The sequence below is a fragment of the Hyla sarda genome, chromosome 12 (assembly GCF_029499605.1).
Source record: "Hyla sarda isolate aHylSar1 chromosome 12, aHylSar1.hap1, whole genome shotgun sequence".
Classification (NCBI taxonomy): domain Eukaryota; kingdom Metazoa; phylum Chordata; class Amphibia; order Anura; family Hylidae; genus Hyla; species Hyla sarda.
In genome coordinates this window covers 81,421,668-81,560,014 of record NC_079200.1, presented here as the reverse complement: position 1 = coordinate 81,560,014, position 138,347 = coordinate 81,421,668, and the positions used below count along the sequence as shown (strand labels likewise).

The following is a 138,347-nucleotide window of genomic DNA, read 5'->3' as shown; positions in this document are numbered from 1 at the left end:
TACATCCCACATACTCTTCATTTTGCTCTTTTCTTATCAAGTTCTGTTCAGTGAAATGTTTCTTAGTTATCCCAGTCTGGAAAAGCCAAGTTGCTGAAGAAATATGTACAATGTGCACAAGGTTTACTGATGGAGTGCTGGGGACCCTGCTCCTTCGCTATCGAATTCTCAGTCTATGACCCCCTACAGGATCAGCACACTTCTCTTCTGAAATACTCTGCTCTGATGAGAACCCTGCTCATTCCACTATGTCAGGCTGGGTTCACATATATCAGGCGTCCGACACAGTTTTCCTCCGGCGTGAACCAGAGGGAAATTGATACTAGAGCGGATCCCATTCATTTGAATGGGACAGTTCACAATCATTCAGCATCTTAATTTAGATTCTGGATGGTTGGACACGCTGGAGGGCACCGGACAGGGGAACGCAGCAAGCTGCATTCCCCTGTCCGGTGCCCTCTGGTGTGTCCACCATCCGGGGGTCAAAATTAAGATGCTGAATGATTGTGAACTGTCCCATTCAAATGAATGGGAACAGCTCTAGTATCAAGAGTTGTCATCAGTTGTGGCATCAGTTGCGTCAAGATTTAGACATATGTGAACCCAGCCTTACTCTCAGTTTATGTGTTTCCAAAAAGGTCAGGAAACTCCTCTCCTGAAATACTCTGTGCTTCTAGGGACCCTGCTCATTCCACTATGTAAGGCTGGGTTCACATATATGAGGAGTCTGGCACAGTTTTCCTCCAGCGTGCACCAGAGGGAAACTGATACTAGAGCTGATCCCATTCATTTGAATGGGATAGTTCACAATCATTCAGCATCTTAATTTTGATTCCGGATGGTTGGACACGCTGGAGGGCACCGGACAGGGGAACGCAGCAAGCTCCGTTCCCCTGTCCGGTGCCCTCCGGCGTGTCCACCATCCGGGGTCAAAATTAAGACGCTGAATGATTGTGAACTGTCCCATTCAAATGAATGGGAACAGCTCTAGTATCAAGAGTTGTCATCAGTTGTGGCATCAGTTGCGTCAAGATTTAGACATATGTGAACCCAGCCTTACTCTCAGTTTATGACTTTCCAAAAAGGTCAGGAAACTCCTCTCCTGAAATACTCTGTGCTTCTAGGGACCCTGCTCATTCCACTACGTAACTCTCTGTTTATGACTTTCCATAAAGTCAGCACACTCTTCTCCTGAAATGCTCTGTGCTGCTGGGGACTTTGCTCATTCCACCACGTAACAGCACGCTCTTCTCCTGAAATGCTCTGTGCTGCTGGGGACTTTGCTCATTCCACCACGTAACAGCACGCTCTTTTCCTGAAATGCTCTGTGCTGCTGGGGACTTTGCTCATTCCCCCATGTAACAGCACGCTCTTCTCCTGAATACTCTGTGCTGCTCCTTACATTAGACTTATGACAATGTACCAGATCTCCTCAGTCCCCCCCCCCCCCTATATCTGTATATAGTATTGCATCATGTTTGTAGGCTCCACCACGAAAACAAAAAGTTACTTCTGTGACGTCTTATAAGTGGGTGTTCCTGGCGTGGAGAAACTTCTCGTATAAATAGAATCCTCTCAGTCATGCAATAAATGAATTTAATAAGCCATTCCTATAGTCTTCCATTAGCACCCAGCCAATCATTACACCGCAGATAGGATTGGGTGCGTGATAAGAAGAAAGAAATCTCCTCCCTGCTGAGTGTTGTCCTGGCAGGGAGTGCACAACTGGTGCCAAGGACACAGAGGGAAGTTTAGACAAGTTCTGGGTGGGTGCGCTGCAGGGCCTGGGTGGTACGGATGCCTTTATATACGTGTATATGCTGCACATACATTGCACTATACATTATATGTATGCTGCGCATACATGTCACCTATGGCACTTGGACTACTCAACATACAGTATATAGACTACAGCTGTGGGTGATCTATGTGGCGGCTCTGAAATGTTCTCTGGGTGGTGCTGACAGAAATGGGTGCTGGGTGGGTGCTCTCTGTATAAGGTATAGGCTCAGTATGCATACGGGTGCTGTCAATCTAATGCACTGCTGTAGTATGCTTGGTGTAGTTGTGCTGGTAGGAGGTCATGGAAAGAGCATCTTGTTCACATTTAGTGTCTGCCGGTGTCATACACCAACCAATTCAATATTTACTGATCAGATACCAGAGCTTGAAGTTTCTCGGCTTTAAAGGGGTATTCCGGGCAAAAATATTTTATCCCCTATCCAAAGGATAATATGTCTGATTGCGGGGGCCCCGCTGCTGAGACCCCCCGCGATCTCCCTGCAGCACTCGCATTCTATGCTGAATCTCCAGTTTCGGAAACCTCCAGGTTTCCAGGACTGGGGACATGACGTCACACCACACCCCCTCCATTCATGTCTGTGGGAGGGGGCGTGATGGCCGTCACGCCCCCTCCCATAGACATGAAAGGAGGGTGTGTGGCGTGAAGTCACGTCCCCAGTCCCGGAAACCTGGAGGTTTCCGAAACTAGAGATGCAGTCCCCGCATAGAATGCGGGTGCTGCAGGGAGATCGCGGGGAGTCTCAGCAGCGGGTAGGGGATGAAATGTTTTTGCCCGGAATACCCCTTTAATGCTAAATCTATAGTAGGGCCCCACCTTTTTCAACAACTGTAGCTATGGGCCCTTTTACACAAGCCCAGCAGGTCTCTATAATGAGCACCAATCTTGTTGATCAGCGTTTGCTGAATAAGCCTTCACATGGTTTTGGGGTTCAAACAAAGCGCAAAATTATCTACATAGTAGACGCCATGTTACTCTGGATCACCTGAGGTCACCTGATCATGTTTCAATCAACTGCAGGCTGGGCTTCAAAAATGATCGCAGAATTATCTAGATAATCTAGATGCCATGTCACTCGGGATCAATGGATGATTACATCAGAGGTCACCTGATCCCCAGCAAGACAATCTGCCATCAAGCATGGTGTGACCTATGAATGACAGGTAATGGCCCAGGCATTGACCATGGGTTATATAAGGAGCGTCTCAGACTCCACCCGCGCTATTAGAATCCAGATTATATTCCCATATTAGTACTGATGAATAGTCCACTAATCTCCAAATGACGCATAAAATCCACAGAAAACAAACACTTGGTGTGATGGATGCCCATGGTGGAGGGCAATGAAGAAATTTATTTCAACAATAATAATAAAATATACCAATTGCCAGGTAAGGGGAAATCTCTAATGAAGTTTTTAACATGTGAAACTTCACATCCCAGCATGATCTAAACAGTGGTACCATATGGGTATGCATGGCTTCCGCTCTAGGAGTTGTTAGCCATCTTTTAGGGACAGTCACTTTGTGTGTGGTCTTTGGAGCCCTGACTGGCTTCAGCAGTAAATCACTTTTAGTTTTAGACTTGGTGTGGCTCTGGGAAAAATCCATCCAAGGCCACCAGGATGACTTCTTCCAGCCACGACTCAATTCCTTGCAGGGAGGCACCGCTTTTTTTTCTTTTTTAATGGCACCTTGAGCCATATATTATTTTTTATGCCTGGATAACATCTAATTAAGTAGGTCTCCCTCATTAAAAAAGTAAGTAGTTCCCCCTATTAGGTGGATCGGGCCCCTGATGAGTAAATATACCCCATTAAGTAGGTAGTTTGCCCAATAGGTAGGGCGCCGGATAGGTTTGTCCTCCCATCAGGTAGTTATGTCTGTTTATCAAGTAGGCAGGCAGGGAGTCCCCAGTAGGGAGATGGGGCCCCTGATAGGTGAGAAACAACTTACCATCTTCTGGCTTGCAGCATGGACTTCTGCATCCTCTGTTTGATGAGTGACGTCATTGCACGTGCCTACCCCGGGATGCTGGCTTCCTGTGTGGCTCTGGCTTTCTATAGGCTGCTCTCTTTAACAGCCCCCGATCTGCAATGGGATTTCGCTGTCCCATTCCCACAGCAGAATTTCTGCAGTAGGAATTCCATTGAAGTGAATGGGCAATTCTGCAGAATTTACTGCAGAATTTTCACGCAGAATTCCGTGCAGAAATTCTGCTGTGTGAACATACCCTTACTTTCCTGCACTAAACCTGGATGCTCTATAATACTACTTCATCGCATGCTATTTGGTCCTGTATATCTGGATGTGTTATAGCTATGGAATCTCTGTCTCATATGAAATGTGTTGTGGGGAGAATAACGATTCTTTCCGGAGTTTGGGTGTTGAATTTAAAATACATATCAATTTCAAAAATCTCTTTTAACAATATGGGGACCAGGTATAATTTCTTGATTTTAGGGGGGACAGATTGGAGACTTAGTAAAGGAGTAAAACGTATAATGAGATGAATGATTACAATTTAGTAACATGAACTCTTTATTTCATATGGTCATAAAAGTGATCAGGACTTCACCTAGAAGCCGAGCATGTAGAGAGGCCCAGATAATTATAATGTATTATCCTCTAATTACAGATATTGCTACTCAGCGCCTCCTCCGGGCAAATCTGTTCAATATCATGAATTCAACTTTTCCCCTCTCTCCCACCCATGTTTAGAGACTCAGAGAAGCTGTAATTACCATTGCATCACATCAGGTACAGCTCTTCCATAGTATGTGCACCAGATATGGCTCCTTCATGGCACGTGCATTTGGTATGGCTCATCTATGGTGTGTGCATCAGGAATGGCTTCTCTATGGTGTGTCCACCAGGTACAGCTTCTCCATTTTGTGTATATCAGGTACAGCACCTCTATGGTGTGTGCATAAGGTGCTGGCCCTCTATTGAGTGTGCATCAGGTACTAGCCCTCTATGGAGTGTGCATCCGGTACAGCTCCGCTATGGAGTGTGCATCAAGTACTGGCCCTCTATGGAGTGTGCATCCGGTACAGCTCTGCTATGGAGTGTGCATCAAGTACTGGCCCTCTATGGAGTGTGCATCCGGTACAGCTATTCTATGAAGTATGCATCAAGTATAGCTCCTCTATGGAGTGTGCATTAGGTGCTGGCCCTCTATCGAGTGTGCATCAGGTACTAGGCCTCTATGGAGTGTGCATTAGGTGCTGGCCCTCTATCCAGTGTGCATCAGGTACTAGGCCTCTATGGAGTGTGCATCCAGTACAGCTCCGCTATGGAGTGTGCATTCAGTACAGCTCCGCTATGGAGTGTGCATCAAGTACTTGCCCTCTATGGAGTGTGCATCCGGTACAGCTCCCCTATGGAGTGTGCATCAAGTACTGGCCCTCTATGGAGTGTGCATCAAGTACAGCTCCCCTATGGAGTGTGCATCAAGTACTGGCCCTCTATGGAGTGTGCATCAAGTACAGCTCCTCTATGGAGTGTGCATCAAGTACTGGCCCTCTATGGAGTGTGCATCAGGTAGGGATATTCTATGGCATATGTTTTTGGTATGGCTGCTCTGTAGCGTGTTCATCAGATACAGCTCCTCTATGAAGTGTGCATCAAGTACAGCTCCTCTATGAAGTGTGTATTAGATACAGCACCTTTATCGGCCCCTCTAAGGCATGTGCATCAGGTAAGGCTTATCTATGGCAGGTGTTTTAGGTATGGCTCCTCTATAGCGTGTGCATCAGATACAGCTTCTCTTAGGTATGTGCTTCAGATATGGTTCCTCTATCGCTTTTACATCAAGTACAGCTCCTCTATGGTGTGTGCGCCATGTACATACCCTCTAAAATGTGTGCAACAGGTACAACTTCTCTATGGTGTGTTTATCAGGTACAGCTTCTCTATGGTGAGTTTATCAGGTACAGCTCCTCTACCTGGATGGTGGAAGCCATAAACCAGCACAATGGCCCAAGAAAATGGCTAACAGCAGTCACATACATAAAACATATAGCAGTCTTTGATTGTGAATGACAAACTCCTTGGAGTCATGCACTGCTCTCTTTAAGAGTATAGTGCATTTCATCACCTATTAGGCCTTTCTGTGCAAATGTTAATTCCTCCTTCATATTACCCGGACCTATACGATTCTCCGTTTACTTCTGGTGCTGATCTCCAAGGGCGATCCATGTGCTCAGTGTTTACTATCTATCACCAAGTGTCTGCGGCCAATGAATCAGAATATTACAACATCCTTGTCACTCCCAAAGCTGTTGCAATTTCCCAATCTCTGTGCATCCAGAATATTTTTCTTTTCATTGTAGACAATATGACGTCATGCAGAACGTCGTCTCATTTCACAATACTGGAAATACACAGACATAAAATTTCAGTATGTTCCTGGAAAAGCCCTCTGGAGCCCCGAGTGTGAGGTGACCAATGGTCAGGAGAACCAGCTGACCTCCCTGCTAACTGTTCCTATAGAGATTGATATTTAGAAGGAGACCGACGCAGATGTGATGTATGAGGCTGAATCCACCGCACATCTAAGGGAAAAACACTGGTCAAACAACTTTAAAATTGACGCTTGATTTCAGTGAGTACATTGTAGTTAAACTACATCAGGACAAATATTTTTGCTGTTGATGTGTTTAGCTCACAAAGGATTGTATAGACTGGATACAAATCCATCTCTTCCTCAGATACAGTGGGGCAAAAAAGTATTTAGTCAGCCACCAATTGTACAAGTTCTCCCACTTAAAAAGATGAGAGGCCTGTAATTTTCATCATAGGTATACCTCAACTATGAGAGACGTAATGAGAAAAAAAAAATCCATAAAATCACATTGTCTGATTTTTATTTGCAAATTATGGTGAGAAATAAGCATTTGGTCAATAACAAAAGTTCCTCTCAATACTTTGTTATATACCCTTTGTTGGCAATGACAGAGGTCAAACGTTTTCTGTAAGTCTTCACAAGGTTTTCACACACTGTTGCTGGTATTTTGGCCCATTCCTCCATGCAGATCTCCTCTAGAGCAGTGATGTTTTGGGGCTGTCGCTGGGCAACACAGACTTTCAACTCCCGCCAAAGGTTTTTTATGGGGTTGAGATCTGGAGACTGGCTAGGCTACTCCAGGACCTTGAAATGCTTCTTACAAAGCCACTCCTTCGTTGCCTGTGTGGTGTGTTTGGGATCATTGTCATGCTGAAAGACCCAGCCATGTTTCATCTTCAATACCCTTGCTGATGGAAGGAGGTTTTCACTCAAAATCTCACCATACATAACCCCATTTATTCTTTGCTTTACACGGATCATTTGTCCTGGTCTTGTAGCAGAAAAATATCCCCAAGCATGAAGTTTTACTCCCATGCCATGTAGGCATGGTGTTCTTTGGATGCAACTCAGCATTTTTTCTCCACCAAACACGACGAGTTGAGTTTTTACCGAAAAGTTCTACTCTGGTTTCATCTGACCATATGACATTCTCCCAATACTCTTATGGATCATCTAAATGCTCTCTAGCAAACTTCAGACGGACTCGGACATGTACTAGCTTAAGCAGGGGGACACATCTGGCACTACATGATTTGAGTCCATGGCGACGTAGTGTGTTACTGATGGTAGCCTTTGTTACTTTGGTTCCAGCTCTCTGCAGGTCATTCACTAGGTCCCCCCATGTGGTTCCGGGGTTTTTGCTCACCATTTGTGTTATAATTTTGACACCACGGGGTGAGATCTTGCGTGGAGCCCCGGATCAAGGGAGATTATCAGTGTTCTTGTATGTCTTCCATTATCTAATAATTGCTCCCACAGTTGATTTCTTCACACCAAGCTGCTTGCCTATTGCAGATTCAGTCTTTCCAGCCTGGTGCAGGTCTACAATTTTGTTTCTGGTGTCTTTCGACAGCTCTTTGGTCTTGGTCATGGTGGAGTTTGGAGTGTGACTGTTTGAGGTTGTGGACAGGTGTCTTTTATACTGATAACAAGTTCAAACAGGAGCCATTAATACAGGTAACGAGTGGAGGACGGAGAAGACTCTTAAAGAAGAAGTTACAAGTCTGTGAGAGCCAGAAATCTTGCTTGTTTGTAGGTGACCAAATACTTATTTTCCACCATAATTTGCAAATAAATTCTTAAAAGATCAGACAATGTGATTTTATGGATTTTTTTTTCTCATTATATCCCTCATAGTTGAGGTATACCTATGATGAAAATTACAGGCCTCTCTCATCTTTTTAAGTGGGAGAATTTGCACAATTGGTGGCTGGCTAAATACTTTTTTGCCTCACTGTAAGTGACACCCATCTGGCAGTCCACATGATGGAAAATGAGAGCAAAATGAGTGGTGGGGAACCCGTAGCGGAGTATTGGGGTGACAGGGAGGGGAGGAGCCATCAGACAGTGGGAGAAAGTTAGTGAATAAGGTCCATTCCCCCCTCCCTTTTGTATTTGTGAGACTTTTGTAGTTCTTGGCAGGTGAAAGGGTCCTTGAAGGTAGTAGTTTTCAAGCTTAGTCAGAGTATAGTAAATGAATAGAGAAGCCTATTTAGAAGACATTCTGACTCTTTGGAAAGATTAGTGACAAACTCTAAGAGTGTATTTGTGCCGGCTAGCAGTCAGCACTAGAGGATTTTTGTGATGATGGTGTGAGGGAGCTTCTTAAGAATCATGAGATAAGGTTAATAAGAACTAGACAATATTATCCGGGGCACACGCTGACATGATGACTACTTGTCATGAGTGATCATGAGTTTGAGCCTCAGTACCCAGCTCCAGTGAGTTCATCCATACACATTTAGATAAATGACTACTTGGCTCGTAGTGTTTTGAAAGAACTGGTCCGGGCAACCTCAATGACCACTGGGGGGGTTGCATTGGGAGGAAAGGGCGGGTCTTGGCCTTGCTCATATGTTCTAGTACATATGAGTCATGTTTTATGGAGGTGACACTGGTACAGAGCGGCTGGAGATGGGTGTAGTGCTCTGTGCTGGGAACTGTGGCCCCAGGGTGTTGACCAGCCGTATATCAGAGTAATGATTTCATGGAGTACAGTGACTGCAATAAAAAGAACATGGAGGTGCACTGGTTTAAGCCCAAAGGTGAAGTCCTAAGCTGTGCACCCCCACCATGCATTTTACCTACCCAAGAATGAGATCCCCAGAAACATTGTGAAGTTATCATGGTCCCATCCAGACCTCTCAAAGATGTAAAGATAATAATACTTTGGTCCTGAAATGTGCATAGGTTGAAATGTATAACTAGGCAGAGCTGCAATTCAGGAGTCTGGGAAAGCCGAGTAAAAATAGCTACCTGGAGCTTATAGACTAGGACGACTGAAGGACATCCATCGCTGTAATATGTGAGGTTTGGCTCCTCTGTACCAGTCCTCCCAAGATTCCTCCAGGGCCAGATTCTGCCATATAAAGCAACTCATTGTTATTATCAGGAATACAGGAGCATAATAATCCAGGCAGAACATGGAAAGACAATAGGGGTTTGTGCGAACCATAACAACACGCCCACGCCAAAACAACACCATCCTTGACGAATGTCTGTGGGTTGACGATTATTGACGATGTGCCGGCACACAAGCCTAACACCGAATACTCATTGAGAATTTCCATAGATGTCCCAATGTTGATGCCCCCCACCACTAACCCCATTAATAAAGTTAATTTCTCAAAGTATACATCATATTTAGTCCTTGACGTAATAATGTGACCTTTTTATGTACTGACTGCCTCTTGGGGTTGTGCAAATACACAGCAGTCAATTTAAACCGACAGAGTTGCAGTATAAAGCACAGAGAAAGAACAGAACACTGATCATTACAGCTCTGAGAGCAGTGAATAGACTGACAAGTTTTCTATTAAAACCTACAATTCTTCTATTGGATTGTTGTGCACAATATAGGCTTTGTGCAGTATTACCCTCTCATATATATATACTAGCTGAATACCCGGCGTTGCCCGGTTTTTCCTTCCTCATCCTTGTTGGGGAGGAAAATCAACAAAGGAGGAAGCTTTTGACTTCACATCCTGTCCTCATATATTATTGTCATATCCCAACCTCATATCCCGACCTCCTATCCTGTCCTCCTATCTCAACCTCCTATCCCGTCCTCCTATCTTGACCTCCTATCCTGACCTCCTATCTCGACCTCCTATCTTGACCTCCTATCCCGTCCTCCTATCTTGACCTATCGCTTCCTCCTATCTCGACCTCCTATCTCGACCTCCTATCCCGTCCTCCTATCCCGACCTCCTATCCCATCCTCCTATCTCAACCCCCTATCCTGTCCTCCTATCTCGACCTCTTATCCCGTCCTCCTATCCTGTCCTCCTATCTTGACCTCCTATCTCAACCTCCTATCTCGACCTCCTATCCCGTCCTCCTATCCCATCCTCCTATCTCGACCTCCTATCTCGACCTCCTATCCCGACCTCCTATCCCATCCTCCTATCTCAACCTCCTATCCCGTCCTCCTATCCCGACCTCCTATCTCGACCTCCTATCCCGTCCTCCTATCCTGTCCTCCTATCTCAACCTTCTATCCCATCCTCCTATCTCCACCTCTTATCCCGACCTCCTATCCCGACCTTTTATCTCAACCTCCTATCCCGTCCTCCTATCTCGACCTCTTATCCCATCCTCCTATCCAGTCCTCCTATCTCCACCTCATATCCCGTCCTCATATCCCGACTTAACTCGACCTCCTATCCCGACCATCCCGTCCTCCTATCTTGACCTCCTGTCTCGACCTCCTATCCCGACCTCCTATCCCAACCTCCTATCTTGACCTCCTATCTCAACCTCCTATCCCGTCATCCTATCCCGACCTGTAATATGTGTACCAGGTATTGAAATATCTCCAGCCGTACGGAAGTTATGTGGGAACATACATTTCCCATTGATTTGCATGGGACTTTAAACAAACCCCCGACCCTCGCAAATGGGGGGTAGTTAAGGGTTAAATTAACTATCCTATATTTTAAGTGGACATATAAGTTACATGTGACCAAGTATTATCGAAATATCTCCAGCTGTTTGGAAATTATGCAGCAACATATATTTCCCATTGACTTGCATGGGACTTTAAACATAAGCCCCGCCCCTGGCAAATGGGGGTGAGTAAGGGTTAAATCACCTATCCTATGTTTGTTGTTGACATATAAGTAACATGTGTGCCAAGTTTCATGCTAATATCTTTAGCCATTTGAAAGTTTTTGTGGAACATACATACATACACACACACGTTGAGTTTTATATATATATATATATATATATATATATATATATATATATATATAGATGTGGGGGTTTATTCTGTTCCTTTGGGGATATAAGTTGTTTAAGGGTTAGTCTAGTTGTTTACATATTTTTTTTTATAAAGGGATACTATTTTTAAACAGTTTGTAATTGTATTACTCTTTTTATTAGCATTGTAGCATTGTAGGATTGGTAGTGAGAAGTTTTCTATGTTGCATAATACAATCTGAAACTATGTAGATGCATATAAAGGCAAGTCTGCGCCAAAAGCTGGGAGCTAAAAGTGTAAATCCAGGAACCAGATTGTGACAATCATGACTAATCCAAAGGGTCTTACAAATACTTAGAGGACTTAGGTTGGACAATAGTCCAGTAGATAGGATGGACGCAAAACGTCATTATATAGAATATTAGTTAAATAGTCCATTAAAGTCAAAGACTGTTGTGGGTTGTAGGATTGGACAACAACACTGATCATTATGTCTCACCTTCTCTAATATGAAGAGATCATACTATCATTATGTTCACAAGGACAAAAAAGCCCCTAAAATGTGCTGTTTCTAGCTCCTATTGACTTCAAAGCATGAAAATCAGTGTTGAAAAAAAGAAATGTTACTTTTTCAGTGCTGTTCAGCTTGAAAACTTACATTGAAATCCATGGGAGCTTAAAATAAATAAATAAATAAATAAATAAATAAATAAATAAATAAATAAAAAAGTCTACAAGTCTACCACTTGAATAGAAGCGCTAAAATCTGAGGTGTTTTTTTTTAAGCGTCTTTTTAGCGTGTGTTCTTTGCCCGTGTGAACATAGCCTTTCCCAGCTGTGTTGTCTCCATTCTCTTCTCAGTATTTTTCCAACAGGTATCACGTCTCGGTTTCAATAAACAGGCGCACCTTTATGTTCTATATCTGGCAACCAGGAAATTATTAACATTGTTTAGGTGGTTTTAGAGGCCTAATAAAAAAAAGAATCCTCCCCCTCCTGAGATGAGAGAAGATCTCCAGGTAATAGGAGGTTCTGTGCAAAAGCCGCAGTCAAAAGGTAACAACCACCTGCAAAACATGGGAGCGAGAAGATGTAGCACGCCTGCCTGACTCATACATGTGATCATATGTGTGTCTGTGAGAAGAGAAAACCTTAGTAAACCCAGCTTTGCTGCTTAACTGCTGTATCTAAGCCCAAACTGTGTTGGTAGTAAACTGCTCTAAGGCTATCCTGGCCTGTTAAGCTGCTGTATCTATGTTTATACTCTGCTGCTAAACATACCGTATTTTTCGCCGCATAAAACGCACTTTTTCTTTCCCAAAACTGGGGGGAAAAGTCGGTGCGTCTTATACGGCGAATACACCCCTATCGCGGCATTCCCTGCGGCCATCATCGGCCGGGACCCACGGATAATGCAGGACATCACCAATCGTGGTGATGCCCTGTATTAACCCTTCAGACGCGGCGATCAAAGCTGACCGCCGCGTCTGAAGGGAAAGTGACACTAACCCGGCTGTTCAGTCGGGCTGTTCGGGACCGCCGCGATTTCACCGCGGCGGTCCCGAACAGCCCGACAGAATAGCCGGGTTAGTGCTTACAGGACACCGGGAGGGACCTTACCTGCCTCCTCGGTGTCTTCTCCGTTCTGGGATCCCCTGTATGGCCAGCGCTCTCCTTCCTCGTCATCACGTCGTCGCATACGTGCGTTGGCGTGCGTAACGACGTGATGACGGCAACGGAGAGCGAGGATACCCGGCCGGCAGCAGAGACGTTCCGGAGCGACGGGGACGCGGCGACAGCAATGGAGCGACATCCAGGGCAGCGGTGACGGGTCCGGAGCGGCGGGGACACGTGAGTATTAAATCCTATGCAGTGGTCTTCAATCTGCGGACCTCCAGATGTTGCAAAACTACAACTCCCAGCATGCCCAGACAGCCAACGGCTGTCCGGGCATGCTGGGAGTTATAGTTTTGCAACATCTGGAGGTCCGCAGGTTGAAGACCACTATTGAGTTCAAAATCTTAAATTTTTTAGATTTTGCACCTAAAAATAGGGTGCGTCTTATATGCCGGTGCGTCCTATAGGGCGAAAAATACGGCAAGTATCTAAGCCTATATTCTGCTGCTGAACACATGTATCTAAGCTTACTGTCTGCTGACCCACTGTCTCTGAGCCCATACGGTCTCCTAAAGTGTTGTATCTGTTTAAGCCTATACTGCTGAACCACTGTGTCCAAGCCTGTACTATCTCTTCATTTTGTTTACTAAGCCAATGTATCTAAACCTATGAATTTTTTGTTAAACCACTGTCCCAGCCAGTCCCAGCTTTGGTGCATGTTATATTTATTGTGGCCAAGACGGTTCTTCTGTGGGATTGGACTAAACCAACTGTGGTGGTGGGGTGTGTGGTGCAGGGCAGATGTTGTTACCCTAGGCCATAGGCGTGCGCAGCCTATTGCATTAGGGTGTGCACCCTAAAGCACAAACTCACTCTGCACACGCGTGTGTGTGTGTGTGTATACATACATATACACACACACACTCCTGCTTGCATAGTGTAGGAGGATTGGATCCAGGGCCGGTTTTAGGCTTAGCGTGGCTCTGGGCAAAATCAGAAGTGGGGTCCCAAATGTTGTAATAGTGCACTAATCAGATTAGCACATTTTTGGTCACTTCAAATACCATAAAAAATATCTAAAAAGCAAAAAAAAATAAAAAATGGTACCGATAAAAACTACAAATCACAGCGCTAAAAATTACCCTCATACATCCCCATATACAGAAAAATAAAGTGCTATAGGGATCAGAATAGTACAATTTTATATTTTTGTATTCACATTAGGTTGGCAGCATAGTTCCCCCACATTAGGTTGGCAGTATAGTTCCTCCACATTAGGTTAGTAGTACAGTTCCCCCACATTAGGTTGGCAGTATAGTTCCCCCACATTAATTTGGCAGTATAGTTCCCCCATATTAGGTGTGTAGTATAGTTCCCCCACATTAGGTTAGTAGTACAGTTCCTCCACATTAGGTGCAGTACAGTTCCTCCACATTAGGTGCAGTACAGTTCCCCCACATTAGGTGCAGTATAGTTCCCCCACATTAGGTGCAGTATAGTTCCCCCACATTAGGTGCAGTATAGTCCCCCCACATTAGGTGCAGTATAGTTCCCCCACATTAGGTGCAGTATAGTTCCCCCACATTAGGTGCAGTATAGCTCCCCACATTAGGTGCAGTATAGTCCCCCACATTAGGTGCAGTACAGTTCCCCCACATTAGATGCAATATAGTTCCCCCACATTAGGTTGGCAGTATAGTTCCTCCACATTAGGTTGGCAGTATAGTTCCTCCACATTAGGTTGGCAGTATAGTTCCCCCACATTAGGTACAGTATAGTTCCTCCACATTAGGTGCAGTACAGTTCCCCCACATTAGGTGCAGTACAGTTCCCCCACATTAGGTGCAGTACAGTTCCCCCACATTAGGTGCAGTACAGTTCCCCCACATTAGGTGCAGTATAGTTCCCCCACATTAGGTGCAGTATAGTTCCCCCACATTAGGTGCAGTATAGTTCCCCCACATTAGGTGCAGTATAGCTCCCCACATTAGGTGCAGTATAGTCCCCCACATTAGGTGCAGTACAGTTCCCCCACATTAGATGCAATATAGTTCCTCCACATTAGGTTGGCAGTATAGTTCCTCCACATTAGGTTGGCAGTATAGTTCCCCCACATTAGGTACAGTATAGTTCCTCCACATTAGGTGCAGTACAGTTCCCCCACATTAGGTGCAGTACAGTTCCCCCACATTAGGTGCAGTACAGTTCCCCCACATTAGGTGCAGTATAGTTCCCCCACATTAGGTGCAGTATAGTTATAATTGTAGGGAGGAGGACAAGTCTAGATTTTACCATGAGGCTTACGGGACTAATTCTACCCCTGATCTTATATTTGCCAAGGGGTTCAATGGGCGGAGCCAAAGGGTTGTCAAAATTAGGTTTTGCCTAGAGTGTCAAAAATCCATGCACCAGCCCTGACTAGACCTCCCACTTGTGTGTATGTTGCTGGTGTTTATAGGGATGCATTTGATGTGGATTTGAAAAAAAAAAATAGTAAGTTGAATGGTAAAACTCATGTTTTTCTTTACTTGGCAAACAGAAGAACGCTTTTACTATAAGATGGGGGCACAGAGGGGGGAATATTCCAAATAGAATTTTTTTTTGCACCAGATTGGTTTAAAAAGTGATGCGGCACCCAGCAAGCTTGGAGCAGTGTGCACGTTGTAGTTTTGGGTCTGCAGCTGACCCAAAACTAGGACTCCCAGCATGTTGCACCATAATCTAAATTGTACTCCTATATAGATGTGTGGAGTTGTAATTTTGGTCATCATAGATTGTATCAGGGCATGCTGGGAATTGTAGTTGGTAACTGCACCTCCCAGCATTGCATTCCTTCAAGGAATGCAATGCTGGGATTTGCAGTTACCAACTACAATTCCCAGCATGCCCTGATACAATATATGGTGACCAAAACTACAACTCCCATTATGTTGCACTATACTATAATATAGGTTATATGGTGCTACATGCTGGGGGGAGCTGTAGTTTCGGTTCAGCTGCCGAGATATAGGCTGGAATCTGGATCAAGGAAATTTCTTGATCCAGATCACAGCCTATATCTCTGCAGCTGAACTGAAACTACAGCTCCCCCCAGCATGTAGCACCATATAACCTATACTATAGTGCAACATAATGGGAGTTGTAGTTTTGGGTCAGCTGCAAAACATAAGCTGCATCAGGGCATGCTGGGCATTACAAATAGTAACTGCAACTCCCAGCATGCCCTGATACAATCTTGGTCTGCTCTGCAGCTTTCCCAAAATTAATGCATTACTTCCCCAGGACTCAGGGGTATAGTGCAACATAATGGGAGTTGTAGTTTTGGGTCAGCTACAAAACCATAGACTGTATCAGGCTGATACAGCCTATGGTTTTGCCGCTGACCCAAAACTAATTTTGGGACAGCTGCAGAGCAGACCGAGATTGTGTCAGGGCATGCTGGGAGTTGCAGTTAATACTAACTGTAATGCCCAGCATACCCTGATACTATCAGGGCATGCTGGGTGTTACAGTAGTAACTGCAACTCCCAGCATGCAACTCCCAGTATGCCCTGACCACACCACACATGCCCAGGCTAACAGCTCAAGACTACATCCCCATCATGTATGATTGTGATTGTCTATTATATGTAGGCTCACAGCTCAGGACTACATCCCCATCATGTATGATTGTGACTGTCTATTATATGTAGCCTACATATAATAGACAATCACACATGATGGGGATGTAGTCCTTAGCTGTGAGCCTACATATAATAGACAGTCACAATCATACATGATGGGGATGTAGTCCTGAGCTGTGAGCCTACATAATGTAGGCTCACAGTTCAGGACTACATCCCCATCATGTATGGCAGCAGGCCAGCAGCCACTTACCGGCACTTGCTGCTGCAGGCCTCTCTCTCCTTAGCTGCCCTCTCCAGCAGCCCAGACTCCAGAGCTGGGGGCCCGGGCTTCTCCTGTCCTTGCTCTGGCAGCGGGCCTCTCCTGTGCGGGCGGGCGTCATGACGTCATGTGCAGCCGTGCGCACTGACGCCGGACCCATCAGCCCCCGCGCTCTGTAAGGCCAGTCAGCGTAGCGATAATTTGTGTAGTAGCGGTTGCGACGCCGAGCGGGGGTGGTGGGTCGGGCTGGTGATGTCGGCGAAAAAAAAAAAGAGTCCTGCAGCAGCGGGCCGCGGTGATTAGGGTGTGCCTGTGCACACCCGGCACACCCCGTGCGCACGCCTATGCCCTAGGGGCAGATGGCATTAACCACCTGTATTCGTGACGCCAGGGCATGGTTTAGCCTATAACCACCCGAAGGTATACTGCTGGATCCTGGACTGGGCATGGGGGCAATAAAGACTCTGACGCCAAGTTACGGATAACGGTAGCTTTACTGAAGTTAGACAGGTGGAAAAGTCTATACAGTTCAGCCAGGGCCCAAGATGGTGATCAGTGACACAGAGACCTTAAGGGCTTGCTGGAACTTGTAGGAGGACTGGACAATTGAATGCAGACCACGCTGACTTGACAGAAGACAGGGACTGACTTGACTTGACTCATAAAGCTGTGACTTTATCTTACTTGACTTGATGGTGGCTGCAGGACTGGACTTTGAGGCCTCCAACACTCTGGACACACACACTAGACAAGACTGCACTGGACCTCAGCTTAGCAGAAGAGCAGAGATCAAAGAGAGAGAAGCTCCACCCAGGGCTTATATGGGGGAGACTAGCAGGGAGCCCATAGGTCACTCTTGGGGTCACCTGGTCACTGGTACCTCCTGGGTAACAATCACATGACATATCACATGGTATAATTCTTAAAGCAACATTACATTTTATAACACTTTACATGGTAAAACATATTAACAATGGGGAAACAAGTGCAGGGGGCGTTGGGGACACTGAAGGAGGCTGCCTGACAGGACAGCAGGAGCACGGGGTAACACCTCCCGTATTGGGCCACCACACAACCATGTTAGGCTTGGCACAGGTTCTGGTTGATATGAAGGTCTTTATGATGGTGGATAGGTTGGACGCATATCAAAAGTAGAAAAGAGAAGAAAAACTGAAAAAAACAAAAAGCTGATTTAGCACAATAAAAATAGCTTTTATGTATCTTAAGTCTATACTATCTGTTGAGTAAGCCTAAATTGTCTGTTATGCTGCTGTTTCTAAGTCTATCATGTTTGATACACTCTCAGAAGGTTGCGGGTCAGTGAGGCATCACATTGGAGCACATTGTGTAGATTTTCCTCATTCCTTCACAGGTCGTGTACACTGGGTGTAGGCCGAGTCCTATATTCTCCCTTTGCTGCGATTTCTTGAGTATAAACAGATCCTGGTTAGGAGAAAATTTCCATATTTCACAGTCTGTTTGTAGAAATAAGGGATTATCCTGTACATATGTATTAACTCTTTACACCTGGACATTCCATTAAGAGATGGGACCGCATCTATAGGTTCTCGAATATTGGAGAACCCAAAATCATGAGCCCAAATCTGCAAGATGACAGATGTGTAATATTTTCCATACTACTGTACACAGTAACACAATGTATCTTTCCCATCATCCCTGCCTCCAGGAACGCACAATCTAATCTTCCTATGACACACAATGGATCACTCCCATCATCCCTGATTTAAAGGGGTACTCCGGTGAAAACCTTTTTTCTTTTAAATCAACTGGTGGCAGAAAGATAAACATATTTGTAAATTACTTCTATTAAAAAATCTTAATCCTTCCTGTACTTATTAGCTGCTGAATACTACAGAGGAAATTCTTTTCTTTTTGGAATGCTCTCTGATGACATCACAAACACAGTTCTCTCTGCTGACGTTATTATTATAATAATAATAACGCTTTATTTATTGTTGTCCTTAGTGGGCTTTGAACCCAAGTCCCCAGCACTGCAAGGCAGCAGTGCTAACCACTGAGACAGAGGTGTCAGCAGAGAGCACTGTGTTCGTGATGTCATCAGTGTTCCAAAAAGAAAGGAATTTCCTCTGTAGCATTCAGCAGCTAATAAGTACTGGAAGGATTAAGATTTTTTTATAGAAGTAATTTACAAATATGTTTAACTTTCTGCCACCAGTTGATTTAAAAGAAAAAAGGTTTTCACCGGAGTACCCCTTTAACGAACGCATTATCCTAATCTCACTATCACACACATTGTATTATTTATATGATACCCGTCCCCATACTTCATATCAAAGGATCCCTTTTTCTTCCGCAGTGTATAAACTCTCCATCTATCCTGGATCGGAGTGACTGGTCCTTAACTGAACCAGGATATCTAATCTGAATTGTTTGGTACTTTCTTTCATATTATGCAGCCATATGTTTGATGTCATATCCTGCTATTAGGGTCCCCTGATGTATCCCACTATTGTGAGGGGGGAAACGTGTTGGGGCATATGGGACAGATATTGTTTATTTGCTTGTTTCATAAGCAGGAATTCATAATAGTATTTAGGCAGCATTGCGTGGGTAAATTTTTCTGGCCATATTTACTTGGCTTTACATCTCATTTCTGTTAATAGATCAGCAGGCCTAGGTATGCCTTTTTTGTTGTTTACTGCTATTTATGTTTGCTTATAGTGGTGCTGGGGGACTGTTAATTTTATATATTCCCATTAAATTTTACTTTTTAGTAGAGCTATTTTTCAATATTTATGTGATATACAAATGTAGCAAACCCTGATCTGTTTGGAGTATGAGAGATCTTAAACAGTGGGGAATTTAGCATTGGTACTCCGGGATAGAAAAATGTATCCCTTATGCCAGGCATAGGTAACCTTCGTCACTGCTGATGTTTTGGACTACATTTCCCATGATGCTTTTGCAGCATTTTGGCTGTAAGAGCATCATGGGAGATGTAGTCCAAAACATCTGCAGTGCCAAAAGTTCCCTATGCCTGCCCTTTCCTAAGGATAGAAGATCGTGGGGGGGGGGGGGGGTCGCAAACTTTTTGGCCAAACTCAAATTTTTGTGCCAATCTCACACTTCAAAATTCCCTTAGATCTAACCTATTTACCCATTTAGAAAGAACAGGCACCTTTTCCCCCCATAATGTTTATCAGAGCGTTTTAGAACATTACCTTAAGCTTTTTTGACAAGAAACCTGAAACCCCCTAAATTTACAGGATTACTAAAGAAAGACAGGTGAGCAGCAGCTACACCTTAGACGATATTTCCCGGGGAGAATAGCAGGGAGTGCCCGCTGTTTTCCCTGGGGAAAATTGGGGATTGGCATAGAGCTGGGAACCTGCATCTGTGACGGTGTTTTCCAATCAGTGTGCCTCCAGCTGTTGCAAAACTACATCTCCCAGCATGCCCGGACAGCACAAAAGCAGCACAGAGCTCTGCTTTCCCAGACTATACTATACTGCTCAGGGCAGTCGCCTCTGACCGCCCCACGCAGTCCTGTGAGCCGTGCCGGAGTATCAGCCCGAGATGGAAGCCATTTAACCAGCATCTAGCGGTGAGTGCAGAGCACCTTTGATTCTTTTGGTATACATACTGGTGATTGCTGTTCACTTTGTTCTAGCACCGCCGCTGCTGGAGATTACCTGGCTACCTGTCCAGTTGCTATATTGTCCTGCTGAGGGTCTACGTTTGTGAGGTATCGGTGCCACTTGTTTTTTCTATGGTTTTCCTCCTGACGCAATGTAACAATCCCTGCAGCTGTGTGAAGAGCACTAAAATCTGTAGATGCTGCTTGACAATGATGAATAATATCACAGGACAGGACAAGGGTATCACCGTATTTATTTAAAGGGGTACTCCCCTGGAAAACAGTTTTTTTTTTTAATCAACTAGTGCCAGAAAGTTAAACAGATTTGTAAATGACTTCTATTTAAAAAAAAATCTTAATCCTTCCAGTACTTATCAACTGCAGAGGAAGTTCTTTTCTTTTTGATTTTCCTTTCTGTTTGTCCACAGTGCTCTCTGCTGACACCTCTGTCCATGTCAGGAACTGTTCAGAGCAGGAGCAAATCCCCATAGCAAACCTATACTGCTCTGGACAGTTCCTGACATGGACAGAGGTGTCAGCAGAGAGCGCTGTGGTCAGACAGAAAGAAAATTCAAAAAGAAAATAACTTTCTCTGTAGTGTACAGCAGCTGATAAGTACTGATTTACAAATCTGTTTAACTTTCTGCCACCAGTTGAGTTAAAAAAAAATTTTTTTCCAGTGGAATACCCCTTTAACGTCCTTTGGGATGAATGGCTTTATGGCTTCCCAGCATTTCTATTCTCTCTAGACATGCGTTGTTGTGGTGTGTGTGGTTTGTCTTGCGACCTCCCAGCATGGCTTCTATATAATCCCCTGGACGATCTTTTCGCCGGTGTCTGCCGAACTGTAAACTGTACACGGAAAAAAAAATCTGTGACATCATGAGCAAGTGACCTCATGTCATCATACAAATCCTAAACAACAGGGTTCCTCAACCTCCGGCTCTCCAGCTGTTGCAAACTACAACTCCCATCATGCCTAGACAGCCAAAGGCTGTATTAAGAAATTTAGTTGTCATTTTGCAACAGCTGGAGAGCCACATGGTGGGAACACTATCATATAAGAACTTTGGCTGTCTGTGTGTGATGGGAGTTGTAGTTTTGTAAAGCCACAGAATGGGGAACACTACTATATGGAGTGATATCTTACATTTCATACAGATATAGGAAACTTTACATTGATGTTTATTGATCTGTTACTTTCTATGATGCACCAAACCTTAAATAATATCATTTGCTGCATCATGGTATACAACGGGTTAAAATACACAGTAAGGTTTTGTATTTCTGGTGATGCCAGGATCGTCGGGCTACACCCCCAGCCTGCCCATAGTACCAAACCCATAAGATCTGTTATGTATATAACAACGCACTAGGAAGTAAACTTCTGATTCATGAATAGGGTGCCAGTCTGGCAGTGGAAATTGGCACAGGCAGAACAGTAGGAGAGGAGACGTAGGTATGACATTGTCAATGTGCATGCCATTCAGGATCTGTGAAAAGCTGGGTGAGAACGCATTCAAGCAGTGTGATCAGCTGCGATCGCTCAGCACGTGTAGTTTTATTATGTGGGGGTGACACAATGTATAAGGACTGCAGGTTGGCAGCACCCTCTCTGTATGATTTGTATCAATAACCTTCTTAGAATCTCCCTGTTGCTTGAAATCCCCCAGAAAGTTTGGTGAGGTGTCCATATAACCCGGGGAAGAGCTCAGGGCCCTGGGTATGTTGTTTGTGGCACCTAGAAGGGGAATTTGGGGTAGCAGACATAAGTGGCCCAAAGATCCCTCAGCTTCATAAGACAACACCATAATGGCACCTGATAGGTGATGGGGGATACAATTTATGCCTTCACAGCTTTGGGGGGAGACTGCTTTGTTACCATTTCATCACAACATGAAAACAAAGCCTTATAGATCCTAATGTATGTGTAATATATATATATATATATATATATATATATATAATCACAAGCAACGAGGGAGCAGGGGAGCAATAAATGCCTCCAAACATGTGATAATGTGTAATACAGTAAAGCATATGACGGGCAACCAAAATGACAGAAACAGAAACTACTGAGTCACACATGAGTAACACATAAAGCGATAGTGAGGTACATATGTACATAACACATAATCCCAGGTTATACCAGCATGATCCATATCACTATATCCAGGAGATATATAACTTATACCAACTGTACATATATAATTATATACAGTATATACCCAGGTTATACCAGCATGATCCATTTCACTATATCCAGAAGATGTATAACTTATACCAGCTGTACATATATAATTATATACAGTATATACCCAGGTTATACCAGCATGGTCCATATCACTATATACAGAAGATATATAACTTATACCAGCTGTACATCTATAATTATATACAGTATATACCCAGGTTATACCAGCATGGTCCATATCACTATATACAAGATATATAACTTATACCAGCTGTACATATATAATTATATACAGTATATACCCAGGTTATAACAGCATGGTCCATATCACTATATACAGAAGATATATAACTTATACCAGCTGTACATATATCATTATATACAGTATATACCCAGGTTATACCAGCATGGTCCATATCACTATATACAGGAGATATATAACTTATACCAGCTGTACATCTATAATTATATACAGTAGATACCCAGGTTATACCAGCATGGTCCATATCACTGTATACAGAAGATATATAACTTATACCAGCTGTACATATATAATGATATACAGTATATACCCAGATTATACCAGCATGGTCCATATCACTATATACAGAAGATGTATAACTTATACCAACTGTACATATATAATTATATACAGTATATACCCAAGTTATACCAGCATGGTCCATATCACTATGTACAGGAGATATATAACTTATACCAGCTGTACATATATAATTATATACAGTATATACCCAGGTTATACCAGCATGGTCCATATCACTATATACAGAAGATGTATAACTTGTACCAGCTGTACATATATAATTATATACAGTATATACCCTGGTTATACCAGCATGATCCATATCACTATATACAGGAGATATATAACTTATACCAGCTGTACATATATAATTATATACAGTATATACCCAGGTTATACCAGCATGGTCCATATCACTATATACAGAAGATATTTAACTTATACCAGCTGTACATATATAATTATATACAGTATATACCCTGGTTATACCAGCATGGTCCATATCACTATATACAGGAGATATATAACTTATACCAGCTGTACATATATAATTATATACAGTATATACCCTGGTTATACCAGCATGGTCCATATCACTATATACAGAAGATATTTAACTTATACCAGCTGTACATATATAATTATATACAGTATATACCCAGGTTATACCAGCATGATCCATATCACTATATCCAGAAGATATTTAACTTATACCTGCTGTACATATATAATTATATACAGTATATACCCTGGTTATACCAGCATGGTCCATATTACTATATACATAAGATATTTAACTTATATCAGCTGTATATATATATATATATATATATATATATATATATACCGTATTTATCGGGGTATACCACGCACCGGCCTATAACACGCACCCTCATTTTACCAAGGATATTTGGGTAAAAAAAGTTTTTTACCCAAATATCCATGGTAAAATGAGGGTGCGTGTGTGCGCGTGTATACCCCGATACACCCCCAGGAAAGGCAGGGGGAGAGAGGCCGTCGCTGCCCGCTTCTCTCCCCCTGCCTTTCCTGGGGTCTAGAGCGCTGCTGTCGGCCCTTTTCACCCCCTGGTTTTCACCGCCGACAGCCAGGGGGAGAGAAGGGGCAGCGGCACCCATTGCCGGCACCGCTGCCCCGTTGCCTCCCCCCATCCCCGGTGGCATAATTACCTGAGTCGGGTCCGCGCTGCTGCAGGCCTCCGTCGTGCGTCCCCAGCGTTATACCAGCATGGTCCATATCACTATATACAGGAGATATATAACTTATACCAGCTGTACATATATAATTATATACAGTATATACCCAGGTTATACCAGCATGGTCCATATCACTATATACAGAAGATGTATAACTTATAGCAGTGGTACATACAAATATATATAGCACGTTGTAATGTCACACAGGTACCATAATTTATAATAACAAATTCAGTAAAACATATTTGTCTGATCAAGTTGCAGCTTTAACTATTTGGCTTGGTCATTATAGGATTGTCATGTCGCATGTCTCAGTAAACGAGGGTACAGCTTCAAACCCGCCATCGCTATCTAGAGGATCAGAGCATGGTAGTACCCATACTATAAGGTCATGGACGATTCCAAAACTTACCACCGAGTTACATCGTCGACATATACCTTTCCCAGCCACAGCAAGGAAAGCCGAACTATATCGGTTGTTATGCTCACACACCTCATCCACAATCCATGAGAGTGAGGTAGTGGAATCCATCAATACCTCTCTGACTCAAATGAACACCTTGTTAAGATGTCTATCGACTTCACTGCAAGACATTGAAAATAGGCTACAGGTCGCAGAAACCCACACCACCTCAGTGGTCACACCGGCGACCACCAGTGTCACCACTGCGCTCACTGCAGCCCAACTGGAAGCCTCAGATATTCCACGAAGAATTACCCGAAGCAGAAGTCACAGTTCACCAGCCTAATGCTGGGTTACCAAGCCTTTATGAAAACATAAAGTCATAATGTCATACTGTATTATCTGTTTATACTTGGCAGGTTTACAGTGTTATTTATATGGAAGATCTTAAGACTCAAACTAGGTTCCCAATCACCTGAACTGTTCTATTGCTGGATACCAAGCCATTTGGTTTTGTATGTAGTACTGTTCTTATATCAGCTATATACTTAAGCTTTCTACAGATTTCTTAGACCAGGAGAGTTTCCAAAAAGGTGTAACCATTCCAAAATTTTACATCAAAACATATTACACTGTCAAATCTACATAAACGCACACTAAATTGTGGCAAACTGTGGGTAAATTCAACGTCACATATTTTCTTACACATAACCTTTGGTGCCCAATCCAAGTGGTAGATAAGATACTTCAGCTACCGAAAGGCAAACAGATTATCCCCTATTGCCTTTTCCCACAATTCCAATAATGTCAGCCACTTTTCTTAACCATATTTGAATATTGCACAGTCCCAAACAGAAAAAAGCCCAGCACTGCTACTCCGTATTCCAGTAATCCACTATGCTCTTCTCCAGTATTAGACCTTTTCGGTGCTCCCATTATTAGAATACGAACACAGTCCCAAACAGATAACAGAGAAATGGAGCACTCACCAGGTCATTCAGGGTCATCAAGCTTCTTTTATTTCATGTAGCTTGGCAGCATACAAACATGTAAGGGAGCAGACGGAACAAGATAGGTGGGGGAGAGGGTTGGGCGACGGTCCGTATTCGCGCTCACAGCACTTCGTCAGGCCCCGAGGGGCCTGACGAAGTGCTGTGAGCACGAATACAGACCATGTTTGTATGCTGCCAAGCTCCATGAAATGAAAGAAGCTTGATGACCCTGAATGACCTGGTGAGTGCTCCATTTCTCTGTTATCTGTTTGGGACTGTATTCATATTTGAATATTATCAATAACTTTGGGCCTCAATCCGAAAAGTATATCCGGCCATTCCTTTTTAATTATGTGATGCTTTAAAAGCATCGAAACATGCCATTGGTAAGTTCTTTGCCAACATGTTTTGACTTGACACTTGTACAACTGTTATCTCCATTGTATCTGCCATACTAACTTGTTCTATATTGCATCATGTTGACTTAGTGTTATTTTTTTTGTTTAATAAAAACAGATATGTTAGAAGGGAAAAAAAGTTGGTTGGCTGGAAGTCTGCACGGTACTCACAAATTGCTTTTACGTGAACTAGCTATGTAAAGTCGGATACTCATGCATGTACTACCAATAAATAATCATGTTTGGCCTAACCTAGCCAGTGTATTATTTTTTTCCCCCTTTTAGGTGTACCTGCGATGGGCTGCCAAGGCGCACACAGACTACCCAGCTTTAGGAATATATATCTAACCAGAAGTTTGAAGGTCAATTAGATAAATGACCCAGAGTTGTGGGAGGGGGAGGGGGGGCAATGGCCTTTGAACCCTTCAGTGCCTAAAACTTTTGCACAGTACTGTAGGTTGAAACACAGTCAGTAAATATGAAACTATAGATGTTACTGTCATTAATGGGGTATTCTGGGTTAATGTGTTTTTGTTTATCAGCTGATGCCAGAAAGTTGTACATATTTCTAAATTACTTCTATTTAAATAAAAGAAACATAAACCTTCTAGTACTTAACAGTTGCTGTATATTACAGAGAAAGTTGTGTCTTTCTTTCCAGTCTGACCACAGTGCTCTCTGCTGCCACTTTTGTCCATGTTAGGAACTGTCCAGAGCAGGAGAGGTTTGCTATGGGTATTTGCCTATGCTCTGGACAGTGCAGGGGCAGGGTGGCGAATGCCAATAGTGCCCCCTGACTCATCAACCTCCTGTTCCTTTAAGATAAGGGGATTTGCATCCTCTGCTTTCTGTCCTTTGTATTTAGAAATCCCTTTATAGGGGTTATCCAGTGAGGAGGGACCTTTGGCCATTGCAAAGTGTATAAAAAAAAAAAAAACTATACTCACTTCCAGTGTTCCTGCTCCAGTTCCTGGCGCTACATTGACGAGGCCAGTGATTCGCTGAGGGACAGTATGACATGCTAGACCCTACGTCATTCCGGGCCTGGGCATCACAATTTATGACAGGCACCGCAGGAATGCTGGCTTTATATACTGTGCAGTGGCCAAAGGTCCCTCCCCGCTGGACAACCCCTTTAATTCATTAGTTTTTGTTAAATAAATAAGTGTTCTTTACAATTATGTGATTTTATTCTTTAAAGGGATACTCCACTGGCCAGCGTTTGGAACATTTAGTTCCGAACGCCGTGTGCTCGCTGCGGGGGTCTGCCATGCATCCCCTGTGATGTCATGAGGGGCGTGGCCGACCCCCACAGCGAGCACACTGCCAGTGGCCAGTGGAGTACCCCTTTAAAGAATCAGATTGCTTCTTTCATTTTTGAAAAGGCCTCTGAAAAATTAAAGCGGCGATCTGATTGGTTGCTATGGGCAACTCAGCAACTTTTCTCTGGGCAGGTTTTGATAAATCTCCCCCTAAAGATTTTTGTTTTAGGAAAATTTCCCTTGCATACGCATTGTATCTCTTATATCACTTCCTGTGATGTCAAGCATTGATAATTCATTATGCAAATTAGCATGGTTGGTATCTTATTGTGTATGCAGGCTGGAGGCACCCAATAGGGTACTAGAGCCTCTTTCCAATCTAGATAGATAGATAAACCCTGTAGGGAGCATTGGAAGTGATCATTATACTCAAAAGGACAGTAAATGGGCCCTCTCTCTTGTCTGCTGCTTACATCCTTTGAGCAACAATGGTAACAGCTTTACACATCGTACATGACATGGACACTTTGGAGTTTTTATTGTGCTCCTGGAGTAGATTTTATTGTCCAACATTTAACTAAACTCATCTGTTTCTTCTTCAGAGCCTCCAACATTGGAACAGCATGAACCGGCAGTGACGGAGCCTTCAAGTCCAGGCCCACATTATCTTCTGCACTGAGTGGCACTAAGTGTGATGTGTTGCAGCAGTGGGTGCATTGTTGCGCAGCTTCTGTTAGTTACTGAGCACATGACGCCTGATGTGCCTCTGGACTCTTGGCTCCACATTTTGGGAGCTGTCCAGTTAGTACAGTGCTGGAGCCTCAGCTGTGGACATGTAAAGGACATCAGCCAGATTTACTGACACAGGGAAAAATATTGAGTCATAGATTATTACTGGCCATGTCAGGCACAGGGGACCAGGAGAAAAGGTAAAAATGCCATGATTATGTGTCCTGCATTGTAGCAATGTATTTCATGGCACCAAAATAACAGATGCCTATGTATCATAAAAAGAAGGGATATCCACATGGCAGTTAAAGAGTACCTGTCATCAAACCATATTTTTTAAACTAACTCGGATTATATTCCCTGACTACTCCTAACACCTCTCTTGCCCTTAAAAAAACATTTCAGAGCTTTAAAAAGCTCTCTATCATACCTTTCCCCTTGATCACATTGTGTGAGCTCCCAGCATTAGAAAGTGGGCGTTCCCCAGCAGGCACGACATCACTGAAGCCTGCGAGAGCTGTGCCTCACTCTGCACCACATGCACTTCCTGAGTTTGGTCTCCTGCCAGGCTGGGAGGAGACCAAACTAATTGTTTGACTTGAGGCGGGGAACAGAACAGAGCCCCCTAGTGGCAGTTTTTTTTTTCAATCACATTAAAAGCATATAAAGGTTGAGAGTTTTAACTGCAAGTAAATAGCAAAGTGTCTTATAATTACATAAGGAACAATATATTAAAAGTTTAGTTTAGTTTGAGGCATATTCCACCACTACCCCAGCACAGGCCATAAGAGAGATCTCTCTGTTTCTAGCAAAGCGTACTCCCTCTTGCCCAGTGCAAGCTAAGAAAGAGATCCCCTAGAAGTAAACCAAGCAAAGCAAGAGAGATCCTCCAGGTCCCAGTGAAGACAAGGAAAGGAACTCCTAGACTCTAGCCAAAGGTTGTGAAAGTGAACTAACGAGCACCAAACAATAGAGTCTTAACCCCTTAAGGACGCAGGACGTAAATGTACGTCCTGGTGTGGTGGTACTTAACGCACCAGGACGTACATTTACGTCCTGTGCATAACCGCGGGCATCGGAGCGATGCCCGTGTCATGCGCGGCTGATCCCGGCTGCTGATCGCAGCCAGGGACCCGCCGGCAATGGCCGACGCCCGCGATCTCGCGGGCGTCCGCCATTAACCCCTCAGGTGCCGGGATCAATACAGATCCCGGCATCTGCGGCAGTGCGCGATTTGAATGAATGATCGGATCACCCGCAGCGCTGCTGCGGGGATCCGATAATTCATAAGGCCACACGGAGGTCCCCTCTCCTTCCTCCGTCCGGCTCCCGGCGTCTCCTGCTCTGGTCTGTGATCGAGCAGACCAGAACAGAAGATAGCCGATAACACTGATCTGTTCTATGTCTTATACATAGAATAGATCAGTATTAGCAATCATGGTATTGCTATGAATAGTCCCCTATGGGGACTATTCAAGTGTAAAAAAAATATGTTAAAAAATGTAAAAGTAAAAGTAAAAAAAAAGGGAAAAATCCCCTCCCCCAATAAAAAAGTAAAACGTCCGTTTTTTCCTATTTTACCCCCAAAAAGCGTAAAAAATACATTAAATAGACATATTTGGTATCGCCGCGTGCGTAAATGTCCGAACTATTAAAATAAAATGTTAATGATCCCGTACGGTGAACGGCGTGAACGAAAAAAAAAGTCTAAAATTGCTACTTTTTTAATACATTTTATTAAAAAAAATTATAAAAATGTATTAAAAGTTTTTTATATGCAAATGTGGTATCAAAAAAAGTACAGATCATGGCGCAAAAAATTTGCCCCCATACCGCCGCTTATACGGAAAAATAAAAAAGTTAGAGGTCATCAAAATAAAGGGATTATAAACGTACTAATTTGGTTAAAAAGTTTGTGATTTTTTTTAAGCACAACAATAATAGAAAAGTATGTAATAATGGGTATCATTTTAATTGTATTGACCCTCAGAATAAAGAACACGTCATTTTTACCATAAATTGTACGGCGTGAAAACGAAACCTTCCAAAATTAGCAAAATTGCGTTTTTCTTTTTAATTTCCCCACAAAAATAGTGTTTTTTGGTTGCGCCATACATTTAATGATATAATGAGTTATGTCATTACAAAGGACAACTGGTCGCGCAAAAAACAAGCCCTCATACTAGTCTGTGGATGAAAATATAAAAGAGTTATGATTTTTAGAAGGTGAGGAGGAAAAAATGAAAACGTAAAAATTCTTCAGGCCAAAATGGGCTGAGTCCTCAAGGGGTTAAAGAGGTTATCCAGGAAAAAAAACTTATATATATATATATATATCTCAACTGGCTCCAGAAAGTTAAACAGATTTGTAAATTACTTCTATTAAAAAATCTTAATCCTTTCAGTACTTATGAGCTGCTGAAATTGAGTTGTTTTTTTCTAAGTGCTCTCTGATGACACCTGTCTCAGGAACTGTCCAGAGTAGAAGCAAATCCCCATAGCAAACCCATTCTACTCTGTGCAGTTCCCAAGACAAGCAGAGATGTAAGCAGAAAGCACTGTTGCCAGACAGAAAATAACAACTCAACTTCAGCAGCTGATAATTATTGGAAGGATTAAGATTTTTTAATAGAAGTAATTTGCAAATCTGTTTAACTTTCTGGAGCCAGTTGATATAAAAGAAAAAAAAAGTATTTTCCTGGAATACCCCTTTAAGTCCTTCACTGGCCAATTATCAGTTAAATAAACATTTCAAGGAATGTTCATTCCCGATAATCTGCCCATGTAAAAAGGACAGCCAACAGCCGACGAACAGGGAAACATTGATCAGCACCACTGAGGAAGTCACCAGAAGGGGATGTAATGCGTCGGGTTTTGTAATGGGGCATTAGTCCACTATACTGGTACCATCTTAATTTCTCCATCTGGTCATCTTGTCCACATGTTGTCAGTGCTCATAATCCTGTATGGCTGGATGTATTTAGTGATAAAAATATAGAATGTGTCGGCAGATAAGAACCATTTGGCCCATCTAGTCTGCCCAATATTCTGAATCCTATCAATAGTCCCTGGGCCTATCTTATATGAAGGATAGCCTTATGCTTATCCCATGCATGCTTAAACTCCTTCACTGTATTTGCAGCGACCACTTCTGCAGGAAGGCTATTCCATGCATCCACTACTCTCTCAGTAAAGTAATACTTCCTGATATTACTGCATAAACCTTTGCCCTCTAATTTAAAGCGATGTCCTCCAGTGGAAGTTTTTCTTCTTTTAAATATGCACTCCTCCCTTAACCGTGTTGATTCCCTTTATGTATTTAAAAGTTTCTATCATATCACCTCTGTCTCTTCTTTCTTCCAAGCTATACATGTTAAGGTCCTTTAACAACCCAGCAGCAGGACCACTACCTCCGCCTTTGTGCAAGGAGGAGCACTGCCAGAGCCCTGCAAAATGACCTCAGCAGGCCACAAATGTGCATGTGTCCACTCAAACGGTCAGAAACAGACTCCATGAGGGTGGTATGAGGGCCCCACATCCACGGGTGGGGGTTGCACTTACAGCCCAACACTATGCAGGATGTTTGGCATTTGCCAGAGAACACCGAGATTGGCAAATTCGCCACTGGCCCCCTGTGCTCTTCATAGATGAAAGCAGGTTCACACTGAGCACATGTGACAGACGTGACAGAGTCTGGAGATGCCGTGGAGAACGTTCTGCTGCCTGCAACATCCTCCAGCCCTCCACCGGTTTGGCAGTGGGTCAGTAATGGTGTGGGGTGGCATTTCTTTGGGGGGCCGCACAGCCCTCCATTTGGTTGCCAGAGGTGGCTCTACTGCCATTAGGTACCAAGATGAGATCCTCAGACCCCTTGTGAGACCATATGCTGGTGCGGTTGGCCCTGGGTTCCTCCTAATGCAAGACAATGCTAGAATGTGGCTGGAGTGTGTCAGCAGATCCTGCAAGAGGAAGGCATTGATGCTATGGACTGGCCCGCCCGTTCCCCAGACGTGAATCCGATTGAGCACACCTGGGACATCATGTCTCGCTCCATCCACCATCGCCACGTTGCCCCACAGACTGTCCAGGAGTTGGCGGAACCTCATCAGAAGCATGCCCAGGCGTCGCAGGGAGGTCATTTTGACTTGTTTTAAGGACATTACTGTTACGCCGAGCGCTCCGGGTCCCCGCTCCTCCCCGGAGCGCTCGCTTCTCTCTCGCTACCGCAGCGCTCCGGGCAGCTCCACTGACCCGGTGCGCTGCGATACCGTCTCCAGCCGGGATGCGATTCGCGATGCGGGTAGCGCCCGCTCGCGATGCGCATCCCGGCTCCCGTACCTGACTCGCTCTCCGTCTGTCCTGTCCCGGCGCGCGCGGCCCCGCTCCCTAGGGCGCGCGCGCGCCGGGTCTCTGCGATTTAAAGGGCCACTGCGCCGCTGATTGGCGCAGTGGTTCCAATTAGTGTGTTCACCTGTGCACTCCCTATTTATACCTCACTTCCCCTTCACTCCCTCGCCGGATCTTGTTGCCATTGTGCCAGTGAAAGCGTTTCCTTGTGTGTTCCTAGCCTGTGTTCCAGACCTCCTGCCGTTGCCCCCGACTACGATCCTTGCTGCCTGCCCCGACCTTCTGCTACGTCCGACCTTGCTTCTGTCTACTCCCTTGTACCGCGCCTATCTTCAGCAGTCAGAGAGGTTGAGCCGTTGCTAGTGGATACGACCTGGTCACTACCGCCGCAGCAGGACCATCCCGCTTTGCGGCGGGCTCTGGTGAAAACCAGTAGTGACTTAGAACCGATCCACTAGCACGGTCCACGCCAATCCCTCTCTGGCACAGAGGATCCACTACCTGCCAGCCGGCATCGTGACAGTAGATCCGGCCATGGATCCCGCTGAAGTTCCTCTGCCAGTTGTCGCCGACCTCACCACGGTGGTCGCCCAGCAGTCACAACAGATAGCGCAACAAGGCCAACAGCTGTCTCAACTGACCGTGATGCTACAGCAGCTACTACCACAGCTTCAGCAATCATCTCCTCCGCCAGCTCCTGCACCTCCTCCGCAGCGAGTGGCCGCTTCTGGTCTACGACTATCCTTGCCGGATAAATTTGATGGGGACTCTAAATTCTGCCGTGGCTTTCTTTCCCAATGTTCCCTGCACTTGGAGATGATGTCGGACCAGTTCCCTACTGAAAGGTATAAAGTGGCTTTCGTAGTCAGCCTTCTGTCTGGAAAAGCTCTGTCATGGGCCACACCGCTCTGGGACCGCAATGACCCCGTCACTGCCTCTATACACTCCTTCTTCTCGGAAATTCGAAGTGTCTTTGAGGAACCTGCCCGAGCCTCTTCTGCTGAGACTGCCCTGTTGAACCTGGTCCAGGGTAATTCTTCCGTTGGCGAGTACGCCGTACAATTCCGTACTCTTGCTTCAGAATTATCCTGGAATAATGAGGCCCTCTGCGCGACCTTTAAAAAAGGCCTATCCAGCAACATTAAAGATGTTCTGGCCGCACGAGAAATCCCTGCTAACCTACATGAACTCATCCATCTTGCCACTCGCATTGACATGCGTTTTTCCGAAAGGCGTCAGGAGCTCCGCCAGGATATGGACTTTGTTCGCACAAGGCGTTTTTTCTCCCCGGCTCCTCTCTCCTCTGGTCCCCTGCAATCCGTTCCTGTGCCTCCCGCCGTGGAGGCTATGCAGGTCGACCGGTCTCGCCTGACACCTCTAGAGAGGACACGACGCCGCATGGAGAATCTCTGCCTGTACTGTGCCAGTACCGAACATTTCCTGAAGGATTGTCCTATCCGTCCTCCCCGCCTGGAAAGACGTACGCTGACTCCGCACAAAGGTGAGACAGTCCTTTATGTCTACTCTGCTTCTCCACGTCTTACTGTGTCTGTGCGGATATCTGCCTCTGCCTTCTCCTTCTCTACTATGGCCTTCTTGGATTCCGGATCTGCAGGAAATTTTATTTTGGCCTCTCTCGTCAACAGGTTCAACATCCCAGTGACCAGTCTCGCCAGACCCCTCTACATCAATTGTGTAAACAATGAAAGATTGGACTGTACCATACGTTTCCGCACGGAGCCCCTTCTAATGTGCATCGGACCTCATCACGAGAAGATTGAATTTTTGGTCCTCCCCAATTGCACTTCCGAAATCCTCCTTGGACTACCCTGGCTTCAACTCCATTCCCCAACCCTGGATTGGTCCTCTGGGGAGATCAAGAGTTGGGGGCCCTCTTGTTTCAAGGACTGCCTAAAACCGGTTCCCAGTACCCCTTGCCGTGACTCTGTGGTTCCCCCTGTAACCGGTCTCCCTAAGGCCTATATGGACTTTGCGGATGTTTTTTGCAAAAAACAAGCTGAGACTCTACCTCCTCACAGGCCTTATGATTGTCCTATTGACCTCCTCCCGGGCACTACTCCACCCCGGGGCAGAATCTATCCTCTGTCCGCCCCAGAGACTCTTGCTATGTCGGAGTACATCCAGGAAAATTTAAAAAAAGGCTTTATCCGTAAATCCTCCTCTCCTGCCGGAGCCGGATTTTTCTTTGTGTCCAAAAAAGATGGCTCTCTACGTCCTTGCATTGACTACCGCGGTCTTAATAAAATCACGGTAAAGAACCGCTACCCCCTACCCCTCATCTCTGAACTCTTTGATCGCCTCCAAGGTGCCCACATCTTACCAAACTGGACTTAAGAGGTGCTTATAATCTCATCCGCATCAGAGAGGGGGATGAATGGAAAACGGCATTTAACACTAGAGATGGACACTTTGAGTATCTGGTCATGCCCTTTGGCCTGTGCAACGCCCCTGCCGTCTTCCAAGACTTTGTTAATGAAATTTTTCGTGATCTCTTATACTCCTGTGTTGTTGTATATCTGGACGATATCCTGATTTTTTCTGCCAATCTAGAAGAACACCGCCAGCATGTCCGTATGGTTCTTCAGAGACTTCGTGACAATCAACTTTATGCCAAGATAGAGAAATGTCTGTTTGAATGCCAATCTCTTCCTTTCCTAGGATACTTGGTCTCTGGCCAGGGACTACAAATGGATCCAGACAAACTCTCTGCCGTCTTAGATTGGCCACGCCCCTCCGGACTCCGTGCTATCCAACGTTTTTTGGGGTTCGCCAATTATTACAGGCAATTTATTCCACATTTTTCTACCGTTGTGGCCCCTATCGTGGCTTTAACCAAAAAAAATGCCAATCCCAAGTCTTGGCCTCCTCAAGCGGAAGACGCCTTTAAACGGCTCAAGTCTGCCTTTTCTTCGGCTCCCGTGCTCTCCAGACCTGACCCATCTAAACCCTTCCTATTGGAGGTTGATGCCTCCTCTGTAGGAGCTGGAGCGGTCCTTCTACAAAAAAATTCTTCCGGGCATGCTGTTACTTGTGGGTTTTTTTCTAGGACCTTCTCTCCGGCGGAGAGGAACTACTCCATCGGGGATCGAGAGCTTCTAGCCATTAAATTAGCACTTGAGGAATGGAGGCATCTGCTGGAGGGATCAAGATTTCCAGTTATTATTTACACCGATCACAAGAACCTCTCCTATCTCCAGTCTGCCCAATGGCTGAATCCTCGTCAGGCCAGGTGGTCTCTGTTCTTTGCCCGATTTAACTTTGAAATTCACTTTCGGCCTGCCGATAAGAACATTAGGGCCGATGCTCTCTCTCGTTCCTCGGATGCCTCGGAAGTTGAACTCTCTCCGCAACACATCATTCCTCCTGACTGCCTGATTTCCACTTCTCCAGCCTCCATCAGGCAAACTCCTCCAGGAAAGACCTTCGTCTCTCCACGCCAACGCCTCGGAATCCTCAAATGGGGTCACTCCTCCCATCTCGCAGGTCATGCAGGCATCAAGAAATCTGTGCAACTCATCTCTCGCTTCTATTGGTGGCCGACTCTGGAGACGGATGTCGTGGACTTTGTGCGAGCCTGCACTGTCTGTGCCCGGGATAAGACTCCTCGCCAGAAGCCCGCTGGTTTTCTTCATCCTCTGCCTGTCCCTGAACAGCCTTGGTCTCTGATTGGTATGGATTTTATTACAGACCTACCCCCATCCCGTGGCAACACTGTTGTTTGGGTGGTCGTTGATCGATTCTCCAAGATGGCACATTTCATCCCTCTTCCTGGTCTTCCTTCAGCGCCTCAGTTGGCTAAACAATTTTTTGTACACATTTTTCGTCTTCACGGGTTGCCCACACAGATAGTCTCGGATAGAGGCGTCCAATTCGTGTCAAAATTCTGGAGGGCTCTCTGTAAACAACTCAAGATTAAATTAAACTTTTCTTCTGCATATCATCCTCAATCCAATGGACAAGTAGAAAGAATTAACCAGGTCTTGGGTGATTATTTACGACATTTTGTTTCCTCCCGCCAGGATGATTGGGCAGATCTTCTACCATGGGCCGAATTCTCGTATAACTTTAGAGTCTCTGAATCTTCCTCCAAATCCCCATTTTTCGTGGTGTACGGCCGTCACCCTCTTCCCCCCCTCCCTACTCCCTTGCCCTCTGGTTTGCCCGCTGTAGATGAAGTGACTCGTGATCTTTCCACCATATGGAAAGAGACCCAAGATTCTCTTTTACAGGCTTCATCTCGCATGAAAAAGTTTGCCGATAAGAAAAGAAGAGCTCCCCCCATTTTTGCTCCCGGAGACAAGGTATGGCTCTCCGCTAAATATGTCCGCTTTCGTGTCCCCAGTTACAAACTGGGTCCACGCTATCTTGGTCCTTTCAAAGTCTTGTGCCAAATTAATTCCGTCTCTTACAAACTTCTTCTTCCTCCTTCTCTCCGTATTCCTAATGCCTTTCATGTCTCTCTTCTTAAACCACTCATCATCAACCGTTTCTCTCCCAAATTAGTTTCTCCCACTCCTGTCTCCGGTTCTTCTGACGTCTTCTCAGTGAAAGAGATACTGGCCTCCAAGACGGTCAGAGGAAAAAGGTTCTTTTTGGTGGAATGGGAGGGCTGTGGACCTGAAGAGAGATCCTGGGAACCTGAGGACAACATCCTAGACAAAAGTCTGCTCCTCAGGTTCTCAGGCTCTAAGAAGAGGGGGAGACCCAAGGGGGGGGTACTGTTACGCCGAGCGCTACGGGTCCCCGCTCCTCCCCGGAGCGCTCGCTTCTCTCTCGCTACCGCAGCGCTCCGGGCAGCTCCACTGACCCGGTGCGCTGCGATACCGTCTCCAGCCGGGATGCGATTCGCGATGCGGGTAGCGCCCGCTCGCGATGCGCATCCCGGCTCCCGTACCTGACTCGCTCTACGTCTGTCCTGTCCCGGCGCGCGCGGCCCCGCTCCCTAGGGCGCGCGCGCGCCGGGTCTCTGCGATTTAAAGGGCCACTGCGCCGCTGATTGGCGCAGTGGTTCCAATTAGTGTGTTCACCTGTGCACTCCCTATTTATACCTCACTTCCCCTTCACTCCCTCGCCGGATCTTGTTGCCATTGTGCCAGTGAAAGCGTTTCCTTGTGTGTTCCTAGCCTGTGTTCCAGACCTCCTGCCGTTGCCCCCGACTACGATCCTTGCTGCCTGCCCCGACCTTCTGCTACGTCCGACCTTGCTTCTGTCTACTCCCTTGTACCGCGCCTATCTTCAGCAGTCAGAGAGGTTGAGCCGTTGCTAGTGGATACGACCTGGTCACTACCGCCGCAGCAAGACCATCCCACTTTGCGGCGGGCTCTGGTGAAAACCAGTAGTGACTTAGAACCGATCCACTAGCACGGTCCACGCCAATCCCTCTCTGGCACAGAGGATCCACTACCTGCCAGCCGGCATCGTGACAATTACATGAAAGTTGGATCAGCCTGTAGTGTGGTTTTCCAATTTGTTTTTGAGTGTGACTCCATATACAGACCTCCATGAGTTGATAAATTTGATTTCCATTGATCATTTTTGTGTGATTTTGTTGTCACCACATTCAACTATGTAAAGACGAAAGTATTTCATATAACTAGTTCATTCATGCAGATCTAGGATGTGTTATCTTAGTGTTCTCTTAATTTTTTTGAGCAGTGTATATCCTTCTGGATAGTGAGGTCTAACCAGTGTTCTGTACAGCAGCATGAGCACTTCTCTCTTTTCTACTGATTATACCTCTCCCTATACATCCAAGCATTCTGCTTGCTTTTCCTGCTGCTCTATTACATTGTCTTCTTAGCTTTAAGTCTTCTGGAATTACTCCTAAATCCCTCTCCTCAGATACTGAGGTCAGGACTGTGTCAAATTGTCTATATCCTGCCTGAGGGTTTTTACGCCCAGGTGCATTATCTTGCACTTATCCACATTTCAGTTGCCAGAGTTCTGACCATTCTTCTAGTTTGCCTAAATCCTTTTCCATTTGGCGTATCCCTCCAGGAACATCAACCCTGTTACATATCTTTGTGTCATCAGCAAAAAGACACACCTTACCATCGAGACCTTTTGCAATATCACTAATAAAGATATTAAACAAAATTGGTCCCAGTACAGATCCCTGAGGTACCCCACTGGTAACAAGACCTTTCTCTGAATATACTCCATTGACTACAACCCTCTGTTGTCTGTCACTCAGCCACTGCCTAATCCACTCAACAATATGGGAGTCCAAGCTCAATGACTGTAGTTTATTGATAAGTCTTCTATGTGTGACAGTGTCAAAAGCCTTACTAAAACCTAGAAATGCAATGTCTACTGCCCCTCCGCCATCTATTATTTTAGTCACCCAATCAAAAAAATCAATAAGATTTGTTTGACATGATCTCTCTGAAGTAAACCCATGTTGTATTTCATCTTGCAATCCATGGGATTTTAGATGTTCCACAATCCTATCCTTTAGTAGGGTTTCCATTAATTTCCCCACTATTGATGTCAGACTTACTGGCCTATAGTTGCTTCATTTCTCCCTACTACCTTTCTTGTGAATGGGCACGACATTTGCTAATTTCCAATCTTCCGGGACGACTTTTGTTACCAGTGATTGGTTAAATAAATCTGTTAATGATTTTGCTAGCTCATCACTAAGCTCTTTTAATATTTTTGGGTGTATCCCATCAGGCCCCTGCGACTTATTTGTCTTCACTTTAGACAGCAAACGTAGAACCTCTTCCTCTGTAAAGACACCTGCATCATACGATTCATTAGTCTTCCTCATTAATGGAGGTCCTTTTCCTTCTTTTTCATCTGTAAAAACTGAACAGAAGCATTCATTAAGGCAGTCGGTTAGCCCTTTATTCTCTTTTACATACCTTCCTTTGTTTTTAATTTAGTGATTATTAATTGATTGATGCATTATATGAGCTAGAAGGAGCATTATTGTGTACTTTTAGGAAATACAAAATTGTTGCTTTTATAGTACATACTTTACATTGTAGGGCCAGTGGTTATTGTATTTATTCTGTTGTTGGCCTAGTGCCACTTGGGAGGGGTTTATACCCTCCCCCTTTGATTGGGGAGTGAGCTCAGAGTCTAAAAACTTTTAATTGTTTTAAAAGGAGCTATTTTTATATTTATTTATGTATCTTTGGTCATAATAAAGTTTGTTATATTTTTGGATATTTTTTTTTTTAAATAAATGTATCAATTGTATATGGTTTGTTTTAAACTCTAGGACAGCACCCATTAGGATAGTGTATGTTGAGCCCCATACTTTCTTGTTACATGTGGCATTCGTCAACTGATCTTTTGTGCGGCCAATAAAACCATTGTTCTCAGCTGCATATGCCCTTGTGTAAACTGGTGATCTGCAGCCAATGATGATGAATTAGAGGAGCTGCATGATGGATTGAGCCTTTTAAGGCTCTTTAAAGAAGTTATCCACCATAAGGTGATTTTAGTACGTACCTGCCAGACAGTACCTGCCAGACAGTAATGGACATGCTTATGATAGCTGCAGCTATCTTTTTGTGAACTGGGTATTTCCTGTTGGAGTTTGTTCCCATAGTTCAGTGTTTGTAAGTGTGAGGTCACTTTTCTACCTCCAATCAATATCAGCCACCCCACCCATTGAAACACAAATGAGCTGCATTCCATTTAAAAGACCAGTGTTTTCTAACCAGGGTGTCTACACCCATTGAAGCAGGACAGTCTCCCTTTGTACATCTGACTAGGGAAGTCATGTCTCGAACGCACTGCAACCTGGGAAAATTTTAGAAGACAGTAATTTTGTATGCTATTAAAAATAAATATTGGGGTGAAAATCACAGAATTACGAGACCACTATGAAACACAGGTAACTAACTTTACAGCCCCTGAAGCATAGTCAAATAAAAAAATTATGGAATACCCCTTTAAATAAGCACTCGAAGCTTGTTTCCTGCAGCCTGTGGTTGGCCTGAGTAAAAGGCCATTAGGTGCCAGTGAACCTAGTCCTCTATTACCAGGAGATACAAATATAATTGACACATAGGAAGAAGTTTTTATAGCTGGGGACATTGCCACATGTTCAGGTGAATATCGTCTTCAGTGATCACGTCAGTGATCTTATCTGCAGAGCTGTGATGTGCTAAGATGCTTGTGCGATTTACGCAAGACACTGCTATGAGGTCAGAGCTTAGGGGGGATGAAGCAAAGGGTGAAATATGTGATGATAACGATGATTTTTTCCGCTCTTTCTGACAGTATTGGAGATAGAATCAATGCTGAGCAGGAAGCATGAGGTTTCTCGATGTGATAAATCATGAAGATAGGTAAATAGCCACAATGCATGAAAGCAGCAGCTTACATAGCTATTCCCATCCAGTCTATATTCATGTAGGACACCAGGGGCGGTGGCCATTTATAAAATAATCATCATTTGTAACCGAAACGCTTCCTTGTAATGATTTCAGAATTCACATGACCCATACTATAACACACAGGGTCCGGACCATATACAAAGTATTTGCACCCTTTGATATGTTCTTTAATATTGTACTGTACCACAGTGAATACTGATCACTTAGTTATTCTCTGGACTCCAAACACGTAGTTTATGAAAGAAAACCTCCCAATGTGTCTGCGGTTTAGAAAGGAGAGAATTTGTCATATCTGATATTTCAGGAAGTGTTTGGGGGCTGTTTACATTGACTTTTAAGTACAAGGGGCACTTACTTCTGTATATGTTGGATAACAGTAATAAATCTGACCCATGTTATGCGATTTATCGGCTTTAATTTACCTTTATTTTTTTCTGGGACAATTAAATAAAAACTAGACAAACAGAAGGGGATGAAAACTTTTACAGCAATGTGAACCTGTCTTTTGCCCTAACCAATGTTAATACATAAAATGTAGGTGCACTACTGTGGTAGATGTAGACAGTAACATATGACTAACCCTCAAAATGATGTTAAAATTTAGACATTAGCCAGTATATCCTTATATGAAAGACATACCTGAGCCCGCACACCAACGCCAAAGTTTCTTAAGTGGCACGGGACCTAACACTAAACCTACCTGTGCCGCATGGGCAAAACCAGGGGCCAGTGGGCAATTACAGCGGCCTTAGATCTGCAGGCATTAGCTCACAGCCTGCACCCAGTTAGCTCCAGTGTGGCTAAGCCCACATACAGTGGGAGGAGGGAGGAAGGCTATGAGCCCCACACAAGTAGGCTGATATGTTGCCGGCCTCACAGGTGCACCAAAATGCTGCCTATAAGAGTGATTAAGGCGCATTAAATTTGGAGTTTATACACCTCCAAGTATAAGATTTGAACAATAAGAAAAAACATAGTTTAAAATGGCAGGAAATGCTCAACCCCAAATGCAGTTGTGCATTTATGCTGGGCATTTATGCCATTGTGGCACTTGTCTGCTGCAGGCATCCCCCATTGTATGCATTTTATGCTGGGGATCGCCCTTAGCAATGGACCTCAAGCGCAGGATCTGCTCCCCAGCATAAATGCACAACTGCATTTGGGGATGAGCACCTCCTGCCATTTGAAACCACTTTTTTTTCTTGCTGTTCAAATCTTATACATGGAGGTGTATAAACATGTATAAACAATGATAACATCCTTTTACAGGCCAAACTACCCTAAAAATTCAACAATATTGCCACATACTGATCATACAGAGGTAGATACTAGCTAGGGCTCTGCAGCTATTATAAGGGATTACAGTTACATTTACTGACTCACAAGCTACGTCTTCTTTGATTAGAGGCCATCATGAAGACTCGTCTCCAAAGAACCTACCAGACAAACATTTTAGGCGCTTTTCTTCAGCACAATGCCCACTTCTTTACAGACTCCTCATGTGTATGGCTGCACACATTAATAGTGCCCACTTTGTGCCTCTCTGTGCCCCTGTATATATGTACACCCCTCTGTGCCCCCTATATATTTATTGACCCCCCCCCTTGGTGCCCCCATAATATATTTAATGACCCCCCCCCCCCCCCCGTGCCTCCATTTACTGCTGTAGGCCCTCCACAGACATACTGCCTCCAGCCATATATAGGATACGGCTGCAGGCAGTATGTCTGTGTAAGGGCCAGTTTCTGTGGTCCAATCACTCCTTCTCTAGTCTGGGGTCAGGAACCACTGCTATGGCCTATGGGTCATAGCCAGGGGCGGACTGACAACACTCGGGGCCCATGGACCAAAAAAAAGGCAAGGGCCCCTGCTTGGCTCTGCAGCTCATCAATCTTCTGCTACGTCCCTATTCCACCCAAATCCTACACACAATAAACAAAAATTTGTATATGTAAGAAACACTTAAACATAGGTACATTTCCACGACCAATAATACTGGTATACAAGGAGTAAATATATACCACCACACAATACCTGGATAATACCGCCATATTGTACTGAATAAAACCACTATACACAGACCAGTATACTATAAAGGATCTGTATACAATATAAGTGATTATATACAGGACCATATGGCGGTAGATATCAGCTGTACACAGGATGTGTATGCCATATAAATGACACAAAGATGAAGGGCTCCAGCTCGATTAACAGATCAATATGCCATCTTTATTTCTGGACGCTACATGGATCACAGGTAAGACAGGATGTGATGCGTTTCGGCCAGGTGCTGGCCTTACTCATACACCTGGCTGAAACGCGTCACATCCTGTCTTACCTGTGATCCATGTAGCGTCCAGAAATAAAGATGGCATATTGATCTGTTAATCGAGCTGGAGCCCTTCATCTTTGTGCTTCTGATTGTTCGGGTGTGGTCCGCACCATTCTCTGTGCTCATGTCGTGGGCTTAGGGGTGAGCTGATTTGCACTTCTTCTCTACCATATAAGTGATTACAGTAACATTTTGGGACTCACAATTACGTATTTTGTGATCAGCGGCGTACTCTTTCCTTTTCTTCTCCGTCCAGATAAGACCGCCATGTGGATCACTTAACATCTGCAGGAAAAACATGTCAGACTTTAAATTTTTCCAGTGCCCTCCCCTCCTCTACAAAATGTTTCCATCTATAGGCCCACAAACTGTAATAATGCCCTCCTTGGTGTCCTGCACAGTAAAAGGGCAGGTAGGTAGGTAGCCAGGTAAATAGGTAACTAGGTAGGTAGATCAGGAAGCCGGATATGTAAGTAGGTGACAAGCTAGGTAGGTAGGGGGCTAGCTAGGCAGCCATATATGAAAGCCAGGTACACAGATAGATAGCCTGGTATGTAGGTAAGTACGGTAGTTAGGCATCCAGGTATAAAGTTAGGTAGCCCCCCCCCCAATAAGTATAGGCAGTTCCCCCCCCCCTTTCCCTATGGGCAGAGTTACCCCCTTTCCCTATAGGTATAGGCAGAGTCACCCCCCCCCTTCCCCATAGGTATAGGCACAATCACCCCCCCCTTTCCCCATAGGTATAGGCAGAGTCACTCCCCCCCCTTTCCCCATAGGTATAGGCAGAGTTACCCCCCCCCCCCTTTTCCCTATAGGCAGAGTTAACCCCCTTTCCCTATAGGTATAGGCAGAGTTACCCCCCCCCCCCCTTTTCCCTGTAGGCAGAGTTAAACCCCTTTCCCTATAGGTATAGGCAGAGTTACACCCCCTTCCCCATAGATGTAGGCAGTTACCCCCCCCCTTTCGCTATAGGCAGTTACCCCCCCCCCCCATTCCCTATAGGCAGAGTTACCCCCCTTTCCCTATAGGCAGATTCACCCCCTCTCTTCCCCATAGATATAGGTGGCTACCCCCCCCTCTTACCCATAGGTATAGGCAGTTACCCCCCCCCCCCTCTCTTCCCCATAGGTATAGGCAGTTACCCCCCCCTCTCTTCCCCATAGGTATAGGCAGTTACCCCCCCTCTCTTCCCCATAGGTATAGGCAGTTACCCCCCCTCTCTTCCCCATAGGTATAGGCAGTTACCCCCCCTCTCCTCCCCATAGGTATAGGCAGTTACCCCCCCCCCCTCTCTTTCCTTCCCCATAGGTATAGGCATAGTTAAAAAAATAAAAAAAGATTCTCACCTGAGGTCCCACGCAGCGATCTCCTCAGCAGCAGGGGCCTGTGTCTTCTCCCCTCCACAGTACAGTCGCCAGATGAGTGACGTCATCGGCGCCTGTACTGCGTGCTGCGTGGGGGCGGTGGTCACGTCTCCTCTGTGTAGCTGCGGATGCGGCTCACACAGAGGGGACGCCTTCTTCTGTATGTGCATGTATCGTGCATACAGGAGAAGGCACCGCTGTCTGCTGGGGATCTGGGATGAGCGTCTCGGATCCTCAGTAGTGGCGGCGGCCCTTAACCTGGCCGGGCATGGTCGGTCATGGAGCCCGGGCCCCCCTGGGCACCGGGCCCTGTACTGATGGCGGCCCTGAAGGTGGGTGTTCCACATTATTAAGCAGAGCACCATTTTCAAGCAACATGGAGAATAAAAGGATCTCTCTGCTGCCGAAAAGAGTGATTCTGTGGTACTCGCCCTCTCCCTCTATCTCAAGGAATCTGCTTGGCTCCATGAAATTGACCCTTCATATTTTGGCGAAGGCGACTGCAAACGACCCCTTAAGATCTTCTTTTTCTCTGCTAACTCCCCTTCTATTTAATCCTTTTGACAGTGATGACCCGGAGGGGATTTCTCCTTTGAGCACTTAATCCTACCCTTCCAAACCATAAAAGAGAGATTCCAGTTTCCTAGTCAAGCTAGTAGTTTCTATCGCACCATTATTGACAACGTAGCAATCCCGACACCAGCTGCCCCTTTTAAAGGGAACAATCATCAGATTTTACCCTATATAACGCTTGACAAAGCGGGCGGGGTGCTCCTCTTACCAGGTCCCTGTTACGCCGAGCGCTCCGGGTCCCCGCTCCTCCCCGGAGCGCTCGCTTCACTCTCCCCGCTGCAGCGCTCCGGTCAGATCCACTGACCCGGGGCGCTGCGATTCCGCTTCCAGCCGGGATGCGATTCGCGATGCGGGTAGCGCCCGCTCGCGATGCGCACCCCGGCTCCCGTACCTGACTCGCTCTACCTTGGTCCTGTCCCGGCGCGCGCGGCCCCGCTCCCTAGGGCGCGCGCGCGCCGGGTCTTTGCGATTTAAAGGGCCACTGCGCCGCTGATTGGCGCAGTGATTCCAATTAGTGTCTTCACCTGTGCACTTCCCTATATATCCTCACTTCCCCTGCACTTCCTTGCCGGATCTTGTTGCCATTGTGCCAGTGAAAGCGTTCCTTGTGTGTTCCTAGCCTGTGTTCCAGACCTCCTGCCGTTGCCCCTGACTACGATCCTTGCTGCCTGCCCCGACCTTCTGCTACGTCCGACCTTGCTTCTGTCTACTCCCTTGTACCGCGCCTATCTTCAGCAGTCAGAGAGGTTGAGCCGTTGCTAGTGGATACGACCTGGTCACTACCGCCGCAGCAAGACCATCCCGCTTTGCGGCGGGCTCTGGTGAAAACCAGTAGTGACTTAGAACCGATCCACTAGCACGGTCCACGCCAATCCCTCTCTGGCACAGAGGATCCACTACCTGCCAGCCGGCATCGTGACAGTAGATCCGGCCATGGATCCCGCTGAAGTTCCTCTGCCAGTTGTCGCTGACCTTACCACGGTGGTCGCCCAGCAGTCACAACAGATAGCGCAACAAGGCCAACAGCTGTCTCAACTGACCGTTATGCTACAGCAGTTACTACCACAGCTTCAGCAGTCATCTCCTCCGCCAGCTCCTGCACCTCCTCCGCAGCGAGTGGCCGCTCCTGGTCTGCGCCTATCCTTGCCGGATAAATTTGATGGGGACTCTAAGTTTTGCCGTGGCTTTCTTTCCCAATGTTCCCTGCATCTGGAGATGATGTCGGACCTGTTTCCCACTGAAAGGTCTAAGGTGGCTTTCGTAGTCAGCCTTCTGTCTGGAAAAGCCCTGTCTTGGGCCACACCGCTCTGGGACCGCAATGACACCGTCACTGCCTCTGTACACTCCTTCTTCTCGGAAATCCGAAGTGTCTTTGAGGAACCTGCCCGAGCCTCTTCTGCTGAGACTGCCCTGTTGAACCTGGTCCAGGGTAATTCTTCCGTTGGCGAGTATGCCGTACAATTCCGTACTCTTGCTTCAGAATTATCCTGGAATAATGAGGCCCTCTGCGCGACCTTTAAAAAAGGCCTATCCAGCAACATTAAAGATGTTCTGGCCGCACGAGAAATTCCTGCTAATCTACATGAACTTATTCACCTAGCCACTCGCATTGACATGCGTTTTTCCGAAAGGCGTCAGGAGCTCCGCCAAGATATGGACTCTGTTCGCACGAGGCGTTTCTTCTCCTCGGCTCCTCTCTCCTCTGGTCCCCTGCAATCTGTTCCTGTGCCTCCCGCCGTGGAGGCTATGCAGGTCGACCGGTCTCGCCTGACACCTCAAGAGAGGACACGACGCCGCATGGAGAACCTCTGCCTGTACTGTGCTAGTACCGAACACTTCCTGAGGGATTGTCCTATCCGTCCTCCCCGCCTGGAAAAACGTACGCTGACTCCGCACAAAGGTGAGACAGTCCTTGATGTCTACTCTGCTTCTCCACGTCTTACTGTGCCTGTGCGGATGTCTGCCTCTGCCTTCTCCTTCTCTACTGTGGCCTTCTTGGACTCCGGATCTGCAGGAAATTTTATTTTGGCCTCCCTCGTCAACAGGTTCAACATCCCAGTGACCAGTCTCGCCAGACCCCTTTACATCAATTGTGTAAACAATGAAAGATTGGACTGTACCATACGTTTCCGCACGGAGCCCCTTCTTATGAGCATCGGATCTCATCACGAGAGGATTGAACTTTTGGTCCTCCCCAATTGCACCTCGGAAATTCTCCTTGGACTTCCCTGGCTTCAACTTCATTCCCCAACCCTGGATTGGTCCACTGGGGAGATCAAGAGTTGGGGGCCCTCTTGTTCCAAGGACTGTCTAAAACCGGTTCCCAGTAACCCTTGCCGTGACTCTGTGGTTCCTCCAGTAGCCGGTCTCCCTAAGGCCTATATGGACTTCGCGGATGTTTTCTGCAAAAAACAAGCTGAGACTCTACCTCCTCACAGGCCTTATGATTGTCCTATCGACCTCCTCCCGGGCACTACTCCACCCCGGGGCAGAATTTATCCTCTCTCTGCCCCAGAGACTCTTGCCATGTCGGAATACGTCCAGGAAAATTTAAAAAAGGGCTTTATCCGTAAATCCTCCTCTCCTGCCGGAGCCGGATTTTTCTTTGTGTCCAAAAAAGATGGCTCCCTACGTCCTTGCATTGACTACCGCGGTCTTAATAAAATCACGGTTAAGAACCGCTATCCCCTACCCCTCATCTCTGAACTCTTTGATCGCCTCCAAGGTGCCCACATCTTTACTAAATTGGACTTAAGAGGCGCCTATAACCTCATCCGCATCAGAGAGGGGGATGAGTGGAAAACGGCATTTAACACCAGGGATGGACACTTTGAGTATCTGGTCATGCCCTTTGGCCTGTGCAACGCCCCTGCTGTCTTCCAAGACTTTGTTAATGAAATTTTTCGTGATCTGTTATACTCCTGTGTTGTTGTATATCTGGACGATATCCTAATTTTTTCTGCCAATCTAGAAGAACACCGCCAGCATGTCCGTATGGTTCTTCAGAGACTTCGTGACAATCAACTCTATGCCAAAATTGAGAAATGTCTGTTTGAATGCCAATCTCTTCCTTTTCTAGGATATTTGGTCTCTGGCCAGGGACTACAAATGGATCCAGACAAACTCTCTGCCGTCTTAGATTGGCCACGCCCCTCCGGACTCCGTGCTATCCAACGCTTTTTGGGGTTCGCCAATTAGTACAGGCAATTTATTCCACATTTTTCTACCGTTGTGGCTCCTATCGTGGCTTTAACCAAAAAAAATGCCGATCCCAAGTCTTGGCCTCCTCAAGCGGAAGACGCCTTTAAACGACTCAAGTCTGCCTTTTCTTCGGCTCCCGTGCTCTCCAGACCTGACCCTTCCAAACCCTTCCTATTGGAGGTTGATGCCTCCTCAGTGGGAGCTGGAGCTGTTCTTCTACAAAAAAATTCTTCCGGGCATGCTGTCACTTGTGGTTTTTTTTCTAGGACCTTCTCTCCGGCGGAGAGGAACTACTCCATCGGGGATCGAGAGCTTCTAGCCATTAAATTAGCACTTGAGGAATGGAGGCATCTGCTGGAGGGATCAAGATTTCCAGTTATTATTTACACCGACCACAAGAACCTCTCCTATCTCCAGTCTGCCCAACGGCTGAATCCTCGCCAGGCCCGGTGGTCTCTGTTCTTTGCCCGATTTAATTTTGAGATTCACTTTCGTCCTGCCGATAAGAACATTAGGGCCGATGCTCTCTCTCGTTCCTCGGATGCCTCAGAGGTTGAACTCTCTCCGCAACACATCATTCCACCTGACTGCCTGATCTCCACTTCTCCTGCCTCCATCAGGCAAACTCCTCCAGGAAAGACCTTTGTTTCTCCACGCCAACGCCTCGGAATCCTCAAATGGGGTCACTCCTCCCATCTCGCAGGTCATGTGGGCATCAAGAAATCTGTGCAACTCATCTCCCGCTTCTATTGGTGGCCGACTCTGGAGACGGATGTTGTGGACTTTGTGCGAGCCTGCACTATCTGTGCCCGGGATAAGACTCCTCGCCAGAAGCCCGCTGGTTTTCTTCATCCCCTGCCTGTCCCCGAACAGCCTTGGTCTCTGATTGGTATGGATTTTATTACTGATTTACCCCCTTCCCGTGGCAACACTGTTATTTGGGTGGTCGTTGATCGATTCTCCAAAATGGCACATTTCATCCCTCTTCCTGGTCTTCCTTCAGCGCCTCAGTTGGCTAAACAATTTTTTGTACACATTTTTCGTCTTCACGGGTTGCCTACGCAGATCGTCTCGGATAGAGGCGTCCAATTCGTGTCTAAATTCTGGAGGGCTCTCTGTAAACAACTCAAGATTAAATTAAATTTTTCTTCTGCATATCACCCCCAGTCCAATGGACAAGTAGAAAGAATTAACCAGGTCTTGGGTGATTATTTGCGACATTTTGTTTCCTCCCGCCAGGATGACTGGGCAGATCTCCTTCCATGGGCCGAATTCTCGTATAACTTCAGAGTCTCTGAATCTTCCTCCAAATCCCCATTTTTCGTGGTGTACGGCCGTCACCCTCTCCCCCCCCCTCCCTACCCCCTTGCCCTCTGGTCTGCCCGCTGTGGATGAAATATCTCGTGACCTTTCCATCATATGGAGAGAGACCCAAAATTCTCTCTTACAGGCTTCATCACGCATGAAGAGGTTCGCGGATAAGAAAAGAAGAGCTCCTCCCGTTTTTTCCCCTGGGGACAAGGTATGGCTCTCCGCTAAATATGTCCGCTTCCGTGTCCCTAGCTACAAGTTGGGACCACGCTATCTTGGTCCTTTCAAAATTTTGTGTCAAATTAATCCTGTCTCTTACAAACTTCTTCTTCCTCCTTCTCTTCGTATCCCTAATGCCTTTCACGTCTCTCTTCTTAAACCACTCATCCTCAACCGTTTCTCTCCCAAATCTGTTCCTCCCACTCCTGTTTCCGGCTCCTCGGACATCTTCTCTGTCAAAGAGATCTTAGCTTCCAAAAAGGTCAGAGGGAAAACTTTTTTTTTAGTGGACTGGGAGGGTTGTGGTCCTGAAGAGAGATCCTGGGAACCTGAGGACAACATCCTAGACAAAAGTCTGCTCCTCAGGTTCTCAGGCTCTAAGAAGAGGGGGAGACCCAAGGGGGGGGGTACTGTTACGCCGAGCGCTCCGGGTCCCCGCTCCTCCCCGGAGCGCTCGCTTCACTCTCCCCGCTGCAGCGCTCCGGTCAGATCCACTGACCCGGGGCGCTGCGATTCCGCTTCCAGCCGGGATGCGATTCGCGATGCGGGTAGCGCCCGCTCGCGATGCGCACCCCGGCTCCCGTACCTGACTCGCTCTCCCTCGGTCCTGTCCCGGCGCGCGCGGCCCCGCTCCCTAGGGCGCGCGCGCGCCGGGTCTTTGCGATTTAAAGGGCCACTGCGCCGCTGATTGGCGCAGTGATTCCAATTAGTGTCTTCACCTGTGCACTTCCCTATATATCCTCACTTCCCCTGCACTTCCTTGCCGGATCTTGTTGCCATTGTGCCAGTGAAAGCGTTCCTTGTGTGTTCCTAGCCTGTGTTCCAGACCTCCTGCCGTTGCCCCTGACTACGATCCTTGCTGCCTGCCCCGACCTTCTGCTACGTCCGACCTTGCTTCTGTCTACTCCCTTGTACCGCGCCTATCTTCAGCAGTCAGAGAGGTTGAGCCGTTGCTAGTGGATACGACCTGGTCACTACCGCCGCAGCAAGACCATCCCGCTTTGCGGCGGGCTCTGGTGAAAACCAGTAGTGACTTAGAACCGATCCACTAGCACGGTCCACGCCAATCCCTCTCTGGCACAGAGGATCCACTACCTGCCAGCCGGCATCGTGACAGTCCCGTTACTTCGGCCGGCAGCAACGCCCCCTCCACTTGATTGACGGCCGCATCATCGCTCTGCTCCGTCTGTTCAGTGAGCAGAGCGATGATGCGGCCCGTCAATTAAGCGGTGGGGGCGTCGCTGCCAGATGAAGTAAGGGACCTGGTAAGAGGAGCTCCCCGCCCAGGGAACTACTTGCGGGGCCTGCAGGAACTAGTTTATAACTTCATATCTTCACCATCCCTGGGGGAAGGAGCGTCCCCCGGGGTTGGTGAGGATAAAGGTTTTTATCCTATATAATGGTTTGCCAGGCATTATATAGGGTAAAATCTGATGATATATATATATAAGAGATTTGTGGCTGATTCTTCAGAGCACAGATGGGTTCGTGCAGATAAAAGCACATTGAAAAAGATTTCTGCCATAGCCTTAATGTATTGGATCAAGAGAGCAGCTGCTAAAATACCATTACATAGCAGCAAACAGATATTTGAAGCTGCTGGTGCCTCTGGAATCCCACGGACATCAAGGTGTAGAGTTTTCCAGAGAGTCTTACAACTGTGCATAAACCTCCTATTCGGCCACCATTAACCAATGCTCACAAGTAATCACTGCTGCATTGGGCAGAAAAATACATGAAGACTAATTTTAAAACAGTCCTGTTTACTGATGAATGCCGTGCAACCCTGGATGGTCCAGATGGATGGAGTAGTGGATGGTTGGTGTGCGGCCATCCTGTTCCAACAAGGCTGCAACGTCAGCTAGGCGGTGGTGGAGTCATGTTTTGGGCCGGAATCATGGGAAGAGAGCTTTAGGGTCCCCGAAGGTGTAAAGATGACCTTTGCAAAGTATGAGGAGTACTTGCAAAGGTCATCGGAGTGAGGAGTATGACTGACCACTTTCTTCCCTGGTACAGAAGGAAGAACTATGCTTTCCGTAATAAAATCATCTTCATGCATGACAATGTATCTCATGCTGCAAAGAATACCTCTGCATCAATGGCTGATATGGGAATAAATGGAGATAAAGTTATGGTTAGGCCTCAATCTTCCATTGACCTCAATCCTATTGAGAACCTTTGGAGCAGTTTACATCCAAACAGCAGCTCTGGGAGGCTATTCTGACATCTTGCAAACAAATTCAAAAGGAAACTGTCCAAAAACTCACAAGTTCAATGGATGCAAGACTTGTGACGCTGCTATCAAATAAAGGGTCCTATGTTAAAATGTAACGTGAACTGTTAAAATGTTTAAAAGTTTAAATGTTGTTAAAAGTTTGATTGAAATAGCTTTTGAATTCAGTAAATATGCTGCAAACACAACAAATGACAATTTTCAGTTCTTTACAACCTATAAACTTACTGTGTGTAATAATTTGGAACAGTGCATTGTAAGTTTTTTCAGCTTAACCCCTTAACGACGCAGGACGTATATTTACGTCCTGCGCCAGCTCCCGAAATATAACGCAGGGTCACGCGGGACCAGCGGCCAGATTAAGGCTGCCTGGAAGACCGAGCACTTCATTATGATGGGCCCCCCCTGCAGTTCCCCCACATTAGGTGCAATATAGTTCCCCCACATTAGGTGCAGTATAGTTCCCCCACATTTGGCTGGCAGTATAGTTCCCCCGCATTAGGTTGTAGTTCCCTCACATTAGGTGCAGTACAAGTCCCCGCACATTAGGTTGGCAGTACAGTCCCCCCCCCATTAGGTGTGCAGTACAGTTCCCCCACATTAGGTGTCCAGTACAGTTCCCCCACATTAGGTGTGCAGTACAGTTCCCCCACATTAGATGTGCAGTACAGTTCCCCCACATTAAGGGTGCAGTACTGTTCCCCCACATTAGGGGTGCAGTACAGTTCCCCCACATTAGGTGCAGTATAATTCCCCCACATTAGGTGCAGTATAGTTCCCCACATTAGGTGCAGTATAGTTCCCCACATTAGGTGCAGTATAGTTCCCAACATTAGGTGCAGTACAGTTCCCAACATTAGGTGCAGTACAGTTCCCAACATTAGGTACAGTACAGTTCCCCACATTAGGTGCTGTATAGTTCCCCCACATTATGTGCAGTACAGTTCCCCACATTAGGTGCAGTAAAGTTCCCCACATTAAATGCAGTACAGTTCCCCCACATTAGGTGCAGTACAGTTCCCCACATTAGCTGCAGTATAGTTCCCCCACATTAGGTGCAGTATAGTTCCCCCACATTAGGTGCAGTATAGTTCCCCCACATAAGTGCAATATAGTTCCCCCCATTAGGTGCAGTATAGTTCCCCCACATTAGGTGCAGTATAGTTCCCCCATTAGGTGCAGTATAGTTCCCCCACGTTAGGTGCAGTACAGTTCCCCCACAGACATACAGCCTTCAGCCAAACACAGTGTATGGCTGGAGGCTGTATGCATGTTTACTGCCCCAGTGTTCAGACCACCGCTCCTCCGGTCCAGGATCATGATCTACTGCTATGGCCTATGGGCCATAGCAGTAGGTCCCGGGACCGGAGTGGAGTGGTGGTCGGAGCACTGAATATGACATGCCGCTGGTGACTTACCATGCGCGTGTCCTCCTCACTGCTCCAATCTGCTCTTCTATGGGCGCACGCACGGGACGTCAGTGACGTCCCTGCGTGCGCTACCTCCCGGCGGCCCCTGCGGGAAGGGGGCCCCCTGCGGGCACGGGGTCCGGAGCACCAATGATGATACGGCCCTGCCCACGGCTAATACCGGACATCACCGAAGTTGATTGCCGTGTCTGAAGTGAAACCTTCCCAGCAACTCAGCTGGGCTGATCGGGACCACTGCGGTGAAACCGCGGTGTCCCGATCAGCTGTACGGACACGGGGAGGGTCCCTACCTGCCTCCTCGCTGTTCGATCACTTAATGACTGCTCGGTGCCTGAGATCCAGGCAGGAGCAAGCGGCGATAACACTGATTAATGCTATTTGCATAGCATAGCAGTGATCAGTGTAGGAAATCACCCCTATGGGGGCTATAACATTGAAAAAAAAATTGAAAATAAAGTGTTAATAAATGTGATTTAACCCCTTCCCTAATAAAAGTCTGAATCACCCCCCTTTTCCCATTTAAAAAAAAACTATGTAAATAAAAATAAATGTAAACATATGTGGTATCGCCAAACATATGAAGTTGAGACCAATATATGGAGGGTGGAATTTGACCACTAACTCATAGACTACCAGGAAAAGGTAGCCCAAAAAAAAACCTTTATTTCCCATATATCAAAAGAGTGAGATTAAAAGTGCAATCTTTATTGTATTCGGTTCGCACTTAATGGTGTTTTAAAATATAGAGCACCATATCGTCCTACTTGTTTGATTCTATATATATATATATAAATAGACCATCCGGTCTATGAATTGAATGCACACTGAAGCGGAGACGAGGTGCCTGCAGACCACCTACATTCAACGCTATTGTAGGACAATGGAGCTCAAAGTTAAAAACTTAACATGGCCCCCCTCAACTTAACATGGCCCCCCTGGTATCGCCACATGCATAAATGTCCGAACTATAAAAATATATTATTAAACCGCATGGTCAATGGCGTACACATAAAAAAAATTCAAAAGTCCAAAATAGTGTATTTTTGGTCACTTTTTATAACATGAAAAAATTTATAAAAAGCAATGAAAAAGTCTGATCAAAACAAAAATAGTACCTATAAAAACTTCAGATCATGGCACAAAAAATGATCCCTCATACTTCCTCATATGTGGAAAAATAAAAAAAGTTATAGGGGTCAGAAGATGACATTTTTAAACATATACATTTTTTTTGTAGTTAGGATTTTTCCCAGAAGTAAGACAAAATCAAACGTATATACCATATTTATCGGGGTATACCACGCACCGGCCTATAACACGCACCCTCATTTCACCAAGGATATTTGGGTAAAAAAAGTTTTTTACCCAAATATCCTTGGTAAAATGAGGTTGCGTGTGTGCGCGTGTATACCCCGATACATCTCCAGGAAAGGCAGGGGGAGAGAGGCCGTCGCTGCTCGCTTCTCTCCCCCTGCCTTTCCTGGGGTCTAGAGCCCTGCTGCCGCTTCTCTCCCCCTGGCTATCTGCGCCGCTGCCCGTTCTCTCCCCCTGACTATCGGTGCCGGCACCCCATTGCCGGCATCGATAGCCAGGGGGAGAGAAGCGGCGCCGGCAATGGGGCAGCGGCGCCGATAGCCAGGGGGAGAGAAGGGGCAGCAGCACCGATAGCCAGGGGGAGAGAATGGGCAGCGGCACCGATAGCAAGGGGGAGAGAAGGGCCGGCAGCAGGGCTCTAGACCCCAGGACAGGCAGGGGCAGAGAAGCCGGAAGCGACGGCAGGTCTCTGCACCTGCAAAGCCGCTGCAGTTCATTGATTTAAAGCGCCCGCTTTAAATCATTGAACTGCAGCGGCTTATCAGCGTATAACAAATCTGCACAGTACTGCCCAGTACTCGGACCCCCCGCGATCTATAACTTATCCCCTCTCCTTCGGAGAGGGGATAAGTTACATTGCACTACAGATGTCCTTTAATAGTTGATAACATGAGAATTATGCTGATTGTTATTTACATCAGTTATTTAGGTATTTGGAACAGGGTGTAGTCCTTAGGCCATAGCAAAGACATCAGGGGTAATAAGTCTACAAAAAAGAGGATTGCAGCAGCACACATTGGTCAAAAAATTGAGCCTCTAAGCGCACTCTTTTGATCAAAAACGTGTCCCCCATCCACCACGGGGAGGTGGCCTCATTTAGGATGGGAACCTAATACACATTCTGAGCCTAACACTCAGATACCAACTCACCTCTGCTGGGCATATAGCCTCTGACTGGGTGACATGCTGGATCCATATACAATTTAAAACACCACCTGATGACAGCGCTATCTGGCATAGGGATCCCGATAGTGCTGTGGATCTATTGCGCTCGCGTGGAGGCACACTGATGACAGCGCTATCGGGCATAGGGATCCCGATAGCGCTGTAGATCTATAAAACAGTAAATGTAATAAAAGAGTAAATGTATGAGCCTTACGAGCTGAGTAAATGTATGAGCTTCTGTGGCCTGATTGAATCGGGCCACATAGCCCATGTGAGCTCCATGCAACTTCAGCTGAATCGGGCCACAGAGGCCATGAGAGCTCCGTGCAGCTTCAGCTATCACAAGGAGAGGAGATCCCCTCCCTGTGATAGCCAAACTGAGACTGCCGTGCACGTCGATGCGTGACGGTTAAATATGTCACGTGACACGTGTGAGCCAATAGGATGTGATGGAGGCGGAGCATCTCATTCTATGGCAAATCTCATTCTATGGCAATGCACCGGACAGTCGTTGGCTGTCCGGGCATGCTGGGAGTTGTAGTTTTGCAACAGCTGAAGGCACCCTGGTTGGGAAACAATGGTCTATGTAGAGGACAGGGGCTTCTTCAGGGTCCTATACAGTACACACAGTGTCCCAAATGGGAGCCGCCCTTACTTGGTGTCCAAAGGAGCAGCTAACCCTGGCACAGGTAATGAGTAGTACGGAACTTGTAGTTCCTTCCTGTACTGTAGGGGGCGCTACCAGACAATCAGTCAGTGCATGCACTTCAGTAATACAGGTGATTTACCAGTAAAATGCCAATTCTGATTGGTCAGTTCCTCAAGTTGTGACACATTTCACAGATCTGGACTGTCTGTAGCATTGTATGGTGAGTCTGGTTTCAAGTTACAATGGTCCATTGTATGTTGAAACTATTGTATGTTGAGGCCATTGTAAGTTGAGGGATCACTGTATACAGGGAACTGTCGAAGAGCTCTATCCTGAAGTTATTCGCGAATGGTGAGGGGGAGAGACCCGCACATGAAGTACACCCCCTTCTCCTGACAAGTACACCCCTTCTCCTGACAAGTACAGCCCCTTCTCCTGACAAGTACACCCTTTCTCCTGACAAGTACACCCCCTTCTCCTGACAAGTACACCCCCTTCTCCTGACAAGTACACCCCCTTCTCCTGACAAGTACACCCCTTCTCCTGACAAGTACACCCCTGTTCCTGACAAGTACACCCCCTTCTCCTGACAAGTACACCCCCTTCTCCTGACAAGTACACCCCTGTTCCTGACAAGTACACCCCCTTCTCCTGACAAGTACACCCCCTTCTCCTGACAAGTACACCCCCTTCTCCTGACAAGTACACCCCCTTCTCCTGACAAGTACACCCCCTTCTCCTGACAAGTACACCCCTGTTCCTGACAAGTACACCCCTTCTCCTGACAAGTACACCCCTTCTCCTGACAAGTACACCCCCTTCTCCTGACAAGTACACCCCTTCTCCTGACAAGTACACCCCTTCTCCTGACAAGTACACCTCCTTCTCCTGACAAGTACACCTCCTTCTCCTGACAAGTACATCCCCTTCTCCTGACAAGTACACCCCCTTCTCCTGACAAGTACACCCCTTCTCCTGACAAGTACACCTCCTTCTCCTGACAAGTACACCCCCTTCTCCTGACAAGTACACCCCCTTCTCCTGACAAGTACACCTCCTTCTCCTGACAAGTACACCTCCTTCTCCTGACAAGTACACCCCCTTCTCCTGACAAGTACATCCCCTTCTCCTGACAAGTACACCCCTTCTCCTGACAAGTACACCCCTTCTCCTGACAAGTACACCTCCTTCTCCTGACAAGTACACCCCTTCTCCTGACAAGTACACCTCCTTCTCCTGACAAGTACACCTCCTTCTCCTGACAAGTACATCCCCTTCTCCTGACAAGTACACCCCCTTCTCCTGACAAGTACACCCCCTTCTCTTGACAAGTACACCCCCTTCTCCTGACAAGTACATCCCCTTCTCCTGACAAGTACATCCCCTTCTCCTGACAAGTACATCCCCTTCTCCTGACAAGTACACCCCCTTCTCCTGACAAGTACACCCCCTTCTCCTGACAAGTACACCCCCTTCTCCTGACAAGTACACCCCTTCTCCTGACAAGTACACCCCCTTCTCCTGACAAGTACATCCCCTTCTCCTGACAAGTACACCCCCTTCTCTTGACAAGTACACCCCCTTCTCCTGACAAGTACACCCCTTCTCCTGACAAGTACACCCCTTCTCCTGACAAGTACACCCCTTCTCCTGACAAGTACACCCCCTTCTCCTGACAAGTACACCCCCTTCTCCTGACAAGTACACCCCCTTCCCCTTCTCCTGACAAGACCCAGCAGCATTCTGCACATGACAAGAGACTCCTCGGAGCCAACATCTAACCTGCCTCAGTCACATTGCTGCTTCCTGTCCCCCTGTCAGTCATAACAGAAATCCGTCCAAATAAAAGAACATTGCGCAACCACAGATCTGCCAGATGGAGGGAGAAGGGGAACAACGGCGACCACAAGTCTCAGCTGCCACAAGCTCATGTAACCCCTGCAATGCCGGGAAGGCGACCTGCAAAGTCACCCCTCGTCAGGTGGATAGAGGGAACAAGCAGAGTGCAGCAATGAGTCACACGGAGAAGAGAGCTAGTCAGAGCCGTATGAGCGGCGCCATTGTGATGCACAACAGGAAGAAGCAGCCATGGCCTTTTCAGGGGAATTCCCAGCGTCGTCCAGGGCCGGGCTTCTTGTAAGTGCATCACATGACTAGAAGCCGCTCCAAACATTTACTGTCACTGCAATTAACTGTGTCAGTAACTCGGCTCAGCCTGTAATCGCACCCCGATCCCAAAACGCTGGGAACGACGACAGGCAGCAGGAAAGGCGCGCTCTGACGGGTTATGACTCAGCTCTTCAGGGTTTTACGCAAGACGAGTCCGTGTGTGACTACCAGAGGCCGGACCTGCTGTGTACCCTGCAGAGTATCACTACGAGGGCAATAATAGCTTGCCAGCATGTCCTGACGTCCACATGCTGGGACTTGTAGTTGCACGCTAGTTATTGAGTCTCAAGAAGCACTGAATTGGGGGTTTGTTTGAGATTTGGAAAACTAGGCTACTTTCTTTCAAAAACAGTGCCTCTCTTGTCTGTGGACTGTGTGTGGTATGGCAGCCCAACCCCACTGTGTGTTATATCAGGGTGTAATCAGTAAATGACAAAGAAAAGTTAGAGTTCCTCCTTCTGGAACAAATGATAGAACTTATTCCCTACACCAGTTGTTTCCAAACAATGTGCCTCCAGATGTTGCAAAACTACAACTCCCAGGCAGTGTTTTCCAAACCGTGCGCCTCCAGCTGTTGCAAAACTACAACTCCCAGCATGCCTGGACAGCCTTTGGCTGTCCAGGCATACGGGGAGTTGAAGTTTAGCTACAGCTGGAGGCACCCTGTTTGGAAAACACTGCCCTACACACATAATCATTATTAACATTCATTTCTCATTGAATTTCAAATGGGTTATTCCAAGGAAAAAAATAAATACAGTGACCCCTCAACTTATGATGGCCTTGACATATGATCATTTCAACATATGATGGCCTCTCAGAGCCCATCGTATGTTGAAGGCAGCATCGACATATGAAGCTGCTGTGTGTCGGGGCCATCATACAAACAGCTATCTGACAGCACTGACAACTTCAGTAACTGACAGATAGTTGTATAATGTGCCCCGTTCTGCCTCCTGTTACTCACATGCTGTCCTGCTAACTCACGCAGGCTTCCACTGTGAGCTCCGTGTAAGTCCCGCCCCCCAGTGCAGCCATAGCCAATAGCCTGCAGCATCTTGCTGCAGGCATCCAATGAGCTGCTGGCTGCCCTCCCCTTCCTTTCCTATAGAGCTGTAGTTGGCAGGATGGTAATGGAGGACATTCTGTCCCCCCTGAAGGTATTTAAAGAACTGCACAGTACTGTATGCAATGTCACACATCACATACAATACATATACACACTATACACCCCATACATCAATGTTTCCCTATCAGTGTGCCTCCAGCTGTTGCAAAACTATAACTCCCAGCATGCCCAGACAGTCAATGGCTGTACATGCATGCTGGAAGTTGTAGTTGTGCAACAGCTGGAGGCACCCTGGTTTGTTAAACACTCCCCATACACTCCACATACAATGGTCATCCCAGAACCAATTAGCAGTTTCCCATAGAGATATGTATTCAACATACAATGGTTCCGAGGCCCCAGAACCAATTACCATTTTTACATAGACATATGTACTCGACATATGATGGTTTCAACATATGATGGTTCTCCTGGAACCAATTAATATCATATGTTGAGGGACCACTGTACTGTATTTATCGGGGTATACCATGCACCGGCCTATAACACGCACCCTCATTTTACCAAGGATATTTGGGTAAAAAAAGTTTTATACCCAAATATCCATGGTAAAATGAGGGTGCGTGTGTGCGCGTGTATACCCCGAAACACCCCCAGGAAAGGCAGGGGGAGAGAGGCCGTCGCTGCTCGCTTCTCTCCCCCTGCCTTTCCTGGGTTCTAGAGCCCTGCTGCCGGCCCTTCTCTCCCCCTGGCTATCGGCGCCGGTGCCAGTTCTGTCCCCCTGACTATCGGTGCCGGCGCCCCATTGCCAGGGGGAGAGAAGCGGCGCCGACAGCCAGGGGGAGAGAAGGGGCAGCGGCACCTATTGCCGGCGCCGCTGCCCCGTTGCCTCCCCCATCCCCGGTGGCATAATTACCTGTTGCTGGGGTCAGGTCCGCGCTGCTTCAGGCCTCCGGCGTGCGTCCCCTGCGTCGTTGCTATGCGCGGCGCACTGACGTCATGCGCCGCGCCGTGCAGCGCATAGCAACGACGCAGGGGACGCCTGCCAGAGCCCTGCAGCAGCGCGGACCCGACCCCGGCAACAGGTAATTATGCCACCGGGGATGGGGGTGCCGGCACCGATAGTCAGGGGGACAGAACGGGTAGCGGCGCCGATAGCCAGGGGGAGAGAAGGGCCGGCAGCAGGGCTCTAGACCCCAGGAAAGGCAGGGGGAGAGAAGCGGGTAGTGACGGCCTCTCTCCCCCTGCCTTTCCTGGGGGTGTATCGGCGTATAACACGCACATAGACTTTAGGCTAAAAAATTTTTGCCTAAAAAGTGCGTGTTATACGCCGATAAATACGGTAGCTACTCTATGTCTACAGATCAGCTAGGTATACCTTATTTTTGTGGATAGGGGATACATTTTATTCTTGGGATAACAAATTTACAGTGGACTTATCTGCAGGACAACTGGGTGCAAAAAAAGCTAGTCATGATTCTCTTTAAGGGTACGTCACGCTGAGCGGAGAAATCTGCCGAGTAGCGTGAAATACGCTGTGTAGAAGCAGACACGGTTTTCACTGACGCACCCTTTGTGTGCAATAAGGTTCCTGAGCCAACTGGGCATCATAGTTAGGCTGGGTTCACTTCACGTTTTCCCCCATACGGGAGCGCATACGGCAGGGGGGAGCTAAAACCTCACGCTCCCGTATGCCTTTCTATGCGCTCCCGTATGTAATTAATTTCAATGAGCCGGCCGGAGTGAAACGTTCGGTCCAGTTGGCTCATTTTTGCGCCGTATGCGCTTTCCCCCCGGACCTAAAACTGTGGTCAACCATGGTTTTAGGTCCGGTTATAAAAGCGCATACAGCACCCCCTTTTTATCACCCCCTGTGCAACATCATTCCCCCTGTGCAATTTCATACCCCCCCCCCCCCCTCTATCACCCCCTGTGTAATTTTATCCCCTTCTCTTATCCCCCATGCTATTTTATTCCCCCCTCTGATCTTCTCTATCCCATTTTATTTTCCCCTCTTATCCTCCTGTGCAATTTACCCCCCCCCCCTTTATCCACCCTGTGCCATTTCTTCTCCCCATCACCCCCTGTTCCATTTCATCCCACTCTGATCCCCCTGTGCCACATCATTCCCCCACTCTGATCCCCCCTGTGCTACATCATCCCCCCACTTTGATCCCCCCTGTGCCATATTTCTCCCCTTTATCCCCCTGTGGCATTTCAATTGTCCCCTTTATCACCCCCCCCATGCCACATCATCCCCCCCCCCCCCCTCCGTGCCATTTTATTCTTTCTTATTCCACCTGTGCCATCCCCCCCTTTATCCCTTGTGTGCTGTTTTAAAGGAAAACTGTCAGCTTTCTCCCCCTGACTAACCAGTGGTACTGGCTGGTAGTGCGGGGGATGCTGATCAGCTTGATCCTTACCATGCCCGGATCCACCGCGCCGTTCGGCCTTAATCTTCTATTTTCTGTATATTCAAATGAGGTGCTAACTGGCACTCTGACATCAGTGACGAGCTGCAGCGCCGCCTGGCTCATCAATATATTGATGATGAGCTGAGCTGGGCAGCGCTGTGGCCGGCGGCACTGACGTCAGAGTGCCAGTTAGCACCTCATTTGCATATACAGGAAATAGAAGATTAAGGCCGCACGGCGCGGCTGATCCGGGCATGGTAAGGATCAAGCTGATCAGCATCCCCCGCACTACCAGCCAGTACCGCTGGTTAGTGCCGGGGGGAGAAAGCTGACAGTTTACCTTTAATTTCCCCCCCCCCTCCTTTATTACCCCCTTGCCACATCATCCACCCATGATCTTCCCTGTGCCATTTTATTCCCCCCTCTGATCCCGCCTGTGCCATTTTATTCCCCCCTCTATTCCTCCTGTGCCATTTTATTCCCCCCTTTATTCCTCCTGCGCCAAATCATTCATCCCCCCCCTCCTCCTCCGCCGATTACCTGGCCTGTATCCCCCAGTGTGCTCTGGCAGGCTCTGTAAATTTTAGGGGCATCACTCATCAGTGAATCAAAGTGGCCATGGCCCAGGCTGTAGATCTTGAACATGCAGCCAGCACTTTAAATCAGTGAGCAGCAATGGCTACTGTTGTGGGATCGGATGGCACCCAGTAATGGCCTGCTCTATAGTCTGTTCCTGTGCCAAGATATAAGCTTTTTTGTTAATATGTAAATGAGGCAAGTGGGTACAGAGGTGGTGAAAAAGAGAACATGGGCCCCCAAAGTTTATAAAAATGGTATAGAAATGTTCATTATACGACAAAGAAGTTTTCTTTATAGAACACCAGTAAATCCCAGTGGCAATTATCATTATATGGTTATTCCGGTAATATGCAATTATTAGATCAGTAGGAGGATGATTTTTAGGACTCCCACCAATTGCCATAATGGAGGACCCCAGTCCATGGTGCATTAGGGGAGCTTGCTTGACTGTCGCTCCATTCAGACTCCTCACACCTCCTGTCTTGCAGTTTTGGGACTGGGGTCCCCTGTTCTGGCAGATGGGAGTCCCAGAAACCAACAATTCATTATTTTAGTTTTTACCATTCAGGCACTAAAGTTACATAAGCTTAGATACCTCCTATTAGACACCCCTGATCCTAATCTAACATTGCAGTCTCCTGTAGTAATGTATTCTTAGAACTAATCCCCCCTTGTCGGAAATGACCAGTGATCCCTGAAGACACCAATCACTGATGTTACACTGATGTCATCCCCGATCTTGCAGCTCTTTTATACGTTTGTTTCTTTATATAGGCAATGGTTTTTAAGTCCCATAATGGAAAAAATGTGCACTGCACTGACTGCATGCCAATACAACACAGGTTTCACAGCCGTATAACAGCGTCATACAACCACACCAGCCATGTTCTGTATAAGAGTCACGGAGGAAATTATACCATTATGTTATAATAAATAATTTTGGGAGACCAGGTACATTTGGGTCTGTGTATCAGGAGGGACATTACAACTGCTGCATCTGCTTCTAGCAAATCCCAGGTCTGACCCGTTTCTGCATCTGTATTGCTTTCTACTACAATTCACTTGAGAGGAGAAAATAGTTATTTAAGTCACACTACCCAGCATTCCTTTCTTTTCCTCTTTTTAGGCTATGAAGAATTGGTGAAGGCTCTGGAATGTCTGACATTTCTGATTGATAAATAAATGTTCAGTCACTGATGTCAGATTGTGTTTCGTACTCTATTGGCAAAAACAGACATGGGACACTGTGACATGGAGGATACATTTGGTTATTCTCATAGAAGATTTATTTGGTGACCATTGTGGGGGACACACTTGGTAATCATTATGTAGGACACACTTAGTGACGCTCATGGAGGACACACTTGGTGACCCTCATAGAGGATACACTTAGTGATGCTTATGGAGGAAACACTTGGTGACCATCATGGAGGACACACTTAAAATTATGGAGAACACCTTAGTAATTATTATTGAGTATATACTTGATGATCGTCATGGAGAACACACTTAGTGACCCTCATAATGTATAAACTTGGTGACCGTCATGTGGACACACTTGGTGACTGTCTTGAAGGGCACACTAAGTAACAGTTATGGACAACACACTCGACGACTCCTATGGAGGATATACTTGGTCACCTGAGGGCGGAGATATTGGTCCTCTTAAAATTAATATAGCAGACAAGAATATTCAACAGCTACATTCTACCCCTGAAATGGAAGCAGGTTGATTCCTTGAGCACAAGGGGTAGGCCTAGAAAAAAAGAGACCGCACAGGAGTCAGGAAGAGTCAGAAGCACAGATGCTGAAAGACGGAGCTGCACTCTAAGTAATATATAACACTACAGGAGAGAGAGGGGTGTGGTGGCCCAGTACGGGAGGTGTTAACCCGTGCTCCTGCTGTCCTGTCAGGCAGCCTCCTTCAGTGTCCCCAACGCCCCCTGCACTTGTTTCCCCATTGTTAATATGTTTTACCATGTAAAGTGTTATAAAATGTAATGTTGCTTTAAGAATTATACCATGTGATATGTCATGTGATTGTGACCCAGGAGGTACCAGTGACCAGGTGATCCCAAGAGTGACCTATGGGCTCCCTGCTAGTCTCCCCCATATAAGCCCTGGGTGGAGCTTCTCTCTCTTTGAGCTCTGCTCTTCTGCTAAGCTGAGGTCCAGTGCAGTCTTGTCTAGTGTGTGTGTCCAGAGTGTTGGAGACCTCAAAGTCCAGTCCTGCAGCCACCATCAAGTCAAGTAAGCTAAAGTCACAGCTTTATGAGTCAAGTCAGTCCCTGTCATCTGTCAAGTGAGCGTGGTCTGCAATTGTCCAGTCCTCCTACAAGTCCCAGCAAGCCCTTAAGGTCTCTGCGTCACTGGTCACCTCCTTGGGCCCTGACTGAACTGTATAGACTTTACCAACTGTCTACCTTCAGTAAAGATACCGTTATCCGTAACTTGGTGTCGGAGTCTTTATTGCCCCAGATATAGCCGGGGCAATTTATAGCCCAGGATCCAGCGGTATACCTTCGGGGGGGGGGGGATTGGTTAGGCTAAACCATGCCCTGGCATCACGAATACAAGGGGTTAATGACATCTTCCCTGCACCACACACCCTGCCACCACAGAGGGTTACCCTAACCCATAAAGTATCTCTTTTACAGTTTATGGAGATCTTTGGATGAGACATAGCCTATTATGCTATTTTTTTGCATATCTGGAGTCTTCCTGGGATCCTTTGGGGGAAATCTCATCGTCCAGTTCTAATAAGGAAAAAATACGACCAAAAATAAATCAATAAAACTTACCCTGAACTTTCTCTGTAGAGCTTCCCCTTCTGCCTGACTAGTGATTCCCCATAGACTCTTCTGTGGTCTGGAAATACTGAAGATCTTCTCACTCTGCCCACCCCGTGTTCATCACCTCATTTACAGCTGGTCTGATGGTTACTGCACTGTCACAATGACATTGAAAGTCTTCACAAAAACTAAAATATTCTCTCGAATCGGACAGAAAATGCAAACATTATTGTGCAGGACCCATGTCTAGTATCCAATTTTTATGTCCAGGGATGTCTGGTTTAATTAAAACTAAACAAACAAAAAAAAACTTAAAAGAGTCCTCCACAGAGTGACATGGACATGTGTCGTTTTTTCAACCATTCTAACTATGTAACAATGTAATGTCTCACTTTGGACACTGTGTAGTAATTTGGGGTAGCTCTACAGGGAAATCAAACATTTATTGCTGGATTCCTTTGCAGATATTACAGTGGTCTAAACAGCCAGAGACTCTGTGATTGGATGATTGCTAAAGGATCCACCTTTAAAAAAAAGGCTTTACCAAAGGCTAGAACCCGTTTTAAAGGGGGTGTGCTATTAAAGAGGGTGTTCTCTTATAAATTACTTTCATGGCCATACACCTCCCCTGCCACTCCCTACATACATTTCTGTCCCCTTTAAACTCCTCTGACCCCTTGAGACTCCTCTGCCTGTCTCCAGACTCCTCTCCTTTGGGCTCCTATCTTGCCATTCCAGATACATCTGCTACCCTCCAAAACCTCCATCCCCTCTCTGACCCAAGCAGACTTCTCCAATCTCCAGAATACCCTTTTGTCACCCCTCTTCAGACTCTTCTGTCAGCTTCTCCAGAACTCCTCTGCCTTCCCTCCATACAATCTGTCCTTTATTACACCTCCATTATTTCCAGATCACTCTGTATACCCTATCTAGACCCTCCTCTAGGCCTCTCTGTCTTTCTTCCAGACTCTTCTTTTCTCTCCTTCAGACACACCTGTCCCCCCCCTCTAGGCTCCTATATCACCGCAGACACCTCTACCCCTTTCCATACACATCTGTCCCCTCTAAATTTCTCTGACCCTTTAAGAATCCTCTTTTATCCTCCAGACTCCCTCTCCCCCTTAGACTTCTCTGTCCCTCATCCAGACTCCTCTGTCCCCTCCTTCAGATTCCTCTGTCTCTTCGCCTAACACTTTTGTCCCCTTTACACTCCTCTGACTCCTCTGTTCTCACCCAAGACAACTCTGCCTTCTTCACACTCATACGTGACCCCTACATACATTTCTACATCCTAGAGACATCTCTGTCCCCCTCCAGATACCTCATTTTCCTCTTCTATAAACCGCTGTTATTTCCAGACCCTCTGCTTCCCTCCAGACTTTTCTGTCCCATCCCTCCAGACTCTGTCCCCATTTACTGCCCCCCTCTTCCAAACACCTCTGTTCTTCCTCCAGACTCCTGTTCCTCTTAAGATACCTCCATCCCCTCTTAATGCACTTCTGTTACCAACAGACCTTTCCCAGACTTTAGACTTATCCATCCCCTTCATTTAGACCCCTCTAGACATCTCTGGCCACCTCCCAGATCCCTCTGTCCCCTCCTCCAGACACCTATTTTCCTCCTCCAAACAGTTGTCTCCTCAAGACTACAGTGGTCCCTCAAGTTACAATATTAATTGGTTCCATGACGACCATTGTATGTTGAAACCATTGTATGTTGAGACCATAATTCTATGGAAACCTGGTATTTGGCTCTGAAGCCACCAAAATGTCATCCAAAAATAGGAAAAAGTGAGGATTAAACAAAAATTTGTAGAAAACTAATACAGATAAAGTAAGTCCTTACATATAAAAGTAAGAAATATCTTCTGGGAGCTGTAAATCACTGTCTATGTAGAGGACAGGAGCTTCTTCAGGGTCCTGTACAGTATTCACAGCGTCCCACAGTGTCCCAAAAAAAATGTAACATGGAGCTGCCCCCACCTGGTGTCCAAAGGAGCAGCTAAACCTGGCACAGGTAAAGAGTAGTACAGAACATGTAGTACCACCCTGTACTGTAGGGGGCGCTACCAAACAGGAATTCAGTGCATACATTTCAGTAATACAGGGGTTTTACCAGTGAATGTCCATTCTGATTGGTCAGTTCTTCCAGCCATTGACACGTTTCACAGATCTGGACTGTCGTAGCATTGTATGATGAGTCTGGTTTCAAGTTACAATGGTCCAGAAAAGACCATTGTATGTTGAAAATATTGTATGTTGAGGCCATTGTAAGTTGAGGGATCACTGTACTCTATCTCTGTCCTTTAGACTCCTCTGTCCCCTATAAATCACCTCTTCTCCCCTCTAAACAGTTCTCTTCCCTCCAGACTCCTCTGTCCCCCTCCTCCAGACTTTGTCCTCCTTCTTCAAGTGCCTCTGTCCCTATTCAGCCACATCGGTCCTTCTCCCTCCAGACCCCTCTGTCCCACCTCTCCAGTCTCCTCTGGTGGCATCTTATCTTTTTTTAAGGACAAAAGGATTAAAATCCATGATGCCCAACCCTCTTTTCTCTCTGAAATTTGCATTCGGAAGACACCTTTATACACAGTTGTATAGATGTGTAAATGCCCCCCACAAATCAATACCCCTGTACCATGCCTTATCACATATTTGTACTAACATCTCCATAGAGTTCATAGTACAGGGTTAACAGGAACGTGGCCAACACAAGCTGAGACAGATGAAGAGATTTCTTCCTGAGAAAAATGTAGTGTGAACATGACATTACAACCAATAGAAAACAAGGTGATGAGATGATGATGATGATTGGGAGAGTAGTCCCACGAGCTATAGGGGTCTGTCTACACTGTAGAGACAATAGTAAAAAAATATCTGGGATATTATCTAAAATATCTGCTGATTTCTGGCCAACATCCTTTTCTTTTATGTATGACCCTAAATCTGTAAATGTGAGAGTTTTTTTTTAGGTTTGTTGCCTTTCGCTGTTATCTTTACACACTCCCCTCCCCCTTCCTGAGCAATAGACGAGGCTAAGGCATGTCATGTGGAAGCTTGATGCCATGAGTAGGCGGTAGGGACATGATGCAAGACTAGAGCAACACAGGGAGCAAAGGAGCAACTATGGTGTAAAACAACAAAAAATGTGCGCAATAACAAGTGTAAACGAAAACAAGTGACACCAGAGAAAAGGGACAAAGGGGGTGTATCTAACCTCTATGACAGTTCGATATAGAAAAAGGAGAGAGCAGAGCTTCCTCTAAGAGTAGTATGTTTTATAACATCAGATAATAGTCAGTGTGGATATATTCCACTAAAGGTGTCCGCTCACGTTGTGGGGTTGTGTGCCAGACACAACCACCATGAAGCACTTGTCAGTGTTTTTACGGAGCTGCCTCCCGGGAATCAGAGAGGGGTGTCCCTTTCTGATCTGGATCATCAAGTGGAAGCAGGAAAAAAAGCCGGGATCTGTAGGCGCGTGCTGTAATAATGTTCAGCAATCCAGTATGGATATAAGTTCTTTTTTATTGCCAGATTTTAGACGCGTTTCGAGGATACAACCTCTTTCTCAATAAAACATAGGTATCTTATGACAGTAAGATACACAATAGAGTCAGAAACAAGACTGAGTTCTTATACTGTATATATTATACATTGCACATAATGTCAAATGCCACTTCTTAGAACAATTCAGTTTTACGTAGGAGCATAACTTTTTCCAAACGTTTCCGAATTTTGAGCCATTGTTTTTCATCGAATAAAAGTTATCATCTGCCATGATACAGTATCATTCCTGGAGCATTCCCGGATGCAGGTATACTATGACTCTAAGCACAAAGCCCAGACAACAAAGGGGCAGTTTAAAGGGGTATTCCGGCCCTGAGACATCTTATCCCGTATCCAAAGCATAGCGGATAAGATGTCTGACCGCGGGGGTTCCGCTGCCGGGGACCCCCGCAATCTTGTATTCGCCACCTACCTGTTTGAGCTGCACGCCGCGGTCCCAGCTCACAAACAGCTGGGTGGTGACCATGGGGCCAGAGAATCGTGACGTGACGTCACGACTCCGCATCCGTGTGACGTCACCCCCGGCACCCGCTATGCAAGTCTATGGGAGGGGGCGTGACGTCACGATTCTCCGGCCCTGTGGTCGCCACCCGGCTGTTTGTGAGCTGGGACCACGGCGTGCAACACAAACAGGTAGGTTGAGAATACAAGATTGCGGGGGTCCCTGGCGGCGCTGGAGACCCCCGCTATCTCTCATGCAGCCCCCATCTCTGGGAGCTGCATGCAGTGCTGCAGCCTTGGAGTCTGCCTGGTCAGGACTACGGGGCTGGAGTATCATGACATCACAACTCCGCCCCCCCCTGTGACAGCCGTCACGCCCCCTCCCATAGACTTGCATTGTGGGGGCGGGACGTGATGACACATGGGGCGGAGTCATGGCATCACAATACTCCAGCCCCGAAGTCGTGACCCGGCAGACTCCGAGGCTGCAGCGCTGCATGCAGCTCCCGGAGGTGGGTGCTGCATACAAGATAGTGGGGCTCCCCAGCGGCGGGACCCCCGCGATCAGACATCTTATCCCCTATCCTATAGACAGGCGACAAGATGTCTTAGGGCCGGAGTACCCCTTTAACCTTTTCCCGACCCATGACATACATGTACGTCATGGGTCAGCTCCCATTCTATAACGCGTGTGGCCCCGCGTCATAGCGGGTCGGGCCCGGCACCTAGCAATGGCCGGGACCCGTGACTAATAACCCGTGACTGATTGCTGTGCCGCACGCTATTAACCCTTCAGACGCGGCGTTCAAAGTTTAATGCCGCGTCTAAAGTGAAAGTAAACTAATGCCGGTTAGCTCAGGGAACTGTTTGGGATCGCCGTGAAATCGCGGCATCCCGAACAGCTTACAGGACAGCAGGAGGGCCCCTACCTGCCTCCATGCTGTCCGATCGCCGAATGACTGCTCAGTGCAGTGAGATCCAGGCATGAGCATTCAAGCGGCAGAATCATCGATCACTGGTTTCCTATGAGAAACCATTGAACAATGTAAAAGATCAGTGTGTGCAGTGTTATAGCCCCCTATGGGAGCTATAACATTGCAAAAAAAAAGTGAATAAAGATCATTTAACCCCTTCCCTAATAAAAGTTTGAATCACCCCCCTTTTCCCATAAAAAAAACAAAACGGTGTAAATAAAAATAAACATATGTGGTATCGCCACGTGCGGAAATGTCCGAATGATAAAAATGCATAGTTAATTAAACCGCACGGTCAATGGTGTACGCGCAAAAAAATCCAAAGTCCAAAATAGCGTATTTTTGGTTACTTTTTATATCATGAAAAAATGAATAAAAAGCAATCAAAAAGTCCGATCATTAAAAAGAATGGTACTGCTAAAAACTTCAGATCACGGCGCAAAAAATGAGCCCTCACACTGCCCCATATGCGGAAAAATAAAAAAGTTATAGGGGGTCAGAAGATGACTATTTTAAACGTATAGATTTTCGTGCATGTAGTTATGATTTTTTCCAGAAGTCCGACAAAATCAAACCTATATAAGTAGGGTATCATTTTAACCGTATGGACCTACAGAATAAAGAGAAGGTGTCAGTTCTACCGAAAAAGAAGCGGAAGTCCCCAAAAGTTACAAAATTGTGTTTTTTCTTCAATTTTGTCATACAGTGATTTTTTTTCCGTTTCACTGTCGATTTTTGGGTTAAATTACTGACGTCATTACAAAGTAGAAAGTAGGCGCAAAAAAATAAGCAATCATATGGATTTTTAAGTGCAAAATTGAAAGAGTTATGATTTTTTAAAGGTAAGGAGGAAAAAAGAAAAGTGCAAAAACAGAAAACCCCTGGTCATGAAGGGGTTAAGGAAGAATTCAGGAACTTTCTGAGTTACTACATTTGCTAAGCCCCTCAGCAGGGCCTAATATATATTACCCAACTATATGATGTGGTGCTGCCCACTTTGATACTTGTACTGAACAGTTTGTCTGACCATCGTATGTGTATGTGGTGATCCCTAGAGCAATGATGAGGGTTATGCTGGGTGTAGTAATCCCTTACGGTTGTGTCTCGTAGATGGTTAATGCTGACTCGATGATCCTCTGTGAACCACAACCTTTTTTCTAAATTAAGCTGTTCACGCATGTAAAGCACTGAAATGAAACTTCTGACACTAGGATTATGTGAAACAACTTGTAAACGTTATTTATCTCCTTTTACAAATCCAGAAAAAATTCAGTCTTCTAAATACAGCTTCATATAGTACGGCTGAGGAGTCAGTAAAATGTAGATTCGTCAAATGAAAGAGACCGGACTCACTCAATGCAGCTGCGGGTGATTTATATAGCAGTATACTGGTGCCTCCAACATTGCACCGAGTGGCAGTGCCAACTGTGAACTGTATCTTACTTTTGGAAAATAGTTGTTTTTATAACAGCTTAGCAGCATATAATTGAAATGTACTCTGCAGATATGTGTGCAACAATTTAAAGTTTTCTGTAGGTCTAAAGTCCAAGTTACTGAAACTACCGGACGAGGATCTCAGTGGGGCGGGGTGGGGCAGGGGGGAGGTTTTTTTTTTTTAACCATGTTATAAGGTGCACTTCACTTTACTCACTTTTTTGGTGGCAGTCTGTGACACGACACTTACCGTATTTTTCGCCGTATAAGACGCACTTTTTCTTCCCCAAAACTGGGGGGAAAAAGTCGGTGCGTCTTATACGGCGAATACACACCTATCGCGGCGGTCCCTGCGGCCATCAACGGCCGGGACCCGCGGCTAAAACAGGACATCACCGATCGCGGTGATGACCTGTATTAACCCTTCAAACGCGGCGATCAAAGCTGACCGCCGCGTCTGAAGTGAAAGTGACACTAACCCGGCTGTTCAGTCGGGCTGTTCGGGACCGCCGCGATTTCACCGCCGCGGTCCCGAACAGCCCGACTGACTAGCCGGGTTAGTGCTTACAGGACACCGGGAGGGACCTTACCTGCCTCCTCGGTGTCTTCTCCGTTCAGGGATCCCCTGTATGGCCGGCGCTCTCCTTCCTCGTCATCACGTCGTTGTGTACGTGCGTAGGCGTGCGTAACAACGTGATGGAGGCGACGGAGAGCGAGGATACCCGGCCGGCAGCAGAGACGTTCCGGAGCGACGGGGACAAGGCGACAGCGATGGAGCGACATCCAGGGCAGCGGTGACGGGTCTGGAGCGGCGGGGACACGTGAGTATTACCTCCTATGCAGTGGTCTTCAATCTGCGGACCTCCAAATGTTGCAAAACTACAACTCCCAGCATGCCCGGACAGCCAACAGCTGTCCGGGCATGCTGGGAGTTGTGGTTTTGCAACATCTGGAGGTCCGCAGGTTGAAGACCACTATTGGGTTCAAAATCTTAATTTTTTTAGATTTTGCACCTATAAATTGGGTGCGTCTTAGTATGCCCCGCCATCTCCACAGCGTGCAAGAAATGCCTTCGGCACCTTGTATACTCCAATTGTTTTACCTTCTCACGCCAGCTGCAACGTACAAAACCTAGGAACAAAATGTACAAAGAAAAGCACCACGACCAAACAAGAAATCCAAGGTACTGGGACACCGTACATATGGGGCCTCCTGACTCTTCCCTGCCAGCAGACCTTGAGAGAAAGAAGGATCAGGCATGTTGGATTTTAGATGCCTGATCATTTTGTTTTGTGGTCGATAAGCCCCCAACAGAGGAGTCTGGAGGGACCAAGGAGTCTGGAGGAGCAGAGCAGAGGAGTTTGGAGGAGGGAAGAGAGCAGTCGAGAGGATGAGAAAGAGGATTTTGTAGGAGGACTCCATGGCGCAATGCCTAGACAGATATAGAATGTAGCCAAATACACATGACTGTGCATAGAGTGAAGCTGTACACCATAAAGACAGTGACATACAGAGTTCTACCCCGTTTATTGCTTTTATGTTTTTCTATGACATATGGACCGGTCTGTGTATTTGCTTCTGGATAAACGACTTTTTGTTTCCTATTTTCCTTTGTTACATTCAAGGGGTACTCCCCTGGAAAACATTTTTTTTTAAATCAACTGGTGCCAGAAGGTTAAACAGATTTGTAAATTACTTCTATTTAAAAATCTTAATCCTTCCAGCATTTATCAGCTGATGTATCCTCCGGAGGAAGTTGAGTCGTTCTTTACTGTCTGACCATAGTGCTCTCTACTGACATCTCTGTGCATTTTAGGAACTGTCTGGAGCAGGATAGGTTTGCTATGGGGATTTGCTCCTACTCTGGACAGTTCCTGAGACAGACAGAGGTGTCAGCAGAGAGCACTGTGGTCAGACAGAAAGGAAATTCCTCTGTAGTATACAGCAACTGATAAGTACTGGAAGGAGTAAGATTTTTAAACAAAGTAATTTACAAATCTGTTTAACTTTCTGGCACCAGTTCATGAAAAAAAAAAGTATATATATATGTTTTCCAGTGGAGTACCCTTTAAAAAAAATTAAATTTATCATGTCTGCCTGCTGGATCTGTGCTTAGGAGCCATTTCAAGTCAGTGCAGATCTCTGAGAGCTGGTGACCACTCACTTTAATGTGCAGTTTTCATTTCCAGTTTTCAGAGGTGTGTATCCACGGACATAACAGAAGGAGAACCGAAACACCACAAGTCAACATTTTCTCGTCTGGATACTTTGAATCTTGTTGTATCTTTCTAAGAACCCTAACCTATGCACCAAATCCTGCTCCTCCAGCAGTTTATCCTCAGCCTTACGCTTGCTTTATCAGACAAACCCTGGGATGGGTACAGAATCTATATATAAAACTCAACGTGTGTGTGTGTGTGTGTATGTATATATGTGTGTATGTGTGTATGTATGTATGTATGTATATATGTGTGTGTGTATGTATGTATATATGTATGTATGTGTATGTGTGTGTATGTATGTATGTTCCACAAAAATTTTCAAATGGCTAAAGATATTAATATGAAACTTGGCACACATGTTACTTATATGTCAACAACAAACATAGGATAGGTGATTTAACCCTTACTCACCCCCATTTGCCAGGGGCGGGGCTTATGTTTAAAGTCCCTTGCAAGTCAATGGGAAATATACGTTACTGCATAACTTCCAAACGGCTGGAGATATTTCGATAATACTTGGTCACATGTTACTTATATGTCCACTTAAAATATAGAATAGTTAATTTAACCCTTAACTACCCCCATTTGTGAGGGTCGGGGTTCTTGTTTAAAGTTCCATGCAAATCAATGGGAAATGTATTTTCCCATATAATTTCCGTACGGCTGTAGCTATCTCAATGCTTGGTACACATATTACGGGTCAGGATATGAGGACTGGATGGGAGGTTGGGATAGGAGGTCGAGATAGGAGGTCGGGATGGGAGGTTGGGATAGGAGGTTGGGTAGGAGGTCGGGGATAGGAGGATGGGATAGGAGGACGGGATAGGAGGATGGGATAGGAGGTCGGGATAGGAAGACGGGATAGGAGGTCGGGATAGGAGGTCTTGATAGAAGGTCGGGATAGGAGGTTGGGATAGGAGGTCGAGATATGAGGACGGGAAAGGAGGTTGGGATAGGAGGACGGGATAGGAGGTCTCGATAGGAGGTCGAGATAGGAGGATGGGATAGGAGGTCGAGATATGAGGACGGGAAAGGAGGACGGGATAGGAGGTCGGGATAGGAGGACGGGATAGGAGGTCGGGATAGGATGACGGGATAGGAGGTTGAGATAGGAGGTCGAGAAAGGAGGACGGGATAGGAGGTCGGGATAGGAGGTCGGGATAGGAGGTCAGGATAGGAGGTTGGGATAGGAGGTCGAGATTGGAGGATGGGATAGGAGGTCGGGATAGGAGGTCGAGATAGGAGGACGGGATAGGAGGTTGAAATAGGAGGACGGGATAGGAGGACGGGATAGGAGGTCGAGATAGGAGGTCAGGATAGGAGGTCGGGATAGGAGGACGGGGTAGGAGATCGGGATAGGAGGCTGGGATAGGAGGACGGTATAGGAGGTCGGGACAGGAGGTCGACATAGGAGGAGGGGATAGGAGCTCGGGATATGGGGTTGGGATATGACAACAATATATGAGGACGGGATATGAAGTCAAAAGCTTCCTCCTTTGTTTATTTTCCTCCCCAACAAGGATTAGGAAGGAAAACCCGGGCAACGCCGGGTACTCAGCTAGTTCGATTAATATTTAATACATTTTTGCAAGCTAAAAAATAAGAGCTGCGCACACAAAGGGTCAGGGAGGAGCGGTAACATGTTTGGTAATTTGTTGCTTGGGTAGGGGTATACATCACCATGGTCCTCCTATTAAACTCCAGCCACAATACATTTGTTCTAAGGAATAGAAAAACATGGCTGCTTCTAAAAACAATGCCAAACCTGCAAAAATGCCCCAAAAAAGGCAATAGGGCGTCATTAGGAAATTATGAACCACCACGTTTTTCTCCACCGTTTTTACCTGCTCTTGGGTGTTTTTAAGGTCCTTGCCAGTTCTTCAAAATCTCAGCATGTTGAGCATTTTTTTCACTAAAATCGTGGCATTTTTCTCCCATAGAAGTTTATGGAAGTGAAAAATCGCCAAAAAAAACTCATGTGGGAATTAACTTTAGCGATCCGAAAAAGGGATGAAGATACCTTTTTTTTTTATAATAAAGTTTCATCGGGTACCATAAAAAACAAAACAAAAAAAAGATACAGTAGGGATGGAAAAAATTGTATTTGACAAAATTTATATTTTTTATAACACATTTTTTATTAATTTTTAAACAGGAATCAATTTATGTGGGCTGGCAGGGACCTAAAAATGTAGCCGGCAATATTAAAAATGTAGAAAGGGGCCATTTAAATGTAAAAATAATATATTTTTAGAATTAATTTTTAAACTTTTTATTAGTAATGTATTTTAATAATGTTTTTAATAAAGTGTTTTGGTGTTTTTCACTTTTTTTGTTTACTTTAAAAAAATTTTAGGTAGTACTACTACTCCCAGCATGGAACAGACTGTTCCATCCTGGTAGTAGTACCTGTACTAATTGACAGATCACGCCAGGTGTCACTTCTGCCACCCATTGCGATTCTCCTATATAATCTATAGAAGACGGCGGCACGGCCGCTTCTCCGATCCTCTGCACTGTATTCTCTGTGATTTGAAGTTCTCTTCACATCACAGATTCATATTTCCAGCTGAGAGCTGTGATTGGCTCAGCGGCATATATATACGAATCTGTGATGTGAAGATAATTTCACATCACAGAAGCATACAGTTCAGGGGACCAGAGAAGTGCTGCCAGCCGCTTCTATAGCTTATACAGGATGATCACAGCGGGTGTCAGGAGTGACACCTGCTGTGATCTGTCCATAACTGCAGGTACTACTGCTCCCAACATGGAGCACACTCTGCTCCATGCTGGAAGCTGTAGTACCTGCATTAATAGACAGATCGCACGAGTGTCACTCTTGACACCCTCCGTCATCGTCCTATACAAGCTATAGAAGCGGCCGGACGGCCACACTTCTCTGGTCCCCTGCACTGTATGCTTCTGTGATGTGAAGTTATCTTCACATCACAGGTTTGTATATGCCGCTGAGAGTTGTGATAGGCTAAAGCCATCTGGCCAATCACAGCTCTCAGCAGGAAATATGAATATGTGATGTGACAGAGAATACAGTGCAGGGGACCAGAGAAGAGCGCCCATGCCGACCGCTTCTATAGATTACATAGGAGGATCGCAACGGGTGTCAGAAGTGACACCTGGTGCGATCTGTCTATTAGTACAGGTACTATTACTCCCAACATGGAACAGTAAAAAATAAAAAAAATAAAAAAAAAGTTCAAAACACACATACACTTTATTAAACACATTATTAAAATACATTACTAATAAAAAGTTTAACTAAATTAATTATAAAAATATATATTATTTTTACAATTAAATGGCCCCTTTCTACATTTTTATTATTGTTGGCTACATTTTTAGGTCCCTGCCCACCAAGATAAATTGGTCCCTGTTTAAAAATGAATATCAATTTCGTTACATACAATTTGTTGCATCCCTACTGCATTCTTTTTTTTTTTTTTTTTTTTTGGTACCCAACAAATTTTGAAAAAAAAGCCAAACGGCGAAAAATGCAATTTCCACTCAAAGGGAAATAGCCAGAAAAAATGCAAGAAAAAAAACACCAAACGCAGGACAATGCCGTGGCTTTTTTTCTTGCGTTTTTTTATGGCCAGAAAAAAAAAGTGGAAACTTAGCCTTAGTGGCAGTTCTCCAAAATCGCAGTATGCTGAGACTTTTTTTTTTTTTTTTAATAATCTTGATGTTTTATCTCCTATTGAAATCCCAGGGGAAAAAAACTGCAAGAAAAATGCCAGGTTAGTTTCATATTGGCATTTCTTGGCATCTTTGCTGGAAAAACACCAGGTGACAAGACCTATGGTAGTACATAGTGCCAGAGGAGTACCGTGAAGTTTCAGGTACCGTCAAGTCTGGAGCATTACAAAAAAAGCGCTCCTGAGCCTGGGCGGCAGCAGGCTGGTGCTTATAAGGCTGGGGAGTGTTAAAAATAAAAGATGTACCTTGCCCACCATAGTAATGTCAGGCTGGTGCTGCTTGTTTTGTATCTGTCCGATAATGGAAATAGGGGGAACCCCACACGTTTTTTTATTTAAAAAAACAAAACTGTTTGAGATCCCATACCAAGTCCCACACAGAGCAGCCCCACGCAGAGCAGGGACTCCTGTCAGTATACTGATGGGAGTCCAGGCTTTGATACTGAATACAGCACTGCACTCTGCACCATGGTATCATTGGTATACTGTACCACTGGCAGAGGGAAGTAGGGATGTTATGCATTACTACTTACCGTATTTTTTGCCCTATAGGACGCACCGGCGTATAAGACGGACCCAATTTATAGGTGCAAAATCTAAAAAAATAAAGATTTTGAACCCAATAGTGGTCTTCAACCTGCGGACCTCCAGATGTTGCAAAACTACAACTCCCAGCATGCCCGGACAGCCGTTGGCTGTCCGGGCAGTCTGGGAGTTGTAGTTTTGCAACATCTGGAGGTCCACAGATTGAAGACCACTGCATAGGATTTAATACTCACATGTCCCCGCCGCTCCGGACCCGTCACCGCTGCCCTGGATGTTGCTCCATTGCTGTCGCCGTGTCCCCGTCGCTCCGGAACGTCTCTGCTGCCGGACGGGTATCCTCGCTCTCCGTCGCCGCCATCACGTCGTTACGCACGCCGACGCACGTACGCGACGACGTGATGACGAGGAAGGAGAGCGCCGGTAAGCTCCCTCCCGGTGTCCTGTAAGCACTAACCCGGCTATTCAGTTGGGCTGTTCGGGGTGAAATCGCGGCGGTCCCTAACAGCCCGACTGAACAGCCTGGTTAGTGTCACTTTCCCTTCAGACGCGGCGGTCAGCTTTGATCGCCGCGTCTGAAGGGTTAATACAGGGCATCACCGCGATCGGTGATGTCCTGTATTAGCCGCGGGTCCCGGCCATTGATGGCCGCAGGGACCGCCGCGATAGGGGTGTATTCGCCGTATAAGACGCACCGACTTTTTCCCCCCAGTTTTGGGGAAGAAAAAGTGCGCCTTATACGGTGAAAAATACGGTACCTCCTTACACTAGACTTTGCCATATTCACAGGGAGAAAGGATGCCGGGGGGGTATTTCCTGGACTGTAATGTTCAAGATGAAATTGAAATGCGCTCTGCACCATGGTATCATTGGTATACTGTACCACTGGCAGAGGGCAGTAGGGATATTATGCATCACTACTTACCTCCTTACACTTGGTGGGCTGGGCACTCTGCATCTGACCCTCAGTGTTGTATACTAAAGGCAGTAAAAAAAACCTGCCACATGGTAAAAAATATAAATGGCATTTACACACACCTGAAAAAAAGCAAAAATGCTGCAATAAACTGGCAATGGAAACTTAGCCTTACACAGAAATTTAACTCCGTAAAATCTGGATTGCTTTGCTGGTATTTTATCGCACTGCGGCTTTTCCACCTACGAAATCTAACTACATCCTATAATATCCAACTACATCTCACAGCAGATACTCGGGCTTTGAGCTGCCATGAGACATCTCTATATGGGGCAGGAACCCCATTGTGTTGTCTATGGACGACCTCAGATACACTGCTGATCACAGGACACTAAGCTGCTGCTGTGACTAGAGCAGTTTGTCAGTACAGGACTCTGCATAGAAGGAATGAGAGCACGCTGTTCCAGGGTAGGGTTACTGCAGTTTGAGCTCCAGAGATCCATTCCCCCCACTAACTGAAGTGGGGGCATCACAGCTATGTAAACAAGTTCTGTAGAAGGCCCCTGCAGAAATACTGCAGCATGAAGAACAATCATTCATGCAATAATTCATCCCTGATCATTGTCCTATGTAAATTGTGCACAGAGTGGGCCATTTATATGAATACACCTTAATAAAATGGGAATGGTTGGTGATATTAACTTCCTGTTTGTGGCACATTAGTATATGTGAGGGGTGGAACTTTTCAAGATGGGTGGTGACCATGGCGGCCATTTTGAAGTAGGCCATTTTGGATCCAACTTTTGTTTTTTTTAATAGGAAGAGGGTCATGTGACACATCAAACTTATTGGGAATTTCACAAGAAAAACAATGATGTGCTTGGTTTTAATGTAACTTTACCCGCCACTCCCATTGGGCCGAAGGCTGTCCGAGTATGATGGGAGTTGCAGAACCACAGTATGGGGAACACTCCCATATAAGAACTGCAACTGTAGGAGCACAATGGGAGTTGTGGTTTTGCAGCAGCTGGAGAACCACAGGTGGGAGTCACTCTAAGGCTATATTCACATGTAAACATCTGGCACGGAAATTCCACCGTGTGCACAGCGCAACAGAATCCCGTTGAATTTAACAGGAGTCTTCTGCAGCGGAATCTCCGTATCTGATTCCAATGCGGAATCCGGCATGAAAATTCTGCCGTGTGAACATGGCCTAATACTTTAGAGCAGTGGTTCTTAACCTTGTTGGAGGTACTGAACCCCACCAGTTTCATATGCGCATTCACCGAACCCTTCTTAATTGGAAAAATGTAATATGATTTTTTTCAAATTCAAAACATAGGAGGTATATATTTAAGTATATATTCATACATAGGTGCACAAAATGAACAAAACCATTAAAGAACAAAACCATTAAGACACATTAGGCGCAGGCAGTGTTCCCCCACACATTAGGCGCAGCCAGTGTTCCCCAACACATTAGGCGCAGCCAGTGTTCCCCAACACATTAGGCGCAGGCAGTGTTCCCCCACACATTAGGCGCAGCCAGTGTTCCCCCACACATTAGGCGCAGGCAGTGTTCCCCCACATTAGGCAGGCAGTGTTCCCCCAAATTAGGCAGGCAGTGTTCCCCCACATTAGGCAGGCAGTGTTCCCCCACATTAGGCTGGCAGTGTTCCCCCACATTAGGCAGGCAGTGTTCCCCCCACATTAGGCAGGCAGTGTTCCCCCACATTAGGCAGGCAGTGTTCCCCCACATTAGGCAGGCAGTGTTCCCCTACATTAGGCAGGCAGTGTTCCCCCACATTAGGCAGGCAGTGTTCCCCCACATTAGGTAGGCAGTGTTCCCCCACATTAGGCAGGCAGTGTTCCCCCACATTAGGCAGGCAGTGTTCCCCCACATTAGGCAGGCAGTGTTCCCCCCACATTAGGCAGACAGTGTTCCCCCCACATTAGGCAGACAGAGTTCCCCCACATTAGGCAGGCAGTATTCCCCCACATTAGGCAGCCAGTGTTCCCCCACATTAGGCAGGTAGTGTTCCCCCACATTAGGCAGGCAGTGTTCCCCCACATTAGGCAGGCAGTGTTCCCCCACATTAGGCAGGCAGTGTTCCCCCACATTAGGCTGGCAGTGTTCCCCCACATTAGGCAGGCAGTGTTCCCCCACATTAGGCAGCCAGTGTTCCCCCCACATTAGGCAGACAGAGTTCCCCCACATTAGGCAGGCAGTGTTCCCCCACATTAGGCAGGCAGTGTTTCCCCACATTAGGCAGGCAGTGTTCCCCCACATTAGGCAGGCAGTGTTCCCCTACATTAGGCAGGCAGTGTTCCCCCACATTAGGCAGTCAGTGTTCCCCCACATTAGGCAGGCAGTGTTCCCCCACATTAGGCTGGCAGTGTTCCCCCACATTAGGCAGGCAGTGTTCCCCCACATTAGGCTGGCAGTGTTCCCCCACATTAGGCTGGCAGTGTTCCCCCACATTAGGTAGGCAGTGTTCCCCCACATTAGGCAGGCAGTGTTCCCCCACATTAGGCAGGCAGTGTTCCCCCACATTAGGCAGGCAGTGTTCCCCCACATTAGGCAGGCAGTGTTCCCCCACATTAGGCAGGCAGTGTTCCCCCCACATTAGGCAGACAGAGTTCCCCCACATTAGGCAGGCAGTGTTCCCCCACATTAGGCAGAAAAAGTTCCCCCACATTAGGCAGACAGAGTGACGTCCCGGCGTGCGCTATGTCCTGGCGGCCCTGCGTTTTTAAACTTAACGCGGGGCCGCAGGGAGTTAATAGTGCTGGGGGGAATTGCCCCATTGCTACAGGATGGGCAAACACCGGCTTTACTCGGGGCCCCGGGTCAGCTCAGGGCCCCATGCAATTGCTTGGTTTGCAAAAGTCTATAAAACTACACCATCCCAGACTTAGCTTAGCTTTTTAGTGTATGTGAAGAGAGAAATTTTAGAAAATGTTTTCCTGCACAAAATGTATCAAATGCTCTGTGATCATTTAATAAATTTGGTTCTCCTACACATTACCAGCACATACAAAAAAAGGTGTAAAAAAATGCTTCACTTACACCTACAATTATAAATGTGGGCCAAAATGTATATGAGACAGGTATACAGTGATTACACTTTCATGTAATGCAGTGCTTTTCAAACAGTGTGTCTCCAGCTGTTGCAAAACTACAACTTCCAGCATGCCCGGACAGCCAAAGGCTGTCCGGGCATGCTGGTAGTTGTAGTTTTGCAACAGCTGGAGACACACAGTTTGGAAAACACTGATGTAATGAAATGATGAAGTAGAGGTAACCTCATCCACTTCAATATCCAGTCCTGTAAAGTGGGATTTTTTGGGAAGGGGCTTGGCCCGGAGTGTTTACAGAACATGTTGACTTTTCAGGGAATCTGCCCCCTGTCTTCCCAGAATTGACCATCATGTGGTTGTGGGGTCATCTAGAGTAAAGTGTGACACAGCAGAACAAGAACGTAAACACTGGGGCTAAGGCCGCAGCCAATCACTAGCCGGGAGGGATCTGACATCTCTCCAACCTGGAAATAGCAGGAAGTGATGACTAATGGGAGCAGAATGTATCCAGCCAGAACAGAGTTATCTTATTAACTCTTCTGCTGCTGGTGCGGAGATCCAGCTGAGTCTACCATCCCCCAGGGACCCCAGTTGTGCCATTCATAAAGAAGCCCGTCGTTCATCCCTTAGCTTATTGCGGACCAGAACCCAAAGCAGAAACCTTATTGAAAAGTTCTTTAACTTATACTTCGTGTTTCAATTTCTCACCATTTTCTAACTGTTTCATTGCGGTCAGGGAAAGAATATTCGTGTTTTCATTCAGAGGCTGAAGACCTGTAAGCCTAAGGGTCTATTCCAGTGGTCTTCAAACTGTGGCCCTCCAGATGTTGCAAAACTACAACCCCCAGCATGCCCGGACAGCCAACGGCTGTCCGGGCATGCTGGGAGTTGTAGTTTTGCAACATCTGGAGGGCCACAGTTTGAAGACCACTGGTCTATTCACATGGCATAATTTCCACCTCAAATTAAAGGGTACCTCTGAGCAAAAAACTTTTGATATATTATAGATTAATGTATGCAGAATAACTTTACAATTGCATGTTATTAAAAAATATGCATCTTTCTATTTCATTTTCCACTTTGAAGAAATGACCACTAGGGGTCTCCCTACCAGTCCCGGCAGCAAGCATTTCAGACTCATGCTGGAGTCCTAAACACTACGAGCTGCCAGTCTGCTTTGTTCACAAAGGAGAACACTCAGAGCTGCCAGCCTGCTTTGTTCACAGCCTGTTTGGCTGTGAACAAAGCAGGCTGGCAGCTCTGAGTGTTTAGGACTCCAGCATGAGTCAGAAATGCTTGCTGACAGGACTGATCGGGAAAAATACAATAGAAAGAAGCATATTTTTCATTAACATGCAATTGGAAAGTTATTCAACATTCATTAGTCCAAAATATATCAAAAGTTTATTTGATGAGAGGTACCCTTTAAAGCCCCTAGACTTCTATGGGATTCCGCACTCCCATTCATCACACTTCTGAGTTTCAGCTAGCGGAATTCTGCAAGCGGACATTCAGAAGTGTTAATGGGAGTGCGGAATCCCATAGAAGTCTAGGGGCTTTAATTTGAGGCAGAATTCATGCTTCTACAATGTATCAATCAATGGCTAGGTTCACACTACAACATTTTTGGAGTGGAATTGCTGCCAATGGGATTCCACTGCGCAGTAAACCAGATGGAATTTCCACGGCGGCGCTTTCAGACGCAGAAATGTATACACTGAAAGAATGTGCTTGGTCTATGGGGACATTCTGTAATGTGAACCCAGCCTAAGGATACATTCACACGAGCGAATTACCTGCAGAATTTCCACAGCATATTTGCTGTGGAAAATCTGCAACAGATTTGGATACCATTGACTTCAATGGGTCAGCAGAAAATCCGCAATGGAGGCAGATTTGCGGGCTCGCTGGGACTTGTAGTGGACTTGGACTGAATTGTGAAGACCCACGCTGACTTTAGAAGATTTGACTGACTGGACTGTGACTGACTAGACTTCACCCCTGTGGTTGCCTACCAGGCTTTGACATTCACCTGAAGGGGCGCTTGGTGATTGAAGCGTGGCTGCGTGATTAGGCCTTGGGTCTCCTCAGAACACCACACACTCTCAGGCCTTGACTGTACTGTACTCAGCAAACTCTTGACCAGAACTCACTAAACTAGCTGCTCCCTTGGTTTATATGGGAGCAATTTGGAGGGGTCCTATAGGTCACCACCGCTATACACCACCCCCACCCCGCCATGCAACCCGCCATCACCCCCTCCAAAAAAAAAAAAAAAGACTAAAGTGCAGGGTTTTCACTCACACCGGGAGCCGGGCCCCAGGGTTTTCACTCACACTGGGAGCCGGGGGCGGTGTGCAAGGCCAGGGAGCCTGCGCGCATCCTCATAGTTCAGAGCGCTCACTCCCGCCTGTCTGATTGACAGGCAGGGAGCGAGCGCAGCCTGACTGAATTCGGACCGATGCCTGGCCGGGATAGGTCCGAGTTCATCTGTGACGTCACAAGGGAGACCCCTAGTGGCCGGATTTCAAAATTAAAATAAAGTATTTTAATGACAAAAAAAATTATTAAAGTATACTAGAAATATGTTGTAGTACATCAGTACTACAACATATATATATATATAAAAAAAGTTCATGACAGTATCCATTTAAAGGCATAGGAACATTATAAAGACAAATTAATAAATAACAAAGGGTACATATAATGACGGTGGACTCAGGGCACTGAAATAGAGTCCAACACACAGGACAGAAAGGGTACAGGAGACCAACTTTTGTACTGGGCAACCACACAGACAACCCTACCGTCTCCCCCCCCTTTTGCTAGTCTAACACCCCTGGCTATCAGCTGATCCAGGTACACATTATCCAGCAATGTCTGTAGCAGGGGAGATGTAAAATTACATGGCAGCCATTTAAATGAATGAATGTCTACATAATTCATGGGTACATTGGAACACCAGGATGGGAGGCATTTTGACATATAGAAGGGGAGCAGGAATATGACCTAGAGCAGAAATGGGAAGGGTTATTGTTGTGAGACAGTTGGGTGAATTTATCAAGGGTGATGAAGGTGAACATTTTCTCTACACCATTTGTGTGGTGCCATTAATTAACCCCTTAAAGACATTGCATTTTTTCCATTCTTGTACTTTCGTTTTTCCCTCCTTACCTTTTTGAAATCATAACCTTTTCAATTTTTCACCTAAAAATCAATATGATGTCTTTTTTTTTTTTTGCGCCACCAATTCTACTTTGTAACTTTTGTAAATTTTGGGGGCTTCCGTTTCTGTGCAGTACATTTTTCGGTAAAAATGACACGTTACCTTTATTCTGTAGGTCCATATAATTAAAATGATACCCTACTTATATAGGTTTGATTTTGTCTTACTACTGGACAAAAATCATAACTACATGCACGAAAATGAATATGTTTAAAATTGTCATGTTCTGACCCCTATAACTTTTTTATTTTTCTGTGTATGGGACAGTATGAGGGCTCTGTTTTTGTGTCGTGATCTGAAGGTTTTATCAGTACCATTTATGTTTTGATCAGTCTTTTTGATCGCTTTTTATTAATTTTTTTATAGTATAAAAAGTTACCAAAAAGACGCTATTTTGGAATTTGGATTTTTTTTGCACGTACGCCATTGACCATGCGGTTTAATTAATGATATATTTTTATAGTTCTGACATTTACGCACACGGCGATACCACATATGTTTATTTTTATTTACACAGGTTTTTTTTTTAAATGGGAAAAGGGGGGTGATTCAAACTTTTATTAGGGGAGGGGTTAAATCATCGTTATTAACTTTTTTTTGCAATGTTATAGCCCCCATAAGGAACTATAACATGCATTATACAGATTGCAGGCACTGATCAATGCATTGCCATAGCATAGCATTCATCAGTGTTAACGCCGCTTGCCTGCTCTTGCCTGGATCTCAGGCACAGAGCAGTCATTCGGCGATCGGACGCAGAGGAGGCAGGTACTGGATCCTCCTCTTGCGTCCTAGCTGATCGGGACACCGCAGCTTCACCGCGGTGGTCCTGATCAGCCACACTGAGCTGCTGGGAAGCTTTCACTTTCACTTTAGATGTGGCATCTAAAGAGTTAATGCCAGACATCTGAACGGCGATGTCTGGCATTAGCCACGGGTCCTGGCTGCTGATAGCAGCTGGGACCATGCGGGTATGATGCAAGCTCAGCTCCTGAGCTCGTTTCATAACCCTACAGTGCCGTTTAGAAACAGCATTTTGCGGCAAGGGGTTAAATATTCACATGGCATGTGATAAATATGGCGATAGTACGCACTTTTTAGAAATTACACTCATGTTCACTACTTTGTATGTTTTACTTTGTATGTTTCCTCCTGTGCAACTTTTTCAGAATTTTTTTAACCCATTACGCAAAATTTTGTGCGTTTTTTTAAAATTACTCTCTGCAGCCATTTTTTTTAAGGGAAGTCGCACTTTAGAAATTAGCCATGACTGCAAAGTGGAAAACAAAAAGTGTGTAAAAAAAAAAGGGCTTTTTGTCAAAATCACATCAGGGATGGAGCAGAAAAAAGTCTAACAAACTTTGTGTAACTTTTGTACACAAAATAAACTACACAAAATTGCATAAAATATGGGGTGGGTGTGGCTCACAGTAGGCAGGGCCGGATTAACGTAGGGGTGGATGGAGCGACAGCTCCAGGCTCCTGCGTTAAAATAGGCCCGGCGGCCGCACAGACCTAGGGCTGCAACATGCTGGGACCGGTGCTGGCACGGTCCCTGCATGTCCATAACCGGACCCTTTACCTGCGGGCCCCATCGTTCCCCCTGCGACTGAGCTAGCAGGTGAAGGGATCCGGGACGCCAGCGGATCCGGGACACCTGTCCCGAATCTCCGAGCGACCACAGCTTTTAACGCTGAGTGCGCCTTTAGGACGCACACAGCGTGAGCGTGCGCTCGGCTCCGTCCTGTCACTCCAGCCCGGGCTTCCTGTGCGGCAGCGGCTCTGCGGAGGCTGTCAGCACAGGAGAGAAGAGGAGAGAACAAGAGCTGCGGGGGAACGAGGCAGAGGTGAGTGGTGTTTTTGCTTTTTGCTGGGGGCATTATTATATGGGGGCATTACTTATATGGGGCAAAGTGACGGGGGCATTACTTATAGGGGGGCAAAGTGACGGGGGCATTACTTATATGGGTGCAAAGTGAGGGGGCATTACTTATATGGGGGCAAAGTAATAAAAAGTAATGCCCCCCTCACTTTGCCCCAATAAGTAATGCCCCATCACATGGCCCCCATATATAGTAATGTCCCCATATAAGTAATGCCCCCTCACATGACCTCAATATATGGGGGCATTGTGAGGGAGGCATTACTATATATATATATATATGTGTGTGTGAGGGGACATTAATATGTGAGGGGGCCATGTGAGGAGGCATTACTATGTGAGGGGGCATTAATATGTGAGGGGGCCATGTGAGGGGGCATTAATATGTGAGGGGGCCATGTGAGGGGGCATCAATATAGGAGGGGGCCATGTGAGGGGGCACTAATATGTGAGGGGGCCATGTGAGGGGGCACTAATATGTGAGGGGGCCATGTGAGGGGGCATTCATATGTGTGGGGGCCGTGTAAGGGGGCATTAATATGTGTGGGGGCCGTGTGAGGGGGCATTAATATGTGTGGGGGCCGTGTGAGGGGGCATTAATATGTGTGGGGGCCGTGTGAGGGGGCATTAATATGTGTGGGGGCCGTGTGAGGGGGCATTAATATGTGTGGGGGCCATGTGAGGGGGCATTAATGTGTGGGGGCCATGTGAAGGGGCATTAATATGTTAGGGGGCCATGTGAGGGGGCATTAATATGTGTAGGGGGCCATGTGTGGGGGCATTAATATGTGTAGGGTGCATTAATAAGTGTGGGGGCCATGTTAGGGGGCATTAATAAGTGTTGGGGCCATGTGAGGGGGCATTATTATGTTTGGGGGAAATGTGAGGGTGGCATTATTGTGTGGGGGGCATGTGAGGGGGCATTATTATGTGTGGGGGGCATGTGAGAGGGCATTATTATATGTGGGGGCCATGTGAGGGGGCATTAATATGTGTAGGGCGCAAGTGTGGGGGCCATGTTAGGGGGCATTAATAAGTGTTGGGGCATGTGAGAGGGCATTATTATATGTGGGGGCCATGTGAGGGGGCATTATTATATGTGGGGGACATGTGAGGGGGGCATTATTGTGTGGGGGGCATGTGAGAGGGCATTATTATATTTGGGGGACATGTGAGGGGATCCACATCAACATATAACCGAGTTATGTACGAAACTTGTGTATATGAACACGGCCCATACAACAGAGTTCCAGTAACTCTGCTCAACAATCTTAATAGCGCACAGGTGTATAGGGCAAACAACAGTCACGCCGGCAACTGAAGTTAGGTGAGAGTACACAGGAATAGCAGTGACTCACGGTTTAGCAGAAAGACTTTCTTTCATTTATTCAAGTATTTCCAGGTATGTTGTCTCGCAGGACATAAAGTCAGCAACGATATTTCATTAATAGCAGCATAGATGATAACATGCTCCGTGCTCCTTTCAGTCTGGCCCAACGTTTTGGGGGCACGCCCCCTTAGTCATGCGTGAGGGGGCATTAATATGTGTAGGGGGCCATGTGTGGGGGCATTAATATGTGTAGGGCGCATTAATAAGTGTTGGGGCCATGTTAGGGGGCATTAATAAGTGTTGGGGCCATGTGAGGGAGCATTATTATATGTGGGGGCCATGTGAGGGGGCATTATTATATGTGGGGGACATGCGAGAGGGCATTATTATATGTGGGGGACATGTGAGGGGGGCATTATGTGTGGGGGGCATGTGAGAGGGCATTACTATATATGGGTCAATGTGAGGGGGCATTATTATATATGGGGGCAATGTGAGAGGGCATTACTATATATGAGGCAATGTGAGAGGGCATTACTATATATGGGGGGTCATATGAGGGGGCATTACTCTATATGGGGGGTCATGTGAGGGGGCATAAATTATATGGGGACCATATGAGGGGACACTATAATCTATGGGGGTAATGTAAGGAGGCATTAATATATATGGGGTCAATGTGAGGGGGCATTATGTATGGGGGATGTGTACAGGGACGTTACTATATATGGGGGCAGTGTGAGAGGTCATTACTATATATAAGGGCAATGTACAGGGGCATTATATTATATGGGGCAATGAGAGGGGGCATTATAATGTATGAGGACAATGTTGGGGCGTAATACTATACAGGGGCATAGAAGGGACTACTATATGGGTCAGTGTAATACATATAGTGAGTTTGTATAGAGTTGAGGACTTTGCTGTAGCGAGAAGCCTAAAATGTTTGTCTGGCAGATTCGGTGAAGACGAGATGTGATTGGGAGAAATCTTCATGATGACCCAGGACAGATTGAGAAGAAAGAGAAGTGAACGACTCCGAACAGAGTAGACGCCCCTGTGAGTATATAACTATAATGACTTATATGGTCTGCAGCACCTGTGTACAGCTCAAATCTATTCCTGTGTAGAGTTATTGATCTTTTGTATACTGTACTGGTTTTTATTCAATAACAATATAGCAGTGTTAGTGGTAATGGTAGTGGTCTTGCTGCGGCAGAATTACTGTATATGTCCCTTGTATTGTGTTGTTATTAGTGATACTGGTCTGTGTATAGTGACTTTTATTTCCTTACAGTATGGTGGTATTGTTTAGTCACTGCAGAAATAATATGGAGTGGCGATATTATTTTATGTTTATAAAATCTAGCGTGTGCCACAGTGTGTAAGGGGCAGCCCTGGTGATGTGGCTGCGTAACCTGCAGACCTGCGTGCCCCACATGACATCAGGGTAGCATATGTGACTCCTCCCCCCGTTCGGCCAGCGCCCGCCAAGTTTAAAAAAACTACTGTGTGTGCTGTAGCTGCCACCTGCCTGAGGTCCTGTTGCCGGCGCACATTACGCTCTGCCTCTGCCCCAGGAGTTCCCCCAAAGGTATCACTAGTCCACCAGGCATGAACTAACTTGCCATTCAGGTGCACAGAAAAGCTAGGTGATAATGTCTCACCTAGCTTTTCCATGCTCCTGAATGGCAGGTCTGCTCACGGCGTTCACCTCCGTGCAGCGCCCCGGTCAGACCCGCTGACCGGGAGCGCTGCACTACTGTCTCCGGCGGGGAAGCGACCCGCGTAGCGGGACGCGCCCACCTGCGGCTCGCACCCCAGTCTCCTCACCTGCCCCGTCCTCCGTCCGCTCAGTCCCGGCGCACGCGGCCCCGCTCCCTAGGGCACGCGCGCGGCGGCTCTGTGTGATTTAAAGGGCCAGTGCGCCATTGATTGGCGCCTGGCCCAATCAGTACTCACACCTGTGCCCTCATTATAAAAACCCACTTCCTTGCATTGCCGGATCTTGTTGCCTTGTGCCAGTGAAAGCGTTTTGTGTATGTCCCAAGCCTGTGTTACAGACCTTCTGCTGTTGCCCCTGACTACGATTCTTGCTGCCTGCCCTGACCTTCTGCTACGTCCGACCTTGCTCTTGCCTAATCCCTTGTACCGCGCCAGTCTCAGACGTAAGTTGGGGTTGAGTCGATGCCGGGTGGAATGACCTTGGGGTTACCTGCCGCTGCAAGTCCATCCCGCTTTGCGGCGGGCTCTGGTGAAAACCAGTAACCCCTTAGACTCCGTTCCCCTGGTACGGCCCACGTCATCACCCCACTGACACAGAGGATCCACCACCAGTATCGTCATAGTATACCCATCCGGATCCTGACAATAGATCCGGTGCATTGCCGTGGAATGAGATTTGCCATAGAATGAGATGGTCCGCCTCCATCACATCCTATTGGCTCTCTCTTGTCACGTGACATATTTAAACGACACGCATCGATGCGCACAGCAGTGTCAGTTTGGCTATCACAGGGAGAGGATCTCCTCACCCTGTGATAGCTGAAGCTGTACGGAGCTCTCATGGCCTCTGTGGCCCGACAGAAGTTCACACATGTACGCAGCTCATACGGCTGCCTCATATACATTTACCCACGCCCGCAGCTCTACACCCCGTCCCCCGCAGCTGTACTCCCCGTCCCCCGCATCTCTACTCCCCGTCCCCCGCATCTCTACTCCCCGTCCCCCGCAGCTCTACTCCCCGTCCTACGCAGCTGTACTCCCCGTCCCACGCATCTCTACTCCCCGTCCCCCGGCCATGGATCCCGCTGAGGTTCCGCTGCCAGTTGTCGCTGACCTTACCACGGTGGTCGCCCAGCAATCTCAACAGATAGCGCAACAAGGACAACAGCTGACCCAACTTACCGTCATGCTGCAACAACTTCAGCAACCATGTCCTTCGCCAGCTCCTGCACCTCCTCCGCAGCGAGTGGCCGCTCCTAGCCTCCGCCTGTCCCTGCCAGACAAATTTGATGGGGACTCTAAACTCTGCCGTGGTTTTCTGTCTCAATGTTCCCTACACTTGGAGATGATGTCAGACCAATTTCCCACAGAACGGTCTAAGGTGGCTTTCGTGGTTAGTCTCCTGTCTGGAAAGGCCTTGTCATGGGCCACACCGCTCTGGGACCGCAATGATCCTGTCACTGCCACTGTCCAGTCCTTCTTGGCTGAAGTTCGTAGTGTCTTCGAGGAGCCAGCCCGGGCCTCCTCTGCCGAGACTGCTTTGCTGAACCTAGTCCAAGGAAGTTCTTCCGTAGGCGAATACGCCATCCAGTTTCGTACCCTCGCCTCAGAGCTATCCTGGAACAATGAGGCCCTCTGTGCGACCTTCAAGAAAAGCTTATCCAGCAGCATCAAAGATTTCTCTCTCCCAGAATCCTATGCAATCTACCCCTGTGCCTCCCGCCGAGGAGGCTATGCAAGTGGATCGGTCTCGCCTGACCCATGAAGAGAGGTCTCGTCGCAGAGATGAAAATTTATGCCTGTACTGCGCTAGTACCGAACATTTCCTAGTGAACTGCCCTATTCGTCCCCCGCGTCTGGGAAACGCGCGCACGCACCCTGTTCACGTGGGAGTGGCGTCTCTTGGTGTGAATTCTGCTACTCCTCCTTCTCAGCTGTGGCCTTCTTGGACTCTGGTTCTGCAGGAAATTTTATTTTGGCCTCTTTTGTTAATAGGTTCAGCCTCCCAGTAACCCGTCTCGTCAAACCGCTCTCTATCTCTTCTGTTAACGGAGAAAAATTGGACTGCACTGTGCGCTACCGCACTGAACCCCTGCCCATGAGCATTGGACTTCACCATGAAAAAATTGAATTTTTCATTCTGCCTAACTGCACCTCTGAAGTTCTTCTCGGCCTGCCGTGGCTCCAACGTCATGCTCCCACCCACCCTCGACTGGACCACCGGGGAGATTAAAAATTGGGGTCCTTCTTGTCACAAACGATGCCTCACATCTGCTCCCACTTGTCTAACCCCTGAGGTTCCACCTTTAACGGGCCCTCCCAAGGCTTACCAGGGCTTTTCTGATCTTTTCTGCAAAAAGCAAGCAGAGATCTTGCCTCCTCATAGCCTCCTCCCTGGTACCACTCTGCCCCGTGGCAAGCTTCACCCTCTGCCCCCCCTCCCCATTCCCACTTCTTCTGGAGTTCCTGCTGTAGATGAAGTAACCCAGGACTTCTCCGTTATCTGGAAGGAGACTCAAGAGTCGCTCCCACTGGCCTCGTCTCGTATAAGGGGACGAGCAGATAATAAGAGGGGGAGACCTAAGGGGGGGTACTGTTACGCCGAGCGCTCCGGGTCCCTGCTCCTCGCGGCGTTCACCTCCGTGCAGCACCCCGGTCAGACCCGCTGACCGGGAGCGCTGCACTACTTCCTCCGGCGGGGATGCGGCTCGCACCCCAGTCTCCTCACCTGCCCCGTCCTCCGTCCGCTCAGTCCCGGCGCGCGCGGCCCTGCTCCCTAGGACGCGCACGCGCCGACTCTCTGTGATTTAAAGGGCCAGTGCGCCATTGATTGGCGCCTGGCCCAATCAGTACTCACACCTGTGCCCTCATTATAAAAACCCACTTCCCCTTCCTTGCATTGCCGAATCTTGTTGCCTTGTGCCAGTGAAAGCGTTTTGTGTATGTCCCAAGCCTGTGTTCCAGACCTTCTGCTGTTGCCCCTGACTACGATCCTTGCTGCCTGCCCTGACCTTCTGCTACGTCCAACCTTGCTCTTGTCTAATCCCTTGTACCGCGCCAGTCTCAGCCGTCAGTTGGGGTTGAGTCGCTACCGAGTGGAACGACCTGGGGGTTACCTGCCGCTGCAAGTCCATCCCCCTTTGCGGCGGGCTCTGGTGAAAACCAGTAACCCCTTAGACTCCGTTCTCCTGGTACGGCCCACGCCATCACCCCACTGACACAGAGGATCCACCACCAGTATCCTCACAGTATACCCATCCGGATCCTGACACACACATATATATATATATATATATATATATATATATGTATATATATATATTAGTCTATAACATATAGTCAAAGCTGTCTATAATAGCTCAACTATGATAAGCAAATATGACATTCAGGAGCCCAGAAAAGTTAGATTACAATTTCTCACCTAGCTTTTTCATACTCCTGAATGCCATATTTGCTTATCATAGTTCAGCTATTATAGACAGCTTTGACTGGTACAGGTTAAGAGTTGTACCGAACATGTAGTGCCTTCCTGTACTGTAGGGGGAGCTACCAGACACCAGTCAGTGCATGCACTTCAGTAATACAGGGGTTTTACCAGTGAATGCCCATTCTGATTGGTCAGTTCTTCCAGCTATAGACACGTTTCACAGATCTGGACTGTCTGTACATTGTATTTTGAGTCTGGTTTCAAGTTACAATGGTCCAGAAAAGACTATTGTATGTTGAGGCCATTGTAAGTTGAGGGATCACTGTATGTGTATTTTATTTTTTTTTGCAGTGGATCATTGTTTTTTGGTTTTTTTTTGAACCTTTTCACTTTGATTTACTATAATTACCCTGTAATTGAGTTTGTGTGTGTTCACACATAAATACCAGTACTCTGGTCACTTTTGTATGCTTGATAAAGACTGTACAGACAGTCGAAACGTTGCTTGCCACATATGAGGAAATAAACTACACTGCTTTTCACCTTATATTGGAGGCTGTGGGACGCTTTCTATTTGTGTCGATTACTGCCGCCAGCGACCAGGGCTGTGATTGGGCCAGCTTGCACCCACATCACCTTGACGCTGTTCGGATGTGCTGCTCTACCTTGCTTCTACTTAGCTATCTGCCTATCTACCTAGTTAGCTAACAATCCAATTAACAAGCTACTTACCTGGCTACCTACCTATGTCATATGTTTGTCGTACGTGTCGCACATAATGTTAGTTAATGGAGTTGCACTGCAACCCACAAATGGCCACAACCCAGCTGTTGGGTCACGGACACTTGTAGGCCCATCAAAATCCTCAGCACCAGGCCCGTGATGCTCTTATTGCGGCCCTGACAGTAGGGGGCATGGCCATCAGATAGTACAACCTCATCATGTGTCTGGTGTGGCGGCTCCCTTCCTCTCTGTGCCTGCAGTGTGCTGCCTCAAAGGTTTTCTGCACTGCCGGGGCCTACGAATGTTGCTGTGACATGGAGTTTAAGGGTGCATTCACACGCTATTTGTTCTTGCGGGTTTTCCGCTGCGTATTTGAAAGTGGCCGGGCTCCTCTCGGCTGTCCGCAGCAGATTTCCGGCGACAGAATTTAAGCTGCGGAAAATCCACAGCAGTCCCTACTGACTTCAATGGGGTTGCGGCGGATTTTCCGCAGCGTAAATTCCTCTGTGGAAAATCTGCTTTGGACAGCCGAGAGGAGCCCGCCCCCTTTCAAACATGCAGCGGAAAACCCGCAAAAACAAATAGCGTGTGAATGCACCTTAAGGAGGCGACCATACAGCCTGTAGCTGTAGCAGGATCCTGAGCCCAGCAAAGGAGAGATAAGGAGAGCAGCCCAGAACCAGCGAGTGTGATTTATATCTGTCAATCACAAACATTCTGTGTAGCCGTGCTGTGTGTACCCCCTATAGTGTCCCCTCCTCTGTGTACCTCAATAGTGTCCCCTCCTGTGTAACCCCCTATAGTGACCCCTTCTCTGTGTACCCCCTTATAGTGTCTCCTCTGTGTATCCCCTATAGTATTCACTCCTCTGCCTACCCCCCTATAGTGTGCCCCTTCCTCTGCGATTTGTAGTTCTGCACCAGCTCCAGAGCCACAGGTTGTAGATCCCTGCTCTATGGTGCAGCTGACCCAAAACTAGTACAATTCCCAGCATGCTCTGAAACAGCGTATGGCTCAGCAGCTCACCCAAACCAAAGCTACCGTACAACTTGTAGTTTTGGTTTGGGTCAGCCGCAGAGCCATATGTTATTAAAATTCTAAAGAAATATTATTGCACAAAAATTATTTTAAAAAAAATAAAAATAAAATAAAAGTGGGCAGGGCAAATTATTTTTGGTTTCAGTTTTCAGCCAAACATATCATAAATTATATTAGTAAACTTTATTATCATGATCTCTCATTAGCCAAATGAGACAGTGGGTGATCTCTGGCTGCAGGGTGACGGGTGTGACTTCAGTCTCTTTACCTCCTATAGTTACCCATCGGACCCCATGTGATCTCCACACATTGCGGTTGCCCCCGCCTGTCTATGAATCACTCGGTCAGGGTGTAGTCGTGGATGAACAGAGAAAAGCAGAGTCTTACACAATATCTTCTGACTTCTTTATTTGTTTTTTTTTTTCAGTAAAGGGAAGGTTTATCAGCAGATTGTAGTAAATGCTGCTATTTATAGGTGAGCCCACGCTTTTCTGAGTAGATTGCAAAACAGTAAAAAGAACCACAGAAATCAGGAGAAAGAGCTATGGGGGAGAGACAGGAGCAGGGGAACTTCCTCCTGGGTTTTAAATCTACTGTAAGTCCTGACTGGATGAAATTCTCCAGCACATGGCTGGTTCCACTCATGGACAAAGAACAAGCATCTAAACCTTTGTAGTGGTGCCGGTCTCATCAGTACCCTGCTGGGCTGGAGAAACAACACATTGGCCCTCATTTACTATTGCAATCCCAACATGTTTTGTCGGGTTGTGCGCCAGATTCTGTCGCATTACGCCAGAAATTCTGTCTGCGCCAGATTTTGCACCAGGGTTGAAAAGACCCCGACTAACTCTCCATTTTGCTAAGAAAACCCGAAATAGGGGCGTGGTTGCTGGGAAACGGGGGCGTGGTCTCCGATAGGGGCCGTGTTCCCGACATTTTCACAAAAACCCAACATATTTACTAAGGTTTCCACATAAAATGTGCTGGATTTGAGCTGAGGAAAACCAGACAGATCAGAGCATGTGTAAAAAAAAAAAAAAGCCAAATGTAGGGAAAGTGGAAAATGTAGGGAAAGTGGAAAATGTAGGGAAACCTTAGTAAATACCATGGAAAATAAATTGTAGGGAATTAGAACCCACAAAGAAACCTACACCCTACTCTTAGGAAATAAGGGCCATTGTGCATTGTGGTCTCTGAATCTGAGCCTAACGGGCGTTTCCGATGGGGCACAACGGCAGTGTGAAAGGGGCCTAAGGGGGAGATTTATGAAAACCTGTGTAAAAGAAGAGTAGTGCAGTTGCCCATAGCAACACATAAGATTGCTTCTTTCATTTTTAAAGAGGCCTATAAAAAATAAAAGATGAAGAATTTCATTGGATTTTATGGGCAACTGCAACACTCTTCCTCTGCACATCCAGAAATAGAAATGTCCTGAAGGTCAGCACTGCATGTAGACTTCAAGTCCAATAATGGATGCTCTGCTCCCTTTCTATAGAAAGTAGAGCGGCACTCCAGTCATTATATAAGTGGTTTATTCACCCATTCATGTTACAAAATGCAACGTTTCAGCCTCACAACGAGGCCTTTCTAAAGTAAGAGTGGTGCAGTTGCCCATAGCAACCAATCAGATTGCTTCTTTCATTTTTAAAGAGGCCTGTAAAAAATGAAAGAAGGAATCTGATTGGTTGCTATGAGCAACTGCACCTCTCTTCCCCTACACAGGTTTTCATAAATCTCCCCCTAAATGTTAAAGAGTGGTATCAGTATTGTATTCCCATCAGTTTACCTAGAAAAACTAAGAATTTCAGGAGGTGTTTGCTTACTTGTGGAAGGTTACAGGCTAAAACTGGCTATTGACATTCAATAGTTGTTCCTCCCAATCCCCTCATATATAAGCATGCTCAGCTTGGCCGAGTGTGATTGTAGTCCGAATGGGGAGGGGGAGAAAGCCGCTGCCAGACTTATCTGCCCTTACCACACTCAGTCTGATGGCTTATCTCCTCGGGAACAAAAGGGCTGGGCAGTTCAAATCCAAAATGCCTGAACCTTCTCTTCCCTAAAATTTGCTCTGTCCCCCATAGATTGTAAGCTCTTGCAAGCAGGGTCCTCGCTCCTCTGGTTTAAATAATATATGAAATGTTATGATACTATACAAATACATTTTAATGTTCATTATTAATACTGTATTATTATTATCAGACATCAGGGAAGAGTTTGGAGTTTTCTATACAGATTGAATAGTTTGCAGGTCCAGTCAATGGTGGATTCGGCTGACACTTACCTATTATGTGTGGCCAGCTTTAGGCTAGGTTCATACTGGGAATCTCACTATTAGAGATTCTATGGGCGGCCGGTGCCAACTGTATAAGAGTAGGTTAATGCCGCATGAATATTCCACACGAAAGTGACAAAGCAGCAGAGTCCCATTGATTTCAATGGCATTTTACTGCTCTGTTCACACAACAGAATTTCCGCGGCAGCAACATCTGCCATGGAAATCCTTATTCCAGCGTCCGCAAAAACATTTTAACCTGTTCAACGTTTTTTGCAGATTCCGCTAACAGCGCAGCAATCATCATGTTTAATCTCAATTGCTGCCTGTGGCTGCACCGCATCCTGGTCCCAGCAGCGCAGGGGAGCCTTGCTGATGACACATCAGGTGTGGCGCCCTCTGTCGTGACTCCCTCTGCGTCTACACACCATTGTAAGGAGGAGAGCTGGGACCCGTGCACCGCTGCTGAGCGCAGGCTGGGCCTGTATTATCTGGAGCACCCGTGATGTGAGGAATTACCAGGGAGCTGCTGTGAGTTCAAACTTTAAAAGGTAAAAAAAAAAAAACACAGACAAAAATATGTTTATTTCTATTATATTGTTATATTTATTTTGCGTATAGAAAATTTGAGACACATACAGTATACTAATGCAAGCAGGCTGCAGCATGGATTTAATCCATACAGGAGGGGGCACGCTCAATATTTAATTCATATTGTGCCGTCACCCCCCCATATATGGATTAAATATTGTGCCCCCTGTATGGATAAAATACTCTGTTACCCCCTCATATGGAATAAATACTGGGCAATCTCCATATGCATTACATAATATGCCCCGCATATGGATTAGATACTGTACCCCCCCAATATGTATTAGAATTAAATACAATGATACTATGATCCACTTATATAGATTAGATAATGCCCCCCCCCCCCCCCCCCTTCAAACCATATAGGGGCACAGTATCTAATTTATATCGGCAGGTCACTGTATCTAATCCATGTAGGGGGTTACAGTATCTAATTCATATATGGGGGCAGAGTATTTAATCCATTGAGGGGAGCGCAGTATCATACTATGACAGTCTCTAATCCATTTAGGGAGACACAGTATTTAACCCCTAATGACGGAGGAATTTTGTTTTTTCCTCCTCCCCTTCAAATAATCATGACACTTACAATTTTCCTCCCGCTGTTCTCTTAGCTGAGTAGCTGGGATTGATTTTTTTTTACATTTTAGATGCCGCAGTCAACTTTGATCGTGGAGTCTAAGGGTTAATGCCGGGCATTGGCACAATCAGGGATTTCAGGCATTAGCCACGGGACCCGGCTACTGATAGTAGTCCAACCGGCTATGATGCGCACTCAGCTGTGCCTTTGTCCTTAAGGGGTTAAAAATAGCTCAGGCAAGTAAAAAATGTTAGACGTATGTGTATTGTTTTTTGCAAAATTTTTTGCTTATTTCTGTGGGGTGGGGTTTTGGGGGCGCCGACACAGCACCTCGCCAGGGGCACATGCCTTTGCCTACCTTACACTCACGGTGTATAATTGTCTAGTTTCCAGGGCTGCCATCAGAAATTTTGGGGCCTCTTACACAGGCCTAAGCGTGAGCCCCCTGTGGCATGCCCCTGAGTCTGCCCCAGGGCCTGCCTCGAGTCTATCCCCTATTTTAGTTTGATTTGTAACCATATATTTAGAATTAGATTATAGAAGGGCAGTGCAGTCAACAGATGCACTGCACTCTGCTATAATCCAATATACTTTATTCTGATTACTGTAAAACGGCCCTAAAAAATCACCCCAAAAATTTGACAGTGTTCCCACATACTGACCATAGAGGTAGAAACCAGCTGTACGCAAGCGCTCTGCAGACATATAAGTGATTACAGTTACATAAAGCAACTCACAGGTGACATTTTCCACGTATAGTTTAACACCACAGCTTCTGTGCTCCACTGTTACTCCTCTATGGGGTTGTACAGGACCCACTGCTATAAGCCATAGCAGTAGGTCCCTTCTGACCCTGGACTGGAGAAGCAGTGGAGCACAGAAGCTGACCAACACAGGATAGATACCGCCCCAGGGCAGGGCCGGACAGCATATTCTCTCCGCTACTCCTTCAGATCAGAGTGGCAACTGGCAGGGTCCAGGAATGCTCTTGCCAGTGACGCTCTCTGGACCCACACCGGTAGTTCGCTACACTACCTTCCAGCAGTCGCTACTCCTTTAAAGTGGCAGCAGCTGCCAGCCATAGTGGAGACGTATGATCTGTGTGACTGTACAGTCACAGTGTTTGTGGATGATAGAGCTTATTCTTCAGTACCAGTAGTCTGGCGGCCTTAAAGTGACAACCGCCAGCCTGGGCCCCTTACTGGGGTATTGGTTGTACTCCCCTGATGGCATCCCTGATAGTATCTTACTCCACACTACCACTGCTTTGTTTTATTGTTTGTGTGGTCTCTCATTCAGATATATTCTAAAAGGAGTACTCCGCCCCAGGACACCTTATCAACTATCCAAAGGATAGGGGATAAGATGTCCAATCGCGAGGATCTGCTAGGGACCCCCGGAATCTCGGCTGCAGCAACCGCTTTCTTTACTGCACAGAGCAAACATGCTCCGTGCGTAATGACGAGCGATACAGGGGCCGGAGGATCGGGATGTCACAGCTCCGCCCCTCGTGACGTCAATGCCCGCCCCCTTAATGCAAGTCTATGGGAGGGGGTGTGACGGCCACCACGCCCCATCGCATAGATTTGTATTGAGGGGCGGGCCGTGATGTAACGAGGTGGCCGAGCCGTGACGTCACGATGCTCCGACCCCTGTATTGCCATCATTACGCATAGAGCGAGTTTGCTCTGTGCGTTAATGAAAGCGGGGTGCTGCAGCCGAGATCCCAGAGGCTGGATCCAGGGTATTACACAGGATCATGCCTTTCTGGATAAACTAGCACTTTGTCTCCATAGTCGACTGTGTTCAATATCTGAATGGGCACAATGTAATTGTGTTGGTATTTTACCAGAGTTAAAGTAATCATACAGTCCTCGTAGAACATGGCTTATATTTGTCTTCCATTTAGAAAAATCTTGTAGAGGTTCAGATAGTTTAACACAAACTTCAACACTATCTATGGCTACAGTGATAGCACTTTAGTGAGTGAATCTATTGTAGCCGGGAGGCATTCCCACTTCCATTTCATAGACAGGATGGCATGTCCGCATTGATGTTGGTCTTGCAACTTTTGTGCTTGGTAATTTACCAATCTGGATGGTCATCTTTGTTATAGGGCATCTAACCTTCCTGCATCGAGATGTGCCACAGGATTGTTGTCTGTATACATAGTGACGTGTGTATGCGTCTCTATAACTGCCCACGCCAGATCTAGCAGCTTTAGCGTAAAGGAACCGTACTTTCTGTAATTCCTTGGGGCACCTCATAAACTATGGATAAAGTAAGGAATGATGCGCTCCATGTTATTTTGCCCTTGGGATAACACAGCTCCTAGATCTTTGAAACTGGAGTCAACAGATGTTTCAGAGCTTGGAATGCCGTTTCTCGTTCTTCTGCCCAATCAACCGAAAGCTTCCCATTAACATTCCCTGTGGACCAGGTGATTTTTTGATACATGGCAAGGGATGTGTCCTTGTGTGTAATATTCAGCTTCCAGTAATCCACTCAGAATCTAATTGACCCTTCCAGTAATCCACTCAGAATCTAATTGACCCTTCTATCTTTTTTAGGAGGACCAAGGTACAACCCAATTTTGCTCTCTCTCTGCTGCCTAACAGGTACAGCTGCTGCTGGGACAGCTTTAGGGACCCGCTGCTGAGGAAGTCCAAAACTGGCAAACTGCAAAGTCTTTTGTCTACCAAATCCTTGCCAAGCTGCGAAAGAGGTTCAAGGCTAAAGCAAAAAATAAGCAAACGGAAATAACATAGACCCTGAGGACGGAGACAAGATCCTGCTGGATCTTTTCATAGAGGGGCTAAACTCTAAGCTTATCCAGACACAACCACACATATTAGCTACTCAGCACCAGGCCTACCTTTCTCAGAATGTAGGACCCTGGTGAAAGCAGTAAGAAGTCTCAGCACCATTCTACCCAGTTGCCAAACTTACTACCCAGTTGCCAAAATAATTCAACATTGCATAATCACAGGCGACTCTGCTCACTTAAACAGAGGCATCGTCCAATCTCTCCTGTTGTGTACCAGCATGTCAAGGAGATGTTGAGAGAGATGAAAGAGGCAAATGTCCTCCAGGAAAGTCAAAGCTTTTGGAATTTCTTGAGGACTGTATGGATCTCCTCTGCGGATGGTGAGCATTGGATTTCCAAGGAAGACAAGAGCTGTAGTGATGGCAGCTATTGCAGGTGGAATGGCACTGGTTGCTGGAGCAGGTGAAGCACTGTTCGCAGGTGATGGAGTGGCTCTAATGGCTGGAGCTCACTGGAACTAGGTTTTGACCTGCTGAAAACTTTGATTGTGCTCCTAAAGTAATATTGGGGTTTGGTCACTTTAAGATGGCTAAAGATGAGCATTAGCAGCTGCAGCAATGACTCAGACTCTATGGCCTGGCTTGAAGAGGTTCACCCCTTCTTTCTATTAGCACTAACTAACTTGTGGCTGATACATGTGGGCAATAGCGTTTTATGGGATAATTCTTCAGGCAGACAGACTTCATTCTGTGGCACTGGATGATAAGGAGAGCGGCATATCAGTAAAGTGTTGAAACACTTTTGAACATCTGGAAGCACTGAAAGAAGGATCGCAGCAGAAGCAGAGCTGTTTTCTCCCTTCCAAGATGGCGGCACCTAGCAGATTTTCTATTTGGTCCGGGCAGTTTCACAGAGCAAAGTTGTGGTGTAGAAGCTAATACCTTGACCCCATGTAGGTGGGCAGAACCGAGTTGCCAGCATGGGCAAGAAAATCTTGGGGTGGAGTTAACTCCTGATATTGAAGCTGGCTCTTGTCCCACTCTGTCCCACATTTTATGCCTCAAATGGGGAGTTTTAGAGCACATTCTCTTGAAATATGATTAAATCCTGCCCATGAATGAGACCTCTGAAGCAGGGTTTTGCAAAACAAATTGTAACTTTACTAACCTCCTTTCTCAACTTTTAAAAATTCAGTCACTTGCATACAAATTTGAGTGCAACTTAGAGGTCAGGATTATGATAATAAGGTCCCGGTCCCTTTAAATAATACTTCTTTAGTGTAATTGGATCTTTCACTCTCTGTAGATATGTGTAGATGTTAAAGCTTTTCAAGCTTGTAAATTCTAATGTCCAATTCACTAAAACTGCTGTACGAAGATTTCCACGGCTAGTAAACTGTGGTGTAATGTAATGTAAGGACTTTACTCACACTTTTGGCAGTAATCTGCGACACGACACTCAGAAGTGTATTCAGGGAAGTCCTCCCTGACTTGGCATGCAGGCTATCTCTTGTCCGACCAAATAAAAATCATGCAAAAGGGAGAATGGTCCTTTTACAAACTATCCATTCTTGAGAATTCCCTCTTGGGTTAATTAGACTGAAGACTGTAGCCTGTATCCTTGCAGCAGGCTACAGTGATTTTCTAGCAGATGAATTTTGGCCTATAGTTAGGAGGTATGCCTGATATTAGCAGTACCTAGGCTCACTAACTTCATGCATAAAATATCCTACAATACTTAAAGGGAACCAATCAGCAGATTTTAGCATATTGTATATAACACTTGACAACACGTCATATGTGCTAAAATCTTTATCCTCACCATCTCCGGGGAACATTTTTTAAAATATGTAGTTATAAAGTTCCCACCTCCTTGTCTTGATTGACGGATAGCATCGATGCTTTGCTTCATAAGCAAACGGCCGGAGCAAGGGGACCCGGTAAGTATAAGTCCCACCCAGGGGACTGCTTAAGGGGCGGCCGGGAGGGACTTCATAACTTCATATCTTCAACATGCCTTGGGGCAAAAATGTCCCCCAGTGATGGTCAGGATAAAGATTTTAGCATATATAACATGTTGTCAAGCGTTATATATATGTTAAAATCTGCTGATTGGTTCCTCTTTAAGAGACATATTATTCATGCAGCAAACCTATTATACCTCAGTCATCCGACTACTCTCTAATGGGAAGCAGCTGAAAATTCTGTACTGGGCCACCACACTTATGATATGACAAAATGAAATAAAAAGTAAAAAAGTGAAGTGTGTGGTAGTTATGTGACACATGCTCTATCACTTCCCAGGATCTCGTCCATCACCAACACATTTGCGGGCATTGGCTTCCCCCTGTGCACAATAATTAGTTATGAGACAATTTTTCTTTAAATCTCATTTATTAAAGAAATGTCAAAGCAGCAGAAAGGAAAATTGCATACAAGGCTTTGTGCAGAGGGTGTGGAGTGGGTACTTCTGTTTTTTTAATTCAAGAAATTGACCTTAACCCCTTAAGGACGCAGCCCTTTTTCAACTTAAGGACTGAGCCCTTTTTCGCAATTCTGACCACCGTCGCTTTAATAACTCGAAAACACTTTTACCGAATATTCTGATTCTGAGATTGTTTTTTCGTGACATATTCTACTTTATTTTGGTGGTAAATTTTCGGCGTTACTTGCATCCTTTTTTGGTGAAAAATCCCCAAATTTCATGAAAATTTTGAAAATTTTGCATTTTTCTAACTTTGAAGCTCTCTAGTTGTAAGGAAAATGGATATTCCAAATAAATGTTATTTTTATTCACGAATACAATATGTCCACTTTATGTTGGCATCATAAAATGGACATATTTTTGCTTTTTGAAAAAATTAGAGGGCTTCAAAGTAGAGCAGCAATTTTCAAAAATGTCATGAAAATTGCAAAATCTGAAGGGACAGATGTTACAGAACGACAACTCCCAGCATGCCTGGGCAGTCTAGGCATGCTGAGAGTTGTAGTTTGGCAACATCTGGAGGGCTACTGTTTGGGCACCACTGTAACAGTGGTCTCCAAACTGTGACCCTCCAGATGTTGCAAAACTACAACTCCCAGCATGTTGCAGTTTGGCCTTCCTAATGGTTGCCACAGTAAAGATCACTTAACTTTCACTTTCATTCCCCCCCCCCCCCCAACATGGTTTCCCTACCTGAGCCAGGATCCAGCAGTCTCCAGCAACGATCGGGGGTCCCCAGGTATCTTCTCCTCCAGGTACCGGCCTCCATCTTCTCCCCACGTTCCCCTCGACATCCAGGGGTGGGCAGAACGGGGGGTTGCCATGGTCCTGCCCTGCCATTGGTCAGAATCAGTTCTGACCAATGGCAGGGGATAGGAGGAGATCGCAGCACTGCGACCTTGCTCCTATCCCTCAGGATGATCAGGGCTGTCACTGACAGCTCCGATCATCCCTATTTTCCGGGTGATCGGGTAACCAGAGACGCGATCAGCCCGGAATAGCAGAAAATCGCATGTCTGAATTGACATGCGATTTTCTGCGATCGCCAACATGGGGGGGGGGGGCATCCCGGCGATGTGCCGGGATGCCTGCCGAATGATTTCAGCTTGCATCCCGGTCCTTAAGGACTCGGGATGCAGGGCGTATGCATACGCCCGTTGTCCTTAAAAGGTTAAAGGAGAACTCCGGCCCTAAGACATCTTATCCCCTATCCAAAGGATAGAAGATAAGATGTCTGATTGCGGGGGACCCTCCGCTATCTCGCATGCAGCACCCACCTCTGGGAGCTGTCTTAGGGCCGGAGTACCCCTTTAATGCATTTTCAGTAAATCTGTTGCATGATTCAGTAAATCACTCCGGTCAGCTATTTCTACGTGGCAGAGAAGAGCAGAGATACCTGCAACAGCAAACCAGAGCACATGGGAATTTCCCCGAGCCAGACAATGTGGGATGAGAGGAACTAACCTTGGCACCACACAAGGCACAATACATTCTCTGACAGCTGGCACACAACTTCACTATCCATCTTTTTTCAATCAAGACTTGTGAGCCCTTTTCCCTTGTAGATTGTAAGCAGGGTCCTCTTTTCCAGGACTTTTGAGCCCCCATCCCTTTTAAATGGTAAGCTTTTGTGGGCAGGATCCTCTCTCTCAAGACCTGTGATTTTTCTTTCCTTGTAGCTTGTAAGCTTTCACAGAGATAGATCTTTCTCCTAGAAGTTGCAAGTCCCTTTTCCTTGTAGATTGTAAGCTCTTGTGAGCAATGTGGTCTCTTTCGGGATTTGTGAGCCCCTTTTCCTAGTAGATCGTAAACCATGATGGGCAATGTCCTCTCTCCTAGGACTTGTGAGCCCCTTTCACCTAGATTTTAAACACTTATGTACAGTATTCATAAGGATATGCAAGCCTTCTTCCATTGTAGAGTGCAGGCCCTTGTGGGCAGGGTCATCTTTTTCAGGACTTGTAAGCCCCGTTCCCTTGTAGATTGTAAGCTCTTGTGGATAGGGACCTCTCTCCCACGACTTGTGAGGGTCCTCTCTCCCACGACTTGTGAGGGTCCTCTCTTCTAGGACTTGGAAGTCCTTTTTCCTTAAAGATTGTAAGATCCTTGTGAGAAGGGTCCTATTTTTCCGGGAAATGTCAGCTCTCCCCACCCACCCAGACTGTAAGCTCTCAAGGGCATTGCCCTCTCTTCCAGGACTTGCAAGTCCTTTTTTGTTCCAGATCGTAAGCTCTCATGAACAGGTTTCTCTCTCTCGGGACTTGTGAGGCCTCTTCCCTTGTAGATGGAAGGAGCCTTTTTAGCAGCATCAACAATCAGCAATGGAGAACTAGTGGATACTATTCGGTATTTGGGAAAGCTTATTGACAAGAGTAAATGAGCAACCAGTGGATGTAACATTAGCATTTTTCTGTTATGTACAACGGAAGGGAACTGCCTAAACACACACAATGGGCCTCATTTATTAAGGCTTTTCCGAGGAGGTTTTTTTTTGTGTCATGTGCCAGAATTTCAGACAAAAAAATCCTCAAAAAACCCTACTAACTCTCCACTTTACTCACAAAACCCTACAAAGGGGCGTGGTCATCAGGGAAAAGGGCAGTGTCCCCCCCCCCCCCCCCCCAAAAAAAAAAAAAAACAACTACATTTTCTAAAGAAACCTACATATTTACTAACATTTCCGCATAAAATGTGGTGGATTTGAGCTCTGGAAAACCGGACAGCTGAGAACAGGTGTAAAAAAGAAAAACAAAATAGTAAATACCACAAATAAATACCTGTGGGAAACAAAAACCCACAAAGAAAACTCCACTCCACTCTTAGTAAATGAGGGCCAAAATAGCAAACCCTCAGCTATTGAAGGTATTACGTAAGGATTTGTTTTCAACCTCTGAATGTAAACAAGAATGTTACCATTCACTAGCAGCAAGCAATGATCTTGAAGATGTAAAGTGTATCAGAAAATTACAGAACTAGTCTTTTAGCTTTCTTTACCTCATATCTATGGACCATAAAGCATGTGGCATCTTTTGTAGAACATTTCATACACCTAGATATGGTCTCAGATTTCCTTTCTAGAAATGCCCCTATACTAGGGTTGTCTCCATCAGCCATATCTTTTATATTTTTGTGGTATGGGGTGTGATGCAAAGGACAGATGGAATTACCCTAGGGGCAGATGGCATTAACCCCTTGTATTCATGACGCCAGGGCATGGTTTATCCTCAATACGACCCGAAGGTATACTGCTGGATCCTGGGCTAGGCACGGGGGCAATAATGACTCCGATGCCAAGTTATGGATAACGGTAGCTTTACTGAGGTTAGACAGGTGGAAAAGTCTATATAGTTCAGCCAGGGACAAGGAGGTGACCATTGACTTCAGAGACCTTAAGGGCTTGCTGGGACTTGTAGTAGATGTGGACAATTTAGTGCAGGCCACATTGACTAGACAGATGACTTTGACTTGACTGACTTGTTAACAAGATTGTGACTTACTTGCAGGTTTGTAGCTTGTGGCTGCAGACTGGACTTGAGGCCTCCAATATTCTGGACACTCACTTAGGCACGACTTGACTGGACCTCAGCAAAGACTAAGAGAGTGCAGAGTGGTTGGGTCCCATTGGTCACCCCTTGGTCACCTGGTCACTGATACCTCCTGGGTAACAATTACATGACAAATCACATGGTGAACAGTCTTAAAGGTATAACATAGGGATTATATACAATTACAATAAACAGATGCCGGGGGGGGGGGGCAGGGGACACTGTAAGAGGCTGCCTAACAGGGCAGCAAGGGTACGGGGTAACACCTCCCGTACTGGGCCACCACATTTAAATTTCTCTTTTTTTATCCCTGGAAACAAAATAAATGATCTGGAGAAGTTCCCTTTCTTGGAGTTTTTGGAACATCCTTTGTTCTCATCACATGGAGCTTTCCAAGATAACACTTTACTCTGTCCAAACGGCTGGAAGTCTTACCACAAAAGCCTCTGATGAAGATCCAGCCCGGAGATTCACCCTGTGTGAGCACTTTATTATCTAGAGACAAGCTGTTTGTGAGAAGAAAGCCGTGTTATGCAGGATCTGGACATTCTATTAGAGAAACAATGTATCCTACGCTAGTGTGGCCACCTCAAAGACTTTCCGCAATGCATTTAGACATAGCGCCTACACCTTTATATGTGAGGGAAAGTATAAATCTACTCACCAATACCTGGGTATAGACAGCTATAACACATAAATCGGTGCTGCACCAGACACTCTAAATGGGAACCAATGAACACACATAAATATTAGTGGGCTCAACTAATGAATAAACAAAAGATGGGTGCTACCAATGCTTCATAAAAGACACAATAATTCCAAACAAGAAATAGCAAAAGCACACACAGGCGCACACCAATAGATAAATAACAATTTGTACTTTATTCAGGTCACATAATAAACAATGTATACAATTAAAAACAATTAAAATATGTGAGCCAAATAACACATGGTCTCCCAAAGCAACTGATGGGAACCCCCAGTGACCTGGAGAGTCCCCTCAAGGGATACCCGCTAATCCACAATATTGTGTAACAAACACTCCCTTGTCACCGTATACCCCTATATGTCTATGTAGATGTATGAGTATTATTGCACAATTCCTAGCAGCCAAAGGATGTAAACTAACATACACAGTAAACAAATTCTATGCAAACACAGGTGTGGTGTCCCGGTACAGGACCTGGTCCTGTCCCTTTGTCTGGAGTCCCCTCAGCCAGAGTCCCTCCATGCTAATGGGCTCTCCTGAAGGGCTAACCCCTAGTCGCCTCTTAATATGGTAATATTTAATGTATATATTTATATATTTAATTAATCTAGCATATCTCTGTATAGGACCTTAGAGGTCACGTGCCTTTAATTTATGTTATGCTATGGTTTAAGGACCTTTGGGTCATGTGATATACCCAGAGTTCCATGGGTCAGGACTGACAGGTTTGGCTATCCAATGAGCTTTGTTCCACCCCCTTTATATACAAGGGGCTGCTGCCACTTAATTCTCTCTCTTCCTGACGGATTATCAGAGAAAGCACATCTCATATCTTCAGCACCAATTCAAGCTAGGCCTGAAGCCTTATCTTCCGCAGCCACTAAACCGTGAGTTATCCAGCTCAAAACTACTAAAATCCTGTGTGACTACCACAACTCAATTATCCTAAATTCAGTAGCACAGTGGCTAGCAGTCAAAGCTCATTGATATCTAAGAAGTCCCAGCAAACCTGTTAGGAACCTGTAACATGGTCCTCTATACAAAGACTGTTCTGTTTCCTGCAGTTGCATAAAATATGCAGTAAAGTTTATTCCGGTTTTCATCAATATCTGTGGACATTCAATTATTTCTCCCTACTGTTTCTGGGACGGTTGGCGGTAGGACCATTACCCTAAGGAAACCGCATCCTGGCATCACGACAACATAGGGTTAATACCAATACCCTACACTACCACTCTGCAACACCCCTATTGCATCCTTCCATCCCGGCACCACACAGACAATAATGAAAGTGCACAATAATAAGCAGCCACAGTATTAACAGCCACAATATTCGCAGTAATACTACCTAATATGCGGTCAACGGAGGAAAGACAATTAGCAATACATCACATAGTAGGTACCGGAGCTGGTGTCCCCCCAGAAACAGGTCCCCACACGTTCCGTCAACAAGGGGGACTTCCTCAGGGGCACGAGGGTCTTTGGGAGACCATGTGTTATTTGGCTCCCATATTTTAATTGTTTTTAATTGTGTGATATATACATTGTTTATTATGTGACCTGAATAAAGTACAAATTGTTATTTATCTATTGGTGTGCCCCTGTGTGTGCTTTTGCTTTTTCTTGTTTGGAACTAAATGGGGACCAGATCCGTGATCAGACATCTTATCCCCTATCCTTTGGATAGGGGATAAGATGTCTAGGGGTGAAGTACACCTTCAAGCTGTGTAAACACGTAGTGGTAGCAGCCAGACTGTCAGATAGGACTCTATGTTAACAACAGAGTAGGAGAGAAGCAGCAGCCACAACAGACTAGATGTAGTTCAGGGCGCAGTATAAGGTTAAACAAACTAATACCACAGGTACCCTTATTAGGGAAGGCAATTGTCAGGAACCGGACTGGTAAGCGGTTAGGATGCAGGTAGTGGATCCTCAGTGTCAGTGGGGCGATGACGTGGGCCATATCAGGGGACCGGTTCTAAGAAGTTACTGGTTTTCACCAGAGCCCGCCGCAAGGCGGGATGGACTTGCTGCGGCGGTAACTCCCAGGTCGTATCCCCTGATAGCGACTCAACCTCACTGACAGCTGAGACAGGCGCGGTACACAAGGCCAAGGCAAGGTCGGACGTAGCAAAAGGTCAAGGCAGGCGGCAAGGTTCGTAGTCAGGGGCAACGGCAAAGGGTCTGGATACACAGGCTAGGGATACACACATTTTGAACTGATTGGACCAGGCACCAATTAATGGTGCACTGGCCCTTAAATCTCAGGAAGTTGGCACGTGCGCGGCCCCGCTCCTCTGCCGGGAGGAAGGAGCAGTGGGAAGACGGTGAGTGAGTTGGGATGCGATCCGTGAGCGGGAACGCCCCGCCACACGGATCGCATCCCTCCCACAGACAGGGGAACAGTGCTATCGGTCAGGAGCAGTGACTGGAGTGCTGTCAGAGAGAGGACGCCGTGAGCGCTCCGGGGAAGCAGCGGGACCCGGAGCGCTCGGCGTTACAGCAATCAAATACAAGTGTCAACTAGGCACAGAAAAGCTGGTTATCCCTAATAATAAAACTTAACTTTTATTTAGATGTCTATTAAGACTGACGTGAATTAAAAATACCTATATTGTCACGGTTTTTGGGAGAGTTCACTAGATACCACAGTGTAAAGGTGTATTGGGAAAAATTCCCATCCAATTCTATAGCTAATGCCACTGACACTGTAAATATAGGTTATAATATGTATTATTTTAGCCTAAGGCTGCAGGCCATTAGGCTGTGAACCGTGACAACATTGAATTTTAAAACCAAACAGACACTGCCACCTAACTAGTTTCACTCAAATACATGAGAGGTGCAGGCTACATCAGAGGTGCAGGCTACTTCAAAAATGAGCCGACCGGAGTCACTATCTGTCTCCGCCAAGCTCATTAACCCCTTGGGGACCGAGACCATTTTGACCCTAAGGAGCAGAGCATTTTTTGCAATTATCACTTTAAGCATTAATAACTCTGGGATGCCTTCACTTCTGAATTTGATTCAGAGATTGTTTTTTCGAGACATATTCTACTTTATGTTAGTGGTAAATTTTCGTCGATACTTGCATAATTTTTTAGTGAAAAATTCGAAAATTTCATGAAAAAATTGAAAATTTTGCATTTTTATAACTTTGAAGCTCTCTGCTTGTAAGGAAAATAGACATTTCAAATAAATTATATATTGATTCACATATACAATATGTCTACTTTATGTTTGCATCATAAAGTTGACATGTTTTTACTTTTTGAAGACATCAGAGGGCTTCAAAGTTTAGCAGCAATTTTCCAATTTTTTAAGTAAATAAAAAAATCTGAATTTTTCAGGGACCAGTTCAGTTTTGAAGACAATTTGAGGGTCTTTATGTTAGAAATACCCCATAATGGACCCCATTATGAAAACTGCACCCCTCAACCTATTCAAAATGACATTCAGTAAGTTTGTTTCCCCTTTAGGTGTTTCACAGGAATAGCAGCAAAGTGGAGGCAAAAATTCTAAATCTTCATTTTTTACACTAACATGTTCTTGTAGACCCATATATTTAATTTTTACAAGGGGTAAAAGGAGAAAAAGCCCCCCAAAATCTGTAACCCAAATTCTCTCGAGTAAGGAAATACCTCATATGTGGATGTAAAGTGTTTTGTGGGCGCACTAGAGGGCTCAGAAGAGGAGGAGTGACAATGGGATTTTGGAGAGCAAATTTTGCTCACCACTGTTCCAAAAAATCTGTCAGTCACCGGTGGGGTGTAAATGCTCACTACACCCCTTGTTACATTCCGTGAGGGGTGTAGTTTCCAAAATGGGGTCACATGTGGGAATTTTTTTTTTTTTTTTTGCGTTTATGTCCTAACCGGTGTAATGTCAGCATTTATGTTATCCACCCCTTTGCAAATCACCAATTTAGGCCTCAAATGTACATGGCACTCTCACTCCTGAGTCTATATGGGGTATTTCCGTACTTGGTAGAAATTGTGTTACAAATTTTTAGGGGTCTTTTTTTCCTTTTACCTCTGAAATGAAAAGTATAGGGCAACACCAGCATGTTAGTGTAAAATGTTTTATTTTTTTACACTAACATGCTGGTGTAGACCCCAACTTTACCTTTTCATAAGGGATAAAAGGAGAAAAAGCCACCTAAAATTTGCAACACAATTTCTCCCGAGTACGGAAATACCCCATATGTGGCCCTAAACGGTTGCCTTGAAATACGACAGGGCTCCAAAGTGAGAGAACACCATGCGCATTTGAGACCTAAATTAGGGATTTTCATAGGGGTGGACCCGGATGCAAGCGTTTAACGTTATATTTAGGGTTAGTGTAGTGTTGTGTTTTTAGGGTACATTCACACGGGCGGGGGTTTACAGTGAGTTTTCCACTGCAGTGGAAAAGTTGCCGCATCTCAAACTTGATGCGGGAAACTTGCTGTAAACCCCTGCCCATGTGAATGTACCCTGTACATTCACGTGGGGGGGGGGAGGGACTACAACTCCCAGCATGCTCTGACAGACCGTGCATGCCAGGAGTTGTAGTTATAAAACAGCTAGAGGCACACTGGTTGGAATTGGGAAACACTGAGTTAGGTAACAGACTACCGTAGTGTTTCCGCACCACTGTCTGTTTCCTACCTCAGTTTTTCCCGACCCATGTGCCTCCAGCTGTTGCAAAACTACAACACCCAGTATGCATGGACTGTCGGTGCATGCTGGGAGTTATAGTTTTGCAACAGCAGGAGGCACACAGATTGGGAAACACAGACAATATTTCCCAACCAGTGTGCCTCTAGTTGTTGCAATACTACAACCCCCAGCATGCCCGGACAGCCGAAGGGCATGTTTGGAGTTGTAGCTATGCAACAACTGGAGCAGAACAGTTTGGAGACCACTGTGTAGTGGTCTCCAAACCGTAGCCCTCCAGATGTTGCAAAACTTCAACTCCAAGCGTGGCCAGATTGCCCAGGCATGCTGGGAGTTGTAGTTTTGAAACTCCTAGAAGAAGCAGTGAAGATCACTTTATGGTGATCTTCACTGCTGCCTCTGATGCCGGCCGCTGCTTCCACTTGCCTGCCGCCTCCTATCAGCCACCGGTCCCTGGTCCCTGCACCGTAATCGCAGGTAACTGCCGCCAGTCCCCACCGCATCCACGGTCCCTGCACCATCGCCGCCATCATTCCCCCGCTCGGCCCTGAAATGAATTTTCACCCCCGCCCCTGCCCTGCGATTCGCCGGTCAGTCCTGATTGGCCAATCACAGGGGATAGGAGGAGGTGGCACCCTGTCACCTCCCTCCTATCCTTCAGAATAATCAGGGATATGTCTAACAGCTGCGATCATCCCTATTTTCGTGGCTATAAGGTCAGCAGAGACCCGATCAGCCCGGAATTGCCGCAAACCGCCGATCTGAATTGCCAACATGGGGGGCTCTCAGGCTCCCCCCAGGCATTTGCGCGGGATGCCTGCTGAATGATTTCAGCAGGCATCCCAGTCCGATTCCCATCCGGCTAGCGGCGGGGATCGAAATTCCCACGGGCGCACAGGTACGCCCTTGGTCCTTAACCCCTTAACGACAATGGACGTAAATGGACGTCATGGTGACGTGGTACTTAACGCTCCATGACGTACATTTACGCGCCGCCATGATCGCTCCGGTGCTCGCGTCATGCAAGGCAGGTCCCGGCTGCTATCAGCAGCCAGGGACCCGCCGGTAATGGCGGACATCCGCAATCGCACGGCTGTCCGCCATTAACCCCTCAGATGCCGTGATCAGTACAGATCATGGCATCTGCGGAAGTGCGGTACTTTGAATGGATGATCGGATCGCTGCCGCGGGGATCCGATCATCCAGCATGGCAGCCGGAGGTCCCCTAACCTGTCTTCGGCTGTCTCCTGGGGTCTTCTTCTCTGGTCTGAGATCAAGCATAGCACTGAACAGTATTACCAATCAAATGATTGATATGAATAGTCCCCTATGGGGACTATCAAAGTGTAAAAAAAATAATAATAAGTAAAAAAAAATGTAAAATAAAAAAAGTACAAAAATTTGAAAAATCCCCTCCCCCAATAAAAAAGTAAAATGTCAGTTTTTCCCATTTTACTCCCAAAAAAGCGTAAAAAAAAACCTAATACACATATTTGGTATCGCCATGTGCGTAAAAGTCTGAACTATTAAAATATATTGTTAATTATCCTGTACAATGAATGGCATAAACATAAAAAAAAATAAAAAAAAGTCCAAAATTGCTGCTTTTTTGTCACATTTTATTCCAAAAAAAATTAATAAAAAATTTATAAAATGTAAAACCTAAGCAAAAGTGGTACTGATAAAAAACATCAGATCATGGCGCAAAAAATGAGCCATCATGCCGCCCCATATACGGAAACATGAGAAAGTTATAGGTGGTCAAAATAGGGCAATTTCAAACATACTAATTTTGTTAAAAAAATTTTTTTAAGCAGTACAATTATAGAAAAGCATATAACATGGGTATCATTTTAATCGTATTGACCCACAGAATAAAGAAAACATGTCATTTTTACCGGAAAGTGTACAGTGTGAAAACAAAACCTTCCAAAATTTGCAAAATTGCAGTTTTCTTTTCAATTTTCCCACATAAATAATATTTGTTTGAATGCGCCGTACATTTTATGGTAAAATAAGTGATGTAATTACAAAGTACAATTGGTGATGCAAAAAACAAGGCCTCATATGGGTCTGTGGATGGAAATATAAAAGAGTTATGATTTTAAGAAGGCGAGGAGGAAAAAACGAAAATGCAAAAATAAAATTGGCCTGGTCCTTAAGGCCAAAATGGGCCTGGTCCTTAAGGGGTTAAGTACCAGGGCGCAAGGGCTTAACTGTACGCCCGTGTGGTCCCCAACAGGTTAAAATTAATGGGGTGAGGCTGCCCCAAAATGTGATGCGAATGCACCGTAAGTCTTTCTTTTATATTTCCCATTCCTTTGGGATCCACTTCTGGCTTTGGCTCAAAAACTACAGTGGCAGTTTTCTAAATTGGAAACGCAGCCTTATACCTGCAATGCAAAACCGCAGCAATTTGTGGTAAATTGCAAGGGGTTTCACCCCATGGCACACTACCGCTGTGTGTGAACTACTGTAACTATACATGGACAGCTGCTTTAGGGCACTCACCGGACTCAAAGGACATATTATGACATCCTGTATAATTTCCATGTAGCTGAACATTTAGGCTTTATCCAAAAGTTGCCTTTTTTCAAGGTAATTCTGCAGTTTCCATGATCATATCAATTAGGCTGTTCTCACATGCTGCATTGTAATTTTGCTGCTTTTTCCACAGTTTCCAAAACTGTGGCATAAAAACCCTGCAAAGTAACTATAAAAAAACAAAAAAACAAAAATGCAACATGTTAACACAGCCTTCATAAGTTTCCTCTATGGGCACAGACAAGATAAAATGGTTGCAGGATTCGTTTGATCAGACCAAACGTGACATTAATGGCATTCCAGTAATGTTTGACTCCGGAACATTCTACCACACTGGGTTTTTCCAAATGTTAGCGCCATCTCTGCTGGAACTTGAAAGAATTTCTCCTGAGTTAAATTATAAGGTGCCTGACGGCCTCCTATACTGTGCAGCAGCTTGGATCGGAATGCAAACGTGAGATAAGGCTGGATTTTTATACTTTAACCCTTACATGTACACAGTACAGTCAAACATATGGACTGGAGCCTGCAATGCTCTATGATGCAACCAGTCCAGTCCTGCCAGTGTAGGCTACTAGTGACTATGGACACCAGTATTTGTAGTATTTCCATGCTGGACATAGATGACTTGACTTTTGGTACAGCCACATCATAATGATCTGAATGGTGACGATATACGGCCGTTTCCCCAGAACCGTGGAATGCACCTCCTTATTTGGCAGGAGACAGAAGACTATGGGGCAAACAATGCGGTTATGTAAATGACACCTAGCATCACATCAAGGGAAGCAGCGCTATCATTATCATAGTCATGGCGGCCTCACATCATATGGAACAATTATCATACTGGCAGCATCTGGATCTCATTCCTAATGTCAAACATGTTCAAGCAAAATGTTTCCAGAAAGACACAAGCAAATTCTGCTTATAATAAAGAAAATGAATGCGAAGAATCATCTCCGGTCAATCTACTGAAAAAAAAAAAATGAAGGAATGAAAAAATTTTATTTGAATGTTCACTCAAAAGTTATATAGTCCCTTCAGAAGGAGTCTTCTCAGCTATTCTGCCATGCTACAGCAGAGACTCTTCTCCTTCACCCTCTGGCAGCTGCCACTATAGTCCCTACTTACTTCCCCTGCAGAATGAGTCTTCTCAGCTATTCTGCCATGCTACAGCAGAGACTCTTCTCCTTCCCCCTCTGGCAGCTGCACCTATAGTCCCTACTTACTTCCCCTGCAGAAGGAGTCTTCTCAGCTATTCTGCCATGCTACAGCAGAGACTCTTCTCCTTCCCCCTCTGGCAGCTGCACCTATAGTCCCTACTTACTTCCCCTGCAGAAGGAGTCTTCTCAGCTATTCTGCCATGCTACAGCAGAGACTCTTCTCCTTCCCCCTCTGGCAGCTGCCACTATAGTCCCTACTTACTTCCCCTGCAGAAGGAGTCTTCTCAGTTATTCTGCCATGCTACAGCAGAGACTCTTCTCCTTCCCCCTCTGGCAGCTGCCACTATAGTCCCTACTTACTTCCCCTGCAGAAGGAGTCTTCTCAGCTATTCTGCCATGCTACTGCAGAGACTCTTCTCCTTCCCCCTCTGGCAGCTGCCACTATAGTCCCTACTTACTTCCCCTGCAGAAGGAGTCTTCTCAGCTATTCTGCCATGCTACGGCAGAGACTCTTCTCCTTCCCCCTCTGGCAGCTGCCCCTATAGTCCCTACTTACTTCCCTTGCAGAAGGAGTCTTCTCACCTATATGGTAGAGACTCTGCTTTGTTCTGCACTGCAGTGAATAGATGATCATTATACAGAGACTTGGCTGTGGGACAATAACTAAACATGTTTGCCCTCCAATACTAAGCTTATGAGGTCTCTAAACTGTATTTGCCATTAGGCACCCTGGGCCTGTGCTTAGGGCAGTACTATTGATAGGAGGGGGGGGGGGGGCGGGGGGGAGCACTTCAGTGAGTAAGAAAAATGATAATACTAAATAATAAAATGTTGATGTTGCTGCTGATGCCATGCTATAGCCTGGAGAGAAAAAAATACATCATCACTTGGTTAAAGGAGTACTCTGCTGACCCAGAATTCAAAACATTTTGTTCCCAATGCGGGGTTGTGACGTCCCAGCTACGGCCCCTTGTGATGTCAAGCCATGCCCCCTCAATACAAGTCTATGGAAGTGGGTGTGCTGACAGCCACACCCCCTCCCATAGACTTGCATTGAGGGGGCGTGGCGTGATGTCGCGAGTAGTGTGGCCATGACGTCACAACCCCTCTGCCCGCTCCCAGTGTTCTGAACAGAGATTGTGGGGGTCCCAGCAGCGGGGCCTCCGCAATCAGACATCTTATCCCCTGTCCTTTGGATAGGGGATAAGATGTCTAGGGGCGGAGTACCCCTTTAAATTCACATGGGTCAGAACAGCTGCAAATGAAAAAAAGTATAGAATTTGCTGCTTTAGGTTAAAACAAAAACATATATTAATATCATTTTAATTAGCAGGAGACGGCATAAGGGTTTCCTCCTAACATTCTCCCAGCCCTCTGCTATGGAGCATATGGTAGGTGTTCACACTGGTGTGCTGCTCTCTGGTGGCCATTGTTTCTGTGATGCTTTGTCTGTGGGGTGGTGCGGCTCAGAGCCAGGGCCTTGGTTGGGCAGCAGTGGGGCTGCCTGGCCACTGTGGGCATGGTGTCTCGGAGGTGGTGGTCGCCGCCCGGCGCTACACCAGTGTCAGGTTAGGGACCCACTCTAGGTGGCCTTGACGTGTCGAGTAGGCTTGTACTTTTTGATCAAAATGTATACTAACAACCTGTTAGTTTTTGAAATTATGCTGAGAAGCAAGTAGATCAAAATACAAATGGTGGATGTGCGGCTATGTTTCTCTATTTGTGTTGTACATTTGTAGTCTCTCCCTTCTTCCAGCACTCAACTCCACCCATTCGGCCCAGGCGTTTTTAATTAGCAGGAAGAGTTTCCTCCTAACATTCTCCCAGCCCTCTGGTAGGGAGCACAAGGTAGGTCTTCACACTGGTTTGCTGCTCTCTGGCGGCCATTGTTTCTGTGATGCTTTGTCTGTGGGGTCGTGTGGCCCAGAGTCAGGGGCTTGGTCGGGCAGCATTGGGGCTGCCTGGCCACTGGTCATTCCCCCTGTGGGCATGGTGTCTCGGAGGCGGTGGTTGCCGCCCGGTGCTACGCTAGTGTTAAAAAAATACAATGTGAGGCAAAAAGTCCAGCTCTCCCTCTATAGTCCAGAGCGTCTCGGACAGGAATTAACCACTTCCATGCAATATTAATCAAACAAACATGATGGACCAGCACTTGGTTCGGTAAAATAGCAAGGAAGAGGAGGAGTCATCAACAGAAATACAATACATCTGTTGCAGGTGAGTAACCTCCTCCACTTATCTACCCTTTTGTGTCACACTCCTACTTATTGGCATGATAGAAAAGATGCATATTCTATATAACATAGTTCACACACAGAAATAAATACGCATAGGGTTAACAGATAAATATGCCAGTGTTAGGTTAGGGACCCACTCTGACTAGGTGGCCTTGACGTGGCGAGTGGGCTTGTACTTTTTGACAAAATGTATACTAACAACCTGTTTTTTTTAATTATGCTGAGAAGCAAGTAGCTCAAAATACAAATTTTAAATTACAAATTATAAAAAGTCAGCTCACCCTCTAACGGGAAGATATCCGGGTGCACAGATATCCACAGTGCCGTAGAGCAACCAACAAATATAAAGAAATATTAATCCAGCGCTCGAGTAGTAGATAAAATCAGGATTATTAAATTCCATTAAAAACATCATGTAGACACGTACCACTATAGCGTAGCTTGACGCATTTCGTGGTGTCCCACTTTATCAAAATCTTTTGATAAAGTGGGACACCACGAAACTCCTAAGATAAGCTATAGTTGTACGTGCCTACATGATGTTTTTTTTTTATAGAATTCAATAATCCTGATTTAATCTACTTCTGGAGGAGCGCTGAATTATTTTCTTCATATTCATTGGAAGAAAATAATCTATTGGATGTAGTGTCATGGGCAATGTTCTGCTGGAAACCTGGGGTCCTGGCATTATGTGGATGTTACTATGACACCAGGCCTGGTGCAAGAATTTTTGCCATCCTAGGCGAAAGCTAATTTTGCTGCCTCTTGGCACTGCCCATTGGCTCCTCCTGATGTATGGAAGTGCGTACGATGTCAGGATGTTGAAGGACCTGACCTTAGTGATTGCCCCTGTCTGCCTCGGAGGTGGCGCTGCTATCCTCCAGCAGGCTGAAAAATGCAGATTATAGTACGGGTGGGGGTAGCGTGGCCTGGTTTTGCTTGATGGGCAGGGGCTTTGGATGGGTGGGTGCTTCAGATGCTGGCAAACTTTATTGCAGTAGGCAGAGCGGCACCCCCATCAAGAGGGTGCTCTAGGCGGCTGCCTATTTTGCCTATAGGCAGAGCTAGCCCTGTATGACACATGTCACCTTCCTGAACACTGTATTTGCCCTCTTCATGGCAGAAAAAATTCCCTAATGGCAGTGCCCGCTGTCAACACGATAATGCCCGGTTTACATCTTTGATTTGAATTAGATTCATGGCAAAATCAATGTCAAATCTAATAACAGTTCACATTCCCTGCATGTGAATGAAGTTTTTGCTACCCGGTTCACAGGCAACAGAAAATGTGAAGCTCTGATACATTTTTAGTTGTGGTTGCATTGCATACCATGACAGATTGACAGACAGGGTTAAATAACCTTGACCGGACTTTGCACTGACCTCTGTGCCTCACATGCTTGTACTTCATGTGCATCTGTTTACCTAAGGCAAACACAATGCTGGCTTCATGCTGGACTGACTACAAGGTAAAGGTCAATAGTTTACTGTCCTAGTTTTTACTAATCAGTTACTAAGCTGCGCCCCCAGTGGCCACATGAATATTACATGCTCACTTTACAGTGGCATCTGTTGTGGCAGCTTAACGCAATGGGGGAGATTTATCAAAACCTGTGCAGAGGAAAAGCAGACCAGTAGCCCATAGCAACCAATCAGATTGCTTCTTTCATTTTTAAAAAGTCCTCTGCAAAAAAAGAAAAAAAAAAGAACCAATCTAATTGGTTGCTGTAGGCAAATGGTCAACTTTTGCTCAGCCCAGGTTTTGATAAATCGTCCCCAACGCTTTTTCTTAACCCCTTAAGGACTCAGGGTTTTTCCGTTTGTGCACTTTTGTTTTCTCCCTCCTTACCTTTATAAAATCACAATTCTTTAAATTTTGCACCTAAAAATCCATATGTTGGCTTGTTTTTTATGCAAACAATTCTACTCTGTAATGACATCAGTCATTTTACCCAAAAATCTACAGCGAAATGTAAAAAAAATCATTGTGCGCCAAAATTGAAGAAAAAATGCCATTTTGTAAATTTTGGGGGACTCCGTTTCTATGCAGTAAATTTTTTGCTTAAAATGACACCTGATCTTTATTCTGTAGGTCCATACGATTAAAATGATATCCTACTTATATAGGTTTGATCATAACTACATTTAAACTACGGAAATTAATAAGTTTAAAATTGTCATCCTCTGACCCCTATACATTTTTTATTTTTCTGCGTACGGGGCACTTTGGAATTTTTTTGCGTGTACGCCATTGGCCGTGCAGTTTAATTAAGGATATATTTTTATAATGTGGACATTTCTGCGCGTGGCGATACCACATATCTTTATTTTTATTTACAGGTTTTTTTTTCAAATGGGAAAAGGGGGGTGATTCAAACTTTTATTAAGGAAGAGGTTAAAAGATCTTAACTTTTTTTTCACAAATTTTTTTGCAATGTTCTAGCCCCCATAGAGGGCTATAACACTGCACACACTGATCTTTTACATTGATCATTGTTATCCCATAGGATAACATTGATCAATGATTCTGCCGCTTGACTGCTCATGCCTGGATCTCAGGCACTCAGCAGTCATTCAACGATCAGACACACAGGAGGCAGGTAGGGATCCTCCTTGTGTGTTCCAGCTGTTCGGGACGCCGCAATCTCACCGCGGCAGTCCGGAATAGCCCACTGAGCTAGCCGGGATATGTTTACTTTCAATTTAGACACGGCAATCAACTTTGAACGCCGCGTCTAAAGGGTTAATAGCGCGCAACACCGCGATCAGTGCCACACACTATTAGCCAAGGGTCCCGGCCGTGACCCCGCGTTATAGAACGGGAGCGGACTCAGGGCGAACAGGTACCCCCTGAGTCCTTAAATGGTTAAAGGGGTATTCCAGGAAAAACTTTTTTTTTTTATATCAACTGGCTCCAGAAAGTTAAACAGATTTGTAAATTTCTTCTATTAAAAAATCTTAATCCTTCCAATAATTATCAGCTGCTGAAGTTGAGTTGTTCTTTTTTGTTTGTCAGCAGTGTTATCTCTGCTGACATCTCTGCTTGTCTCGATAACTGCACAGAGTAGGAGAGGTTTGCTATGGGGATTTGCTTCTACTCTGGACAGTTCTCGAGACAGGTGTCATCAGAGAGCACTTAGACATAAAAGAACAACTCAACTTCAGCAGCTCATAAGTACTGAAAGGATTAAGATTTTTAATAGAAGTCATTTACAAATCTGTTTATCTTTCTGGAGCCAGTTGAGATATATATAAGGTTTTTTCCTGGATAACCCCTTTAAGATCTGACAGATAAGTCTTTTTATTGATAATTGTTTTATGTAAATGGACAAAAGTGTTGGTTTGAATGGGAAGAAATTGTTGGCTTTAATGAAAAGAAACATTATTTCATGCAATAAATACTGTAGAGATGCATTGCTAGCACGTTGTTTACTTTTACAATGTGCCATCTCAGACTTAAAGGGATACTTCACTGCCCCAGTGTCTGGAACATTTTGTTCCGAATGCTGGGTGCGGACTGCGGGGGTCGTGACGTCACGCCACGTCTACTCAATGCAAGTCTATGGGAGGGGGTGCAAATTTTATTGCGAGATTGCAGTGTTTTTTCCCGCTGCAATCGGGGTTGCTCTCCACGGCAGAGGATTTTCCACAGTCCTGAGACCCCCTCTGATGGTAACAGTTTAACAATTTTAGTGCAAGCTCAAACTGGCCCAAAAAATAAGCAACCTCCAGTCACCCCTAAATCTGCTCCAGTGTCCTCCTGGGCCTGTTGTTATAGTTTGGGCCTGTTGTCAGAGACTGCGAACCATGAACGCCGTGTCATGACAGTATACCAGGGGTGGGGGACACCGGAGCAGTGTTGTATTTAAGAATAAGTAAAGTTTATTTTAATTTTTTAGGCCAATTTCATCCTTTTCTTAATGTTTTTAAACTCGTGTCCTATCCCCTATTTGTTCATCCTGGTTAATAAATAGCATACTATAGTACTACTGACACTTACACAGGCAGAGCAGAAGAAGAACGAGGGGTATGTTATCCTGCAGGTTTGTCATACAGGTATAGTGGAAAGCTGGGTGACAACCTGGATGGGCATTCTTAAGTTGCTGTTGGTAGTTATCAACACTAGACTGACATTAACCCTGCATGAGCCATTCACAGCTGGTGCCAAGTTCACAGCGTTCCGTGACTGGTCTCAATTTTCCAGCCAGGCAGGTTGCTCAATGTGTTGTCACTGGAGACTTGGCAGGCTCTGCGACCTTATTTAGTGTATGGGAACACCCAGAGTACTCCCCATGATTAAGTTTTGCCATTCTGTAATAGTCCTGACTGAAGCAGCAGGGAAGTCTCGGTGTCCTAGAATGGACAGAAAGTGAACCAGGGACCCCCTGTGAGAACTTACTATATGGAAACTTCATCCTATCAACTGGTCAAGTGTGCAGGTCATGTCTATGTCACAGTCCCTATTGCTTCATATGTCTCGGCAGGGTCTTCTTGACAGTCCATAAAAACATATTACACCCAGTGCCACAGACTGACATGGAATACACAGGAAGGACACCAGGGAAATAAAATCAAGGGTATAGGGGTTTTATGGGTAGAAAAATCCGGCCTCTTTCTGTTGCATGTCTCCTTTGCCTACATCGTGACAACCATCAAATGTTTTATGAGATTGTCAGACAGAAGGTGTCTGTCTCAGCTCAATGCAGAATTACTACACTTGGCCTGTGACAGAGTAAGTCTAAAAAGATAACACGTGAGTCTAGACCAGTGGTCCACAAACTGTGGCTCTCCAGCTGCTACAAATCAAAGTTTTTCAAAGAAAGGCACAGTTTGGAAAACAACGCGGGTACTGACAATTCTCTACATGGTAAATGTTGTCGACTCTAGACCGATACATTTTACCTGTACTGACTTGGGGGAGGGGTGGATGTGGTGACTACAACTTTGGGAGGGGGACTACAATATACAAAGGGAAGACAGTGTAGATGGAGAGCTGGGAAAAAGTAATAAAACCCAGTGGTGGAGTGGGGGAAGGGAATATAACTGATAAGAGTTAGGGTCTATTCACATGGCAGAATTTCCGCTTGTGGAATTCTGCCTCAAATTAAAGCTCATAGACTTCTATGGGATTCTGCCCTCCCATTCAAATTCCTGAATTTCCACTTGCGGAATTCTGCAAGCGGAACTTCAGAAGTGTGAATGGAAGTGCAGAATCCCATAGAAGTCTATGGGCTTTAAATGGTCACTGTAAGGGTCATGGCAGGTGGTGGATCCTCTGGGCCTGTGTGCATTATGACGTGAGCCATGCCAGGGAGCGGATTCTAAGGTTCCGCTGGTTTTAATCAGAGCATGCCGCAAAGCGGGATGGTCTTGCTGCGGCAGGTGGCACCCAGGTCGCTACCCCTGGCATGACTCGTCCACACAGGTTGCTGGGATGTGGCGTGGAACAAAAGGAAACTGGCAAGATGTGGTCAAGGTAACAGTAGGTCAGGGCAGGCGGCACAGGTGCAGGGTCAGGTAACGGAACAAGGATCTGTTACACAGAAATCAGGAACACAGAAACACAGTAGCTTTCTCTGGGGCACAAAGGCAACAAAGATTCAGCAGGGAACAAAAGGAGGAGCTGATACTCAAAGACAAGGTGCAGGTGTAGACAGCCCCGCCCGGCAGCGGGGACATGACAAGAGCGCGCTCACGGCCAGCGTGTCTGGCCGGAGCGCAGATGTTACAGTCACTCTCATTAAAACTAATTTTAGCTTGTGCACTTCTTATGGTAAATAAAAAAATCTTTCTAATATACTTTATTTAAAAAAATGAAGTTTTCTATGTTTTATTTGTGTTTAAAAAAAAAAGCTGCCATTGGTGTCTCCCTACTTGTCCAGAGCACATTTTTTGCACAGAGGTTGGACTCCTACTGGCCTGGTAGAAGTCCAAAAAGAGGAAATGCTGGGGGGGAGGGGTTAGGTGTGCAGGCTTATCCAATCATAGCTCACCTCTTACCCTGAACTGCTCGGGGCTGTGTGTAGCAGAGTGAGAGAGGAAGTTCTCCTCCGTATGGCTTCAGATGTCACAGCCTGCTGGGAGTCTGACTGAGACTGAGCAGAAAATACAGAGCAATATCAAGGTAGAAAACTAAAAAATTATAAAAATTAAGGCAGGGAGTGGTTTATCATGATGGGGGCAGTAAACTGGAAGGATTATAAAATTTTACAAGATCATGAGAGGTACTCTTTAATTTGAGGTGGAAGTGTGCAAGCAGAAATTTTGCTGTCAGAATAAACCCTAAGGCTAGGTTCACACTACGGATTATCTGCCTGCAATTCCGCTTTGAAATTGCAGGCAGAAATTCTGCTTACTAAAATGTTTAGTATAGTGAATGGGTTTCCGTTCACAAATTCACACTTCGTAATTTATGAAGCGGAATTTGTGAACGGAAAATACGCTTGAAAATTTCTGCCTGAAGAATGGTGTTGCTCATTCTTCAGGCAGAAATACTCAAGGAACACATTGCAGTCTATTGGAGACTGCAGTGGCCGCACTCGGAATCTCCATGCAGAAATTTTCTGCCCGGAGATTCCGCAGTGTGAACCTAGCCTAAAGGAAACCTAAATAAAAACATCAAGGGTATGTATACTAATGCAAGAAGCATCACTAATAAGAGGACCTGGAACTATTAGGCTAGGTTCAGACTACGGAATTTCCGTCAGAAATTCCGCTTGCTAAAATGTCTAGTGTAGTGAATGGTTTTCCGTTCACAAATTCACACTTCGGAATTTGTAAAGCGGAAAATCCGCTTTGAAAATCCGCTTGGAAATTTCCGCCTGAAGAAAGGCGGTGCTCTTTCTTCAGGCGGAAATCCGCACGGAACACATTGCAGTCTATGGGAGACTGCAGTGTCCGTGCGGTCCTAGCGCCGACTAATTCAGTCGGCGCAGGCGGAACTCGGAATCTCCGGGCGGAAATTTTCTGCCCGGAGATTCCGTAGTCTGAACCTAGCCTATATGTTTGAAGAAGACTATGATATAGTGGGGATAAGTGAGACATGGCTGGATGCGAGCTATGACTGGGCGGTATACAGGGTTACAATCTGTTTAGAAATGACCGTACAAGTTCCTGACACCTCTGTCCATGTCAGGAACTGTCCAGAGCAGGATAGGTTTGCTATGGGGATTTGCTCCTACCCTGGACAGTTCCTGACACAGACAAAGGTGTCAGCAGAGAGCACTGAGGTCAGACTGGAGATAACTACACAACTTCCTCTGTAGTATACAGCAGCTGATAAGTACTGGAAGGGTTAAGATTTTTAAATGGAAGTAATTTACAAATCTGTATAATTTTCTGGCACCAGTTGATTTGAAAACATTTGTCGGAGTACCCCTTCAACTTACAAAATCTATCAGATTTATCTTCCGGAATCATTTCTAAGACCTTGTAAAACTGGTCAGTTTTACAAGGTCAGGATCTCTTTCATGCGCAGAGGCTAAATGTCTCGACACACTTTGTAAAAGAAATCCTTTCCTAATATGAAAGCGACGTGCATTCATGCAGGACCGCTCTGTCTGAACAGTGCAGCCCACGTACTGAAGCTTATACGGACATTCAAGCAAATAAACTGCACAGTTGGTATAACAGTTCAAAGCACCTTTTGATTTAAAAAATATCCCCTGTTTGATTTGGTTTCAACCATACCACAACAGAGGCATTTTCTTTTTATGCACCTATTTACACCAGTCAAATAGGTGCGGAAATAGGAAATGTTTCTCATACTATAAATAAACAGATTGGATGTCACATGGAGCAACCATTTAATTCTACACCTACCCGATCTGCGCTAATTATTTCCTAGGAAAGTGAAGGAAATATTTGTATATTTCCATCTGGAGAGATGGAGGTAAAAGCTGCGGTCGTGGTTACTTGATTGACGTATATTGCACAGTTGTGCCTGGGTTCGCACAACTCAGTTGTGTAGGGACTTCTCCCCCCCCCCCGGATCCGCCCCTGCTCTCTACCAGATGATGTTGTGATGTTTGACTCAATAAACAAGTTCAAGAGGGCCTGGATGTTTTTTTGGAAAATATACTATAACAAGTTATGGATACTACATTTATGGCAATAGAACTATGATCCAGAGATTTATTCTGATTGCTATATTGAAGTCTGGAAGGAATTTTCCCTCGATTATGGAGAAAATTGGCATGTTCCTCATGGGTGGTTTATGCCTTCCTCTGGATGAACACAGGGTTTTAGGTTGAACTTGATGGAATCTTGTCTTTTTTTCAACCTTATAAACTATGTGATTATGATACATTGTAGCAAGCAATAGGACCGGAGCAACCATGAGGCAGCTTAGGCAGCTGCCTAAAGGGGCCAAGGTAGTGTTAGGGGGACGGGGGAGGTCACTGGCCAGAGATTTGGATAAAAAAAGGTAACGCTTTTAACTGTAAAGTCATGCTAATGAAGCGCTTACAAGTTAAATGTGGCGCTCAGTTGTATGTTTGACAGAACTAAAAGCTATTAGCTCCTCGACCTTTTACGCAGTGTTATGCTGGCAGCCACAAGAGGCTGAGCGTCTCTTACTCTGCACTCCGGGAAAGATGAGTGGTGTCATTTGTGCCTGCAGAGCAGAGGAAGAGGAGAAATGGGGAGGACATGCTGTGGACTGTATGGGAGCAAGAAGGGGTGGTGAGTATTTTTTGTTTGTTTTTTTAAATCTTGGAAAGGGGAGGGGGGGCTGCTAACTACAGAGGGCTACTATCTACAGGTAAATGCTGCTTACAGAGGGGTTGCTACTTACAGAAGACTGTTTGTTTGTTTCTTACAGAGGGCTGTTACCTACGCGGATACTACCTACAGAGGGCTACTACTTACAGGAGACTGCTACCTGCAAAGGGCTGCTACCTATAAGGGGCTGCTAACTACAGAGAGCTACTACCTACAAAAGGTTACTACCTATAGGAGGCTTCTACCTTCAGAGGACTCCTACCTACATAGCTTCTACCCACAGGGGGCTTCTACCTACAGGGGGCTTCTACCCACAGGGGGCTTCTACCCACAGGGGGCTGCTACCCACAGGGGGCTGCTACCCACAGGGGACTGCTGCCCACAGGGGACTGCTGCCCACAGGGGACTGCTGGCCACAGGGGACTGCTGGCCACAGAGGATTGCTACCCACAGGGGGCTTCTACCTACAGGAGGCTAATACCTAAAAGGGGACTGCTACCTACAGAGAGCTACTGCCTACAAGGGGGTTACTACCTACTGAGGGCTGCAACCTACAGGGGGCTGTAAAATACTGGTGGCTACTACCTACAGAAAATCTACAGGGGACCTACCTACCTAATTCTTGCAGGTTAGGTTTATTCCAAACAGGTAGGAATAAAACTCCATGCAAATGTTTCCCTTACTTTAATATGAGCCACCATGTTGTCGAGATGCCTATTGCTTTACAAGCTGGGAACATGACGTTCAGAGACATGGCACGGATACTTTACCAAAGAAATTGTCACAGAATAGCTGTTGCATGTGAACATACCCTTAACCCAGATCCCACGGAGGGAAGGAGATCTGGCTGTTGGTGTATACATGAACTGTAGCCCAGGCAATGATTACCATGATGTGAAACATGTTTTAAGATTCCGTGTCTTCAACATTAGTTGTTATACAGGAATGTGATCTCCGTGTCCGTCGCTATATGTTTTGTACTGTGCCTCAGACATGAACAATGATCTAATTTTCATAAGAAGCAGAACTTTATTTAGTCTCTTTACTACACTCGCGGATGCCCGGGGGCCCCAATTCTATTAATCTGTGTGTGGCTTCTGTTCAGAGAAGACAATAGGGGCCCAGACAGACGTGATCTTAGAGGGAAACCACTGGAATATGATGGTATGTGAGCAGGGAAGCCCCAGGTGCCGACAGCAAAGGATCCATACCCTATGTACCCATTTATTCTCCAAAATTCCCCCCCTCCATTATATTTAGAACAATAATTTGTGTTTTGGAAAATTCCAAGCCGCAAACACTGAAGACATTGTTAACAGGATCTGACAGAGGCGTAGACAAGAGATACATTTGGTTATGAGAACCAACCTTCATTAATGCTACGTCACTTCCAGAGCTGCATTCTTAAAGGACATCTATAGTGCAAAATAACTTATCCCCTATCCGAAGGATAGGGGATAAGTTATAGATCGCGCGGGGTCCGAGCACTGGGGCCCCCCCTGCGATCTTCAGTACGGGGCCGCAGCAATATACAGGAAAGGGGGCGTTCCGTCCCCGCATGACGCGGTGGCCGACACGCCCCCTCCGTGAATGCCATAGAGATACATGGAGGGGGAGTGTCTGCCGCGGCTTTCTGCTGGGGATGAAACTTCACTTCCGGCAGACTGCCGCGGCCCCGTCCAGGAGATCCCGGGGGCCCCAGCGCTTGGACCCCCCGCGATCTATAACTTATCCCCTATCCTTTACATAAGGGGATAAGTTATTTTGTGCTGGAGTACTCCTTTAATACTGCTGGTCGCTTTTGGAAATAAGCTACTACTGATCTCCACATTGCAACTTAGCAACTCCCAGAATCCACTGCTCTCAGATAACATGAAACCTGCATATTACTAAATGCAACTCTGGAGGTGATTGGACTATAAGAGATAAACAACTTACAAGTAAACTTTTTCTGAATACATTGTATAGGGGCTGAGGTTGGTAGCACTTCCGGTGGCATCATAGGCATCAGTGTGACTAAGCAAAACATCAAGACCTAAGGGCAGGGTGGCTTCAACTGAAGAGTAATAACAATGTTAATAAGGAAAGCGTCTGTATAATAAATGATACATCTGTTAGGTAACAAGGAAGTGGAAAATGAATGTGCCAGGTAGGGATTACCCATGTTATCTCATAGTGCTGCTTACTCTTATTTTAGTGCCCATTGGGAATAAAAAGTGCTGACAAACTGTTTAAAAAACATGACAACTTTATCACATGGGCAACAAGCACAATTTTGTTTTGCTTGTCACATGATAGCTACACTGTTAATAATGTAAATACAAAACAAAATATATTAGTGTGACTCCTCTTACAGTACAGAGTGCCATAGTGTGACTGCTCTACAGTTCCCGTATCAGGTTTTTGATGAAAACGGATTCCTCAAAACCTGACTAAACTGTATCAAAACATATGTACAAATTTAAAGTTAAAAACGTATACCGTTTGAAAAATGATGTCCAGTTGCATCTGTTGTTTAAAAAAAAAATAATATATATATATATATATATATGTTTTTAACTTTTCACTCCATTATAAATAAAGTTTAACTTGTTTGATTGAAATTCCAAGAAAAAAACTGTGCAAAGTATGGGAAAAAAACAGACAAAACCGTACAAGACGCAAAACGGATGCAACCGGATGCATCGTTTGGCATACGGTTTTCAATGGAGAGTCAATGCATACAGTTTTCAATACGGTTCCGTACGGTTTTCACATTGAAAATGTATACGTGAACTGTAAATAGCAAGGAGAAGGCAAACGAACCGGCACTGCCCCACTCACACTCTCCACCCGGCGAGACCTGAAACCGGGATGCTACACTACGGGTATAAGACAGGGAACTAACAGGGAGGTGCAACACCTTATAGATACATCTGTACAAATATATACAAAGAGAGGAACGGGTGCACTCACACAGCTATGATCACGCTGAACGCCGTCAGGGTTCCAGTAGTGGTCCGAGCTGATTAGTTCACCCGATCCTAGGAAGGGCGGTATGCGGGGGAGTCTCAGACGCAGGCCACGGACCGTATCACGCCCTCCGGCGCTTCATCGAGTGGCCTGATGAAGCGCCGGAGGGCGTGATAAAGTCTGTGGCCTGCGTCTGAGACTCCCCCTGCATACGTGAACTGTATTGCAAAAACTTGGTATGAATGCACCCTTACAGTAGAGAGCTCTATAATGTGACTGCTCTTACAGTAGATGCTCCATAGTGTGACTGCTCTTACCGTAGATGCTCCATAGTGTGACTGCTCTTACAGTAGATGCTCCATAGTATGACTGATCTTACAGTAGATGCTCCATAGTATGACTGATCTTACAGTCATACTATGCTCTATAGTGTGACTGCTCTATAGTAGAGGCTCCATAGTGTGACTGCTCTTACAGTAGATGCTCCATAGCGTGACTGCTCTTACAGTAGATGCTCCATAGTGTGACTGATCTTACAGTCATACTATGCTCTATAGTGTGACTGCTCTTACAGTAGATACTTCATAGTGTGACTGCCCTTACAGTAGATGCTCCATAGTGTGACTGATCTTACAGTAGAGGCTCCATAGTGTGACTGCTCTTACAGTAGATACTCTATAGTGTTACTGCTCTTACAGTAGAGACTCCATAGTGTGACTGATCTTACAGCAGAGGCTCCATAGTGTGACTGTTCTTGCAGTAGATACTCTATAGTTTTACTGCTCTTACAGTAGAGACTCCATAGTGTGACTGTTCTTACAGTAGAGACTCCATAGTGTGACTGCTCTTACAGTAGAGGCTCCATAGTGTGACTGCTCTTACAGTAGAGGCTCCATAGTGTGACTGCTCTTACAGTAGATACTCTATAGTGTTACTGCTCTTACAGTAGAGACTCCATAGTGTGACTGATCTTACAGTAGAGGCTCCATAGTGTGACTGATCTTACAGTAGAGGCTCCATAGTGTGACTGCTCTTACAGTAGAGGCTCCATAGTGTGACTGTTCTTACAGTAGATGCTCCATAGTGTGACTGCTCTTACAGTAGAGACTCCATAGTTTGACTGCTCTTACAGTAGAGACTACATAGGGTGACGGCTCTTACAGTAGAGGCTCCATAGTGTGACTGCTCTTACAGTAGAGGCTCCATAGTGTGACTGTTCTTACAGTAGATGCTCCATAGTGTGACTGCTCTTACAGTAGAGACTCCATAGTGTGACTGCTCTTATAGTAGAGACTACATAGGGTGACTGCTCTTACAGTAGATGCTCCATAGTGTGACTGCTCTTACAGTAGATACTCTATAGTGTTACTGCTCTTACAGTAGAGACTCCATAGTGTGACTGATCTTACAGTAGAGGCTCCATAGTATGACTGCTCTTACAGTAGAGGCTCCATAGTGTGACTGCTCTTACAGTAGAGGCTCCATAGTGTGACTGCTCTTACAGTAGAGGCTCCATAGTGTGACTGCTCTTACAGTAAAGGACTCCATAGTGTGACTACTCTTACAGTAAAGGACTCCATAGTGTGACTACTCTTACAGTAGAGGCTCCATAGTGTGACTGCTCTTACAGTAGAGGCTCCATAGTGTGACTGCTCTTACAGTAGAGGCTCCATAGTGTGACTGCTCTTACAATAGAGGCTCCATAGTGTGACTGCTCTTACAGTAGAGGCTCCATAGTGTGACTGCTCTTACAGTAGATGCTCCATAGTGTGACTGCTCTTACAGTAGAGGCTCCATAGTGTGACTGACATTCTTCATAATGTAAAACATCCATAAAACCTCTGTGCTAGAATTATTTCTCTATTTTCCTTCTCAGTAAAGATTTGGATACAAGTGGAGCATGCTGCTCGTGTGAATTGGTCACATGGCCCTGTAATGCTTTGCATGTTTCTTGTGAGAACATCAGTAATGAATCTTGAGACCCAGTTTCATTGAATGTCCACCCCTCATGGACATATAGATAAAAAAAGAAAAAGGTATATTTCCATTCAGTCCCTCTTAGTAATCTCAGTCCCCTGTGGTCAACGAAGAAGCGGCTGACTGAAGGACAGATCAAGCCATTTCAGGTTGGAGAGGCTCCTCTAATAGAATGCATGGCAGGAAATGCAGAACACTCCCGTCACTATCAATGTTACATAGTTTGTGTCTTCAGTACATACATGTACACACATTTCTTTCTTTCTTCTCCTCCTTTTCTTGTTTGTGTCTTATTTAAAAGGGAAATGCAAATCACTGTGACAGGCAACAGATTTTCTTATGATTCACTTGTGAACTAGCAAAAAAAAGAGTCTTATGGAGACGATTCCTTGTGTGGTGGCCCAGTACAGAGTAAAAATCTAAAAATTTAGTGATTTGTAACAAGGGACTGTTTAACATTGCAGTGTGTTAAAGTAACTTGTTTTCTAGCCTGAAAACATTTTGTACAGCTCAACACTTTTATGAATAAAATATTGAGTGCTTTTGTGATAGTTAATGTTTAATTTTTTTTCTTCTTTTTAACACATTTGAAATATTAGGTTTAAATCAATTTAACACCCAAGCTGATAAACACGTGTGGTTTCCCGGTACAGGACCTGGTCCTGTCCCTTTGTCTAAAGTCCCCTCAGACAGAGTCCCTCCATGCCAATAGGGCTCTTCTGTAGGGCTAACTCCTAGTCGCCTCATATAAATGGTATTTAATGTATTTATATATATTTAATATGTTATATAGGAACACCTCTGTATAGGACCTTAGAGGTCACGTGCCTTTAATTATATTGTACTATGGTTTAAGGACCTTTGAGTCATGTGATACCCAGAGTTCACTGGGTCAGGACTGACAGGTTCTGCTGACAAATGAGCTTTGTCCCACCCCCTTAATATATAAGGGGCTGCAGCCACTAAATTCTCTCTCTTGCTCTCTTGTTCCTGCACTACAAAGCCTAAGAACCTGCAGCCACAAAACGTGAGTTACTCAAAGCTCAAACTACTGAATTCTGTATGACTACTAGAAACTCAAATCTCCTAAAAATAGTAGCACAGTGGCTAGCACCAAAGGTCATAGATCCCGGAGTCCGAGCAAACCTGTACCGCAGTTCTCTCTCTCAAAGACTGTTATGTTCCATGCCGTTACATAAAATATGCAGTAAAGTTACTTCAAGTTTGCTTTCTAAAATCTACTGTAAACATTCTGTTATTTCTCCCTGCCGTTTGTGGGACGGTTGGCAGTAGGAGTATTACATTGAGGAAACCTCACCCTGGCATCACGACAATTAAGAGTTAACACCAATATACCCTACAGTATCACCGCAACACCCCAGACATCATTACTCTCTCCCGGCACCACACAAGGATAATTGTAATTTTTGAAAAAGTATAACACATGAATACTTTTGATTCATGTAAACATTTTTATACAAACAAGTCAAAACCATTTTGACTCACACAACTAATTTCTTTAGCTGAGAGTTTGTGCAACACAATTGACGAGTGCGACACAAAAAAGCGTGCGACGGAAAAAAAAACGAAATGTGCGACAGAATAATAAATAAGCCTGAAAAAAAGAGGAGTGATATTGAAATCACTCCAGAATAAACTCTCCCCTCTTAGTAAATCATGGTCATTGAGTTTTATATACACTGCTCAAAAAAAATAAAGGGAACACTTAAACAACACAATGTAACTCCAAGTGAATCACACTTCTGTGAAGTGACAGAGTCAGGAGACGCTGTGGAGAATGTTCTGATGCCTGCAACATCCTTCAGCATGACCGGTTTGGGTCAGTAATGGTGTGGGGTGGCATTTCTTTGTGGGGCCATACAGCCATCCATGGGCTTGCCAGAGGTATTAGACACAAAACACCACAATGTATAATCCCTATAATCACTTATCAATCACACTGTAATCATGGTGCCAAGGGTCTCCCTATTCTAATATACAATATAGCTCCAACTGAACTATTTGACACAAAGAAAAGGAGCAATAGCTACTGAAAAAATATCATGCTAAAATACACGAAAAATAGAAAATTCTAAAAACATGCAAGGAGCAGCGTAGCTAAACACCCTTAGGTCACAAGGTATATATTATTAACCATATCAAAAAGAGTGCATGGGAGTGATAAAAATTCTGTTTAAATCTGATAATTATATAACTGCAATAAGGTGCACTGAGGGTCTGGGACAACAGTCCTAATCCTAATCTAGTGGTATAAGACTCTATTGATACAAATGCAAATGCAGTCATAGCATCACTTTATCATTAATATCATACACTCACCCATATGATGTGCGGACACTGCCTGCCCCAATGTACGTTTCGTCTGGCTTGACTCTATCAAGGGACATCAAGGACTTGCCAGAGGTAGCCTGACTGCCATTAGGTACCGAGATGAGATCCTCATACCCCTTGTGAGACCATATGCTGGTGCGGTTGGCCCTGGGTTCCTCCTAATGCAAGACAATGCTTGACCTCATGTGGCTGGAGTGTATCAGCAGTTCCTGCAAGAGGAAGGCATTGATGCTATGGACTGGTCCGCCCGTTCCCCAGACCTGAATCTGATTGATCACATCTGGGACATCATGTCACGCTCCAGCCACCAATGCCACGTTGCACCACAGACTGTCCAGGAGTTGGCGGATTCTTTAGTCCAGGTCTGGGAGGACATCCCTCAGGAGACCATCCGCCACCTCATCAGGAGCATGCCCGGGCATTGTAGGGAGGTCATACGGGTACATGGAGGCCCACAAACTGCTGAGCCTCTTTTTGACTTGTTTTAAGAACATTACATGAAAGTTGGATCAGCCTGTAGTGTGGTTTTCCACTTTGATTTTGAGTGTGACTCCATATCCAGACCTCCATGGGTTGATAAATTTGATTTCCATTGATAATTTTTGTGTGATTTTGTTGTCCACACATTCAACTACAGTGATCCCTCAACTTACAATGGCCTCAACATACAATAGTTTCAACATACAATGGTCTTTTCTGGACCATTGTAAGTTGAAACCAGACTCAACATACAATGTTACAGACAGTCTAGATCTGTGAAACGTGTCAATGGCCAGAAGAACCGACCAATCAGAATGGGCATTCACTGGTAAAACTCCTGTATTACTGAAGCGTATGCACTGACTGGTGTCTGGTAGCGCCCCCTACAGTACAGGGAGGTATTACATGTTCTGTACTCTATACCTGTATTACTGAAGCGTATGCACTGAATGATGTCTGGTAGCGCCCCCTACAGAACAGGGAGGTATTACATGTTCTGTACTCTTTACCTGTATTACTGAAGTGAATGCACTGACTGGTGTCTGGTAGAGCCCCCTACAGTACAGAGAGGTATTACATGTTCTTTACTACACTTTACCTGTACCAGGGTTAGCTGCTCCTTTGTACACCAGGTTAGGGCGGCTCCATGTTACTTTTTTAGGACATTGCATGTACTGTACAGGACCCTGAAAAAGCTCCTGTCCTCTACATAGACCAGTGCTTCCCAAGCAGGGTGCCCCCAGCTGTTGCAAAACTACAACTCCCAGCATGCCCGGACAGCCTTTGGCTGTCCGGGCATGCTGGGAGTTGTGGTTTTGCATCAGCTGGAGGCTCCCTGCTTGGGAAACACTGACATAGACAGTGATTACGGATCCCAGCAGATCTTTCTTACTGTTATATGTAAGGATTTGTTTTATCTATATTAGTTATCTACTTATTTTTCTTTAATTCTCACTTTTTTCTATTTTTGGATGACATTTTGGTGCCTTCAGAACCAATTACCAAGTTTCCATAGAGTTCTGGTTTCAACATACAATGGTTTCAACATACAATGGTCATCCTGGAACCAATTAATATTGTAGCTTGAGGGACCACTGTATGTAAAGAAGAAAGTATTTCATGTGATTAGTTCATTCATTCATTACTAGGATGTGTTATCGTAGTGTTCCCTTTATTTTTTTGAGCAGTGTATATAGATGAGATGTTTCTCAGGATCATATTTTGTGTACGGGTCACTTCTGTTTCAGTGACATGTCTCACAAGCAATGCAGGAATGTGTTATTGTTTTAGTGATTGATCTGAAGTTACATCAGACAGGTGGAGTAACATGTCAGGGTCACAAGATGCAGATCATCATAAGGAGGTGATATCACACTTGACGTAACATACATGACTATAGATAGCAGAGCAGGACTCACTTATGTTATCACAGTAAAACATATAGGTTATACATCTAATCTCCACTCACTGCTTCCTATAACTATATATAGCCATAATAGACAATTACAAGGAATTTCCAGTCTTGCATAAATAATACTCACTGTGGGACTAGGTTAGGATACTGTGACATCACCTGTATATTGTCCCTGTACTGTGACATCACCTGTATATTGTCCCTGTACTGTGACATCACTGTGTATTATCCCCGTACTGTGACATCACCTGTATATTGTCCCTGTACTGTGACATCACTGTGTATTATCCCTGTACTGTGACATCACCTGTATATTGTCCCTGTACTGTGACATCACTGTGTATTATCCCTGTACTGTGACATCACTGTGTGTATTATCCCTGCAATGTGACATCACTGCATGTATTATAACTGTACTGTGACATCACTGTGTATTATCCCTGTACTGTTACATTACTGTGTGTATTATCCCTGCAATGTGACATCACTGTGTTTATTATAACTGTACTGTGACATCACTGTGTATTATCCCTGTACTGTGACATCACTGTGTTTATTATAACTGTACTGTGACATCACTGTGTATTATCCCTGCACTGTGATGTCACTATGCATATTAACCCTGTACTGTGACATCACTGTGTGTATTATCCCTGCACTGTGATGTCACTATGCATATTAACCCTGTACTGTGACATCACTGTGCATATTTACCCAACACTGTACATGGATAATATGCACAGTGACAATACAATACAGGTTTTTAATGCATAGTGACATCACAGTATGGGGTTAATATGCACAGTGACATCACATTACAGGGATAATATGCAGTGATGTCACAGTACAGGGATTATACACACAGTGATGTCAACGTACAGGGATTATACACACAGTGATGTCACAGTACAGGGATAATACACACAGTGATGTCACAGTACAGGGATAATATACACACAGTGATGTCACAGTACAGGGATAATACACACAGTGATGTCACAGTACAGGGATAATATACACAGTGATGTCACAGTACAGGGATAATGCGCACAGTGATGTCACATATGTCAGAAGAAATTAATGAAAAGTGGTACAAAAATAAAATAAAATGATACCGATAAAAACTAAAGATCATGGAGCAAAAAATTACTCTTAAACAGGGCGAATTTAAACATACTGATTTAGTCTGAAAAGTTTGAGTTCTTTTTAGAAGCAGTACTATAATTGAAAAGTGTGTAACCATGGGAACCCTTATAATCATATTGCCCGCAGAATAAAGAGAACCTGTCAGTGTAACCATAAAGTGCACAGCGCAAAAACGAAACCCCTCCAAAATTAGCAAAACTGCTGTTTTCTTTTCTCCCCAGTTATAATATTTGTATTGCTATGCCATACATTTTAATGTAAAA

General features: G+C 45.7%; 1 long non-coding RNA gene across 2 annotated transcripts; it reads right to left on the bottom strand.

Moving 5' to 3' along the window:
* Positions 1-17,059: 17,059 nt before the first annotated feature.
* LOC130296774 (uncharacterized) lies at positions 17,060-108,231 on the bottom strand. Of its 2 annotated transcripts, XR_008849285.1 has the most exons (5): positions 108,167-108,231; positions 107,684-107,843; positions 43,190-43,271; positions 24,119-24,189; positions 17,060-17,744 (listed from the first exon to the last, which is right to left on the bottom strand). It is a non-coding gene; the product is annotated as an uncharacterized LOC130296774 (long non-coding RNA). The 2 variants fall into 2 exon arrangements; XR_008849286.1 differs by lacking the exon at positions 24,119-24,189.
* Positions 108,232-138,347: the final 30,116 nt, after the last annotated feature.